The 144,179-nt window shown below is 41.9% G+C and overlaps 3 long non-coding RNA genes across 4 annotated transcripts in view; 2 read left to right on the top strand and 1 right to left on the bottom strand.

Moving 5' to 3' along the window:
• The window catches only part of LOC143438180 (uncharacterized), a 26,078-nt gene extending 19,476 nt beyond the window's left edge, over nt 1-6,602 (top strand). For both annotated transcript variants that reach the window (XR_013107180.1, XR_013107181.1), the window contains exon 4: nt 6,203-6,602. This is a non-coding gene — a long non-coding RNA (uncharacterized LOC143438180). The remainder of the gene's footprint in view (nt 1-6,202) is intronic.
• Nucleotides 6,603-63,919: 57,317 nt separating this feature from the next.
• On the bottom strand, nt 63,920-143,316 carry LOC143438179 (uncharacterized). Its single transcript, XR_013107179.1, has 3 exons — nt 143,208-143,316; nt 66,363-66,493; nt 63,920-64,989 (listed from the first exon to the last, which is right to left on the bottom strand). It is a non-coding gene; the product is annotated as an uncharacterized LOC143438179 (long non-coding RNA).
• On the top strand, nt 122,762-125,022 carry LOC143437495 (uncharacterized). The gene is made up of 3 exons (XR_013106939.1): nt 122,762-122,825; nt 122,998-123,098; nt 124,911-125,022. It is a non-coding gene; the product is annotated as an uncharacterized LOC143437495 (long non-coding RNA).
• Nucleotides 143,317-144,179: the final 863 nt, after the last annotated feature.

Raw genomic sequence — 144,179 nt, 5'->3', positions numbered from 1 at the left:
TTTCCAGAACACTAATCAGTCAGGCAGAACTCGGACATTCTTAATCACATAGCTTACTCTCTGGGTGTGTGTGTGCGTGCCTGTGAGTGTGTGTGCCTGTGTGTGTGTCTGTGAGTGTGTGTGTATGTGCCTCTGTGTGTGTGTGTGTGTGTGGGTGAGAGAGAGAGAGAGAGAGAGAGAGAGAGAGAGAGAGAGAGAGAGAGAGGCATGAAGGGAGGAGTGGAGGAATGAAGGGAGGGAGGAAGGGAGGGAGGGAGAGGGAGAAAATTTCCTTTCTTGGTGACTAGAAAGCATCAGTATGGATTAGATAACAGTTACAAGAAGTCTTCATTAAATTGTTAAGAGAACGAACATGTTTTATATTAAAATAAATGACTATATCTTATTAAGAGGAACACCATCTAGATAATATATAAATTTTTATTCTGTGCTCTGGGGAAGGAAAAGGCAGAGCAAACAACACTGACAATTAGCTAAATAAAAAACGTGACATTAAATTCTTAACCGTAAGCAAGCCAGGCATCATGAGTCTGATCCTTTGGCATTAACAATATTTACCAAAATCGTCACTGACTGGGATTTGTGTAGTTTACCTTTTAAGGCAACTTAGAGCATCTTGTTTTGTAAGCAGAAGCGTTCTTGTAACTGACAGCTACCAGAGCATCTAGAGAAATGGGCAGAGAGCGCGGAACTGAGGCCAAGGGCAAGCAAAATGCATGTTCTATATACACAAAATTTGGAAACGTCTGAAACCTTTAGATACATTTAGGAAGCCTGTTACAGGTGTGATGGGAACAGTTACTAATGACTCTTTGCTGGATCACAAAGACAGTTGGAGAATCTTTGGCGAAGATCCCCAGGACAGGAAGCAGCAGGAAGAGTCAGCCAGCTGTGGCTCCACATCTGTGCTTCCCACCATTTTGACTCCTCTATCCTGTACTGGTCTGAAAGCTCCTGGAACTCCCCAGAGACTGCCTGTGGCCTTGGTCTTCAAAAGGACCACACTCTGCATGCCAGATGGAAGACTTTTCCTGGCAGAATACTGAAGAAGACTCAGATGTCAGAATTCTCTGGAAAGAACCCAACCGATGGTCAAAAAAGCCACTTAAGGGTGTTATTACATTGTACCCTCAGCAGGGCGATTGTTTTCAAGAATGGGGCAGTTCTTGAAAATGTGGACAGACAGCAGAAGTGGTTCTTTCCTGTAAACTCTTTCCTAAACATCTTTGCTGGGTAGGCAGAGAAGTGGTTGTTTGAAGCTGAGTTGCCCGTGATCGTATAGACACGTCTACAGGTTGGTAGTTTGAGTCTTATTTATTAAGAAATTCATATGCCAGATATTAGCTCGCAAGCCAAATATCCTGCAGGATGGACTAGCATCTCATTTGCACGTGCAGGATGCCGGATTCATTTGGCTGTGTTCCGTTCTATTTAGTCTGATGAGGTGAAAAGAATGTCGTCGGGGAGTTGTACAATTATTCAACCACATGTCCATATTCTGGCTAATTAAGGAGAAAACTGATTCACAATACCACCACATCTGCATTGGCAGGCAAACCTTCTCGAGTACAGATTAGGAATCTAATCTTCTAAGCCTTGTGTAGGCTCTTAACTATCTTCCATTTACTGACATTGAGACTCAGGCTAGAGTCTCAAGGAAATGGAATGTAGAACTGTATTTTGTTTAATTATTCCAAAGCCCTTTGTCTCTTACTTGTAAGGTGCAATATGGGGAAGGCTTCTGGATCATGCCTAAGAGCTTTTATGGCCATGCCCAGATCCACCGGAACAAAGACACATTTGTTGAGTTCTAGATGCAAGCGCTGGCCTAGTTTTGCAGAGGTAAACCACAAGTGTTTGCCCTTGAGCCTGGAGAAGATTCGTTTGAAAAATCGCTTTGCCAATCAGACAAGCTACTACTGAATACTACAAAGCACCACTCACTCTGTGCTTTAAAACAAACTTACAATAAGAGATGCATACGTCTGGGACAGGGACGGAGCTTAAGGAATGTATCCTCAGGAAGCAGGGCTGTTTGTAAGGGCCAGGTAAGATGATTCTCCCTGAAGAAGAAGAAAGAGATTCTTGGCATTTCTAAAAAAGGCAGCAAGGGTGATTATGAAGGCAGTGGCCAGATAATAGAATCTGTAGACAATTTCTTTCTACCTGTTGGTTCTTGGGCAACTCAATAAGGCACCCAATCGCCAGTTGCTCTCACCAAGTGGGAAGGAATGTCTGCCTGCTTTGAAGGCTGTAAAGAAACTCTACTGAGATTAGGGTTTTGAGAATGCCCCTTACCAACTAAAATTCTACATCGCTGAGCTGAGAATGCTAACCAAATAACAATATAAGAGGTCATCACAGTTACACCATCAACTTTCAATAAATACTTACTCTGTGCCAGACACTAAGGGAGGCTTAGTATGAATGTATTCACTGTGTGCCATAGCGTTATTAACTTCGTTTTACAAAACAGGATATTATGCAACTTGGGTTGACTATCCTGACCCAGGTCTACCTGACATCGCTCTGGGCTTCCCTGTCACAACCATGGGGAAAGATAACAATTCACCCAAGGGTGAATTCTGTGTGGTGAGACAGTAGGATCAGGAAGTTAAGGCCAACCTGAGGCACATAGTAAGAACTTATTTCAAGAAAACACACACACACACACACACACACACACACACACACACACTCGTGAAATAGGCTGTTAGTTTAGTACAATCTGAAAGTTTTAGTTACATACCAAATAAGTAATAAAGATTTTTAAGGCAATTCAAATCCAGTTTGGATGAACACACTCATTTATAACACTAATGATTGATTTCATAATACCATAAAGTACCTAATATCTAATTTTCACAATGGAAATAAAATGGAAAAATAGATGAGATGCCACATGGGAGAAAGGCAGGGAGCAAGCCAGGGCACCCCCACTGTGCATCGCGGTATTTGGTTCAGTTTAGAAAAGATTTGGCAAAGGAAGTGACAGGCTCCTCCCTCGATTCTACCACAGCACTAAACCAGCCCCAAGCTATTCTTAAAACATGTGAGGGTTTTTGTTTTTTGTTTTTTTTAAAACAGGAAATCCCATTTCTACTGCTTGAAGCCTCTCCCATCACATGTGCTTTCTGGGCTGTGGAGTTGCATTGAGCCCAGGGAAATGTCCTGAAAACCATTTTTTTTCTATAACCAAGAAAGATTGCTTATGGCATATGTAGGAATACAGAAATTACCCTGGGGTGAACTGTTACCATTTGCCGGTAAAATACTGAAGCTCTGACCTAAGGGAATCACATTCCTTCTAACCATGGAGTCAAACAACCCAGGACTGATGATACTTGAAAAAATATTCCTTAAACAAATCAGCATACAATAATCAACATAGGATTTACTTTTGATTGCATATTATACACAATCTAGACATTTTATAAAATACACAGGAGGATTGTGAGTGGGCATATGTAGATACCACATGTATTATTTAAGGGATTTTGACTTCTGTAGACTTGAGTATCTGTGGGAGCCTGGGGACCAGTTCTCTGTGGATATTGGTGGACAACTATGACTTCTTTAAGCCTACACCACTTACTCTGAGGTAAAGGAAGGATTTTGGTAACAACTGGCCGTCTCCCATAGGTTTGGCTGGTAAGCCAGGCTTTCTTTAAGGCTTCTTCCAAAGATGCTCCCTTCACCTTCTGGCCTCCCTGCAGCAGACTGGCTCCCTCAGCCTCCCTGACTAGCTTCCAGCTGTAGTTTCTGCTCCTTGGAAACACAACAGAAAAGGAGGAGGTGCCTTTCCTGTCACAACATTCTGTCCCACCTTAAGTATGAAACTAAGTTAGTGTTGAGGCTCTACAACTTAAAGACTAATAATTATGATAATAATAACAACTTCTGTTCTAGAAGTTGTTGGAACAAACAAAAGGACATCTGCTGCCACCTTGTTGGTGAAGAAGTTACCTGGTAGTTGGGTCATTGGTACCTGCATTGCAATCATTGTAAATAATTAGACCCAAATTATCAAATAGTGGTTTTAGACATTCCTAAGGGAAACAGCGCTGGACAGAGTGGGGTGGGAAGAGGAAATAGGGGGGTGGGCCCTGAAGTTGCTACAGTTTTCCATCAAGGAGAGGCATATGGAAGGGCAGTTCCTGCTGAGGCATACATCACACTGAACTGAGAAGATACAGATGACAACTCAGGAGGCAGAAATGACCACATCTGTATGGAACAGAAAGTCAGAAGCTACAGAGCTATGTAGACAGAAGGCTTCCGAGGTCTGCTTATGGTCTCCATGTGTCTGCTACTGAGGATGGGCAGCCAGAGACAGAAACTCCATGACACCAGGCAAGGGCAACTAGAGTGGTAAATACTGAGTGATGTTTCCCAATGCTCTTTTGCATTCCCACGTGGTTTTAAAGCATATGTTGACTACATTGGCCACTAGGCTGGTTCCCCAACTCCCCCTGATCCCCGCCAAAGATGTTTGTAACAAGCAGTGTTGAGAGTTAAGAGCCCATCTCTCAACCAGAAGCAAAGGGCAGGCAAACTTACTGCCCATTATAAAACTTTAGGTTCCCTAAATGGAGGTTCTCCTTGGACCACATGAGCAGGCCTTGGCCACATATACTAAAGTTCAGGAAAGAATGCCAGATGGATGCTCAGCTGCCTTGCTATTGCCACATGAATGAAGTCCATTATCTGTGGCCTAGAGAGTATGAGTTTTTTTTATCTGCATCCTTAATGCCGAAGCAAGCTGGTTGGTTAACTTGCAAGAGGGTTATGATTTCAGACCCCCCCAGATTTCCACAGTGTACCACGACTATCAGATGCTGACAGGGATGTAACTTTCTGAGAAATAAAAGATGAGGGAATCAAGGTCAAATGTGGGGTTTGAGATGTGTCCTTAGCAATTGTTTGGGGTGTCACAACAACATACATATATGCCATAAGTAGCTCACATGCTGTAGAAAAATTGCTACCAGTCTGGAGGCTGGGATGGTGGGTGGAGTGCCTGGTAAGAGCCTGCTACCACAGAGACTGCCTTCCTATTTCTCAAACTTCCTACTGCTCCCTCATGTTGTGATGTCCCCTCAGCCATAAAACTATTTCATTGCTACTTCATAACTATATATTTTTACTGTTATGAATAATAAATATCTGATATTCAGGATATCTGATGTGACCCCTGTGAAAGGGGTCATTTGCAATTTCATCAGATTGCACGGAAGTCAATGGTGCTTTCTCAACATGTTCTTTTCTTCTGTCACTAAGGTTCAGATTCATATCATGATGATATGGTTCCTATAATCTTCTCAATTCCTTATCATTTCCCCCCAGTAAACCCTTGCAAGGTTGAGCTTGTCCTGGTTTCAAATTATCAGAAGTCTTGAATGTTTGAAAGCCATAAACACCCACTGACGGCTCTGGTGTGCTGTTTTTCTAATTCAATTTCATCATGTGGGCATGAGGCCTATTGTTCCAATACAGCAGAATATTTTTTTAAATCTCATTCCACCATCTTTTATGTCCATTATTTTCCCATCTTTGTAACATATAAAATGTGATATATAGTTATCATACATTATCGTCAAGTTGAGGACAACAATATTAAAACTGCTGGATGGAGCAAGAGGTCAAAGTGCTAAGTGAAATAATTGAGTCTCAGAAAGACAAGTACCGCACGACATCACTTACATGTCATCTAGATTTTATAGTTGAGCTCATAGAAACTGAGAAAAGAGTGGTGGCTACTATCGTCCATGTGAAGGAATGGAAGGAAGCATGGGAGGTGCCTGCTAGACAAGCAATAGAGCTTCTGGTGTTCCACAGATGATGACGATGTGAGAAAGAACTCAGGCATGAGTTCATCAGAAAGAGACTGTCATCCCTTAAGGTGTCAGACAGCTGTGTTTACCCGGATCTGAACATTCCATGTTACCTACATATCCTACCATAATGTTGTATGGTGCTCTCATAAATATGCAACAAATGTACAAAAATTAAAAATGAACAAAGTATTAAACTGTAGGCTCAAAACAGCAGGTGATGCACTCAAGAAATGATAGGTCAGTACAAAAGCCAGAAGGGACAGAAATATGTTTTTGTACTTTGAATACATGTGAAAGTGTGCTAGTATTTCTATGGGAGAGATGATGGATAGCATCCTCATATTCCAGCGGTATGTCTTCCACAGGTGGAGACGGAATGTACCTGGGATCACCATCACTATGACAGCCATGATGCCAGGAAGAGAAAGAAAAGAATATTTGAAGGGAGTGACCTTTTAACGCTGGTTTTGGAAACCAGCCGTGTAGCCTTTTCCTTCTGGATAAAATTAGGCTGGCGATCACAGTGTAAGAGTTCAACCTTTGGAACAGCAAGAACTCCCCAGTGCGGATAATAGGTTAAAAAGAAAATGTAGGCAGCAAAGGAGAGCACAAACTGCTCTTGCAGAGGACCTGGGTTACCAGGAGCCATGAAGGAAAGCTCACAACCGCCTGTAACTCCAGATCCTGATGCTACATATCTGGGCTCTATGGGTACCTGCATCCCCTTAGACATATACATATAGTTACAATAAATCCCAAGGGATTTAAAATAAAAATGTAGTCAGATTTTTCTAAATAAGGATCTGGTAGTGTGTGTGTGTGCGTGCGTGCGTGCGTGCGTGTGTGTGTGTGTGTGTGTGTGTGTGTGTGTGTGTGTGTGGATGTGTAGATTTCAGAATGATTGTTTGGAAATTATGATGTTTCAAACCGAATCATTTTTTAGGATAATTCTGGCAGAAACCAGGGGCCAAGGGAATGCCTGGAAAGTAAGAATTGTGGATATGGTGCTGAAAACTTTCAGATCATGGATGTGCTTGCTAATATTAAAAATACTTTCAACACAATATACTTCATCTTTGATTAACTTGTAGATGCCATGACACTTTTTCTGAATAAGATGGTAATAAGCTAGAAATAAATATTTTATGCTGCATCTTGTCACTAATAGCAAGAACACAGACATGAATTCCAGAATGTGTCCCAGTATGGCATTATCACACAGCGCCATTGTTCTGTAAGGAGCCAAAGGTTACACTTACGTCAGTAACATACAGTCTGTTGAGTACCAAACCATAGAAGCCACACTATTGTTTTTCATTTTACATCTTTATAAAACTAAGACTCAAAATTGCTTTTTTTTTTAAATGTAGTTTCTTTCTCTAAGTGCTATTAGTAGGACTGACCAGTCCAGGTTCCCCTCAAGTCCTCTCAAGGCATGGTCAACCTCCATCTTTAATAGTGTAATAACTGGTGCAAACACGGCTCAGCTATTCACAGAAGAGGCTGCTGAAATAGAGGTAAGGATACAAGCTCGTCACAGATACTGGAGAAGGCGTCTCATCTTTGCGCTTCCCAGGATACAGATGAAGAAAGTGGGGAACCACAGAGCATGCTAGTAGCAGATTCAAAGAAGGGGAAAAACAGGACAAACAAATGTCAACAAGGCATCAGAAAAAGAAAGGATGGTAGCAGGATGTTTGTTTACTGGTGTAAATCTTTCCCCAGGCATAAATTCCTTTAAAGTCTTTTTCTCTGAAAACAAGAGATCAAAAAGGACATTCTCCAACAAACAGGAATGATCAAAGTAGAGGTCTCCTTTGCTACTTAAGGGGGCAGAGGGAGGGACAGCACAATGTTTTGGAGCAGGAGTGTGTTTAGAATGCATGGGTGGTGGCTTGGAATCAGCAGTGTTCCAGAGAGAGAATCTCAAATATGCCTCTTAACCTGCAGACGTGACTAAGAATAAGTCACAGTAGCTGAGGGCTGTGACAAGAAGCTGTCACCAGGTTGTTTTCAAACGAGTTTGAAAACTTCCTCCAGGAAGTGCTGACAACAGTCTCCCAAGCAGACCCCTGTACACAATCTTTAAGAATGAGTACCTTTATGAGTCCCTGGGGTGAGAGGAGAGGCGCTGCTTTGGGTGAGTTATGCTGTTTATTTCCTTTTGTGATCCTTGTGGTGACCCACCTGTACAGGGAAGAGACATGTGGGCTGCCATGAGGAGGATGGGATTGTGAGAGTTTGCTGGAGTAAGTTCTGCTTGCTTCCCACTCCCCTCTCTGCTACCTGATTCCAATGTGTATGCATAACACACACAGAGACAGACAGACAGACAGACAGACAGACAGACAGACAGACACACACACACACACACACACACACACACACACACAACCTGCCTGGAATAGCCACACTGAGACAGACAGACAGACAGACAGACAGACAGACACACACACACACACACACACACACAACCTGCCTGGAATAGCCACACTGAGACAGACAGACAGACAGACAGACACACACACACACACACACACACACACACACACACACACAGTTGACCCGCCTGGATGAGCCAAAGAACTTTCATTGTATGAACACTGCACAGAATATTGGAGGAGTCTAAGGCCATAGATCAGGGTGTCAAGATCTCTGCTCTAAAAATCACAGGGTCTGTGCTGTCTCTAGAAAAATAGTAGATACTTCTGCTTCTTATGTCATCATAAGTGTGGTTTCTCCATTACTCAAATATTCCAATCACAAACGTGATATGGAACAGATCAGAACAAGCTTGTTTTTCTCTTCAAATCTTGCATTGTCTGGGACTCGGAAAACATTAATATTGATATCAGATGCTGAGTGCTGCCATACAAGAAACTACTCATGTCAGACTCACAGGGTTTATGGGGGCTGCATGCATCCCACCAGCACACAGGAAAGCTGCTGAAGTTTCCAGGTAAACAGTATGAAGACCACGAAGCTAGTGAGAAAAATCCTAATAATTCTGTGAGCCTTAGGAGTGAGAACCCAAAGCTAGCAAGCGAAAATCCCATATTTCTAACTGTTTCCATGTTGTTCTGCTGTCTGTTGGCAGTTTCAAAATACTGCCTAAGGCCCACAGTCTTCTATTCTGTGGTTTACATATCTATTTAAACGTGTGTGTGTGTGTGTGTGTGTGTGTGTGTGTGTGTGTGTACATATTACAAGTGCAGGTGACTTCAGAGGGCAGAAGCATCTCCAAGATTCCCCTGGAGCTAGAGTTACAGGCAGTTGTGAGTCACCTGATGTGGGTGTTGGGAATTGAACTTAGGTCCTCTGTAAGAGCAGCACACACGCTGCCTTGTTGATCTCTCTCTCCAGTCCAACCTAGAACAATGTTCTACTGGAAAAAAAAAAAAAAAAAAACCATTGTTCTAGATTCAAAACTTATTTTCCTAATTAAGAGGCACAAATATTTCCTTTTCTTTTTTTTTTTTTCAGAAAGAATTTTCAAAGCATAGTGCAGTAGTACTTTCTTTCAAGCTCTGTTCAAATGTTTTCTTAGTGAGGAGGCCTTCTCTGGCCTCCCCCAGGCCCTCAGCCATAATTTCTCTCTCTCCCTTATGCTTAGTACCTTCATGACAGCTGTGCCATGGCTAATCCTGATTGTCTATATGACGCACTGAGGACAAGGGAACCTCAACTGAAGAACTGCCTTCATCAGTGTGTCCTGTGATCATGTCTGTGGGGAATCTTACTTTCTGCCTTTTAACTTCTTCTTGATTATTTGTAAGTTTTACATCATGCGTTCTTCTCCCCAACCCCTCGTATTGTCCCTTCACCCTTGCAAGTTCCGCCCCACCCACCCACTCAACCACAAAGAACCACACAGAAAGAATCAGAAGAAAACATCTCATCATGGAAGTTGGAGTGTGTCAGTGTGCCTCACAGAATACCCTTCTGTATGCACATCTTCACTTGCAAATGTTCATGCTAATGAGTCTAGTTCAAGGACCAGCTTCTGTGAAACCATCAATACTGGATCCTCACCAGGACTCCCCAAGGTTATCCTGTTGTTGCTCTGTGTCATGAAGATCCTGCAGCTTTGGAACAGCAGGACTGGTCCTTTCATGTTCTCCAACATTTCACAGATGATGTAGATTTGGGGGTGGGTCAACTCAATGGCCTGGGTCTGGGTCTGGGTCTGGGTGGTAGCTGAGCTGGTCAGCCTGCCAGCTCTCTCGCATCCAAACCACCAGGGCGAGCTCTGTGGAGCATTTTCTTAATTGCTTGTTGATATAGGAGGACCCAGTCCACCATGGGTACCATCCTTAGGCAAGTAGGCCTGAACTGCATAAGAAAGGTAGCCGAGCTTGCTAAGGGGAACAGGACAGGAAGCAGCATTTTTCTCCTGTTCCTATCTCTGCTCCTGCCTCAGGTCCTGTCTGACTGCTAAGTGATGGGTTGTGCCCTGGGAAGTATAAATCAAATAAAATTTTCCTTCTTGACACTGCTTTTGATCGTGGTGTTCATCATAGTAACAGAGAGCAAACCCAGGACGTGCCATCACCTTAACTCAGAAATTACTTTAATTTGTCTCTTTTCCCCAGGCTAGAGAGTAGGCTTTATGAAATGTCAACTTTTACTTACCATAATATTCCCACTACCCAGGACAAGGCATGAGACTAGACATTTTCAGTGGACAGGAAACTGAGAAAATTCAGAACATTGAGCTTCTCACTCAGGTCATCATGGCGTGTTTGGCCCTAGAGTCTGTTCTTGGAATACACCTTGAGTGACTGCATAGACGACCTTTACGAGGCACATGAGAGGGGCTAGCTCGGCTCCTTTCTGACATGCTTCCTGTAACCTTCTTGTAATGAGACAATCACTTGTCTTCAGTGGAGTTACAAATAGCTTCCCAAGTGAGGAAGCTATGCTTCATCTCATCATGTTACACAAACACCCCCAGCTTTCCCCAGCATGAGCATGGATAGTTCAATTCCCCCTGCCTTACTGAACATTGATTTCCCTCTCTTTCCAGCACTGATCTCCTGCATGGCCAGCTTTGAGTCTTGGAATCCTCTGAAGTGACACACCTGGGTAGTTCCCTTGCTTCCTTCCTCCCTTCCTCCCTCCTTCCCTCCCTCCCTCCCTCCCTCCCTCCCTCCCTCCCTCCCTCCCTTCCTTTGCTTTCTTTCTTCTTGTTGTTTTGTTTTTCAAGACAGGGTTTCTCTGTGTAGCCCTGGCTGTCCTGGAACTCAGAGATCCACCTGCCTCTGCCTCCTGAGTGCTGGGATTAAAGGCGTGTACCACCACTGTGCAGCTACGGTTTCTTAATAAGTTTTCTTAATAACATTTCTTGTGAACCACACCTCCCCAGTCCCAGCTACTCTGCTAACTTTTACCGCTAATGGTGGTTTCTCAGAAGACGTTCTTTAACGTGTTGATTCTACAATTTATGTCTGTGGCTTCGTCTATTTCACAGCGGCATCTCTGACTTGAACTATTCAGATTCTTCAAACTACCACAAAATAGCAAGAGTCTTGCTTTAAATTTTATTGGAAATAGCTTATCTAAACAGACATTTAAAATGTTAATTAAATTTAGAAAATTCTTGAGCAGACCAAGAGCTGGGAGATAGCATTGTTCTGCAGAAGAAAGGCATGGATATTGCAGAGAGTAAGCAGCGGCTTTTGCTACCCTGGGTGTTAGAACTTTCTCCATTTTCTTTCTTAGTCAAACAAAAAAACCACAGAAAATATTCTCCTGCATTTTTGATAGAAATGGGCTTTGGAACAATGCGGTCTCGTTTCATTGTTTCCGCTCATCAGTTGGAATAGTTTCAGGTTATAATTTTAGAGGATTGTGTTTAATGTTGACTTTATAAATACCTCCAAATAATAGTTTTTTTAAAAATACTGTAAAATATATACATTTAAACTGGCTGTGGGTTTGTAAGCTAAACATCCCCAATCTCCTTCAAATGCACTATGAAAACTATGAGGGACAATCTTTAATCAGATTGATTTTGAAGTACTTTTAATCATGCAGTCTACAGATTACACTAGAATTTACCCCAAAGTATTATCCTAGCCTGTAGCATTTCCCTGGCTATCTCTGTTCTTAAGGGTGCTACAGTAATGGTAAAGGAACAGGATATTTATCAGAAAAATTGGAATATAATAGTATTTTGCCGTGAGCTGTGGTTTTCATTCAGATTAAATTTCCCATTTATTGAATGCCTGCTTTTATTTTGTTTTGTTTTGTTTTGCTTTGCATTGGGGGTCTCTGTAGACTGCTTAGAGCTCTTACAAGTCTGAGCCAAGACCATTGTCACTAATTCAGTGTCACAGAGGGAGTTTGGAAGAAAGGGGGGATGGCAACTTTCCAGACAGAGAGCACACAACACAGTGCGCACACCGTGTGAGATTGAAAACGGGAATTCAGCTTACAGGGCAGGAGGGCATGTGAGGAGAATGATGCTGTTTTAACCGGGTAATCAGTCTTTTCAAGAAGGGAAACTGGGTCTTAAAAATGTATGTTTTCTACTTAGTGCATTAGGTTTCATTTTGACATGATCACACTTGCATGGTCACCCACCCCCAATTCCTATCTCTTCTCTCCTTCTCCCATTTGTGACCTTCTCTCCTTCCGGTGTGGATTTGCCACGTCCTAGCTACACAACTCCTGGCACAGGCTCAAAGGGTTTTAAGGATGCATACATTATTCACAGCAGCCAAGATAGGAGTCACTGAGATGCCCATCAGCAGACGAACTGAGAAATCCCCCAACAAAATTTTCTTCAACTAAGAAGAATAGATTTTTGTTTTCAGAGAAATGAATGAATCTGAAGATCATCACTAAGGGAAATGGGACAAGCTCAGAAAAACAAGTGTTACACATTTCTCTCAAATGAAGAACATAAAAGACACACACACACATACACACACACACACACACACACACACACACACACACACACACACACACGGAAGCTATGAGGGCCCAGGGAGAAAGAGGTCTAAAGGAATTGAAGCAAGAAAAGGTAATGAGAGAAAAGAAAGAATTATTTCATATCTTCTAATGAGTAGGGTCGTCTTAAGTATATCTGTGACATGAATGCAATTATCAGCTTCATGGGTAGACAGGGGAATGGTGGGGTGGGTATTTTCTGACTGAGAACGATATGGCTTGCTCCCCACGGTTGTGAGATGACTCTCAAGGGTGAATTATAAGCCCACCCAGAACCTGCTGATTTGAGATGTGGTTATTAACTGATGTGCTGATTTTCGTGTGACTTCTAGACCTAACATTAGACACCAGGAGAGTGTCAACACCATCAAAAACCTTAAACAAAGAAAAAAAGTGGAGTTGTCAATGTGAAGTGTGTCTTGGTTAATAACAAACAAACAAATAACAAACAGATACCACACAGTAGACCCTTCTCATCTGAGATCTTGTCTTCAGTTTTAACCATCCACAGTCAACTGTAGATACTAATAGTAAAATTCTAATAGCAATACAAATATTTGCCGGAGGTCCTTTGTAAGAGAAGCCATAGTCACTTAACTTTTATTACGCTGTTATTATAATTGCCATATTCTATGGCTTGTAAGTTTTCTAAATCTCTGTACTTAATTTATTGTCAAGTTTTTGTTTTGTTTTGTTTTGTTTTGTTTTGTTTTGTTTTTCGAGACAGGGTTTCTCTGTGTAGCCCTGGCTGTCCTGGAACTCACTCTGTAGACCAGGCTGGCCTCAAACTCAGAAATCCACCTGCCTCTGCCTCCCAAGTGCTGGGATTAAAGGCGTGCGCCACCACCGCCTGGCTGTTGTCAAGGTTTGTTGAAGTATGTGTCTATGGGGAGAAAACATGGTTTAGTGCATCTCAGTGTTGTCTGTTGTCTCAGGCACCTACAAATAGTCTTGGAAGCTGTGCTGGGTGGATGGGAGGGGGTGTTGATAGATATGAACTTATTGCTGATTGGCACACCAAAGTAGGCAGCAAGCAGCTGAAGGCGCACAAAGAAGATGGGAATGGATGTGAGAAGTCACGAATGGCTGAGGAGCCATCCGCTCTCTGTCAGCGGTTCCCACTGGACATCCTCCTGAGTGAGCACATATGGGGGAAACAGGGATGGCTCTCACTGTGAGGATTAGTATCTGCTAGAACTTGTGGCCAGAGACTGCCCTGACTGGAAACCTCGGTCCTGCACAGTGAACCGCTGTGCGTTCTCTGTGATCTTCAAATTCCCTGCTTTGTAGGTTGACATTTGAGCTCTCCAGCACTGGATTCTAATTCCACTCTGCGTACATGGTCTTAATACAATTTTCAGCAGTGGCGCTATCCTCTAGATTTCAGGAAGATTGTGAAAAGTCTTGTCACTTTGTCCAGTGAAGTTCCCTCACTCAAGATCACATCACTTCTGTACTGGACGTTGGTTTAGCATTCTCTTGGTAATTTCTCTTTTCTTTATCATGTTTAAATATCCATATTTTTGTTACACTATTTTAAAATTAACTGTTAGATATAATAATTTATGTTTAAACCATTTATTGATATTTGGCTTATCTGGGTGGTCCTTGACTGTTCCCATTGATCAATTATCCAATTGTTCTCTACATTATTATAGCAGACTTTCCTTTTCCACCCCAGCTTCAATTTTTTGTTGTCTGTGGAAGAAAATGATCTCTGGTGTCTTTAAATATTTGGTAATGCAGGAGATTAACTATCACAGAGCCTGAAACCCTGATTCATCGGCAGGAGGAGAAATATTCTACTTTCTCACCTTACCAACCCTTGTGCCATTAGAATCCACTCATTCTCATTTCCGTCCTTTTCACAGAACACGCCTTATACGTTTACTTCTTCTGAATGCAAACTAGTCATTCTATGCACCAGATCACTTCATTATATCTAAGGTGGAGACACTAGGCATTAAATACATGCTCATTTAATCATAAACACTTCTGTTTCGTTTCACTTATTACATTAGAGGTGTTCTATTGTGGTGCGTCTTCACCAACTGTAAACTAATTCCGAAAGTCAGTGAATATGTTCTCTTATTATGCAGATCATTGTAACAGTGGTATATTTCACTTATTACATTAGAGGCGCTCTATTGTGGTGTGTCTTCACCAACTGTAAACTAATTTCAAGAGTCGGTGAATATGCTCTCTTATTATGCAGCTTGCTGTGGGCAGTGTTATATGAAGGACTCACAGCACCTCTGTCATGGTAATGAAACATTTTCACATTTTATATCTGAGGACGAAAAATGGAATTTATCCAAATTACGCATAGAGAATGAACTAGACGTCTTCCCATTACTTTTTAAATTGGTGATGAATTTATTCACCCTTAAAATGCTTTACCATGCATGATTTCATGCTCAGTCAATAAAAGTGGTACAGGAGACAGTGTTACGAAGTCTTTATGTATCCGCACTGCTGATAATAGTGTAAGTGATAGCTCCATGTACCAACCCAGGGTAGGCATCGTCTTAGCATTTTCTATTTGTCACTTCATTTAACCATATAATAAATATGCCAAGTAGGGCCGTTGTTACTCAGCATTCACAACAAGGAACGAGGGAGAAACAGATCAGCGCCTTGACACAAGACTTGACCGAGACTCTAATGTAAGACCCCATCTCTACTGCCTGTGTGCTCTCCCTCTGAAAAGCACATTGGGGGTGGGGGTTAGTTTTATATTAGCAAATGTAAAGTAGAAAGATAACATTTTGGATTATGGAGGAAGACTGCCAGTAAATCCTGATGTCTGCCAATGGAAAGATGGGTCATAAAGATGTAGTCCAATTGGGTATTACTCAACTATAAAGAATAAGGAAATCTCAGGTAGATGGATGGAGCTGGAGATTATTATCTGAGAGGGGTCACTCAGTCCCAGAAAGACAAACACTGAACACTGCATGTTCTCCCCCAGACCTGAATCCTGAACCCTAGCTCAGTTCCTTTTGTTCTGTGTGTTTAACTTGGAGCACATGTGAAGTGAACAGATAGAGATGGGACATTTTGTGGAGAGGGTTATTAAAGGGATGGGGGGTGAGGGAACTAGGGGCCAGAGGAAGTGTCCACAAAATGAAGAGTGTATTTTAAAGAAGAAACAAAGGAAACCCATGATCAGGAACTCTTGAGGACCCACCTCTAGTGGAGGCACAATTGGCAGTGGATGGTTGTGGCAGGAAGGAGAGTAATTGTGTGGGGGTATGGAATGCTTACTTCCCAGTGGAAGGCTTTGAATCATATCATGTACCTACAGGTAGCACCTGTACCTGTACTCAGTACTCAGGTACCGATTGTACTCAGGTACCGATTGTACTCAGTAGGGTGTGTGTGAGTGTATGTATGTATTATATATATATATATATATATATATATATATATATATATATATACACACATATATGTGGGGATTTGAGAGGGGGAAGTGGTCAGATGATGTAACAAGACACACTGTAGAAATGCATGGAAATTTTCAAGTGATAGATGGAGTATCACTAATAATAAATGCTTTAAGGAAGTCTGTAAGGTATACAAATATTTTAAATCAAAGGATGGAGAGAAAAACCCTATACACCCACATTCCTGACATGCGAGTTTGCTAGCCATGTCATGATGCTATTTCAGAGTCCCACCAAGCAGTAGCGTCGCTGGTGGAAAGGGGAGCATCTGAAAGGTGGCTGGACCGCAAGTGTAAACATACTCCCATATTTTAAAAATACTTGGCATGAAGAGAAGACTGAGAAACAGCAGATATTTTCATTTTGATTACGTAATATGAGGATATCTGATGTATCTGGCTAAAAATAAAATGTAATTTTATTTTTATTGAAATTAGTAGGCATCAGGTTTCGTAGGCCAGTTAGCAAATGTGTGAAAGCTGGTAGCCCACTGAAATCTACTAACCTTAGTTTTTGTAACATCGGGATAACAGTTGTAGCTCATATCACGGGCTTGTTATAAATATTAAGTGGATAACTTATAGCCATTCATAAAAAATGAATGAAGGGCCAGCAAGGTGTTTCGGCAGGCATAGGCGCTGGCCTGCTTGCCATTGTGACTAAGGTTGAGCTCTGAAACTCATATAAAAGAGGAAGGAGACAAACAACGCCACAAGGTTGACCTGTGACCTCTACATATGTGTCACGACCCACATGCCCCCCAACATCATGCACACACAGTAATAACAATAATAAGCTTATTTTAAAAGTGTATCAGGGGTCAAATTTTGTGGCTGGCACCAGTGACCTAAAGAACTGAAGCATTAGTATTTGTTCTGGGGGAGCTCTTATCAATGACAGGATGTTACAGGGCTGATGAGAGAGACCACTACAGAACTGGCAGAGGGACAGGCCTCTTGTCTGGCTACTGAATCCCTAGGAGTGTGCTAGCTGGCTCAGGGGATACCTTGTTTATCTTCAGATCTTTGAAGGATAACAGGGCAGCATGTGCCCAGAGAGCAATGAAGGAATAAGGTCCTGACTGATGCATGTGAAGAGAGCCAGCTTTGTTTTAGAATTCAGAAAGACATTGACGAAAGATACAAATTAGTATAACTCAATTTAGTCACATTCAGTGATTCATTTCTGAAAAAAAAAAATGTGTGGGGAAATTTTCCCTCCCCTCCTCTTCCCTTCCCTTTACTTCCCTTCAGTCTCCTCCCCTCCCTTCTTCTATTCCTTCCTTCCCCTCCCCTTCTTTTTCCCTCCCATCTTATTTCCCCTTCTCTCCTCTCCCCTCCCTTCTTCTTCTCTTTCTTCTCTTCCTTCCCCTTCCTTCCCCTCCCCTTCCCTTGACTTCTTTTCTATTTCTTCCTTTCCTTTCCCCCTCCTTCCCTTCCCCCCTTCTCTTTTCTTCCCCTCCCCTTCCTTCTCCTTCTCTTCCTTCTCTCCTCCCCTCTTCTCCCTTCCCTTCTCTCCCCTCTCTTTCCTTCCTTACACCCACTTCCCTTCCCACTTTCTCTTCTTTTCACAGGCTTAGCTTCTAAAACGATCCACATTTTCAGCAAGCTGATTGCAAAGCCACCTAGGGAAGGCAGAACTTCACAAAACGGACTGAGCCTAGAAAAAAGACCATGCTCGTCGCTAAAGATCAGTGCGTATCCATACTGTTTCCTATAGAAAACCTGCTGTCAACATGATGGGTGATGGCTGTGAGGCTACATACTCATGTAAAAAGCACAGTGACAATTGTGATGTATAAACAGCAACTTCAGGCTGTATGTTTGAGTGCAATATAACAATCTCAACAGCCAATTTATCGCTGCTTTTTGACTTTTATTTTCCCTAATACAGAGATTTCATTTGAAGACCAACAATACAAGTATTGGCTCATTTCTAGTCTAGTTATAAACTGTTAAAATGCTACAGAACCTAAGAATGAAATGCCTTGTCATGAATATTGTTTATAACTTGATAAATAAATATACCAGGATAAAAGTGGATCAGAGTGTTGGTATAGAAAATTGTTATTTTTCTTCTTCTGACTGCAAAACAGACAAGGAGTCCAGAAAGATCTTTCTCTGCTAAAGTCTGCACATTGCAGTAGGCAGCTCTGGGCAACAGAACACACGGATGCTCTGGTTTTTCATTGAAGGAATTACTGATTGTCTAAAGAATCTTTTAACGAAATAGTATTGTTTTTTTTATTGCCAACAAAAGCCCTTCCAGACACAGTGATTGCTTTTCGCTTTCCTGCTGTCTGGTTATCATGGCGGCCTTTCAAGTTCTTCTGCTTTCTGGCCAACTGGCCTCCACTCTCAGAACAGCATTGGGGAGAGAAATCAGGTACGGTTATCTGCTCCCAGTTTACTCTGCTGGAGTGGCCTTCTGAGACACTGGATTAAGTTCAGATCTCTTCTCCCGAGTCAGTTTAGTGTCCAGAATACACATGTGTATATGCATGTGCACATGTGTATTTGCTGTGTTCATATGGAGGCCAGAGGTTGACAGCAGGTATTTTCCTCAGTCATTTTCCACTTTATGTCTTTGAGAGAGGTGTCCTTTTATTTTTTTCAATTAAATTGTAGTGTTTTCACAATTTTATATGTGTATATAATGCATTCTGGTTACTCTGCCCTCCACCCTGTCTTGTCTCCCTCTTCCTATGATGATCAATTCCCTCACCCCAGCTGTCCCTTTCCCAGATTCATGACTTTTTGGTTTGGTTTTATGACCCACTTGGCTTAACAAGGGTCATCTGTGTGACTATTGGTTTCAAACTGTCCCCTTGGTCCTAGTGTGGTCACTAGTAGGTCAACTGAAGGCAAGAACCCCTCCGTTTGCTGAATCTATTAGTAGACAATATTTGACAGCCTGGAGTGGAGTCTTCTGCACCACAGTTTCACGCCTGGCTGTTGGTAGGACCTCTCCTGTGCCCACTGCTGTGGCCCACAGCTGTTGAGAGCTCTTGACTGCAATGGCCTGTTATTCTGCACCCAGAAGACTGCATTTTGTATACCTTCTCCATATCCTCCAACTCTTACGTTCTAACTGCCCCCCCCTTTTGCAGTTCCATGAGCCTAGGGAGTGTTGGTGTAAATATCAAGTTCAGGGAGGAGTACTCAACCATTAGTATGCTTGGCCTACCTTGTTTTCTGAGGCAGGGCCTCTCATTGGACCTGGAGCTCACTAAGGTCACTGGAGTGGCTGGCCAGCAAGTCCCCAGGAGCCTCCAGTCTTCGTCTCCCAGGCTCTGGGGTTATAACTGTGCCGTGGGGCCTGGATTTTTTTCCGTGGTGTTGGGGATTTAAGCACTTTGACAGTGAGCCATCTCCCCAGCCCCAGAACGTATTCCTTTATCAACAGCTGCTATTTAAAGGGGACACGTAAGTAAGAGCTCATTAGCCATCCTCATGGCAATGTGGTGCGATTAACGTTAAGAATCCTGCCTCTGCTCTTAGCTCCCATTCCAAAGAGCAGCAGAAATACAGGAGAAAGCATGTGTGCCCTTAATCCCTCTGTGTATCAGCTTTCTCTAATCTCTTTCTTCATTGACTATGAGCCTCTTAAGGGAAGACACTGTTCATCTTCGGTTTATATTATTCAACTGTATTATTTCAGCATTGGCTTCGTGCATTTATGAATACAGATGGCACTGTTGAACATACTTCGAGTTCCCCCACCCCAAAATTGTATCAATATGAAAAAAAAATCAGCAATTGTTTCTTTGGAGACCCCACTGTGTAGCAGCTGTCTGCTGGGCTTAAGGGATAAAACAGCAAACCTTCTAAAGCAAAGGGAGAAAGAGAGAAGGGAGAGATTTAAAAAAAAAAAAAAGCATTTTAAAACCTGTAACGTCTGAGCTCCATGAGAAGGAGGAGGCTATTCTATGTTGAGTAAAGTATACTCTGCTGTACTTGCAGACAGGAGCCTAGTCCAGCTGTCATCAGAGAGGCTTTACCCAGCAACTGATGGGAACAGGTGCAGAGACCCACAGCCAAGCATCAGGCAGAGCTTGGGGAATTCTGCAGAAGACGGGGAGGAAGGATTGTAGGAGCCAGAGGGGTCAAGGACACTACAAGAAAACGTACAGAATTCACTAACCTGGGTCTATAGGTGCCCAGAGAGATTGAAACCTCCAACCAGGGAGCCTGCGGGTGACTGACGTAGGCCCTCTATACATGTGTTACAGTTGTGTAACTTGGTCTTCATGTGTGCCTCCTAAAAGTGGGAGCAGGGGCTGTCTCTGCCTCTGTTATCTGCCTTTGGGACCTTTTCCTTCTCTGGGATGCCTCATCTAGCCTCCATAAGAGAAGATGTGCCTAGTCTTACTGCAACTTGATATGCCAGGGCTGGTTGATATCCATGGAAGGTCTCCCCTTTCTGAAATGAAATGGAGGAGTGGATGGTGGGGGAGGGGAAGAAGGGGAAAGACTGAGAGGAGGGAGGCAGAGACTTCAGCGGGGATGTAACATAAGAAAATAAGTTAATTAGTTAAAAAAAAAAAAGGCCCACTGTGAAGCAGAGGGAACAGCTAAGCGAAAGTCACTTGAGATCCTGAGGTACAGTATACATTTTGTCAGCACCTCCTTTCTGTGTGAAACCAACATAACAAAGTAGGGGTTAACAGTTATCACAACAACACAAGGACTAGAGGGAGACAAGGTGAACTGATCCAGTGTTGGAGAGACGGGGTGCATCCCTATTTCATCCCATGGTCACCCACTTTCTACCAGCAATCCCAACGCTCACGGTGTGCTAAAATTATAGCGACTTAACCAGATTCTCTTTGAATAGCATTTCAGACAATAACAATAGAATAAACAAAAACCAGTCCATTACAGCCTTACCTTCTCTTTCTTTGCTTTGGCTGTCAGAGAGTACCTGTAAAAGAAAATTGCAACTCTTTTAATGTCTCAAAATTGTGCAGATTTATAAAATGAAAACTCAAATTTCAAACAAACAACAAACAAAAAAATATCAGGTCGCAAAATAAGAATCAAGTGTCCTCCTGAAAGAAGACTAAAAAGTCGACTGGAGCATTCTCCTTAAAATATTCTAGAGCCCACATATCTCAGCATTATGAAGGTAATTAAAAAACTCATTCACCGGGGGATGTATTTAGTTTATTTTTCTACAACTTGAGTAAGGATTTGCATAATTCTGTTTGCCCCTTTAGTGATTGGAAAGAAAATTGAATTCTAGTTCTCTTTGCTACTGCATTGCCCTGTGGTACCAGAAACCTGTCAGCGCTAAATCCAGTCGCAGCCTAAGCTCTGCATCACTCTCTGGTAATGCACAAGAACCAGTGCACACCCTCCCCTGCGCCCCCCCCTCCCCCCCCCGTACAGCGCTCCCCTCCTAACATAATCTAATCATGGCGCTTCTTTGTCCCTACTCAGTCCCTTTTGTGTCTTCTACCTTTCTGACTGTTCCTTGTTACTTTCTTGATGAGTTCCTCTCTCTTGTGTCCTTTAACGGCGTTAATTTCATTTACTTTAATTTTAAAAAATCGTATCTTTTATTGTATGCCTCTACCCCTCCCCCACATGTGCATCTCTGTTCCCTATGCATGCAGTACCCACAGAGGCCAGAAGAGGGCATCAGATCCTGAGACCTGGAGTTGCAGGCAGTTGTGAGCCACCACGTGGGTGCTGGAAATTGGCCCCAGATTCTCTGCGAGAACACTTAACACTTAGAGCTCTTGATCTCTGAGCCATCAATCCAGCCTCAGTTTCATTTTACTTCACGAAGCCTTTTAACATTCCATCTCTGGGCTCCCTCAACTGTGTCTTGAGGTGGCGTGCTAAAGAGTACATTATGTTAATGATGATAATAATATGTTTGATACAAAATGGAGAATCTATTCAGATTGCTTAATTTCTAAACAAATCAGTGCAATCTAGTTGAAAAAAATTGCCTGGAAAATCATAATATCTGGCAAATGTGTGGTTAAGTATAATTTTGCCTTAAACATTGACTATTTCTTTTGAAGGTACAGAGACTCTGGCTGGGCATGATGACCCAGACCTGTAATTGGACACTCTGGAGGTGGAGGCAGAAAAATCTTGGGTTCGAGAACAGCCTGAACCACATTGTGAATTCCTACAGGATGAGTTATATGACAATTTAAAAAAATGTAGAAAGAAAAGAAATAAGGGATGAGGGATGGCACGTGGGTTATAAACCGCACAAACATATTTATCTATAAACATATACATAGTACGTGTAAAGAACCATGATGAGAAACACACAACTTAAAACAGTCAAAAGCAGTATTCCTAAAACAACCTGAGAAAGCATCACTTCAGGAAAGTGGGAATTTCTGGTTTCTTTGGAGACTCAGTTGTGTCACGTGATGTTTTTCTAGAAGCTGTCTTGTGAGAGGATGTTTTGCTGGAGCAGATGCTTGAGAGGGCACCTGATATTTGGAAAGAGTAAAAATGGAACTCCATATACAGTGAGGGGTTGCTCTTGCATTGCTACGCCTTACAATGCTTGCTGGTCTTTGCTAGCTGTGCAATGCTTCGCTGGTCTTCACTCATCTTTGCTTGTCTTGACTTCACAAGCTCTCCAGAAACATGCCAAAGAACCTCTCATGGTATTCCCGTTGATTCCTGCAGCTTCTGGTGACACATGTCAATTTGGTGGAGCCTTGCAGTTTCTGCTGAATCCAGCTGCTGCTACTGTTTTGTGTTTGGTGTTTGCTATTAGACTGGACTGCTGATATCCTGACAATGGAGATTGCAATTGCCCCCAAAGAACTACTTCCAAACATGTCCATTAGTTCCTTGTCCTATCAACCACCTTTCTCCCCTCCCCACCTCTGTTAGGTGAGCTAGAAGGAAGGTTGAAGTGTTCAAGAACACTAAACAAGGTAGGTTTAGAAAAATCTAAGCCTACACTAAGGTTTAAATATGTGGGAGGCATTTAAAACTATGGTAACTGGTGCAATAACTTCTGAAGATTGTTATAAGAAGATGAATTCCTAATATAAAAAAGATGGTAGTGAGAATAAATGTTCTGTATGCTAATTCTAAAGCAATCATATATGTGGTGCCCAACATGGACTTCTGCTGTGACTGAGTAGCCTCTGGGCTAAGCATCTTGGGAATTCAGCTGCAAAAGGATTATTTCAAATGTTCTGGTTGACTGTTTAGACCCTCTCATGGAGGGTTAGAGAGGGGAGGGTCATAAGACCCTCACCAGAGCAGCCAGCATCCCTACCTTTGGTTGCATACAACTCTGTCTCAATTGCACATCACCTAGGGGAGGGACCAGAGCCTGATGCTGGGGAAGACTAGGGGAAGAGGCTCCATTTATGAGGCTATGAGGAAGCCTTCATCTCTTCTGGGTAAAAGCTTTCCAGGGGCAGCCTGCTGTTGGGGAGATAGCCACTCCCCTGTAGGCAACTCCTAAGCTCTGTAAGGAAGCCCAGCAAACTCACTGGTTCTCCCCAAGCATACTTTGGCTCAATCGTGCCTCGGTTTGTTGCTGGGACCTTAGGAAGAGGAGTAAACATTGCTTATGTCTCCTCCCAGGAAGAAATTTTAGCAATGACTTCTTTATGAGTGTATCGGCATATTTATACCACGATGTTTATTTAAGAGTCCTAGATTTCAGGGATTTGAAGGAGGTGTTGCAGAGTAAAAGAAAGTCCAAAGTGTTGACGGCAGCAGAGCAACGTGAGTGTAGGTAACATTGTGACATCCTTGGGAATCTACTTTAAATGAGTAAGATGGTGAATTTCATGACAAAAAAAACAAAACAAACAAAACAAAACAAAACAAAACAAAACACCTTACTGAAAATGTGCAATCCGTAGCCACCTTTGCTACTGAATCCTATTTCAGACTCCTCTACCTAGAAACCCAGTCACAGACTAGAAACTTCTTAGAACCAGAGAAATCATCTGTGAATATTATAGTCTAAACGTGCTTAGGCACATCCAAGAAAGGTACTGCTCATCTTACGGGGGATACTTAGTCATATACATCTGATTACCAGGAGATTGTAATAAGTTCTAGGAACCTTAATGAAGGTACCTCTTGGATCAGAGTGTGTGATGATGCCAGACATTTGCTGGGGCCACTAGAGTAAGATTACCTGTCTCCAGACCACCAATGGGTTACTTTTTTGGGGTATCTAAATCAATAAACATCTGAGTGATTACTCAGCATATAGAAATATACATCATGCCTGGCCCAGTCTTTCTGTTGCATAGGTGTGTGGGAGTATACACCTGTTCAAAGAGAGATTTATGAAACCTAGAATTTCTGGACCATCCTCATGGGACATTTGTAAGTAACTGTTAGAATCACCTCATGTATAACATATAAGGTCACAAAATGGTGACAGTTGATTTGCTTCTTCCTAAAGATCCCCATAGTATGGACTACTCTGGAGTGGCCTCGTCTCCTGCTTGACTAGTACTGAGTTCTGTGACGGAATGGTAAGAGCCACTTGCTTCGTTTGCTGGAATCCTCCTAAAGGTGTTTCATTTCATAATATCTAAAGCCACAGTGATTCTAAACCCATGTTCATACACAACTAAAATACAAAAACAATTTAAGTGTTTGCTTTGTGCCGGGACTGAACTTAAAAGGCAATTGTTCTTAGGGTTAGATTTATCCTGATGTGGAACTAGAGAGATGGCCCAGTGATTAAGAGCACTTGCTGCTCTTGTAGAGGACCTGGGTTCAGTTGCCAGTACCCACATGTCAGCTCACAACCATCTGTAACTCCAGTTTCAGAGAGGTCTGATGTCCTCTTCTGGTCTCCCTAGGCACTGGATATATAGACTACACAGACATACATGCAGGCAAAATATTCATACATATAAGTAAGTAATTATTAAAAAGTCTAAACTAAAACATAGATAGATAGATAGATAGATAAATATACAGAGAGAGAGAGAGAGAGAGAGAGAAGTTCTGTATTGCAAGAAAAACTAACTAAGATAAATTGTTATTGAGAGACTCTGACCCTCAGGGCTTGTCACGCTCAACCAAGTCAATAAATAAATTAACTACTATAGGACTGGTCAAACTCAAAAGCGGCATCAACACCTGCTGCTCATGAGACACAAAGGACCCATTTGTCCCTAATGTCCTCATATAAACCTCTAAAGCCAGAAGCACAGATAAAATCCCAGTGTAAACAAGATGTTGGGCAAGCGCAGGAGCCACTCCAGTATTTGCGCTCCCAGACCCCACCTGCCCGCTCAGACTCAATGGGTTGCATTCAGCAGTGACTGATTTAAATATTGCGGAACATCTTGATGGTAACCAGTAGAAAAGGCTGATCACACATTACCACCTCAAAACTCATTTCCTTTGGCAAATACAAGATACTAAGAATTACACATCGACTTTGGCCCAAGTAAGTTAAGTCTGACTGACTTTGTCGTGGGTGAATTATATTTCAAAAATATTTTCTAAAAGGGTTTGCACAAATCATACACGGTGAGGAAGAAAGCACTAAAAACCATAATTACACTATTGTTTTAAGAAGCGGTGGTTTTAAAAGTCTCAACCAGAATACAGTTGATGGAGTAAATTTTTTTATTTCTAGTACTTCTTGTTAGGCATCTAAATTTTTATTATTGCCCTTAAATTAGAATTCACAATACTTTAAGCACAGCCCCGTGGGAAGGCAGTGTCTACAATGAAGCCAGGCTCTCCCAACAGGAGTTCAGAGAAGGCTGGAGAAATGTTTAGCTGGTAACAGAGAAGAGGTGGGGTATATGACAGATTTTCTCCAATAGCCGTGCTACAAAAGCAAAGACTAGGAATTCTACAAAAGGGTGGAAAAATATAGTGTGCACTTCAGATCTACTCTTTATCTATTTTCCTGATTTCATATATATCTGACATGTGTAATGCTTATTTTTGTTGCTATAAAACATCTCAATAAATGTTAGATGTAAAGTTATATAAAAATCTACTTTTGTGGACATGAATATTTTCATTTCTACCCCACGATGTATAAGTATGTTTCTAAATATACATTTTTGGTACATATATACTAGTGTTCAAATATTTAAAACACTGTAGTAATACATAACTTCAGACGTGTAATCTAATGCAAAAAAAAAAAAAAAGAAGTCGTCTTTAGTATGTCAGTGAGTCTAGCAATGGTGTTATTTAATATTCCTGACATCTGGTGTTAATAAAAAGGATTTCACATTTTACAGTTAATATTTAAGAAAAAACAAAAAACACACACACAAAAAAAAACCCTATGACTCTAGGTATACTGCTGTTCATCCCAAGCCACAGATGGTGTAGGCCATATTTGGAAGGTTTCCTTTTTTTCTTGGTTGGTTTACACAAAGAAACGAGTTGCTTTGTGCCTATGTTCTATATAGGATTCAGGCCAACTCCCAGGAATGAATAAACAAAGAAAGAAACATTAAATAGCAACACAGTTCCTTAATGACAAAAGTGATCACAGTGTTTTCCTGGATGGAGTTTAGGGAATACAGTTCGTTCTAAAACCGTGATCCTCGGAATTCTGCATCTGGGTAAACACTTGACGTGAGTCTTCCGGGGCGCGGAACCTCACCGGGCCCCAGGAATGTCCGTCTTGTGCGCAACTGTATTGTTGCTAGGCAGATGTGAGCCAGTCCTCTTCCAAGGCAGGACTGACAGCTGGCAGCTTGAGAGTGTTGCTGAAGCCGCCATGAGCCCAGGGCCTGCGGGCGCCCTTCTAGTCTTTCCAGGCCTTTCCAACCAGGAGCTGAGGGTTTGTTTGTTCGTTCGTTCGTTTGTTTGTTTGTTTGTTTGTTTGTTTTTTGCCTCCCGCGCTTCTATTTGCTCAGAGTCCTTATCTCCCTCCCTTTGCTTCCTGTGTTGACACTCTTCCATACACCATGTTACATCAGTTGTTCCCCGAGTCTCATTTACGCCAACCTACAGTACCTCTGCATTCTTCTGGAAAATGTATATATTTGGAACACCAATATAAATGCAATTATCTATTCATTTATTCTTTCAGTAGATTTTGCTAGGCCATTTGAGAAACAATGGCCAGGTGTGCAAGAGCATTCGGCAAGTGTTAGCGACAGGAGGTAGCACACTATGAGACTACCGGCGAGGCAGCCGTGATCTTTACGTGTAAAGCAGAGATGTAAATTAACACAAATGTCAAACACTGACCTCTTTATTTAGCTTAGAATTCTTTGCAGATGGCAGAAAACTGTTGTGCTGAAGGCCGGGATGAGGAAAGGCTGGGCCGAGGAGTGCACACACGTGGTTTCCCTACCTATGCTTCTGTAGTGCTTGACTGTATTATTTCATGCTTACAAAGGGCTTTAAACACTTTCCCCCAGCAAATGTGACCGCTGGGAATACTGACTTGTCTATCTTGTCCTTAGGCTATTAACAAATAAGCAGAGCACCCATGACCCCCAATCTGAAATTCTACAAGATCTGAAAACAGCTGGAGAGATGGCTCACTGGTTAAGACTACTGGCTGTCTTTTGAAGAGGACCTGGGTTCGATTCCCAGCACCCACAAGCTGGCCCACAACTGCCTCTAATGCCAGTTCCAAGGTACCCAACGCCCTCTTCTGGCCTCCACGAGTAAGTATTTCATACGGATGCGCAGGCAAATACACATAAAAAGGGTGACGTTTAGAAAGCATCTATTGTTTGTAGACTGAACTCTTGAAGGAGAGAGGGGTGACTGTATGAGGGAGCCCAGTCACAGGGAAGAGTTCGCAAACACACATAGCAGAAGGTGAGGTAACTCGGTCTCTTACTTAACGTCAGCCATGACCCTGAACTGTGCTGCGTGAACGCAGAAAACACAAAGCAGCTTCCTACTTACTCGGAAGCAGTTTGCTACTTTGGACCAGAGATATAAGAACTTAATTTGAAAGAAACTTGTTTTGAGCCCAGAGATAGTGGAAGATATAGAAAGAAAAAATCTTTACTACCCATATGGCACACGGACTACAACACACGGAACCCAATGACAGTGGGAGAGCTCACACAAAAACAAGATGCAGAGGCTACCCGGTCTGTGAGGCAGGAGTTGCGGGTGGGGAAGATGTGGGCAGGGCCGAGTACCATGTTATGTACACAGAAGGAAAGCAAGGTGAGGAAAAGAGGGAGATGAGGGATGATCAGGTCTTAAGACAATGACTTGTGATTCCCTGGGCATTTGCTATGACACATGGTCCTCTGGATTGAGGATTTTAACCCAGCTTGTCAGTCAAATCTTACAAATGGCCTAATTATGCAATGTTTGAGCTAATTTAAAATGGTTTTTTACATTTTTCCAATAAGTTTTAAAAAAACAAAATAAAATGAAAACTATTATGTGACTGAAGAAAAGCAGATAACATCTAATTTCTTTTTTAAAAAAATTATTATATTTTTATTTAGTGTGTGTTTTAAAAACATTATATTACTTTTTGTAGTGTGTGTATGCATTTCTCTGGGTGTTTATGTTCATTTTGTAGTGTGTGTGTGTGTGTGTGTGTGTGTATTTACATCACGACAAACATGTGGAAGTGAGGAGACATTTTGTGTAAGTTGGTTCTTTCCTTCAGCCTTATGGGTCCTGAGGGTCAAACTCAGGTCATCAGGCTTTGGGCCAACAACCTGTCAGTTTCAGTACCATGAAGCGTTTATTAGAATACAGTCGAGATTAGTCATTTACAGTTTGTTGGTGGTTCCTGTGGTACAGCAGATCTCCTACACTTGTCACAACAAAATCACAGACTAAAGTGGCTTAGACTGATGTGTTTATAAAAAGATGAAGAGATGAGCGATATGTTCTATGGGGGTGTGGCGAGGTATGGGGGAAGGGGATGACTCAGCGGGCCCATGCTGAGGCACCCTTACCCCTGAGGGACCAGCCCACAGGACAGTATAGTATAGAACAGAGTCCATTCAGGGCATGAGGAGGGGAGTTAAGAGGGTAGTAGAGGGGAAGAGAGAGAGAGAGGGAGAGAGAGAGAGAGAGAGAGAGAGAGAGAGAGAGAGAGAGAGAGAGGCTTACATGGAGAGAGGGGGAAGGGAATGGGGAAGGGGCGAGGGGACAGAGGGGGAGCAAGAAGGCAATAGAACAGGAGATCAAAAGAGAGAGGAGGAGCAAGCAGCCCCTTTTATAGTGGGCTAGGCCTACCTGGCTGTTGCCAGGTAACTGTGGGGAGGAGCATACCTGGCTGTTGCCAGGTAACTATGGGGGTGGAGCTTAGATAGAATGCTAACATAGACAACAGCCATTTACGTGCTGGGTTTTCCTAAAATGCACTATATGACCTTAATAGCAAGTGAGTTGTTTAAGAAGAAAAGGTCAGAGAGTGAATCTAATACCCTAAGAACAATCCAGAATAAAGCACAAAGAGAAAAGAGCTGAGTATAAAGTCCAAGCGGCCTATATGTGCAATTGAAGTCTCCAAAAGAATGAAGAAAAGAAAACAGTAAAACAAACAAACAAACAAACAAAAAAACAACAAAAATACCTTGAAGAAATAATTACCATTTTTTTTAATTAGTGAAAATTCTGAGGCACTAAACAAGGATCTCAGACAGATCTAAACACAACGCGGCTGATGGGACTCTGATGTGTACACTAAGGAAAATACTGGAAACCAGTTGTAAAAGGATGAGGGCAGCCACTGCATCCAAGGGAACAAGGATAAAATTAAAGTAACCAAATGCTCTCCAAGCCTTGGGAGAACCAAGGGGAACTAGAGCCAAGGTGACTCTGTGGTAAAGTCCATGGAGATCCGGCACAGCCTTCTATCTTCATACCCATAAAGCCCCTAGTTTTCCATTTCAGTCTTCCTATGTGTTACCTTCGAGACCTGCTTTATTTTTTCTGTCACCATCTCTGGCTTGCGTTATCGTGGTTCTCCAAATCTTATTTTTTCTATTTTTGTATCCCTACTACACTTTATTCAGGACCAATCCTCAGAAGCATGCACATCGGATAATATTGGGCTTTCCTCCGAGCCCGTCTCTAATGGGTTCTTACTGCCTTTAGGATGGCTATAGGACCTAGCGTCTCCAATTAAACTCCACACTGTTTTTCTCTGCAGTCACTCCCCTGCATATCCACAGTCTACCTGAAGAGCTGGCACACGCCACGCTATGGAATGGTCCCGGTTGGAAAAGGCAAAATAGCTACTGAGAACTGTGTGATCGTGAATTGTATTTCCATAAACAAATAGCATCTCATGGCATGGCCAGGCACTGTGGCCTGTTGTAATCAGATTAGCATCCGCTGTCAGGGAAACGGATTTGACACTAAGCAAAGGAGAATAAAACCTAACTGTAAAACACCCCCATGCTCCTAGCCAGACCAGTACTTTCCGATCAGACACGCATCTTCAGAGCAGCACAGAGAACATACATGTGCTCACTCTTTAATTATATTTTATTTTCTCACTCAGTTGTAATAAATTTGCATATGAACATTATATAAAAAGTCTAAAGTCTGAGAAACAAATGTATACATTGTTTCAAGGCAGATACCATGACATGAGTATAAAGTAGCCCAGGCCAGAGATGATTTTTTTTTTTTTTTGACTTCAAAGTCTTTTAAAACCTGAAACCCAAATTTAAGACATGCAGAAGAAAAACATAATTCTTTTGTAATCTTTCCCCAAAGATAAACTAGTGTGTTTTGGGTAGTGGATTCTTTGATGCTGTAAAATGGCATGCACTAAAATATGAAGATTTGCTTCTGGGAGCCTGTTATTCAGTAGAGAACTGGACAGAGCTGGGTGGGGGCAATTTCAAGGTAGGAGTCACTAAGCACAATGAAAGAACTCTTCCCCTAGAAAATGGATGTGGATCTGAGCTTAACAATGGATGCCTTTGGCTTGCATATTTAAGCTAAGACGGTAACAGCAATAGGGACCAACAGTTGGAAGTTGGCGAGCCACGCACGTGAGAGAACCTACCATCCTGGTCCCTAGATCTGTGGGTTCTGCATCCAGCAAGCCAGCCAATCACAGACGGAAGACACTATTTAAAATTGAGTCTGTGCCTAGTTCCTAAGCAATACAATATGACAACTGTTTATAGTATACTAGATATTGTAAGTGGTGTCGAGGTGATTTAAAGTATATGGGGGGACATGAATAGGTTCTAAGCAAATACTGCAGCAATGTATAGAAGGCACTTGACTATCTTTATGTGGGGCAAGAGAACTGTGCCAACAGACAAAAAAGCTGGTAAGGTTGAGCCAGCCTAAAACCCCAGGAAATCTCAGAATTGAGAATGATAAGCTTGATGCTAGCTCCCTGCCAAACTACCTGATCGGGAACACATAACCATTAATACCCCAGTGAGAGGACCAATGAGCTTCCCTTCCTGGGCATTTCTTCCTGCAAAAGGTATTTAGTCCCTGGTTCACCCTCAATAAAATGTATGCATTTATATCTGCCATCAAATAAATCAATCTGGACAAGCAAGGATCATTTCCTTCACAAAGAAACACTGCAGGGGCTGGGGGAGGCCTTTGTCATAAAGAGCCATGTCTAGATCTCCCGGAGAAGGCATTCTGTCTTCCAGCCACTCAGTAGTCTAGGCTGTCCACCCCTGTCAGGGGCTCAGCCATCACCTTTCTGCCTGGTGTGTAGGGGAAGCCCAGATTTTCAGATCATTCTTAACTCCCCATGGTGCCCCAGTGGCATCTGGGTACACAGGAGACTGAGAACCAGGCATCTGTCCCAGACCTCGATGTTTCTCATCTGGGGAACCATAATAGGGCTGAAACCTCTATTATGGACCATGTTCTGCCTCCCCTGAGTTGCTTACCAGTGTCGCTCGGGCACCCTAGTGGCAAGGCAGACACATGGCTGGACATCTTCAGAGATGGGTATCTAAAAACGTCTTGGAAAGAATTCCTCACAGATACTCAGAGATAACCGTACTTTAATCATCACAACAGTTCCAAGACACAGATGTCATTAGCAATCCCACTTCTTAGGTGACATACACAGTTGACATTCTGAGATGGAGACAATGGCAAAGAGAACATGAGGGGTGTGTATTTAATAATAGGATAGCTGTTCATAGCAGTTCTGGGAGGCAGACAAGCATCTGTTCTTATCCTGTGTTATTTAAGAGGAAATTAAGAGATTGGACTCGAGATTGCTCGAATCCAGGCAATGGCTTAGGGACCGCCACTGGATATCCGTATGTCAGAGTTAATAACACCTTGAATTGCTGTTTGAGGGGACAATCTGTGAGATATTCATAGCCCATACCTTTGGGGATTCTGATTACTCACCACACTTTTATTAGCTAAACAGAGCTGGTGGCAACTATGTCAGAAATCAGGAAAGTTAAAATTGTCACATCTCCTTTTTGGCAATTAATTGTGTTCAGGGATAAACCATTCACGCCATAAGGACGAGTCCCCAGGGTTTCACAACTTCACTTTGAATCCCAGATTTCCAGTTGCTGGAAAGCTGATGTTCTCTCAGGTTTCCAATTCTACATTCTAAGTCAGAATCAATCTCTCTCTCTCTCTCTCTCTCTCTCTCTCTCTCTCTCTCTCTCTCTCTCTCTCTCTTCCCCCCCTAACCCCTTTTGTTACCTGGCTGGCTTAGTCTCTCCCTCATGCACCAGATAATGAGTCCTCATTAGAGAAATCCGTATCTCCCTCCACAAGAACTCTTGATTTTAAATGTTTTATCTTTAGTGTTTATCTCTTACTGGAATCCTCATCTACTCAATCTATTGACATTTAATAGCCACTGCTGTGGTTGGGTTGTGCTTCTCCATAGTCCCAGGTTAACCCTTCTGCCCTTTACAATGGGGGATGATGAAGGGATCAGGCCCTCATCAGGTACTGATAATGTGTCCTTGAGAAATAAGTTTTTATTCACTAATAATTACCCGATTTCTGCCATTCTGTATAGCATCACAAAACACACCTCTTCTGGCCTCTTTGTGTGACTACTTTTTACCAGGGGAAGGAGAACAGAGATGATAACATTGTTACCAGGACCCGGCTGTTCTTCCTGCACTGGACAAGACATTGCAGGAACCTACACAGGGGCAAGGTATTCACAAGAAAAGAACTCGAGTCCCTGAATATTACAGAACAGGAAGCTACCAAGAACACAAGCCTCACAGAGTTGCGGTTGGACATTATTTATTTGGAGAATGTGTGTCTCATCACAGGCTTAGCCCACCAGGCACTGCACTAGGTATCCTCTGTGGACTACGGTACTTACTCTCTCTATTAAAGATGATGTTACTACTATTTGGAACCTACAGAAACCGAAACTAGGGCTTATCTAGGCTAAGAAACTCACATGGTGTCACAGTCACATTCCAGAGCCAGTGCGCAACCCATGATTTGATGTTTTGCGCAACCTCTGTTTTGATGCCCAGGTTTTACCTCATGTTATCCGACCTCTCCCACTTACAACTGGTCAGCTCAGGTGACTTTGAAGAGTAAAGCTCTGATGCTATCGTTCCCCAGTCTTTGGAAAATTTTGAGTGATGTTTTCGAGACTTTTGGCGCACTGAGTATCTGAAAGTTGAATTTATGTGGAATCTCTCTTGCTCTGAGGATTGGGAGAAAGAATGATAAAATGACAATAGCTGGCGCTTCATTCAGTGGATAGTTAAGGGGTAGTGCTTACTATCCATTCACCCAGATATTAGCTATGAGCCATGAGATGGAGACAGCGGTTAAGAGAGAACATTGGGTGGGGGTGGGGAGGGTGTATTTAATAATAGGATAGCTGTTCACAGCAGTTCTGTGAGGCAGACAAGCGTCTGTTCTTATCCTGTGTTATTTAAGAGGAAATTAAGAGATTGGTCTTAAGATTGTTCACATCCAGGCAATAGCTTAGGGACCGCCACTGTATCTCTGACACTGCAGAGTGTCTGGTGGGGGTGAGGAGGGTGGGGATGAGGAGGATGGGGATGAGGAGGGTGGGGATGAGGAGGGAAGATGCTTGTGAGGAACTTGCTTTACTGTGTAGAAGTCGCTGCCGGGAAGATCATAAAATACAGATAAGATGTCCAGCCAAGAGTTCGAAACTCCTCACCCTGTGACCACAGGGTGGAGAAGATCTGCTTGAGGGGAAGTGTAAAGATCTTTGTGTGTGATGCCCAATCAGAACCGGCCAGCCAGAGAACGGAACCCTATGCACACAGGCACCACTGCAGTGCCTCATTCATATCGGCTCATTCTTAGCTGTGAGTCAATGGACATAAACTCAAAATGCATTTTTTATTTTCTAGATTCACAATGCAAGCTTTATTTTCCCCTTTGGAAAGGAATGAATAATGTTCCCTTGGAGGCTGTTTTCAAACTAAAATATAAAGCACGCTGGCCATGCTTCAGAGGCAATTGATTACCCGGCTATGTTCACAATTCACTTGCATTATCTCCCCTGCTTATTATTACTATTTTTGGCTCCTTGGGGATGGGGAGGGTCACATGACCAACTGATTTTTATGCCTGTCACAATGCAGGCAAATACATTTTCATTTTTTTTTAATAGCATAACAAAATGACCTTCCTGAGAAATGCTCATCGATCCCATTGAAATGGATACAAATCTTTGTGGCATTACAAGGCCAAATTACAGTACGGGCTCCTCCAAACCAAATATACTGTGTTTCTGGTAGCTGGAACAGGAAACATAAAGGCAACACCCTTTTATTCTTAATGCTGTACATAAAGCCAACCAACCATGGGTAGATACCATAAGGATTTACACAGTGTATGGATTTATGTCTAAAATAAAAAACTGGCAAGTGAAACTGTATAACATACTCACCTTGTGTTTAATCAAATTACAATCAGATGGTGCTTTTATTTTCTATGTGTGATCTCTGTTATGCCAACCAATTCACTGTTCCTATTGCCAGTGCTTACACTTGGGCTGTCCTGGCGTATTTCTCAGTCATTAGCATAGCTGTGGAACTCGAAGAAATTCAGTAAGTAGTGGTTGGACAACTGGATGAGTGAATAAGTCTTGTGAATGTTTTCCCTTCCAATGAACTCTCACAGTGCAGCTAGGGTGGCACTGTCTGAAGATGACACACTATTACAGGTAAATCCCCAGTGCACTTTCACATCCTTGGACTTCTCCCTCCAGTAAATGGCTCCTGTTTCTTTCTCTTGACCCACCTTGGTCACTCTTCCACACAAATGACACTCGACCCATCTTCATAGGGCGTTATCTTCTAAAGACTTCACCATTATCAGTTGGGTACCTTGTTTCCTCTTTCCAGAATATCCTTCACTATCTTGCCTTTCTTTCTTACTGATACTGTACAGTATCGTTCCCTAATTTAAATTTCTTATTTTTACTTGTGTGTGCACGTGCACGTGCATATGGGTATGGGAACCATGGAGCCAGAAGAGGGCTTCAGATTTACCTAGAGCTGGAATTAGAAGCAGTTGTGAGCCACCCGATGAAGGAGCTGGGAACTGAACTCTAGTCCTTTGAGCGAGCAGAGTGTTCTTGAGCCCTGAGCTACATATCTCTCCAGCCTCTGTGTCTTATTTGAGAAGCTTTCTTTGACTATTCCAGGTAAGGAGTTCTTCTACTCCATCTCAAAGCTTCATCTGCTTTGCATACTTTCATATAAACTCAGCGTGCCCACAGATCAGCACGGAGGTAAATAGAACACTAACCTCCCACCCCAGCAAGTCCCCAGCACATTTCCTCGCATCCTCAAACACTCCCTGAAGGAGAAGGGACTCGTTGGAGAAATGGGCACTTTCAGGTATGGACAGACAATGTCTCAAAAGTCTGATCGGAACTGAGAGCTAGAAAGAAGGTATCAGCAAATACTGGTTTCTCATCAGAAGAACTGGGAGCCAACTTCTAGAGGCTTCCACCAACCAAAGGGGAGAAAGTTTAAAGGAAACAATGTAATTAGATGCATGGGGTCCTAGTAACACTAAAATGTGTCACATTTAAGTCACCAGAGCACACTGGTGACAATGACAAAAGTCATTATTCTAACAAGCTGTGAAGAAATAAGGGTTAATCTTGCTCCTTCTAAATGAATTGTACCAAAACAATTCTAAACGCAAAGCAGAAGCTGCTATTTACTATTCCTTTATGGCAACAAAATACCTGTCAGGAAAATGTAGGGAGAGAAAAATCTACAAAGGGAGTCACATGACCAATTCTAATGGTTGGGATTTATTGGGATTCTGTTTTAAACAAGCAAAATATATGACTTGGATATAAGATCATTACTTGATACTAAAGATTATTGATGACCTTGGTATGGTTACTTATATAAACCTGCCCTGGCCTTTAGAGGTGGGTACTGAGGTAGGACACAGCATTGGATGAAGGCCAACGACTGGCGATTTCTGACCTTGTAACACTCTCTTACTATTCTGGAGCCAGAAACTGCTGGCTTCTGGATTTAACTCTCTCTTTAATTCTTTGTTATTTTATGGCCCAAAGCCACAGGCTTCTGGTGGTTAGCTCCTGCTGTTAACAGCAGAGAACTGAAAGAAAGAAAGAAAGAAAGAAAGAAAGAAAGAAAGAAAGAAGAAAGAAAGAAGAAAGAAAGAAAGAAGAAAGAAAGAAAGAAAGAAAGAAGAAAGAAAGAAAGAAAGAAAGAAAGAAAGAAAGGAAGGAAGGAAGAAAGGAAGGAAGAAAGGAAGGAAGGAAGAAAGAAGCTTAGGTTCTTTTCTCTCGGCTCAAGGGCCCCTCGAAGGCCAGGCAAGAGGCTCAGAGTTCTTTAATTCTTTATGAGGAGGGAGAGAAAGGGATGGGGAAGAGAGAGAGGGAGAAAAAAGAGAGAGGGAGAAGGAGAAAGAGAGAGGGAGAGAGAGAGAAAGAGAGAGAAAGGAAAAGAAGAATAATCATACAAACAGAAAAATACATACTCTGGATGAAGCAGAGAAAGAAAAGCTCCAAAAACTTTACATACATACATACACACATACACACATACACACATACACACATACACACAGACACACATACACACATACACACATACACACAGACACACAGACACACATACACACAGACACACATACACACAGACACACAGACACACAGACACACAGACACACATACACACAGACACACAGACACACAGACACACATACACACATACACACATACACACATACACACAGACACACATACACACATACACAGACACACATTAGTGGATGGAGCAAACGCTCCAATGAGCTCCTTTCTCAAGATTTATACTATTATAAAAAAATTACTTCATACACTAACAGGTAGAACCATTACAGCAGGATAATTGATTACATGATTTTCTAAATACTTTTACATTCCAATAAATTCATAATAAGTTGAAGGCAATAATTCATGTCATAAATCGATAAGAGTTAAGGAATAACAACAGAAGTGATTACGTGTCTTTCCATTAAGACTAGTATCTGACTAAACATTCATTACCTATTACTATCCCCATAAATTCATTATAAGTCCAAAACAATGATTTTTATGTCACAAGTCAGCATGGTTTTGTCAAGAGACAAATCATCTGCCTTGTGTCTTATTGTTTTGAAGTTTGGTATAAATAAGCTCGTCAATATTTTATTTTCTGTTCTTGCACCTACAATAAATTGTTCACTCTCAGTTTATAACCTTTTGTTACCAGATAACAGACTCACACCTAGCGTAGAAGGAATATTTTCCTTGATTGTAAATTTGTTCCAAGCCTGCTTCTTTTTCTAGTGCAATTAGCCAGTGACACATGGAGGTTTACAAAACTCTATTTGCAGCTTTTATACCATAGAGGGCTTGAAATTACTTGTATACACTTAGGAATTCTATAGAATCATTATTAGGGATTATGACATCATCAGCTTGTCTATACATCATTGCTATATGAGAATACATCTTCATGTAGATCTGCAGAAAACCTGACCAATAGGGTGGGCTAATGTCCAGGAATTGTTAGGCTATGTAATCGTGACAGGAAAGGCCTATCAGCAGCAAGAAGCAATCCTGGGATGAAGTCTCTAAGGACCCTGCATGTCAGAGCTCACCCACTGAAGGCCATGCAAAATGGTGGGCCATCTCCAGAAAACTCACTTGCAGGTTATTATGATTTGGCTTTTAAACGCCTTGTCCTTTAAAAAGAAATGAAAGCATTGTGTTGACTGGAGCTTGTTTCACGAGATATGAGGGGGGGAGATGTGGGTGCCAGTATGACATGAGATTGGCATGTGTCAGTCACAGCAGAAGCAAGGGAATAAGAGGATGAAGGTTCACTGTTACCCCTCTTCCTCAGTTTGAAGACATTTCCGAATTTCAACCATGAGAATATCAAAGGCAACTATTTACAAGTTTTCTTTTCGTAGCTGGAAGCAATGTCTATAGTAGTTCTCTCTCATTGGTGCTTTCAAGTTCTGTAAATCTGACCAAGTCTGAAACTATTAAATAGAAAAACTCCAGAAAGAAATAGTCTGAAGTTTCAAATTGTGTCCATTGTGTGTAGCAGCCTAATGGGCTCCCATGAGTCCCTGCCTGTCCTGCCCACTGTCATTCACCTTTCTGTTTGTCCTGCCCAGGCCACAGTCACTTAGGAGCCATCTTGGCTATCAACTCTGCTGTTTTGGTATAGCGGTGCTTATATTCAAATCACCCCTAATTTACTTACAAATAGCCCTACAGTGCCAGACCAATAATGCTGGCAACATTTTTACATTATGGTGTTATAACTCTACTACTTTATTATTATTTGTTTCTCTTGATCTCACATTTTTTGGCTCATTCATAAATTAACTTCCTCATAGGTACAGGTGTATAGGAAAGCCAAGGTGTATATAAAGTTGGATACTAGTTGTTACTTTTGCCTGCCCCTACTGGAAGGTCTGGGAACTTACTCCAGTAGACGAGGTATACAGAAGTTTTTCTTTGCCCTCCTTGAAATCAGTTCACACTTGTCCATAAGAATTAGACTTTGGGCTTGAGAAATGGCCAGCTTCGGCTCCCAGCACCCACTTGAAGGGTCACAATTGTCTATAACTCTAGTTCTAGAAGATCTGATGCCCCCTTTTGGCTTCTGCAGGCTCTGCACCCATAGTGCACATATAGTCAAGCAGGTTCACACACACACACACACACACACACACACACACACACACACACACACACACGTAAATAAATAAATCTTAGAAAAAGAAAGAATTCCAACTGAATGCACGGCAAATTATTTTACTTACTATTCTGTCATATTTCTGTAAAGAGATCTACAAAATAATAAACTTTTGAAAAGCATGGTGGTAGACCAGAATTTATGCACACAGGAGGCAACATTCATGGCCGGCCTTCCAGTGTTACCTAGAGAGTTTAAGGTCAATATGAACTACATAATTAAACTTCATGTCACAAAACCAGGGGCCGAGAGTGTAGATCAATCGTACAAAGCAAAAAAGAAAGGCTCTGAGCTCCTTCCCAGCACTGCTTGAGAAGCAGGAAGTTTTGCTTTTTCTGAATTTTCTATCATTGACATAACTCTGAATGCTACAAATGACTGATAGTTACAAAATCGATGAGAAACCGAACAGGAATATTGCAAGTATTGATAAACAGTTATAAACGATGAAAGTAAAATTTAACACATTTAATATATTGAGTAAGATAAGTCTCTGCAGACTTGCCTGGGGAAGCTTGGCAATTCTAACTGTCCCTTTGTTCAGTAACCCAGACAATACTAAATGGAAGCAAGACCCAATTTGAATTTCCAACTTTAAAGGGTAAGAAAAAAAAAAGAAATGAAAAAGTTGGACATAAAAATTTCTGAGTGTTTTGTATTTAAAGAACATTGTTTTTCTCTTCTTGTTTTGATTAAGCAGATGAGGGAGAAACAGCAAATCAAATTTGAGGGAAAGAACTACCGCCACAAGCCGACATAGTAACTATGAGCCTTGTATAGACTGGGCGGCACCCCAGTCTCCAGCCTGCTTAGATCTAGATTTGACCTAGGTAACTATCAGGACATGTTTCCTTGCGGAGCCCCCTACCCCACCCCTGTGAGTCATAGGATTGTGAAGTGAGTCAGGTGACGGCCATGTTTGTGGGATTCCCCAAGGCTTACGTCCAAGTAAGAGTCACCAGGAAGTTGCAGTCAACATTTAGATCACCAATACTTGGAAAGAATTTTAGCTAGGCATGAGAATCCAAAAGTGCTGTTGATTGCTGAAGACCCGTGGTCTAACTATTGTGCAGGTAGACTTGGAAGTTAATTAAGATGAGAACACCATAGATAGCTTCAGTGCTGGGGCAATCTGAAAGATAGGCAAGTAGAGGAGAAAGAAAGTAGGGCCTGAAGATAATTGACTCTTGAATTGCATATGGTGGCACATGCCTTTAATCCCAGCACTCAGGAGGCAGAGGCACGTGGATCTCTGGGAATTTGAGGCCAGCCTGGTCTACATAGTGAGTTCCAGAACAGCCTGGACTACATAGAGAGACCCAGTCTGAAAAACAAAATAACAATTGATACTCAATATTTTCCATGTGTCAGATATTAAAAAGTTGCCAGAACATTTGACTATGGAAAATACATGTGTTTCCTTGGGAAGAGGAAATTAAATGAGGCTTTTACGTAGTGTTTACTTTGTAAAACATAAAATATTGTTAAAGTTTCAGTATTGCAGGATCAGTATTCAGTCTATTCTTAAGTATAGAGTCAAGAGAAAAAAAAACAAGAAATAAGGATTATATGACAGATAATACTTCAAGATGTAATTTATTGTTCATCATTAAAGTTTGTATATTATATAAACATCAAAAAAGTCACCTCGATAAACACTTACTGTCCAACCCTAGGACTCTCCCTCTTCATCAGCTGTAACTGTCAATGCTACAAGCAGACTTGTAAAATCCTTGACTAAGATGCACTGCAGTGGAGGAAGTAGAAAGTTGCAGATTCCCATAAAAAGAGCCTGTCTCTGTTATTGAAAATCAATCACCAGGAGAGATTTGTACAATAAAGCAGAGACTATTTCCCTCTAAATTCCACTTGGTAAGCTGCAAATGAATTAGTGGAAGCACAGGCAGATAGATTGGACGACTGTCAAGAAAAGCAGGGGCTAATAATGCTTTATGTTCAGTTCTGAAAAATCAAGCTTTGTTAATTACCAAAGTGAAACGGTCCATGACGCCGCAAAAAAATGCTTTCAAGTGAGGCCGGTTCAGAGCACAGCATAAGAGCCTTGGAAGATGTCCGACTTTCAAAATGCTCACAGAAATGACAAAATAATGTCAGAATATATAACACGTCACCAATATTTAGTTCCTGCAGTTTAAAGCAATGCTTTGTTGGCATTTTTTTTCACTAGAAAGAAAGAATTGTTAAGGGAGAGTAAAATAGTTAATAACAGAATTTCCACCCATGAAGGATTTCTTGTAATGTGACACAATTGTAGAAATGGTTTGGTCTCAATAATATCCTGAAAAACAGCCTGGAAATTGCTCCCCCAAGGGCAAAAAAAAAAATCCCTCTTATTCACTTTGTAAAGATCAAACAAGCTAAATGTATATGCAATTATTGAGTTGTATTCATGTCTATAAAAATATAAGATAAGATCACAGTTACTATTAAAAGTTGAATTTTTCTGAAACTTGCCAGTTTCATATTACTGGAAGGGCAAAGAAGGACAGAGGCCAAAGTGAAGCCAAGGTGGAGAGGGCTCCAAGAGAGCAAATCAATTCTCAGGTGTGCTTTTGTGAAGTGTGTGTGTGTGTGTGTGTGTGTGTATGTGTGTGTGTGTGTATGTGTGTGTTAGTCTGTATCTGTATGTGTGTGTCTGTCTGTCTGTTCATCTGTATCTATATGTATGTGTGTGTGTGTTAGTCTGTATCTGTATGTGTGTGTCTGTCTGTCTGTTCATCTGTATCTATATGTGTGTGTGTGTGTGTTGGTCTGTATCTGTATATGTGTGTGTGTGTGTTATGTAATTCAAAGTGTTGAAGATTAAGATGATTTACTGTGGATTCTTAACTGTGCTGTTTATACATCAGGAGCCTGTGCTCCTAAGCAGTTCCACCTATGGCTTGAAGTAAGCCCCATCCTGTGGATAGAAAAATCTAGAATGACCTTAAAACTCATCCATAGGCTGTGCATGGACTTCCCAGTGTAAACAAGGCTGTCAGCCACGTACATCAAGGGACAGCAAGGCAGGACCCAGAAAGCTGCCAGCCTCTTGACTAATCTTTGTATTAGTTCCCTGCATCTTATTCCCATCTTTCCAAATAGAATTCATCTTCAGGTATGTGGTCTGCATGATATGTGACCTGCATGATTGTGTCTTCCATAAGGCTGTTTATCAACAGACTTCGTCACCTCATCATGGCTCGGCCCTTCTCCCAAGCACCGCCCTTACTTCATCCCTGCTGGAAGAACATTAGGACCTCTGAACAGCCCTCACCGTGACCTTGTATGCTCTGAGCTTTGAAATGTTCCTTCCATGACAATCTGTTCAGACTGTTCTATGGCATCATTGAACACACGGGGCTTTCTGCTGGGGAGCCAGTTACTAAAGCAAAACCGTTTTATTTTTGTACTTGCTTTAATATAACCATTTATTATTTTTTAAATGACCTTTTAGGAAATAAAGCACTTATCTCCTCATATTGTTTAACTATGTGACTTTTCGAAAGCTATCTTCCCTAATCCTTGGTGCTTCCACTCAGAAAGTGTAGATACTGATAGTTTGTATGTCCCAGAGGTAGGAGAGATCAAAGAGCCAATCCACAAGGCTCTCTTAATCCTCTCCAGGCACAATGTCGGGGATTTTTGCAGCTTCTCTTCATAATAGACATCATAGAGTGTCAACAACCCTGGGCTAAGATCAGCCTGACATGGGCAGCTATCATTCCATGGATTTATGTGAAAGATCATATGAAGGTTAAAGGTATTTCCAGTTATGTTTTCTACATGCTTGATAACTGGAGGGAGATATTAACATACTTTTAAATAATCCATAAGGATGAAAGAAAGAAAGAAAATTTGGGAATGTTGATAGAAGGTACAGGCTGGAGAAAAAAAGAGCAAGAAGAATTCACAAGACCCTGGTCAGGGAATGTGAGCATCATCTGTGAGGGCCCATGGATGCAGAATCCAAAGTATTCCTCACTAAAACTTTAGGTGTTTAACTATAAGTCCCTTTCTCCCACAGCTGTAGGACTTTCTGCCAGCTCAAGCTGACAACGAAGATTAGTCATTGCAATTCCGCCATCTGTCAACGTGACCTACAAACACCTCCTTTAAACTTTACATCTCACCCTTAGGTCCTATAGTCTTGTGATCCTATCACGGTACAAATGCATCTAGTCCATCTCTAAGGCTACTCAAAATCTTACCTGCTCTGACTGTTCAACAGGCCAAAGCTACTTCAGAGACTCACAGCCATATTTATCTGGGGAGCCCCTATAAGAGAAAAGCTTAGACTACATAATTCCATCATACAAGAGTCAACATTTTCATCCGAAAATGAGGGAAGGAGATCCAGTGAAGGCTAGATCATAAGTTAGCCATACTCCCGTAAGTAACCCCTTGACCATGCTCCTGTAACTGCCTGCCTGTGTCCCTGTAAGTAAGCTCAGGCATCTCACTGACTCACCAGTCTCAGGAGAATCATTTCTTTAGTTTGCCTTTGGTGTCCTCTCTGGGCTGATTTGATGTTTGTCTCCATAGGAAACGATTACGCAATAGGGAAAGCCCAGACACAGTTCCCCCAGACTCAAGTACATCTGTGTATGCATGATGCAGTATTCACAAGAAACCACTATTGCATTGCAAGCCCTTTCAGTGCCAACCACTGACTCTGCCTTCATTCCTTCCACCACCCTGTGCATTTGCTGTTCACCACTGTGTATATTTTGCTTAGTTTATTTACAGTTCTCTCCCTCATCTAGTCTAAATTTCGGGAGAGCAGAAATTCTGTTCCTAGTGCCGTATCCTTGGTAACCCCACCCATGTTTAGTAAGCCTCTGATGGACACAGAGAATGTGTAAAGCAGTGCTAAGAGGGCAGGCTGTGTGAATGTGACTCATGGCATACCAGAGTTTAAGGACTCCCCAGCTTTCTGCATTGGACTGTACACCTTACTTGTGACACACAGCCTTGGGTCACTAACTGTGACCAGTGGGGAAATCCCTACAGGGATTGGCTGCTAAGACTATAATCACATGGCAACTGGCTAGAGGAGACTAAGCAAAAATCCCCTTTGGTTGAAGGTGGAAGTTAATGCTTCTCCATCACAAACACTTAGCAAAATAAGAGTGACCAACTGGCCACTGAGGGCAGTTGTCAAATAGAGAGCCCTTGGTGTATTGTTCTCTAGCTGTCACCATTCATATTGCCACACCAATAAATATTACCAAACCATGTACACACAGCAGGAAATGTCGACGCTAACATTCCCACAAATGACTCAACTTTAAATTGCCACAACAGAATCTTCCAGGGTCAACAGTGCTATGTAACTGAGCATCGTCAAGCCTTGAAGCACAGATTCTCAGGACATGACTAAATGACTCTCCGTTTCCTGGCTTCCTTTGGCTTGGGGCCTCCCTGTGAACCTCCCTTTCATGTGTAGCCATGTCAGATATTATAAGCACAGCCCTGCATGGATTACGCAAAATGTCCAAAGAGTAATGAAAAGATAAAAACACAATAGAAATCTAATTATTCTCACATTTTAAAGACCTTATAATTGCATATGCTAATTTAGAAATACATTGTATATTTTTTGTCATAACCCCAACATTTGGATATTTAGAAGAAATACTTCTCTTGGGCATTGTATGTGCTAATATGAGATTCTCTGTGTGAGGAAACCCTCATTCCAGGGCCAGAATGACCTAAGGCTATGAATATTGCCTGGTAGAAACTTCCCCATAGTCTCATTCCCAGTATACACATATATATCCCTAACTCGTTAGCCCATCAATTATGTAATTTCTTTTTTGTTTTTTTGGTTTTTTTTTTTTGTTTTGTTTTGTTTTTTGTTTTTTTGTTTTTCGAGACAGGGTTTCTCTGTGTAGCCCTGGCTGTCCTGGAACTCACTCTGTAGACCAGGCTGGCCTCAAACTCAGAAATCTGCCTGCCTCTGCTTCCCAAGTGCTGGGATTAAAGGCGTGCGCCACCACCGCCCGGCATGTAATTTCTTTAATACATTATACAATTACTGAATTATTGTTTCATGTGTGACTTGTTTCACAGGCATGTTTCTGAATCACCTGCATGGATAGGCACATGTAGTGTGGCTCTGAGTGCTGGCCACTCACAGGCCTCCATGTTCGCAGCTCTCTCTGCTCGTAATTAGGGTAGTGACATACAGGCTCCAGGACTCTCCTATTTCATCACGATGACAATGCTGATGACGTAGTTCTTATATATGTCTGTTCTTGATTTTAAACAAACAAACAAAGAACAAGAGCCATTTCACCCAGTATAAAATAATCTCTAACCCTTTTAAATCTTTGATTTGTGTGTGTGTGTGTACATATGTGCATGTTCATGTGTGTGTGTGTGCATAAGAGCATGCCAAACCAGAGGATTTCAGCTGTCATTCTTTGGGTGTTTTATGTTGAGTTAGGCTCATTCCCTGGCCTGGAACTCACTGGTTTAAATACATTCTGCTGCCCAGGGATGCCAGGGCTCTGCCTTTCTATAATCGCATACAATCCCAATAAATATCACTTTTCTCAACTGAGCTATAGATCTGGAAAAGACAGATGTTTTATAAGGGAAATCTGCCTTGGCTCAGTGTTCACATTCTTTACGGCAGGAAGAATAAACCTTGGCTAAGCTGACAGATTCTGAGATGTGGGTAAAAACCACTGTCATGGAAGGGCTGACATCATGTCCTCCATACTTACTCATGGGTCACTTAGGTCATGTGCCAGTCATTAAAGTGTAACAAGAAACACACAGTCTGCTGCCCTCCTGAGAAGACCAAATGTGCTGAGTGTTCTCTGACTAGCATCAGTCATCTGAATGCTTGCCTGCTAGACTATTCTCAGAGAACAGAACTGAGGTTATATCATCATCATCATCATCGTTGTCATCATCATCATCATCATCATAATATCAGACTTGGCCAGTGTCTCTCTTAGTAGAGAAATGAAAAAGGTTCTCCAAGATCATAAAATCAGTCAGCCAATAGGTGGTAAACTAGTCTCAGTTCCTAACCACAGCTCAGTCACTAAGCTCTGTCTGTCTTCACAGTGATGTGTTTATTTATCTTTCCTTTATCATACAAACATATTCTTGGCTCATTTCGTTGGCAAATTGGCCTATTTATTTTATCTTCCATCTGTTTTAGATCACTATCGGTCTTTTTTCTTCTGTCCAGACCTAATTACCATAGTTTGAACATCCACTGAGGTTACATATAAATACTGCCATGTCTTCTCTCACAGGTCTTGTGGCTCTATGCACTATGGAGAGGATCAAGCCTGTGAGGACAGAGTTAAGTGGGTGAGGGTATCCTGCTGTATGTAAGCCTCGAATTCGAAAATGATGGATGATGTACGTGATGTGTGGTTAGTTTTGTGGTTCTAGCGTCAGCTCGGTGCCATGAAAATTGATAAATGACAACAGGGAAGCCTCTGTGTTGTGAAATGATGGATTCTATTACTGTGTACACCAATAAGAAGGTTGATATTGGTAGATGTTAAAAAATTTAAATAAACACTAGTCAGCCAACATAACACACACACACGTATACACACCAACAACATCAACAATAACCCTACCACATATTAGAGTTTTGGCAGCAGGTATTTATTTCTCTTGTTTCTGGAAGTTACAAGTCCAAGATGAAGGTGCCAGGAGATGGGGGAGGGGGTCCTGCTGCCTGTTTGAGCTCATTTACTTACCTTCATGTGGTCTCACACAGCAGAGAGAGAATGGGTGTCTCTCATTTTCTATCTGTGCTAAGTCCACCGTGAGACTTTGCCCCATAGCAACCACAGGGTACGGCATTAAAGTTAACTGTCTCCCACAGGCCCAAGTTTCACCACTTTGAGGGCCATGTCTTAGACACATGAGGTTTAGAGACATGCAACATCCATAATAACGACCTCATAGATTCTTGGTTTGTGTATAAATAAGGACCAAAGACCTCCAGAAACCCCAGGGAGTCACCTTTTTAGACCAAAAGAGTCATTCTAGTTTATATCACTTATCTTTAAAGATTGGTCATGTGTTTTTTACAAAACAAATTGAAATAAAGATAAGGATGATAAATCCAGCAGAGTACAGGAAACAAGGTTGACCCTTTCCCAGTGTTCTGGATAGTTACATGTATACGAGTTTCCCTGTGGCATCTGGTGTCTATCTCATAGCATTTTGCTTTGTGCATTTGAAATTACTTCTCTTAACAGTACCAAAACAGGCCATGTTAGAGATGGTCCACAGAATACATATTCTTGTTTCTAAATAAATCTATCGTGGGTGCTGTTTAGCCTATATTATTACGTCAGGCACAATCAATAGAGTGTTTGCTGAAGTCCGGCCTCTGTGATGACTCCTAACATTTATTTTTTAAACCGAACACCCAAGGCACTTCATGTTCCAGGCATTCTGGATAAGGAATAATCATTTGGCTTTCTCTGTGAGCCTCTCTGGGTTACCTGAACATTTTCTAGGGGAACTGAAGCAACAGTGAGCTTGCAATACATGTTTACCCCTTCTGGAATGAGGATGAAAAGCAGCCACTTAGAGGGAGAGTGTTCTAAAGAGATGCTAAATCTAAGGGCTGTAAAATACCCATTCTGTCTGGTGTGTGTGTGTGTGTGTGTGTGTGTGTGTGTGTGTGTTTTAAATCCTGTATGGTTTCATCTAAAAGTTAATACCATTTATCTTTAAAAAGCAAGCATTCTACATTTATGACATCCATGGTTGTTCAGCCCCAAGCAGTTGTGTTGGCCTTGTCATCTACCTTTAGAACACACTCAGACTTGCCATTCCATAAAGAAGAGGAGACGAGAATGATGGTTAGTGTCTTCTCCCATGCCCCTTACACTGCCTAGTGATGCTGGCCTTGGGACCGAGGAGTACAGAAGGCTAGAGTCTTTTCTTCTTCACAATACACGAGAAACCTCTATTCCCTTCACTGCTAAGCATATAAATAAATGGATTGGGGTTAGGGAGAGATGGAGAGATGGCTCAGCGGTTAGAGCACTGACTGCTCTTCTAGAGGTCCCAACTTCATGAAATTCACAAATTCATGTGGTTCACAACCATCTGAAATGACACCTCTTCTAGTGTGTCTGAAGACAGCTACAGTGTACTCATATACACAGAATAAATAAATCTTAAAACAACAACAACAAAGAAATAATTGGCAGAAATTGCGGTAGCCTGAAATAGCATTTAAACATGGCAAAAGTTGCAAAGACTTGAATTAGGAAGTAATCTGCTTGGATCAAATGATGGGGGATCATCATTTATTATTTGTATTTATATCCAGTTTATGCTCAAAGAGTTCTACATTTCTTAGAAGTACCATGTGATAAAACTTTAAAGAAGTTAAAAGAGAGAGAGAGAGAGAGAGAGAGAGAGAGAGAGAGAGAGAGAGAGAGAGATTTCTTTACAGTAATGATAAAGTAACGAGAGCAGAAGTTGAATTCAAGTCTTAGGTTGGGTTTAGAGAATTTTTCTTCATCTGCTGAAATAAAAACCCCAAATGGATATTAAAGAGTTCTGTAGTGTGTTTATATTAAAAGAAAGACTTCATGAGGTCACCCTGCTCCTGATGATAAAGTCCATTTAGCTCCCCATCCAGTATAATCAAGATTTCTCAACAGAAGCTTCACAAAGATGCACAAAGGCTCTTTTTTTATGACAGAAAAAGTTGACCCTTCACAAAGCTTGTATCAAGGCAATTTGGAAGAAGACTTTGATGTAGTGTAGAATATACAGGCCTTTTTTTTTTTTTTACTCTTTTTCAGTTATGAAGCTTGATATTTGAGCATGTTTTGGACATTATAATCCATAGCAGTGGTTTTCAACCTTTGTGTCACGGCCTCTTTGGGGTCACATATCAGATATCCTGCATGCCAGATACTGACATTATGACTCACAACACTAACAAGATTACAAATAAGTTTGTATTTGGGGGTCACCACAACACGTGGAACTATATTAGAAGGTTATAGTATTAGGAAGGTTGAGACCACTGGTTTAGAGGGAGGGTCTTATGTCTCTTGAGATTCATCCATCAGTAACAGTGAGGTGGTTTATAATGGGTTACAGTTAAAATTGCACAGCGGGTTGGAATAGTGGCACAGAGCTAGAATTCTAGCATTTTGGAGGTGAGGGTTGATGGTGACTACAAATTTGAGTTCAAGAGCGTATGTGAGTGTGTGTGTGTGTGTGTGTGTGTGTGTGTGTGTGGTGTGTTACCTGAAGAATGAGATGTACCATATAAACCTACAAACAATAACATCTAGGAATAAGAGACCCTTAAACAAAAGTTAGAGCTCTTAAAAAAAAAAAAAAAAACAAAACCACACAAGATTTTTGCTGTTGTTTTTAAAATGTTCTTTTCCTCCTTTACCTTCCACTGCAGCCCAGATGTTCCCAGCTGCCTGGACTTCTGCATTGCCCTCTGGTTATGATGCCTACAAAGGAATTTATTTCCATGCTTAATCTTTGATCCTGTTAATTTTTCCAGGGTGGCCTGAGGCTTTTAATTAATCTTAAATAAATCCCATGTGTTGTACTTTCTCCTCCATTCGTAAGTTTCTTTATTTACCTCTATAATTTTTTTTTCTTACCCCACTCACATCTGTCACTCGGCCACTTCATACACAATGGAAAGTCCTGGCCAATGCCTCCCACCGAGAATATGGCCTCCCAGCTGGCCAGGGTCTTCTCAACTCCATGACAGTCAGGACATATTTAGTATTCTAGTCTAAACATCCCCACTGGTATTTGTCTCCCCAGAGGTAAGAAAGGAAAGGATGAACATTTTCAGCTTCATCTCAAAATTTGTGCATTAAAGTCCTAAGCACAAGCACATCAAAATGTGACCTTAACTTTCAAATGAACCATTGTGACCTAATTAATATTAGTCATACTAAAGTAGGCTCCTGATCCAATATGACTAGTGCTCACAGCAAGAGAATTCTAAAGAGAACACTAGACACAGGAAGAATGGCAAAAGGTTAAGTAAAGGCAGAATTTTGCAGGATGACCCCACAAGCCAGGGAGTGAAGGAGATCGTCCAGGAGCTACAGAAGGTAGGAGAGGAGTTCAGGGAGGAGTCTGTCTTACTTCGCAGAAGGAACCAATCCACTTATACCTTGCTCTCAGACTTGAGACTACAGAAGTATGGATCCATCAGTTTCTGCTGTTGAAGCCAGCCAGGCTCCAGAGTTTTTAGTGTAGTCAGTTCCAGCAGAACAATGCAATATCCACCTCTGCTCTCCATGCAGCCACTGTGGAACTAAGACTAGGAACAAAGAACATAGTCTAAAATATTCAGTATTTGGCCCTTTACAAAGAGTTGGCTGGTTTGCAGCTTATCTGATGGGTGGGGTGGGGAATAGGCACGAATGTCATTCTTTCCTTTTCTTCTTTGGAAACTGCTTGCTGGTCAGTTCTAGGTTCCCCCTTCTTCCACAGAGACCTGAGTTTGTCCTGCTGATTTGTCCAGGACCAGAAAGTTCTATTAAAAATGAAAGTTATAGCGAAAATAAGAAGGCAGTTTGGGATCCAGGACAGGATCTTCAATTTAATATGTTTTGCGATCCATGGAGTGTTTACTGTGATCTCTTTCCTGTACTCGTATGTATTTCTCAGTTGGTCTCGAATCCGGAAGAGGGAACCGTGTCACTCATCGCCCTCCACAAACCTCAGCTTCTTCCTCTTCGTAGCAAAAAGAGTATTGGGAACACAGTTTCCTTCTTGGAGTCTCTCCAGAAAGGAAGTGAGTGCTCATCTCTTTTTCCACTTGGTCATATCCTCTCTAAAGATGCAATTCTCACGACTCATTCTTAAAAATCCCACATGACCACATAAAGCTACCTGGACTAATGCTCAGAGTTCAAATTCTTTTTCCAGGCATCTCTGTGTGTCTATGAGTATCTATATTTCCTTTTATGGACTAAATTTAAGTTACCATAGTGCTCTGCCGATGATGAGCTTCCAGCATGCAGTTTTGTCTGAGGTCTGATTAGTCAAACACTAACGCTATGCTATTGTAGACAGCTTCAATAATAATGAGCAATCTCTCAATCCACTGTCAGAGATGTTACTCGTGTTGAGAAGGAAAGAAATCTTAAAGATGAAAATGACCAAGATAACAAGTAGCAGCTTTGGAGCTTAGAAAAAAAATATTTTATTTAGCAATAGAAATATCTAGAAAGATACCTAAGGAAAGAAAACCTTTTCCCCTTAGTTTGTCACTCTCTCAAATAACTCAGTGATATTTGTAGGGAATACCCATAGCATCCAGCTTTCTCTGGTGTCCAAAGTGGGAGACATGAGACAGAAAGATCGAGTCAACAGTTAGGAAAGAACTTTGACATTGAGACAGACAGTCTGACATCTGACATTCAGTCTGGTTTTGACTCAGTAGATATTCACAGAAGGTAATTGAGGAAAAAATGGGTGGGTGGCAACTTTGGAATTCTTGACTTGATCATCTAAAACTCTAAACTGAAGTTGTGTCTAGCTATGGAAGGTGGGCCCATCGGAGTCTGTGGCTGGGCATAGTTAAAGATATTCAGAAAAAGAGCTCATTCTAAAGGTCACCTGTGTTTGAACTCTGGGTCATTGGGAAGACCTGGGTTTTCTGGCTTGATGTCTGCTGGAAGACAAGGCCACAAGAGAAAGCAATGAGACAAGAGCAGTTTCCTAATGAGGACACAGTTGAATAGCACATGGGACAAGGAAGCTGGGCCTTGAGTGTGGGGTAGGGCAGAGGGCACTTTCCCTTCTTGGGGCTTTCTGGGTAGATTCTGAGATGAGTGTTGGAACAGCCTGGAGCTAGGTTAGACAAAGGGATGTGTATAACACTCAGTCTGCCTCAGTGTGTTTGGAGTATTTTTGTGCATCATGATGGGGGACAGTGATAGACAACCCCATAGAGTCCCACCTGGACCATTAAAAACAAGACAGAAAGAAACACCAGTGCCTACCACCACAAACCCAACAAATCCAAGGTTTCTATGACCTACCTCTACCAAGATTCCTAGGACATAAAGTCCTTGAGACGTACTATGGTTGGAAATTCTAGGGGTCGCACTTTCTAGAGATGGGAGCACAGCCATAAAGAGAGGATGTAGTTAAAGTTATTGCTTCCACTTGTGAAGATGTCACAGAGGCATAAGCACTGGGGGATGGTCATGTTAGGTATCAGCTGTGTGGCCTTGCACAAGTTACTCAAGTGTTCTGGCTTTGGTTTTTGTATTAGAAGAATATGATCTTTCCAATGGCCTGGCAAGGTCACCATGGAGTTGATAGAGAATCATTATGTGGGAAAACTTCTTTAATAAAGTCTTCTATTTACATGGAATATTGAGGAGTCTGGCATCCACAAAAGGTTTTGGGCACACTGATATTTATAGGCTGTATCATCAAATAACTTTTTATTTTAGTGTAAAAATGCTTTTGGATTTTCCTATACTACTCCCAAGTAATAATTTTCCCATGTATGCAATAGTCATAGAAAAACCCAGAGCTGCTTGAAACAGTTGCTTTGAAGGGCACACATGAGTGCCTTGTAAAATGAAGCAATAGCTCACACACACACACACACACACACACACACACACACACACACACACACACACACACACACACACACACACACGAAGAGTAGAAAAGCCTTTGGGTACAGTGGAAAGTGGGGACATAAAAACACTGGTCTAAAATTAACATGTTTTAACAGACTATGGGACAGTCAGTGTCCAATCTTCCTGGTGGCGATGGTACTATTGGAGAAACTTAATTTTAAATTGTCCTCCAATCTCTGGCTTGTATGTCCAAGAAGAGCCATTTTCACACCTATGAAGCCACTGGAAGCCCATACTTGTGGTAAAATAAAAACCAAAAACCTAATTATGGAACATAACATGTGCTCATGCTAAATATATAACCAATGAGACAGCTTTAAAAATGGGTAATAAATATTTTGATAAAAGAATCTGATTGTCCCCAAGCCCGAAGACAGACATCCCTGGTTTGCACTAAGTCCCCTTCAGTCACTGAGGGGCAAGTTTTCCACCTTAATTATGCTCTGAGATAAGGGATTTCCTCCCACAGCTCATCTTCGCAGAACTTTCTTCAACCAATAGCCCATGGTTGTTCATGACAGTGAACAGAGCACTTTACAAATTCAAATGTCTTTGTTTGCAGAACAGTGGCTGGGAGCTAGGTTAAACCCTGGAAGTTATATGCATATTGACTTCAGAATCTGCCTTTCCCTTTAGGGCTACCCACTCGTGGGGGTTAGAGTCACCTTGGCTTTCACCTTTACTCTTATCCTGTTCCAGGTTGGAGCTGGTTTTCTTACTTGAGAAAACCAAGACTAGTCTTTTAGTTAACTGCACATTTGTTTTTTAATACGACTTGACTAGCTAATGTCTACCCGAGTCCTCCTCAGTAAATTCTGCCCTATGCATGGACATCATCTTTATCTGATCTACTCTTTGGAAATCACCCCAAAGTTAGACAAGTCTCTTCATCTCTATTATTTCCTTTAGTCTTTTAAATTACACTGATTAATTTGTGTATGCACAAGTGTAGGTGAAAAGTGGAGGTTAAAGAACTACTTTGGGGAATCATTTGTCTCCTTTCCCCATGGGGGACCCGGAGATTGCATTCAGGTCCTAAGGCTTTGAGGTGAGCACCTTTACAGGCTGAGCCTTCTTGCAAACCTTCTCTAGTACTTTTAAAATGTCCTCCCTGGTCCTCTGGAAGAACCGACGTCTTGGATCCCTGTGAAACCCTCCTTCCCGGGTTATCGCAGAGAGCTTCTCCACGCATTAGCTCTAGGTGGCTGTGGAACCCTTGGGATATGCTGAACACACATTGAACTGTGACGCCTTGGAATTAGGAAAAGAAAGCATCTTACTAATGATTTTGTGTGGTTATTTGGTGAAATTATAACTTTTGTTTCACCTGTTGTTTTTCCTTTTTAATTTTATTTTTGAGACAAGATGTTCACTTTGTAGCATAAGCTGGCCTTGAACTCATACTTCTTGAACGTCATCTTGAATCATAGAGGTGTGCCACCCTAAAAACTAGCCTTTTAAGAAAACATGTGTGTACTAGAAATTTTTCAAAAACATGAGTAGTTCTACTTACACTCCCATGGGTAGTGCTGATGTAGTGCCCTAAACTCTGAATCCCTGGTCTTCATCAGAGACTCCATCCCACTCCTAAATGAATTCTACATCTCCTGGCTTATATTATTTTTCACAGTGGGAATTAGCACTACCTATGAACTAGTTAAAACCCTTTGAAAATTTCTATCTGAAAAACAATTTTTCTGTTCACAGAGTGCTTGATACCACTCATGGGAAGCATGCTGGTCCCAAAATTATTCTATTAGGAATAAACAGAATGTTTTTCTTATTCTCTGAGGGTTTAAAACAGGCAGAGTAGGGGTGGGGTATTCACAAAAGTTCTTGCTTGCCTTGGAGGGTGCAGTTGGCTTCCTGGATAATTACACCCAGTAAGACAGTTCTACATGAAGTGGAATGGAATTCAAGGGAGTATGGAAAGGCTCCTCTGAGAATGCAGAGTTAATGAAAATGGATGGTAGGCGGGATGCCTTTTTTCTGGAGGGAGTTCACAAGCAATATCAATTTAGCGCAAGGGAGCAGTGGGATTGGATACCACTCAAGTGCTTAGATCAATGGCTCAGTGGCTTGACTTATCTCTCAAATGTTATTCTTATACTACAAATGTTTTAGTAGAAAAATGAGGGCAAACACAATCAACCTCCGTCTGTCTGTCTGTCTGTCTGTCTGTCTGTCTGTCTTTTCTGTCTGTCTGTCTGCCTGCCTGCCTTGTCTGTCTGTCTGTCTGTCTGTCTTTTCTGTCTGTCTGTCTGCCTGCCTGCCTGCCTGCCTGCCTGCCTGTCTTGTCTGTCTGTCTGTCTGTCTGCCTGCCTGCCTGCCTGCCTGCCTGCCTGCCTCTTACCCCTCTCCTCCATCCTCAAGTTGTAGTTCTGGGATTCATTATGTAAAGAAAATACATTGAGTTTAAAAAGACTGGGATGGGGACTGGAAATAGAAGCACTGGAGCCTGAAAAGAATTAGGGCCACTTAGCAAGGCCCAAACTCCAGCTGGGGCGGATCAGCCTTTATTTTGCTTGCTGTGCCTGGAACACTTTTGGGGTGGGGGTGGTGGGGGGGGAAATGTTTGATTTGTTTTATTTTGCCCTGTAGGTGTTATAGCATCTCCAGGATAGCCCTCCCTATGGTCTTTTCAAAATGCAGATGTTTCGGAGTGTTAAAGAGCTTTCGGTAATTTACACATTAGTGTTAATTTATTCTAGAGAATTGCCTTTCTGCCTCAAACTTACTGCTTTGGCAATCTCCTTTCAAAACAAAGGCTTGGAAGGCTGCCTAGATGCCCCTGCTCCCTTCATCCACCAAGCTAACATTTTAAGGACCAAACCAATCTGTGTCAACTCCATGAAGGCATTTTATTTGAGAGATGAAAAGTTCAGAGTTTGCTTTACCCAGAGGCACCTCTCAGATTTCCCCCAGTAGTAAAAACGATGTTTATGACTAAACCTCTATGCTGTGGCTCTTGTGGCCCTCCTCTGGGGAATCTGTGGTCACTTAGCAGTGTCTGTGGGAGAGAGCTATGTTTCTTCAGTGGTATGGCCACCCCGCTAACTTGCTCATGAGGAAAAAAACAAAACAAAACAAAAACAAAAACAAAAAAAAGCCTCTGATCCTGTAAACAGCCCTAAATAAATTCATGGAGTTATCCCTCTCCCAATACACACACACACAAACAAACCACACACACAAGAATTAACAACTATTTGGAGGAGCAGGGGTGAAGGGGGACGATGAAGAGTAATGGGGGTAAATATGAAAATATCACAGTGACAGCGATTTGTCTTAGTTAGGGTTACCATTGCTGTGATGAATGCCGCCACCAAAGGAAACTTGGGAAGGAGAGGATTTGTTTTGCTTACTTATCCTGAATCACAATTCACTGAAGGAAGCCAAGGCAGGCACTAATACTATGGAGAAAGCTGAGGACAGGAGCTATCACAGAGGCCATGGCAGAGTGTGGCTTACTGCTCAGTAAACCTGCTCAGCCTGCTTTCTGATAGAACCCAGGATAACCAGGCCATGGATGGCCCCACCCACAGTGGGCTGGCCCCTCCGCCACAGCCACTAATATCAAAACGCCCTACAGGCTTGCTTACAGCCCCATCTTATGAAAGCATTCTTTTTCAATTGAGTTTCCCTCCTCTTAGGTGATTTTAGATTGTGTCAAGCCAACATAAAACTAGCCAGAAAACCATTATGATATGTGATAATTATGTATGCTACTAGAAAGGGGTCCTTTTCAATGTGAAAACTAGAAAGATTGCTCTTGAGAGTTGGAAGAGAGGGTGGAATACCAATCATGGTCTTCTAGTCTGGATTCTGAGGAAGGAAATGTCCCCATTGCCTCAGGCTATTTGGGCAAGGTGAGAAATGATTCATTTATTATCAATTCTGCCCACTCTGTGTGAACAACTGTGCCGTTACTGAGCAACCTGAATAGCAGGACCGTTGTGATGAGAAACTCTCCAGTTACCTCCGTATTCCTCTCACCCTGCCAGAAGCTTTCCTGGCTGTGTAAGTCTATGTTCTCAACGGAGCCACTGAGGTCCTTGGAGTAACCCACTTCTGCCACTTCATCAGATCTCATCCATGAGTTGGGTCATCCAAGTGGGGTCATCCCCTAGGTCACTTGAGGTCATGGAACATGATGATAAAGACATTTTGATGGACTAGGTTAGTTGGGCTTCTGAAATTTCCCCTAAACCCATATGACTGAGCAATTCCTTGTAAAATCCAGTTTTAGAAAGAACCTTGCCTTCTATCCTCTTTATCCAAAGCCCTTCCCGACCCTGCAAAGACTCTGATTTGTGTCTCTTCTGTCGGCCTCCACCAAAGATGTCACACCAACCTGGCCTGGTTTCAGCAAGAATCCCATCACATTGTTTTGTACCTTTGATGTTTCTTCTTCTTGATAATCTTTTAATCCACAGACTTTGTACATCTCTGTAGCCAAGGTCTCTTTTGCCCAGAGCTGAACTGGGTCTCTCTTCTGCTAAAAAAAACTCTAGTTGCTATAGTCCTAACATAAGCCTTCTTGAAGTGTTCTATTAAAATCTTTTCCCTGTGTGTATATGTGTTTGACATATGTATGTGAGGGCATCCATGAGCCAGAGACGCCAGAGAGGTCGACCCTGTTATTGGTCAGAGCATTTACCTTGTTTAAGATGGTCTCTGTCTCTCTGTCTTTATCTCTGTCTCTGTCTCAAGAGTGACTCATGCTCCTCCTCCCGTCTCATACGAGACATGCTCAGATATAGATGCACACTATTTCCCAGCTTTACTTGAGTTCGGGCAATTCAAACTCAAGTTATTTTACTTGCATGGCAAATGTTTTACCCACTAATCAACATCTCTAGCCTTCTCTGGGAATGTTTTAAGAAATGTCCTGATGAAGTGGACTGACAGCTCAGTGGTCAAGAGTGCTTGTGCTCTTCGAGAAGATTTTAAGTTTGGTTCTTAGCACCTGTGCCTAACCTGCTATAACTTGAGAGAGACACACTGTTATGGCCTCAACATACACACACACACACACACACACACACACCACACACACACACACAGAGAGAGAGAGAGAGAGAGAGAGAGAGAGAGAGAGAACACTAGAGAACTGATTTTTATGTAATAAAATCATTGAAATTTGAATTTTCTGATATATTATGTTTGGGATTCTTTTTAATAATTCAGAGGCAAAGTATGTTTGGCAGCTGGGCTGATTTCCAGGGAAAATATACCTAGTACAGAGTATATGTACAGAGGCCCTATGAGGCTTGTGACTACATATCTTTGATCACACCCTACAAGTGGGCTGTGTTCTTGAAACAGATGTTATGTTGTCTCACACAGCTGTGGCTCCATGCATATTAGCTACGGCAATAGTCTCAAAATCTGCAGGCATCTAGCAGAGGAATCTCAATGTTCTAGAACAGCTAATCATGATTTGATCATAGAGAACAATATCAAGCATGACGTTTTGTCCTTGAAGATGGTTACCTTTTAGAGAAACAGAGTTAGTTGATCCCTGTCTAAGATTCCTGGGCCATTCTGTAGGCACAGAAACATTCCTTGAGAACCTCTGCTTTACCTGGTGGCCAAAGCAACCTTGCTTCCCTTGCGGAGGAGCTGAGGAGATATGTTCCACTGTTCCTCAATTATTTGTCCATTTGACCACACACAAACCATCTGAACTCCATGACTATAGAGCCCAGGCAGGGACTAATGTGCTTAAACTACAGGAAAGAAGAAAGACTTAACAAGAGGCAGGAGATCCTCACAGGGCAACAAAACCCAAGGCTTCTCCCTGCCTCTCCCTGCCCACTTATGGATCTGCCTGTCTTGTAGTTAAGACACAGGGTCCTTTGCCAACTCTCTAGCTCCTGTTTCATTACAACGTCAAACAGGAAGATAAGCCTGAATGCTTCCTTGCCATCTCTGATTGGATCCCGGGAAATTCCCTAAACAGAGGAGGCCTCCAGAGTACAAGAAAAAAATCATTGCTCAAGACCTGTACCTCTCTGTCCAAGCTTCCTCCAACAGTATTGGAGGGAAAATGAGAAGTCCTAATGGAAGAGCAGTTTGTGAGGTTTTCCCCTTCATCTTCTGCTTCTTACAATCTCTAATGAAATCCCTTAGACATTCTGTGGAAGGAGGAATTTTTTTTTTCTTACTTCAGAGAAGCCAAAGAATGCAAAGCTGTCAGGAGAGTCAGGGTAGCTTGTTGCCCAAGCCTTGGGCCCTCTGAGAATAAGTCAAACATCCAGAAGTCTGAGCAAGATGTACAAATTCTTGTAGACATTTAAGCCGAGCCTTGCCAATGAAGTACAGTGAGCCAGAGAGAAGCTGGGAAATGTCAGGTCAGAGGTGCAAAACTGATGTAAAGAGGGGGAGATTATTAAGTAGTGTTGTGGTCCAAAGATGTCCCACAAACCACACAAACAATGATGTCAGTCAGACAGAGATGGTTTATTGAATACACACCCTAAGTCTGATCGATCAGGGCTGCAGATCAGAACTTGGGGGCTCAGCTAGGACCTGAACATTTCTCAGGGCTGTCTTATAAAGGCTAAAACAGCAAAAACCACAATGAGTTCATACGCAGGTGCAGGAAGTACAGCCCAGTGGTTAGCTCTGACTCGAGCCATTTTAGACATAACAATTCGTATTAACCTTTAATCTTATGGGTCCTTTGTAAGGTTTGTGGAACCCCATACCAGGATACGTGATCAGCATGACCTTGCACTGAATCAAGTTATTTTTCTGTGTCAATAACTGGTTGGCATATTACAAGAACAGTATGAAACAGCTGGCAGGCATGGAACAAAATGGCTTCAGCTATCGCAGGTGGGGGGCAGGGGGTAGGCCTCAAAAATACCTAAGGATCCAAACACAGCGTGATGTGGCTGAACCAGTAAGTCAGAGTCAATTTGATTTTCCACCAAAGGCAACACAATGACATGGGGGTGGGGGGTGGGGGATTTTCCCACAGAACAGACAAGGATCAGGTTTAATCTACCTATGTACAACCCAGGCCGGTTTCAAAAATCACTGTGGACTACTCAGGATTCTTCCTCATCTTTCCAAGCACCAGGGTGACATGTGCATGTCAGGCTAGGACCCCCTCCACCCCCCAGCCCCAGTTTGGGCATTGAATGATGAGTTGACTGATGGCAACTTTAGTTGAGTCAGGAGAAGACTCGATGAGCTGAGGTCATCACACCGTGTTCTTAGGGATGCCAGCATAGCCAGACGGAAGCGCAGGGCTCAGGAGCATGGGCGCAGATGGAAGGTTCTAGAAGGCCGTTCACGCTCTACCTGTCTTCTCTGCCCATCACACGGCTGCCCATTTGACCTGGTCCTACGACTCCATCCTCGTGAGTCAGTGAACAGAACATTAATCCAAAGCTACTCATGAGTGACTGTCCAGACTCTCTTCCAAGACTCTCTTGCCAGGGCTGCTCTTCCAAGTCAAGGACGGGGGGGGGGGGGGGGGGCCGCGCTGGGGCCAGGCCAGAGTGGCATTGTCACATTCTCAGCTGGAAACCCCTTGTCTTTGGCTTCTGTGACTCAAAAAATTCACAGGCCAAGGAGGCTAGGGAGATGGCTCAGTAGATAAAGTGCTTGCTGGGCGATCATGAGGACCTGAGTTTGGATCCCCAGGTGTGGTGACGGGTTCCTGTGACCCCAATGCTGGGAGGCCAAAACTGAAAGATCTCTCAGGCTTGCAACTACCAGCCTCACTAAATCAGTGAACTCCAGGCTCACTGAGAGAGATCTGTAACTGCTTCTGGAAATCTGCCCTTCCCTTCCCCCGCTGCTCTTTCCCCCCCCCCCCCCCCCCCCCCCCCCCCCCCGCGCCTGGCGGTGGTGAGCACACCTTTAATCCCAGTACTTGGGAGGCAGAGGCAGGTGGATTTCTGAATTCGAGGACAGCCTGGTCTACAGAGTGAGTTCCAGGACAGTCAGGGCTACACAGAGAAACCCTGTTTCAAAAAACAAAACAAAACAAAAATCTGCCCCCAATTAATTCTTATTGGTAAATAAAGATGCCAGCAGCCAATAGCTGGGGAGAAGAGAAAGGCAGGGTTTTAGGTTTCCCGGGCTTAGGACCTTGAGGAGAAGGAAGGGAGAGAGGCCATGCTGAGGTGTGGACAGGAGAGAGGAGTAGAGGGGCCATGTAAAGGAGCCATGGGGACAAGGCCCAGAGGGCTGCTCAGCTGGGCCAAGAGCAGCCAATATAGAACATAAAAAGTACTCGTAACTCGAGATTACGCAGTGAGAGGTAGACTCCAGCAACATGGAGGCTAGGCAGCTGTCCAGCTACTGTGCTGCTTCAGACATATTAAATATAAAGTGTGTGTCTTTCATCTGCAAACATAAGCCATTGAGACGGGAAACAACCTTGTGCTGGGATTTATTTATAAAAAAAATATTTCAACAGAAATCCATTCAGAAAGATACCCTATATTGATCTGTGGTCTCTATGTATGCATGCACGTGTGCACACACACAAACACATACACAAAGCACAAACCTTGGACTTCCTTTTGTTTCTGTCCCCCCCCCCCCCCCGGTCTAGACTGTCTCTTAGCCATTTTACAGCCTATAATAGCTAGTTCTGATCTACTCTGTATCTCATTTATCCTGGTAACTATTCACCAGCTATCACACTTCAATGACATAACGAGTGTTGAAAACTAGAAGCAGAGATTCTTCACTTTGGATATGTTCTACTGAAAGTATATTGAAGTCTGAATAACAACAGACCTGGGAAACGTGTCCCCCAATGATTCGTATATTTAAGACTTGGCTCCCAGGATGTGGTGCCCTCAAAGTTGCTAAACACTTTTAAATGTAGAGACTCATGGGGGAAACTAATAGTCACTTGGAGGGCACGCCATGGAAGGGAATGTTAGGCCTCCAGGTTCTTCCTTTCCACTTCTCTTCTGTCTATAAGACAGAGATTCATGTACTCCAGTGGACTAACACATCTAAAGTAAACCTTCCTTCTTTTGTAAGTTGATGCTTTTGTAATGGTAACAGAATTCTGACTAATATCAGTGATAAGGACTAAAGACACCTATAATCTCCATCCTCCCCAGTGCTAGCTTCATGGCAGCACTGCCTCGGCCTGTTGGAGGTATTTGGAAGGAACAAGGAGTCCTTTGTTTGGCATCCAAGGCTACGTTCAGAAACAAGCACTTGATCATCAGACATGCCCCACAGGGCAGTGAGTTCTATACAGCAGATAGATTGCTGGTGAAATTTTGCAGGCTAGCTGAGAAAATAAAGAAGATGGCCATTATACACACAAATGAGCTTGCATAAGGCTTGCAATCACCCTGGTAAGAACAAAGATATTCTAAGGACACTTGAATCCCCTCTCTCTGGCTATTAGATTGCTGAAACAATGAACCCCCCAAAATTGGAATTTCCCCCGCTGGTCTTAGTCTTAGGAAAGGAACAGACTGGGACCCCGATGTCAACCAGAGAGTGAGCTTGTCTTCAGAAAGAGACTTCACAGAGTTCTGATGTTGTCAGACCACCTTACAAGAGAGAGGACCTGAGAGGCTGGTGATGGGCAAGAGCACACCTCACTGGAACCTGCAGTTATTCCTACATCCTTCCTTCTATTCAAACACTAGACTCATGTCAAAACCCCAAAGATAGACTTGTGCAGGGGTGGGGGTAGGGGGTGGAATCTCTATGGTCCTTTTCTCATGTATTGCCACATTGAATAAATCTCCCCTTTCTATTTTTCACTATTTTCTGTTTAATTGGCTTGTTGAGGATGGGTAGTCAAGCCTAACTTGTTAGGGCTTCCAGAACCCAGGACCCTAACAACTGTAGGAACAAGCTGATGTAAATCACTGAGGAAAAAAAAATGTTTCCTGTCTTGAAAACATTTTTAGGCAGTAGCAATCTTCTCTCTCAAAAAGGCCTTGAGGCCATGTGGGGTCAGAGCAACCAGAAATCAGCTGCTTCATAAGGAATTATCTTTGAAATAGGAGAAACAGAAAAGGAACCTCTCGGGATCCAAAATTCCAAGATTCACAGGCAGAACCGCACCGAAAGGGTTTATTTGCCAAAAGACTGCCTACCTGCCTGCTGCCTACTTACAGGTGACAGTCTTGGCAAGATGCTCAGGACACATATTGGCAATAAACAGAGAAGAAAAAAATGTTTGCATAAGCCACATAGATTCCCATGTCTATGTATCTGCCTGTCTGTGAATATATTTGAGTATATACACACACACACACATTCACACACACACACTTTCCATTACTTGTGTCAAGAAGAATTGATTGAGAACCTGGGCAAGGCTTTCAATTAATTACAAGCTCACATCAGCAATCCCATACTCCAAAGACTCAGGCAGAAAGCCATTCAGTGGTTCAAAGCAAGAACCCGTCTTATGAAACAAGACTAGCTTTTAGTTGTTTTTCTTAGGAGTCAGGGAATTTTAAACTATTTATTTATTTAATAACCTATAAAGTTACTGTTCCTATCTCAAATTAACTAATCTAAAAATAATTAATTATCTGCATCAAGATAATGAAGAGCTTACTGTAAAAACAAAGAAACATTTTCATTCTTTTTTTCTTTTTAAAGCTATTAGGAGAGCGGCTAAGAGTGGTGCCAAGTGCTTCTTTAATAAATTACATTCCCTTAGGAGACAGTGGGAAGTGGACGCAGCATCACACTAAAGATAATGGCTTTCTCCTTTCTCCCTTTCATTTTGTGTCTAAATAAAAAAGAATGAATGTGCAGTAAACGCTTTCTTTGGGAGCTACGAAAATTCCAAGAAGAAAACTGAACGTGAAAGTTGACATTATGTATCATTCATTCTTACACCCCCCCCCCCAAAAAAATAAAAGAAACAAGGAAGTATAGGGTCTCGGCGAATATATTTAAAATGCACTGTCTTATTTGTTTTTCCTTTTTAATTTAGGAAGCACTTAGAAAAATAAATTATACATTTCAGAACCCTTTTTAGAAGTTCACACCAAACCGAGAGAAAGATACAGTTCTTTCCCATAGGCTCCCAGTGGCGTGCTTCGTCTGTGTTACCATCTCTCTCTTCCAACAAAGTGACACATTTGTTTTGTATGATGAACCTACATTAGCACATCAAGGTCACCGAAGCCCATTGTTCACATCTGGGTCCCTCTGACGATTCTGAGAAATGTGTGACACATTCCACAACTGTACTATCATGCCCCAAAGATCCCCTGTACTCTGCCTACCCGATCTTGTCGTCACATGACTTATTTTTTTCTTAATTATTCTCCCAATTTGGCCAAAATTTTCCTGGCACTGGAATTGCATAGTTGGTTTCTCTTACCATAGCATGCATTATCTTTTTCAAGAGGCATCAGAGAAAATCCCCCACGCCCTTTGAGCTGGTGTGGTGGTGTGGGAAGGATCGCACACCGCAGCCTCTGGGACCCATACCACCCGTCTGCGCAAATTGCTTAGCACAAAACGCTTACTAAGTCTTGATTTCTCATCTGCTAAATGAGGGTCACAGTAGTTCGTTCCTATCCCACGAACTTGATTATGTTGCTGTGAGGATCAGGTTTTCTGAGAAAAGGAAGGAAGTAATCCCTCACAGGGTTGTTGTGGGGATTAAATGTGCAGTAGGTGAGGAGAGCTGAATATCACGCCCAGAACGTCCAGTACCGGGGGCTTACGATACGGTTTTTATTGTAACGCAACACGCGAGCCAAGAGGTTTCCATTTGACTACTCGAAGTCTCCACTCTTATTGTCAACCTTGCTCTAGGCATGATTTCTGCAAAGTGCGTCGGTAGAGTGCTGTTTTCTTCATAAACCAGTCAATGAGAGGTCCCGAGGGATCAGAAGGTGGGACGGTTGGGCTCCTTCTGTTCCTTCTGTGCCCATCTACAGTTTCCTTATTTCCACATTTACCTGTGAAGGCCAAGAAACCTCTTGACAAACTGCTGGACAACTGACAGCTACGGAATGACTGGTTTCCCTTAACTTCACTCTGATCTTTATTTTTACAAGAGATCTCTTAAATTATACCTGAAGGTAATTTTCAGGGTTTCTCTGTCCCCTGTCAGGAGAATGTATAATGTTCGACCCTCACATTAACTCACATTTTTATTTGTATGTAATTCAGCACATCAGGAGTTGAGAATCATAAGCAACCTTATAAAACCTTACAGATTGTTACTTAACAATTTGCCTACGTCCAACACTGCTCAGGACTTACTAAAATCTAACTTCTGGATTTTTTTCAGTGAAAAAAGCTTAATTAGTCAATCTGAAACTTATAACTCTGATTAAAATATGACAACTATGAGAAAGGCTGACCATAGGGCTGTGGAGATGGCTCAGGAACCAAACTCAGATCCTTGTCATGTAAACAAGAAGTTCTGCCAGTATGTACTAGCAATACCAGTACTGGGGGCGGGGGGGGGGGGTGGTGGTCAGAGACAAGGGAGGATGCTCAGGGCTTTTCTTAGCCCATTAGTCTAGCTCAATAGGTGAGTTCCAAGTTAGTAGAGAAACCTTGACTAGAGGAAGACACCTCCAACCTCTGACCTCCACACATATGAACACATACACAAGAAAGGATGGTCAATATTTCCTCATGTCTTATAATAACAAAAATGCAGCAGCAACAGTATCTGTAGGCGTTGTTTATTTATTGTGGGAGGCCACAGGCAATACTTAGCTTCTCATGTGTGAATTACACAACCTACCTATCACATTAGGCTAACTCTTTTAGCAAAATTCACATTTAAAGTTTTATGAACAATCAACAATAACATGTGTTTTGTTAAAAAAAAATTGCACTATACTTTATAAGAATGGGCCACCTCAATGTTTAATCTAAAAACCACGAAATAGAAGAAGGAAGAGGAGGAGAGAAAGAGGAAGAGAGAGAGAGGAAGAAAAAGAGGAGGATGGAGAGAAAGATAAAGGAGGATAAAAAGGAGAAAGAGGAGGAAGAGGAGGAAGAGGAGGATCAGGAGGAGGAAGAGGAGGAGGAAGAGTAAGAGGATGATGAAGAAGAGGATGAAGAGGAGGATGATGAAGAGGAGGAGGAAGAGGGGGATGAAGAGGATGATGATGAAGAGGAGGAAGAGGAGGAGCAGGAGGAGGAAAAGGAGGAATAAGAGTAAGAGGATGATGAAGAAGAGGAGGAAGAGGGGGATGAAGAGGAGAGGATGAAGAAGGGTAACAGAAAGATGAATACGGAGCTTACTTTAGTGATGCAGTGAGGCTATAAGGAGCGCGATCTCTGCAGAATATTCTGCAATAAAGTTACCTACCTTAGGCTTCAGTCGAACTCTAGCTGACATTTGGTTTGGTGCACCATGAAGATTCTAGATGTTTCCAGAGCTGTTTCTACAAACTCCTTTGATTTTTTTTTTAAAGTAATACTCTCCACATTTATAGTATTCTGTAAAAAAATAATTTAAAAAGTTTCAAGTGTAACTAAGCATCCCTACATAGTAAGTTAAGTAAGTAAAGTACTGTATGTCAACAAAAAATATATTTCAAAACTAGAATGGTTTTGAAAATTAACATAAAATGGGAAAATAAGGGCTAGAGAGGCGGCTTTAATGGTTAAGACTGCTCAGTGCTCGTTATAGGGAACCTGGGTTCCGTTCCCAGCACCCATGTGGCAGCAATCAACCATCTATAACTCCAAGTCCAGGGGACCCAGCATCCTCCTTTGGCCTCCATAAATGCTACAGGAACATGGTTCCCAGATATACACACAAGCAAACACTCATATGTGTAGAATTAAAAACAAACAAACAAGTCTTTAAAATGTGAGAAAAGCCTTAAATACTAAGAATGTCTTTATACACTGATGTTTAATGAGATTGGCACTAGCAAAGCTGGAAGATTTGCTTAATGGAAACTGATGGTACCGTATCAAGGTAAAGCATAGCACTATACTGCATTGGTAGATTTTACAAACCTGTTAAAGCAAAACAGAGCCAGACCTGGCATAGGGCTACATCACCAGTTGGGTATGATGCTGAGGCAGGTGGAGAATGAGTTTCAGGCCTACCTGAGATCACAAAACCTGGGACACTGAGTGAAAGAACCCCTATCTCAAAATAAAATATTCAAAAAGAGATAAGAGAGTTCAGTGATAGAGGGCTCACTGAGCATGCCCAGGCCCTGAGCTGCAGAAAAAGAAAAGAGGAAAACTTAAAGTGAGTTTATAAATTTAAAAGGCTAGTTTAATATTTAGTTGAGAGACACAAATATATACCGATGATATGGAGTCAGTTTATGTATTACCTGACATGCTAAAATATATTCTCAAAGCAATTTTCTTTGTTTAAAATATGTATTTATTAGCTCTGAGAATTACATGCATTTATTTTGATCATATTCATCCTCCTCCCTCATCTCCTCCCAGATTGACCTGCCCATTCCGTACCCACACAATGTTCTGTTCTCATTTAACCAAACAGAACGTGGAGTCCTATTAGTGCGCGACCATCCTGGGGTGTGCCCTCTGAGCAGTTTCCCGTTGTCTAAGTATTTGCTATGACCACTGAGTTACACAATACACCGTTTTCTTGAACGTATTCCTTCTGATGAACTGACATCTTTGCTATCTCTTGACCAATTACAACTGAAGTAACACAATGTGGCTCCTTCACCTCTACACTGTTCTCTTAAGCTTAGGATCTGTGATTTCAGACCATGTGTTGTACTAGTGGGGAATAAATGATAAATTGTATTTATGAAGGCTAGCTATCCAAGCAAAATGATTCAAAATAAATTTGCATACTTAAATGGGAATCCTAAATTTGCCAAATCCAAGAAAAGTCTTTTCAGCAATCTTCAGTATGTTCTCACCAAAGTATAGTAACTGCTTCTATAAGGATCCCCACCACTTGGAAGCTGTACTGCACCCCCTATTCCACTGGAAATAACCTCGAATTTTTAAAATTTTATGTATTTTTTCTGGGTCTTTATCTGTTCCTTGCTTTTTGTAGTGCAAATATTATATAAGTGATATTTCTTCACCTGTGATGCTTTTAACCGAAGCACCAGCATCAGAAAAGGTTATTAAAAGTTCTCCTTCAGCTATTCTCCAAGGTTATCCTAACAAGAGCCCAAGGTCTACAACTTAGCCACACCAGGAAATCAGTTAATGAAGTACAAGAAACCAACAATGCAATTTTCTTACTAAGCCATAAAAAGAGATTGGAATTTTCATAAAAAAGAGATTGGAATTTTTTCTAAGATCTTTAAACTTATAAAAAAATGTACCAAAAATTAGGTGGTGCATTCCTGAGTGCACAACTCTACTGGAAATGCAAACATAGATAATCATTTTATTGTGAAATATTCTGGGGCATTTAAAACATGTATATTTTAATATACAATTGACAATTATATGATGCCTCTGTATTTTTTAGCACCCTTGCTTCAGTGAAAATATAAGCCACATTTTCCACTGCCTGTAATGAAGACTCTGACCCCTGAGCATGTGGTTTCTAATCCACACACCTTCTGCCCATGTACATCTTTGCAGCCATTATTCCCAGGCACCATCAGGGGGTCAAATGAAAATCCTTACTATACTTTGACTATCTGTCTTCTTCTTTTGTGCCTTCATATCTTCCCCTGGAATATGCCTGTCCTTCCTTCATAACTGCCATAAGACCCATCCTCTCTGAACTCTTGCTTTTCCTAGGAACATATTTCTTTGCTCTTTTATTCTGCATCCCCATAACTAATCTTGCAAATTCTTTTGTTTTAAAACCTTGTGCTAGTATCTACCTAACCCTTTCTTCCTAGATAAATTTAAAAAAAAAAAGAGTGATATATTTGTTTTCTACCTTCTTGGCCAATGCTTGGCAGATGAATAGATGGATGGATGGATAGATGGATGGATACATGGATGGAAGAATTAAGCATGTAAAATAGGCACCAACATTCAAACAGTTCTTAATTTGTTCTTAACTCCATTCCTTTGTAAACCCTTTGGCCAAACATTATTTTTTGTAACAATAAGATATAGTAAAACACCCAAGTGTTGTTTTTCCACTGACAGGCTTAGTGAGGACAACAGAGATGAGTGTGTGAACACCAGACACACACCACACCTTTACAAACACTGGCTACCAAGCTCTAAGTCACATGAGGCTACTGCACACTTTTTATCAATTATCTTATGAGCAGTTTTTCCCCCTTCAGTTGTGCTTAAAGACCCTACAAAGAAAGGTCATGTCTTAGATTTCTTTAATCAATACTCTGCTAAAGCATTTTTCAGTTGTTGATTAATTAAGAAGCTGTACATGGAATAATGATATTACTATAGGAATGTGGAGGCAAGAAAGCCCTCTGGAGTCATCTGTAGCTAAACTGACTGTGATGGTTTGTATATGCTTGGCCCAGGGAGTGGCACTGTGAGAGGCCATGGAAGACGTTGGTGAAGCCTCAGTCGTAGCTGACGTCCCAGGACTGAAGGGGTCATGCAAAGGGGTCATGAGGCTTGGCATCATGAAGAGAGCTCATGAGAGGCTATTGGTGAAGCCTCATTGCAGTGGAAGAGCCCATTGTAATGGAGATGGCAGTACCATGGGATTATCACTAAGAACAGCCCAGGCAGTGAAGTGGATCAATCTGAGCTTAGGGTGCTACAGAGGGCAGAGCTGGAGAAGTGACACTAGTCCTTTGAAGGAGCCCAGAAGATCATGTGTGGATCCCAGACAGTGAAGTTGCCTTGGAGACGCTATGGTTTTCGAGATGTCAGCGCCATAGGATATCTGCTGTGGAAAGCTGCTAACAGGCAATGGAACCAGCCCAGGTAAAAGAAGTTTGTTCCAGTCAACAAAGATGAAAAAAGGAGTTGGAGATCCAAAGACCACTTTGACATCAGCCATGGAGTTACAGATTTTGGAGTATGTCCAGCTAGTTTCCTGTCTTGCTTTGGGAATTACAGTATGCCCCTCCCCACCCCCCACAGACTCATGTTTCAACAAGTCTATGAGGGGCCAGGGAGTAGACTGTGATGGTTTGTATGTGCTCAGCCCAGGGAGTAGCACTATTAGAAGGTGTGGCCCTGTTGGAGTAGGTGTGTCACTGTGGGTGTGGGCTTTAAGACTCTCATCCTAGCTGCCTGGAAGTGAGTATTCTGCTAGCAGCCTTCAGATGAAAATGTAGAACTCTCAGCTCCTCCTGCACCTCTGACCCTGTAAGGCAGCCCTAATTAAATGCTGTCCTTACAAGAGTTGCCTTGGTCTTGGTATCTGTTCACAGCAGTAAAACCCTAACTAAGACATTGACTTCACTATCACTATCAGGTTTCTCTTAGTGAACAGAACACTTCACAAATTTAGGTCCCACCTTGACTACTTACCATAAAACTAAAGGCTTTAAAAGTATCAGACTTTGGAATGCCTTCTTTTAGCCCAGTGTAATGAGAGCCACATGACTTCAGGGGTGGGGTGTGTGTGTGTGTGTGTGTGTGTGTGTGTGTGTGTGTGTGTGTGTGTGTGTGTGTGTATGTAGGTACCTGATGCTATAGAGGCACTGGTTCCCAGTGGAGCTGGGGTTAGGGCAGCAGTGAGTGGTCCTCTGTGAGAGCAGCAGCTGAGTCCTCTCTGAAGCTCCTGATCTGCTTTTCAATGAAGCTCAACAGGCTGACTTTGAAATTCAACATTTGAAAAGAATCTCTTGTCATGAATCCTTGTTTTAAGGATACTTGAAACAACATGTTTTATGTTGTTATGGCATTTTTTCCACGCCTGCCATTGAGACCACATACAGTGCTATCTAACAAGAAAAACCATTTCATTTTTCATTATAGTTCTTCTACGCATATGTTAAAAGGTGGCTATTTAACAATAGCAACTAAAGAAAAGGAGAGCATGGTTTTGAGAGGGTTACTTAAGAGGAAGGGGACATTATATCATTTTTTAACTTTTACAAAAGATAATAAAGCCCAAATGGTCTCTGGACACATTCACCTTCTTAATCTAGTCACTCAATGTATCCGAGCCAGGACAATAGGAAGGACTGTGTACTTTCATACTGACACAGAACTTACTGTTCTTTGATTATTTTACAAGTTAGAGCCTTCCACCTTTCAAACTATCTACCATAAGCAAATTATTAAACCAATATACAAATCAGAGAAAATTTAAATGTATCGCTCTTGATACAAAGACTCCTTTTCCTAAATTCCCAAGTGTGAAAAAAAACTAGGAAAAGCCAAATGAGTATGTTACATAACCTAGGATATGCATAATAAAAAGTAAAAAGAAACATTATTCGGAAACTTCAGTCCATCTTCATTTGAATTTAATGCTGATTGAAAAAAAAAAAAAACTCTTGGAAGAGATTATTTTTTAATAATTCAGTATTAGTACACTTAAGCAAATGCATGCTTCTTCCAGAAAATCAAAACAAAACTTCCAGGGGAGAGACAATTCAGAGAAAAATTTTTATTCTTTCTAAAGTAGCTCAACTGTAACTTTCACATAACTTAGAGATAGATGCCTCCTCATAGGCTCTAGAGAGGGAAGAGTCCCCTAAATGTACCAAGACCAGTTTTTACTTTGAGCATAAGAAATCATAGTCTTTCTGTTATCAGAAGAGCTGGCACTTGTATGTCCAGCCCTCAATATGGCTGTTTGTGCTTTGGGGACAAAGGGGTCTTTGCAGTCTTATTTATGGCTTCTTCGTATTTCTCTACAATGGCCCCATTCAGAGAAATAAAGGCATATTTGTTTTTGTCCTTCCATGTAAGCACACTATGAAAGGCAAGATAACTGCCAGAAAAATCTACACAAACTATTGGAATGCAGGGCTGAGCAATTCTTAAGGATTATGCTGAGGTAGACCCAGTGCCGGCCTCATGGAAATTCACATTAAGGTCAACTGGTGACTCTACAGACATTAACACAGTGGGAAATGGCTCCAGAGTTGACAATTCCTCCTTAAGGTGCATATGCTAACAGATTTGATATGATGACTAAACACAGTGTCATACAGAGCTGGTAACTCGAAGGTGGAATATATCTGCTGCAGAGGGGTACGGCACATAGAATGATTGACTGGTGCCATTATTTTTACACATGTGTTGTGTGTTCCCTGAGCAAGGATCAGAATGTCAATGGGACAATGCCATTTGAACCACTTCTGGTCAGTAAGTGTGAAAAACTATCCTTTTTAATAAAAGCTGTATTTATTTAATTCTACTAATTATGAAAATTAAAGACAAACTACCAAGTAAGGAATTTGGGTTTTGGTTCTGAAACACGCCTCCTTATCGGGTGTGTCCTGTGGATCTGAGAATGGTGTCCATTACTCAGGCCACATTTATTACATAATTAACACGTCTCCTTGGTGAGGGAGGAATGAAGTGGGCACTAGGGTTGGGATGGCCAGAGCTGACACCAAGTTACTGGTATTTAAGGAGCTTTAACTTTTTTAATTTGGGCTAGGGCAATTCTAGATGTTCAAAATGAAAATTCAGCAGTTCTCTCAGTGAACTCACAACTGAAATATAGCCTGTTTTCCCTCTTTAAAGAAGGCACTGAGCTATGGCTCTGTCATTAAGAGCACTGGCTGTTCTTCCAGATCACCCAGGTTCAATTCCCAGCAGCTTTAAGGCAGTTCACAGGCATCTGTAACACCACGTCCAGGGATCTGCTATCCTCTTCCAGCCTCCAAGGGCACTGGGCACACATGTGGTAAACATGCATATGTAATGCAGGCAAAACATCTGCACACATACAATAAAAATTAAAAACAAAATTTTCTCCTAATATTTAATGGCTGTCAATCCATCAGTACCTGTAATTAGTCACTAACACCACAGACTTCCAGTCTCTTTTGCTACTTTTTATTTTATGTGGAATGACACACTACACAGCTCTGGTTTGTCAATAATGTAACTGCCCACGAAGATGCTGTCTTGGAGCTTCTTCCTATTAACGTTTGCTCTGGGTTAAACAACCAAATTTCATTTTGTTCTACAATAGCAAATTTTTATTTTAGGTTTCAAAAAACTATTTCCGCATGAAATAAATATTATCAAGAGGACAAACACCACCATATCGCATACACGAATAATCCGGATGACAAAGTTGTTGCAGATATGCTTGGAATAGTTCTTGATAAAATGGACAAGTTAATTTGAGGCAAGTCACTTCCCCACTGCTTTCCATTCTAGCATTTTAGGGCCACGCTTAGCATTTAACAGAGGCATGGTCAAGGTTTACTGAATTAAATTGAGAAGCGCAGAAAGCTGGAAATCGTATGGGTTCTAGACCATTGACCCGAGGTCAAGTCAATCTCTCTTCAGATCTATCACAAGTTTAGCTCAGCCTCTACCTCATGAAGACTTTGAAAATCTAGTATAGCTTCCCTTCCCCACCCCCTCAGGCATACTGTCTCAACCTTTTCCTATTTCTGACCTCTTCTGAGTGACCTACAATGCTGCCCATTATTTTCTACTTGGCTTTTACATAAACGTAACATGGCACTGTTCAAATGGCAATAGTGAGACAGGCTAAGCAGGTCCTCCTTGGGTGCCAGAGAAGCATGTCTTTATAAAGTTAAGCAGCAGTCTGACTCATAGGAAACAAAGAGCAGGAGGGTGAGAACAAGGGTAATGATGTGATGAGGAGGAGGAGGAGGAAGAGGAGGAAGAAGAGGAGAAAGGAAGACAAGGGCATACAAAAGGAAGGCAGAGTTACCAGGCTCTTACTTGCCTACAGTGGGTCCCCCAGTTTTCTCCATTCCTGACTCCACACCGTGTGTTTCCTGCCTTAAAGCTTCTACCCCATTAGCTCAGCCTTAAAGAGCATTAAAAAAAAAATAGCATCATGCAGACACACCAGGGCCGATACATGTATAAACTCAGAGCCTGTGACAACACACACATTACCTACACAATCAATGCAGAAAACGGGATGTGTCTTAAAGGGAATAAGAGGTAGTTTATTTTGGAGCCATTTTTAGTGACCATGGCCCAGGAACACAGATCTGGGTCATCTCAAATGCCAATGTTCCTACATGGAAGCAGTTGTAGTTTTACAGAGCAAAGAAAATCACGAATCAAGGCATTTAAACTACATCGGTGGGAATTATCATAAAGGCAACTACAGCAAGATGGGGCAGGCTTTCCCACAGGTCTCATCTGAGGGCTTTCTTAGCTTTTAGGTTGGTAGAAGATAGTATCTGAAAACAGATTTCATTTTTTTTTTTTTAAATCTCTCATGGGATTTTTAGTTCTGACACAAAGGTGAGTAAGGAATGGTAGTTGGGGTATGTAGGGGACTAAATCTAGCCTAAGATAGGTAATTAAACTCTGGACCTGCAACATTCCAATTTTGCCACAGTACTAAAATCTAGAATCAGTCTCTGCCACGCCGCTTCCCCCACCCCAGGGGTTTTCATTTACAACAGATTCAAGCAGAAAAAAAAAAAAAACAAAAAAAAAACAAACAAACAAAACAAAAAAAAAAAAACTACCACAAACTAGAGGTTAGAAAATACAAAGTTCCATTCCTAACAAAGAGGTATGTGCAACTGATAATACTGGGAAAATCAAATTTCCCCAATGGAGTATCAACCACACTTCAGGGAAGGCCCCATGCCCAGAAGTAATTGGCCAACACAAAATGGTGTGTTTTGTTACTTTTTAATGTTTGACTTTATTTAAATCTTTGACAGCAAGAACCTCTGAAAGCCCTAAAAGCATTTACCAAAAGCCGAAGACATTTCTGGGAAACTTGAGAGCTTTGGGAAACTGTCATTTAGCCTAAAGGGTATGTATATATAAAGGTGGACACTAGTATTGTTTATACTTTCTGCAAGTTCATAGTCCTCATAATACATCTAAAACCAAACAAAGACCATTTACGCAAAAATGGGTTTTGATCAGATACTGCCAACGTGGGAAAGGGGCGGGGTTTTCCTCTGGCAGCTTTCGCCTCAACAAACTGTTTGATGCAAAGCCACACCACAGAATGCAGAATGCCAATATCCTGACAAAAATAAAGGGAAAAACTCAAATTAAGCACTTTAAAAGCCCGTAATATATGCTCTCCAAGTCCGTAGATGTCATGAGCGGTCACGAAGTAAAAAGAGTGACAAGGAAGCTCAGGCCCAGGGCTGACACGACCTCCGAGGGATTAACGGCGAGAGAGCAGCTCGAGACTACCTTGTGCATCGCTAACGTTCCAGAGATTTCCAGAAACGTAATTTGCAGCCAGAAATCAACCCCTGCGGGTGGGAAGCAAACAAAACAGACAAAAACCTGCTAACACATCACTTTCATTTTCGCCTGGCGAGGCCTGCGAACGATCAAAGAGGGAGAAAGAAGCACAGGGCTCCAGCAACAACGCCCTCCTAGTGCGCAAGCGCGCCCGAGGCCCCGCCCCTCGCGCTCACGCCAAGACCTGGCGCGCGCAGCGGAAGTCAGAACCTCCAAGGCACCTCCTTGCTCTTCCGCCACGAGGTCCCGCGTTCACAGTCCGGTTCCGGTTGTAGCTCCGCCCTGGCGCGGGAACACGCCAGAAGGCTGGATATCCGGGACCGGAGGCTAGCTGAGCGCGCACTTCCGGTGGCATCTCGTCCCATCTCCCTTGAGGCGCAGGCTCTGGCTCTCGGTGCGGTAGCGCCATCTGGCGCCGAGTGTTCCTCAGTCCGCGGAGGGGCGCGCTTCCTCCCTTCAGAACATTCCAGAGACACCGCGGCCGGGGTTGGCTTTATGCACTCCGCCAGAAGGGCGGGACCCAAGACTCCTCCTCTGCCGAGTTCCCGCGCGGGAAGGGTTTTACGGTTACTCTGAGCGGAAACGGTTGGAGTCCGGACCTCAAGAGGGAGGAAGCCGGCTTTTTTTCCGTCTTTTCAAGCCCCAGTAACACAGTTCCTGCCCCCTGTCGTTCTGCTTTTTGTTTTCTCATTTCTGGGCGGCTTTCGCTTGTACTTTGTGCTTTGGTTCTTCACTCGGAGTGGGCCGAGGTCCTCCATTTCTCGCTTTGCAGAGAGAAGGCTTTACTTTGTAGCCTTTCGTTAGCCTGTGTTGGAAAAAGCTTTTGCTCCATTACTTCTGTTAAGCGGGTGTTGCAAAAACGAACAGTATATTAGGGACTGAATGTTAGAAAAATTTAAAATTTTAAAACAAGACAGTCTCACCAGGTTTATCCAAGAACTATAAAATATTCGCTATGATTGTGTGCCATATTTCCTTTAGATAAGGGAAAAAGGGTTTCCGCCAAAGCTAGAAAGTGAACATAACTTTTCTCCTAAAGGATTCATGTTTGAAAGTCCGGATATAATACACTTGGAGCACTGTTGTTTCAGTTATTGTATATCAAGATGCCAGTGCAGAGAGAGGTGATATGGAAGGAGAGCTAGGTGATTAAGGCCAACAGTTTAGCGTTCAAGATTGCTTTGTTGAGAGCGCTCTTTGCTGGTATTGCTGTATTGACACATTAACCCCAGATTAATAGCCTTTCTAGCAGGTGCCATGGGAGTAAACTAAACGCTAAAACCATAAAGTTTGTACAGTCACACATTAGGAAAACAAGTTCATAAAAATATACTTTGGTGTAGAGGGTGCTGTAACACCAGGTATTCTAAATTTCTCAATTATGATGTCACTTCTGTTCTTCCAAGTTTCGTGAAAATCAGTAACTTAAAAAAGGACAAAATCACTTCAACAGACATTTAAATTTTTACCCCCTGGAAGGTAATATTTTAAAAATCCCTTTCCTTTTGTAACTTCCTTGTAGTTCCTTCTTTTCACTGAGCCGTTGCCCCTCACCCCTACAATGTAATTTTAAATGTACAAAGTGCTTTTGTTTTTTTAGTGCACGCTTTACTGAAGTCTTTGTATTCTGAGTTTGACAATGGCACTTTTCCCTTGGTCCCCAGTAGAAATACAGATATTCATAGATGGGCTTGTCGTGTTCATAGCTAATGTTATTCCTAAAAGTGGTTTTTTTAATACTAAAAAGTTAAATTGTTTACTGAAGTGTGAGTGACTACTATAATGATTGTATTGCCTTTAGTTACAAGTTAGTGTATCTAACTGTGAAGGTAAGTGAAACAGTATTTTTGTAATGACTCAGTAAGACTTCCATTACAAGGCACTAGAGAGATAGCTCACTGGTTCAGTATGGTCTCCAATGGCTCCAGGTATGCCCATGGTATACAGACATACATGCAGGCAAAAAAGGCATACACACAAAATAATAATTAAATAAAATTGGCTATTCTAACTACATTGTTTTTACTGACTAAACATGAGAAAATTTGGAGTTTAGAGCTCCCTCCCCACCCTCCTCTTTCTCCCTCCTTTCTGCCTTCTCTCCCTCCTTTCCTCACTAACATGAATGAGTCTCCATTTAAAGGGACAGAGGGAGAGCACAGGTCTTACCCTGTCTTCAAATGACTGTTTACAAGTATTTATATTAATGAAACAAAAGCACACATCTTCCCCTTCAGTATCATTTCATATAATGCCTACTGACAAAATTACTCTGAATAAATGGCAATGTTAATAGCCATAGTAAATAAATATTAACCAACAACTATAATAAAGCTCTCAAAATACAGCAAGCAATATTAATGAACATGTATGTGCTCCTTTTTCACTACAAGGCTGGTTTAAAATGGACTTTACTTTCAATATTGTTTGGTGGTATTTAACACAAACATAAGACTTCTTCATCAGGCTTTTTTTAAACTGAAATTTCTAGATTAGGTGTGGTGGAGCACACCTGCAGTCTAAGCACTCCGGAGACTGGCAGCGGGATCATTCTTCCAAAAGCATTTTTTAAAAGTAATTTCTATTATTAATTTCTTTGTGGTTCCATTTTTCTTCACTTCATGTTTCTTAAATTTTCTGATATATAAATGAATGTGCAATAAATATCTGTAAAAGAAAGCATTTTTAAGGAAAAAAATAAAAAGCTTTTTTTTTCTTAAAAAAGGAAAAAATAAAAAGCTTTTTTTTCCTTAAGAAAGGAAAAAAAATAAAAAAACATTTTTCACAAATGTTTTAATAATTCCTTTCTATGGTCTGTGCAGCTGTTTAGATTTTCATTTTAGGTGGCAGTGCCTGTATTTATGTGTGACTCACAGTATGGACCAGCTTTTTTTTTTCTCCTGAAATTTTCATCATTTTTCTGGTTCCTTCCAGTGGACTCTGTAGAGTTCACACTGTCTAATAATGTGTTTAGTGGTTCTCAGACTCTCTAGTCTTTTGTCTTGGTCCATTTTAAAATCTCATTGAAGTTGTCATTTCAAGCTGTTTTTTGGAAATAAATTAGAATTAATACTGCTGAGTTCATATTAATGGCTCATGTTCCCTTGTGGTGAATTAAATTTACTACTGTTTTCAGAATGATTTTTCTAACTCATGGTCAGTAGGAGGCTATATGCTGTGTTAGCTGATCTAATTGGATATATGAGTAAATTACAGCTTTTTTTTTGGGGGGTGGGGGGGAAGGTGTAGAGGCCAGCTTTGAACTTGTGATTCTGCTGTTTCAGCCTTCTGAATGCTGAGATTCCAGGCCTGTGCCCCTAAATGAGAACACTGAAGCAGATGGTACATTTTTCTGTTTGGTGATTATCACATTTTAAGATTTCCAAACTTTATATGGGTAAAATTATCCCATGCATTTAATAAAATATTAAAATGTATCCAACTTAAGGAAGGCTTTCTTGTCAGAATGACCTAAGACAAGCTCAGTCTGGTTTATGCAATAAAAAGGGGGAGATGTGGGGAGCTTTGGGGGCTACCTAGCAGGAATCTGTCACTGGCCAAGGACAAGGAAATGGACTGCAGGCAGGAATCTGACATTAGGCTGGAATAAAGAAGTAATTTTAGGCAGAAATCTAAATCCTAGGCTAAAACAAAGAAGAAATTTCAGGCAGGAATCTAAATCTTAGGCTAGAACAAAGAAGTAGGCTTCAGGCATGAAAATGACTTTGGGCTAGGACAGGGAAGTAGGCCCAGATATTTTGGTCATCCTGATAAGCCCTTAGAAATAGTGATCACAAGGGTGATCATGGGACTCTGTTTATTGTAGTGCATGTTCTTTGATTATCTGGGTTGGTTGTCTTCCTTGTTCCTGGACTATTTACATCTATTGTATAGCTAGTCCCTCAACCTAGAACTGACCTTAATACTTGCATGTAATTTAAACAGTATAAAGGCAAAAAAGGAGGAGGAGGGATGGGATAGGTGATTAACAGGTGAGGGGAATGGCATCTGAAATATAAATAAATAAAATATCAAAATTTTAAAAAAATGTATCCATCTGCCAGATTCAGCAACAGCACATACAAAGGCTGCTGTAGTCTGATTTCCATTGCTGTGATGAACATTACAACAAAAGCAGCTTGGGAAGGAAAGGGTTTATTTCATCTTATACTTCTCAGCTATTTGTTGAACCATCATTACTTAGACCCATGTGTAGGTAACAGTTTACTATACCAAACACCATAGGGGTTCTGGAGATAACTCAGGTTAAATCATGAGGACTGGAACTTGGATCCTCAGGACCCAGGTAAAGGCTAGGTGGGTGCATGGTGACCCATCTGCAATTCTAGCCTGGGAAGGTGGAGAAAGGAATCTCAAAACAAGCTGGTCTAGAGAGTCCAGCTAGTCAGTGAACTCTGACTTTGACTGCGAGATCCTGCCTTACTGAGCAAGGTAGAAGATGGCTTATAACAAGGTAGAGTTTCAGATGAAGAATACAGCCACATACACACGCACACAGGTGCTTACACACAGATAGAGGTGTGTATGCACACTTGCACAGTACACATAATAAAAATGGGGAAAAATACCCAGTTCATCTTTTACAGATGGGCAATCAGAATAGAATGAAAAATCACCTATCTCAGAGGCTCACTGGATAGATGACTACAGACATAAACTTAATGGAGACCCTAAAAGAAGAGAGAAAAAAAGTAGAATTTGAAGAGATGATGGTCCTTAAAACTGCTGAGGCATATACTTTAAGTCTATTGCTACATCATATGCCTTAATGAAACAGCTAAAAACCAGTGAGAAGAGAATTATATTCATTATAGCAACAGAAGTGTAAGCTTTAAGAAAACCTTTACAATATCTGATTCACATTATAATATTAAAGCTAGAAATAAGCCACCAGCTTGCTTCTATCAACAGCAATGCTTACAAGATATATGACCTTCAGATTCCTTCATAGAGTTAGTAAAATTTTGTGGGAAATCATGAGAAATTGTTTTAAATCGGCAAAAAACATTGCAAATTCAGCAGTACTTTAAATATCCAAAACATCAATGTTTTGAGGAGAAAAGGAATTAATTCTCTATAAGTTGTATTAGACATTGAACCATATAATACTTTGCTTTGTTTCCTTTGAGAAAGGATCTCACTGTTGTAGCTCAGGCTAGCCCCAGCTCCAGAGTATTCTGCCCCTGCCTACATGTGCCCTTCCCCCAGCCTGCTAGCCTGCCAACCTGAGCAGGCCAGAGAGTTGTTTACCACAATAGACCAAACAACAGTAGGACCTGGGAGGCATTACATTGCCTGGCCTTGGCCCCTGCAGTCTGTTACAGGAGCTAAGAAGAATGGACCACCTGCTAAGCTTGCCTTGACACCTTTGGGCTACTATCTCCTTACCCAGCCCCTAGGCTGAACCAAGAAGAGACTCTGGAGGGAGGGGGCACTTCCCCTTTATATGTGAAAGCAAAATATTAAACTTTGGGCCTTGATCAGAATACATTGTCTTGGCCCCATGCTCTCTTGCCCTCCATTCCCTTTTTGAAAGAGAATTTTGAAATAGGCCCTGTTGCAGTAAATCTCTTGCCCATAGGGAGTTCAGTAAAGAAAAGACACAAGTCAATAAATATCAAATGAATGCTGCATGCCTAGATTGGGCAGATTTACCATTAAACTACACTATTCCCCGGCTATGAGAGCTCTTAACAACTTGCGGTTTCCTAGGTCAAGGTCTTCTTCATCTTCTCTCCTTCCACCAACTGCCCACTCCTCCAATGGCTCTTCTCCTCTTCTCTTCTTTTCCTGCCTCTGGCTCCTCCCACTCCTCTTCCACTGCCCAGTCACTGGCTGTAGCCTTTATTTAACAAATTTGATTGGACAGAAGGTTTACAAGATTCACTCCTCCTTCGCAGCCCCTCCCAGGAGTGGAATTACCATGACAACAAGAGGCTAGGGCTATCCACCACAAGGCCCAAACTAATAAAAATAACAGGGCCCTGTGATTCCTTTCCTTTTCCCTAACCTAAATAGTTAAAAGTGCCTGCCAGCAGGTTTGGGCCCAGTTAATTAGATACAGAGGAGGTGGAGTTACAAGACAAAGGCCTGTTAAAACATCCCAGAAACTGACTGGCCAAGAGAAGAACTACACCCTGCCCCATGGACCTATAGCCTGCTGATGTTCAAAAAGTAAAACAACCAATTGTGTGCACCCGTGTGAAAGTTCCCCCTTTTCCCCACCCCACCCATATATAAACCCTAGACCCCTGAGCTGAGGGGTCAGTCCCTCTGTCCCCTATGTGAGATATGGAGATATGGACTGGCCCAGAGCTCTGATTAAACCGCCTCATGTACTTGCATCAAGTTGGTCTCTTGTGTGTTTTGGGTGCGTGCTGTCCTGAGACTCGAGTGGGGTCCCCTTCTGGGGAGTCTTAGACCTTTCACTTTCATTCCCAGCCGGTTACCTGTAGCTGCTGGTGGCTACAGAATGCTGAGATGGTAGATATACATTATCTTCTGGCTCAGAACCTTATTCTTCTAAAACTTTTAAATTGGCCATTAAATACATGTTGTTTTATGTGGCACAGTATGGCTGTTTTTGTTTGACTGATTTTTTTTGAGACAAATTTCTTTCTGTAGCCTTGGCTGTCCTAGAACTCATTATGTAGACTGGGCTAGCCTTAAACTCACAGAGTCCTGGGATTAAAGGCATGCATTACCACTGCCTGGCTTTGGCATTGTATTTTAAAACTACAAAAGCTAAAATAATTCAGAGACAGGAATAAAACAATTTAAAAATATATAACATTTTGTATTTTTATAAAAATTAGCATTACAAAATACTTTGACAACTCAGTAATAATTAATCAATTCTGTTATTTTCAGGCTCCAGTAGCCCCACGAGCAAATGTTACTGAGTTTGTCACAAATGTCCTAAGGACAGTCTGTGTCCCTGTTCTTCACATAACTATATATACTGCTGAATTATACCCACAAGCAAGACTTCATGTCTAAGGCAACATTAGTTATTAACTTTAAATGTTTTCCCTCTAATGCAACCTCAACTAATATAAATTCTTGAGTCTTGGCTTTTTAGTCAAATAGTCATTAATGTAGAGTGCTGAAAGGCAAGATATTTTGTAAAACACTAAAGGGAAAGGATTTTATAGACAAGAGGCAATGTCTAAGAAAAGGTGGCCTGGAAGTAGTTTCTTTTTGAAATTTTCTGCAGAACCCAGGGTAGCAAACACATGGCCAGCACTGTGTAGAAGGAAGGGGAAGGATAATCAGTCTTGCAAATCATGGGTCACTGTAGAGTAGTGGTTCTTCTGTGTGTCCTAGGATTGCTGCAAATGAATCTGAGTAGGTGGTGATTAAGATAGCCCAGGGAAAACCCACCTCTTTTGAACCCACATAAACAGCTCCTGTTAAGCACACATGCTTCCTGCTGTTTAAAATTTCTTGGGCTGGAGAGGTTGCTCAGTGGTTAAGAGCACTGAGACTGTATTTGCAGGGGACCCTGGTTTAGTTTCCAGCAGCCACATGGTGGCTCACAACCATCTGTAACTCCAGTGCCAGGGGATCTGATGCCCTCTTCTAGTCCAGCTTCTTGCTGCTCTGCCTTTGCTAAATTGGGTAGCTTGGTGCACCCACTACCACCACCACCACCATCACCACCACCACCACCACCACCACTACCACCACCACCAACAATAACAAGAGATACACAGCCCCACATAATGAAATATAATCTTATGTTTGGTTATTCTTTCCATCTTTTTTCTGCAATCTGCCAACAGTATCTAAGTAGCTTTATAACTTTTTCACTAGTAGCCTATTTTTCACAGGTACTAATAAACTTTTCACAGCGTTGTTTCTCTCAGAGGCTGGTCTCAATATTAGAACATATACAAATATGTTTTCACTTTCCATGTTGTCTTTCAAACCTTTTCTAGTTTGAGTTTCTAAAAGCATGTAAGCTCATAAAGTTGATGATCCAAGTAACTAGGGAGGATCTCTTGTAAACTCCAGCAGATAGAAGTTGGCTGTGTGTGAAGAGGAAGGCCCAGCAGGAGCTAGCAATTCAGTGTAAGCTTGTGGCTTAGCACCAGACAGCCTGGCTGTGGTCCCCAGCACCCACTAAGAGAAGGGAAAAACAAACAAGCAAGCAAACAAAGAAGCAAACCTGAATACAAGTTTTTAGCATTATTCCAGAGTTTGACACCTTTGCAAATAACATGAGCACTGAAGTGGGAATTGGATCTGACAGACGTGTGAATGTCTTGAATTTCTTACTACTTACTGTTTTCTTGTGCAAGTGTTTCCAAATAGAATTGTCTCTCCTGTGTTCAATGGTACATTAACCCTGTGCTTACTGTAGAAATGCTTCATTTCCTAGTTACCTTACTTTGGTATGTTTCTTTTTATCTCATTACATTTCTTGTCTTCTAAAAATGTTTTTTTGAGTGACTTTAGATGTATATTACAAATCAGATTTTACAGATCAATGCTAAGTTACCTTCCTGAAATTTCTTATTGCCCTCTGTCAGTGCAAATAGTTTAATACCACAAAAAGCCATGAATAATTTCAGACCATTCTTCATTTTAAGTCCTCCTAAATTAGTGTTTTTTTTTTTCTAAAGAGCTTCTTGTTAATCCCTAGCAATCCAAGGTGTATAAAAATTATTACACTGTAGTGCTTTTGGTGCAACACAGATGGTTTTATAGTATTAGTCAGACAACTCCAAAAGGTATCACCACTTAGCAATAACTCTCCCCTAGGGCTGTTATTGTACCACATACTGTGACTAATTATACTGTCATTTCTGTCTGCTTAAACCACAGCCACATTAGAAAACTAACATAAATTCTCTCTCAGTTTTCTCAGCCAGCCTCACAGAAGTATTTTCTTTTCAATAGTTTATTATACCACTTAAAGTTCTTCAAACTGTACATATCCAAAGATATGATAACATTCCCATTGCTACCAGAGGCTAATAGATTTAATGTTGTTTAATTTTGGACCTTGATGTGTTTATAAAAAATAAAGAGAATGTGTTCTATGGGTTTGTGGTGAGGTGTGGGGGAAGGGGATGTCTCAGCCAGCCCTGAGGCATCCCTTCCTCCCCCCCCCCCCCAAGAGAGCAGCCACAAGATAGTAAAGAATAGAATAGAGTTTATTCAGGGCATGGGGAGGGGAGTTAAGAGGGTAGTAGAAGCAGAGAAAGGCAGACAGAGGGAGAGAGAAGAGAAGTAGAGGCCGGCCATGACCACATGAAGAGCCCATGGAGGGGTGAGGGGCAAGGGGACAGAGGGAGCAAGAGTGCAAGAGAGCAAGTGAGAGAGAGAGAGAGGAGGGGGCAAGCAGCCCCTTTTATAGGGGGCTAGGCCTACCTGGCTGTTGCCAGGTAACTGTGGGGAGGAGCATACCTGACTGTTGCCAGGTAACTGTGGGGGTGGAGTTTAGACAGAATGGTAACAGAGCTTATATAAGTCTCCCTCCTTTTTTCACAGATCCTGAAGGCATGTTTGCTTTTATATTAAAGAAAGATAAATTTTAACATTTAATGATAGTCAATCAGAAGAAATCATCTGCCAGCCGCCTTCTGGTGTATCCCAGTTCTCTGATGCCTGAAGCCATGTCTGGAATGTAAGGGGACACCTCATGGACTGAATAGACTTGTATCAGAGTTGTAACCCATGTAGGAAGATGGCTGTGTCTATCTCTTTGGACCTTCTAGAATATTTTCTGAAATATTTTCCCCATATATCTTCCTGCCAGCTATCTCCAAATGTGGAACAGCTGCCACATTCCCCTGAAGAATGACCTGTGTGACAATAAGCCCGTGGGTCGCAGTCATGGCACAAGTCTTACTTGTGCCAAGCAGTGACTTTCAAGTCTTTCCTTTTCTAGAGGACTGAGCTGCAGTGTAAATGTACATGGCTAGGATTTTATTCACACACTTGGGATAGAATTTAGAGCCTCACATATGCTCGACAAGCATTTGCTACTGACATATTTCCCCAGCTTCTTTGTACTTAATAGTTCTATGTCGACAGAAGCTAAAGTCGTCTGAGAGGGGGGAACCTCAATTAAGAAAATGCCTCCATAAGAATGGAGCTGTAGGTAAGCCTGTAGGGCATTTTCTTAATTAATGGTTGATAGGAGGTGGCCCAGCCCATTGTAGGCAGTGTCATCCCTGGGCTGGTGGTCCTGGGTTCTATGAGAAAGCAGGCTGAGCAAGCCATGAGGAGCAAGCCAGTAAGCAGCACCCCTCCATGGCCTCTGCATCAGCTCCTGCTTTCAGGTTCCTACCTTACTTGAGTTCCCATCCTGACTTCCTTTGATGATGAACTGTGATGTGGAAGCATAAGTTGAATAAAGCCTTTTGTCCCCAAGTTGCTTTGGCCATGGAGTCTCATCACAGCAGAAACTCCTTAACACTCCTTTTATTTTTGCTTTGAAATTTTAAGACAGGTGGGCTGTTGACCTAGAAGTACCAAATGACTTTTCGCATGTTTTTCTCTTTGTCTCCAATAATCTTTCTCCATTTCCATGTGTCTACCGGGGACAGTTTTCCTCAGTAAAATGACTCTTTTTTTATGAAGGCTTGAATTACCCAGAAATGGTCTGTTTCTTCTGAATTATTTAGTGCTTTCAATACTTTCAATATTCCATGCTTATTAATTACATCCATTTCAGCACACACACCATTAAATTCTGCCAGCTTAGGAATCCTGACCCATTGAGTTAGAAGAATCTTTAGTTAATTTTATGGGTGTAAGCATTAAATAAATTCATGTACTCAAAAGGGTGTTATGCAAATATTTTTATAATATAATGATGTTACCAATTATAAGTAAAATATATAATATGGGGCGGGGGTGCTAGCTACTAAGTTTGGAGTTGAGAGGAAAGAGAAAATAACCAGGAAAAACAAAGGTAAAATTAGTTTCAGCAGTTGCTGCTGGAGGAGATAGGAAAGATACTAATAAGAATGTTTTTCATTGTAGCCTGTGTTTTTATTACTTTGTTGCCTTTGGTGTTCCCTTTTTAAGTTGTAGTACCATAAACCATGTAATGTATTTGGTGGTGAAAAGACTACACTGGTAAAACTGGAACATAAGTTTACCATGGGCCTTTTGACCTTTGAGCTAAATGGAGCTGGGTTAACTCATGGCTGTGAGTCACCCTGTGGGGGTGGGAATTGTACCTGGATTCCATGGAAGAGCAGCCAGTGCTGTCCCTCTGAGTCATGGCTCCAGCTCCACACTACAGACCTACTCTTACGTATGTCAGCTGTCCCCTTCTGTCTACTCTGTATGATAAACAATTTATTTCTAGTCATCCTGGAAGTTCCCAATCAACGCCATCTTCTTTGGAAAGCCTTCCCAGACCCAAGTCATCATTTTCTCCTTTGTGCTGTTAAAACACTCATATCTGTTAAAAAAAAAAAAAAAAAAAAAAAAAAAAAAAAAAAAACAATGTATCACAGCCTTTGTACTAACTCACCATCTCCAAATGCCAGAGTCTCGGAGATGGCACTGTTTTTGGTATAAGTCCATTTCCGGTACTCATGAAGACCCCTTTTATCCACCACACTTGACCTTATGGAAAGCACCACGTCCTAGCGGTTGCTAAGGTTGGCCTCGTGTGTATATCTGTGGAACCTGCAGAGTCACATCATGCCTCAGGGCCTGGTGAGTAGAACCATCTCATCCTCATCATGTCCCCAGACTGCCAGTAGGACACCTTTCATACAGTTGAGAGTAATATAGACTAGATGAAACCAATGCAGCATGAAAGACTCAACTTACATATAATTATTACATATAATTATGTATCTTGGCTTATGGTAAAAATCCTTAATGCAATCAGATGGAATTTTGTGAGGTCGGCTCTTCTGGAAGGCATTTGCAAAAGCACTCAGTGATTTTTAATATCGTAGTGCTTTAATAGTTGGCTTAAAGACCCTAAGCATCTGATGGCAGCTAGATGAACTGATGCTTAAAATGTTCCCTACGTTTTACTGGTCAAAATAAACACAGCATCCAACATTTCCTTTAGGATTTCCCACGTCCAAAAAGGCCCTCCGAAGCTTCATTTTACTGTTTAAACTTTACCACAGTCCTGATTGGTGTGCTGCAGTCATCATTTCTATATCTTTGCCGTGGAAAGGGCTTATTGATTAAATAATTTGCATAAGATATTAAAATGTCCCCAGCACAGTCCTTGGGTACAGAGTAAACCGAGCCAAAGCCAGCTCCCTTATAGTTTGTCACAGTAGTAGTCACCACAAAGGTGGCGGCAGCTTCTGCCCTAAAAAAGAAAACTGGCCGTCAAACCAGATCCGGTTTTAAAGGTTTTTTTTCTCTTAGTTATACATTTTGCGGTATAAAATACCAATGGGTTTCTGGCACACTTTTAAAAACTTGAGACTTGAGAACTGTTTAACACTTCTGGGGATTTTTATCTGAATAAAAAGAATAAGGGAATTTACTGTGTCACATAGTTCTACTAAATAACAAGAATTATTGCTACTAAATGAACTCTGGCATGGAGAGCCCAGAATGGGTGTGTACTTAAACAGCCAACTGAGCTCTGGTGAAAGAATGAAGGGAATTGAATGGAAGAGGAAAGCCTTCGTAACAGACATCAAATTCACAGGAGTGATGGTTGCCAGGGGCGCAGACTACAAACAGTGACGTAGTTTCAGTTTGGGAACATGAAAGTTTCTGGAGATGACGGTGGCGATGGAGCTGCAACACTGAGTGTGCTCACTGCTGCTGAATTGTTCATTTATAAATGGATAAACAGAATAGTTTACATTTTAGTCCGATAATAATAAAATAAAATTATAAAAATACAGCTGGAAAGGCCCTGGCAGATTTACATGTTGAAATAAAACTCCGTGTTTTGTGGATGCAGAAGCACACAGCATAAGGCCTTAATAAGTCTCTGTGCTAAGAAAGGAACTACTGCATAAGACAGAGCAATCCAAACCCCGGGTTTTCTATTATTGCAGAAGCACTTCTCTTGAGCTACTCTGATGCATGCTTTTCTTTAAAAGCCCCAGAATGCCCCTGGGCCCCATGCATCTGTACAGCCATATAGCCCTTTTCTGGAGGTACTTGACATTCTTGCTAAAAAGACCTTAGAAAATGTGGGAATGGTGAATCTTCCAACAAAAACATTAATGTGTTTGTAGTTCTCAGCCCCGAGTTATGTGCAGCTGATGGATATTCCTAGAAATGCTGACATAGTTTGACAGCTGGAATAAGGTGTCTTGATCCAACATGCCAGCTCAGTGAAAAGACCAGATGTTATATCACACGGTCAAGGGACCATTAGTTTCATCTTCTCTACCGTTGTTAATTCCTAACCAAGCCAGGTGTTCAAAACTATGAAGTTGTTTTGATGTGGGGAGCCATAGTTGGCTTAAGATCATGATATGTGACTCCTAGCACCTGCACTAACCCCACAGGTCTTCCCCCACATACCAGTCCCCATTCTTCCTTAAATAAAATCTTTCTGATATCAGTTCTCACTAATGACAAATGATGTGCGTGTTCTGCAAGGCCCTTGGCTTGGCCGTTTTTTCTCAGAGCTTCATTTGTGTTCCTTATAATTAAAATCTCGAAGCCTAAAGGCTTTATGTAATTATTACCACATCTATTCTGTGAAACCTACATCTTAGAGGTCAGGCACCATGTATTTCTTTTCTACTGCCTACAGACCTAACATCATCCAGAAAGATGGAAAAAGATTAGCTTCATTTTGAAGACTAAGAAACAAATACTCAAACTGGCAACAGTGTTTAATCAAGTTACTTCTTTTTGTCCTTAGGTTGTGATTGTTCACAGAATCCTGATCATAGTTGGTTCTTAAATGTCCATGGAGGATTTCTGCCTTCAGATTCCCCCTGTCTCCACGGATACTCTTCAGACTTTGACATGTACAGGATACAGCTGAGAATCTTAAAATGCAGGTTGTCATTTGCTATGCTTAAAATGGAGCCCGAGGTTCTGCATTTATAAGTCTCCCAGATGCTGCCAAGCAGCAGATCCTCAGACAACCCTGTAGGAAGCAAGGTTCTAACGCTGTGCTTCTCATAAGGTATCCTCAAGCAACGCAGGCATGTGAAGCACTTGAAATGAACTCCCCTCAATTGCTCCAAGCAATTGGACACCAGATTTTGAAGTCTTAGCCTGAAGTAAAAGACTATAAAATATAATTTTTATATTGATTGCATGCTGAAATAATAGTTTGAATGTATGGGCTTGAAAAATCATACTGTTCGGGCGGTGGTGGCGCACACCTTTAATCCCAGCACTTGGGAGGCAGAGGCAGGCAGATTTCTGAGTTCGAGGCCAGCCTGGTCTACAGAGTGAGTTCCAGGACAGCCAGGTCTACACAGAGAAACCCTGTCTCAAAAAAAACAAAAAAACAACAACAAAAAAAATTCTTTTTGATTTCATTATCCGGTCTGCAAATAAAAAGATTTTAAAAAAAAGAAAAAAGAAAAAGAAAAATCATACTGTTAGAAGTTGTTTTACATTACCCATACGAGGCTCAGTCTCCCATTCTCTCCATCCTGTTTGGTGGATCAGATGTGAACTCTCATCAACTGCTCCAGTGCCATACCTGCCTGCCTGCCACCATGTTCCCTGCCGTGATGACCATGGAGCCACCCTCTGAAACTGTAAGCAAGTCTTCAGTTAATTGCTTTCTTTTATAAGTTGCCTTGGTCATGGTATCTTGTCCTAGCAATAGAAAAGTAACTAAGACAAAAATGTTCAATAATTATATAAGTTGGTCTTTAAAGAATATACTTTGAAAAATAAACTTTGGAGAGTCTGCAACTCCTTTTTAGTTTGCTTTTCTGTTGTTATGATAAGTACCAAAACCAAAAGCAACTTCTGAGGAAAATGTCCATTTGACTTATACTTCCACATCACAATCCATTACTGAGAAAAGTAAGTAAAGGCAGGAACTCAAGGGAGGAACCTAGAGGCAGAAACCATTGAAGAATGAATGATGCTTTCTGCCTGTTCACTGTGGCTTGCTCAGCTGTCTTACACAGTGCAGGACCACATGTCCAGGGAATGGTGCCATCAGTCAACAAGACATGACCACAGACCGGACTGATCTGGGCAATCCCTCAATTGAGACTACCTCTTTTCAGGTGACTCTTGGCTGTGTCAAGATGAAAATAAAAACTAATCAGACTCAGGAGGAAGAAGAGGAGAAGGAGAGAAGGAGGAGGAGAAGAAGGAGGAGGAGGAAGAAGGAGAGGAAAGAGGGGAGAGGAGGGAAGTATTTTTATGTATTTATATTCCCCTTGTCAAAAGACCGCAGAAAATTTAAGTCAGCATGGGTAGTTCATGTTGTATTTTGCTTGGGCCTGGCTTTTCTAACAGATCTTCCTGAGTTATCTACCTGTTTATCATTCAAGATGCATCGCCTGCATTGCTAAATATCTCAGATTGACAACTTGTCTGAGTAGGGAGCACCTTAAAAACCCCAATTTTCCCATTCCTAGTTGTGGTTTTCTTCTTGTAGGTGAGTCCTTAGAAGAGTGTCTCTCACCTAACTGATCCTGAGTGATGATCATCATATGATTTGTGAGCCCCAAACATGTGCTCTGGTCTCACATACCTCAAAGTTCTTAGCACAATGCATTTGAAACACCATGCCCTGGATTAAGGTCTAGGTCAAGTCCTATCAACCTCGGTGCATCCATCACTCAGGATGGGTCTTGAGTGTCCGAACCACTGTCCTCTCTGCTAAAGGATTTCCCAGTAACTAATATAAACCCAATAAAAGCAATTAGGAAGTCAAACCACTGTAAACAAGCCATCAGCCAACACATTCTCAAAGAGATTTGGGGATTATCCGCAGTGCTTTCCTCTGTTAAGGTCATTAAAGGTTGATTGAAAGAGAATTGCTAATAAATAAAGGTGACTGCCTCTCTTTCAGTCCCTCTGTGGGGACTGACTTGAGGTGCTTAAGGAGGTCCTTGGCAGTAAGGATCCATCAGACACTGTTTTGTCCTGCAGGGTTTTATTCATTTTCGATCTGAATTCAGGGACCACTGCCTCCACTTCCGGAACATCTTCCCTCACTCATTTTTTTCACTCAGTCATTGTCTCATTTCTTCTCTGTCCTCTTCCGTGCCTCATAGGCTCAAGCTCTCAATAAGTAAATTTTCTGGGTACCTTTATTAGTCATGTGCCAGTAACCCTGGGATTCATAGCAAAGCCCAACTTCAAGGGACGGTGCGCTACCACTCTTTAAATAAACAGCACATTTCAGGTCATTCCCTTTCCACTCTGGTGGTTTGCTTTACTTCTTGGACCAATCATCATGTGCTGGTATCATCTACAGAGAATTTCAGAGGGGATTTAGCACACCCAGTCTTAAAGTTTTGAGGACTTAAATTGCTTGTAACCTGAAGTTGAAAAATAGCTCCTGGTGGGTTGGAGAGCTGGCTCAGCATTTAAGAGCACTGGTAGCTCTTGCAGAGGATCTGAATTCAGTTCCCAGCACCCACAAGGTAGCTCAAAACCATATCTAACTCCAGTTCCAGGTGATCTGATGCCCTTTTCTGGCCTCTACAGCCACTGCATGTACACAGTACATACACAAATACAAAAACAAACAAACAAATAAATAAATAAATAAAGTAAAGCAGTATATTACTACATTAACAATATCAGCAAGTGTGGGTCATAAAACCATGCCAGGAAGTTTGGTAAGGTAGAGCATGTCGAGACCTAGAGACACAGTGGGCACCCACCTAAGGCTTAGGTGACTCCCAGCTCCCTGCCAGACTCCTGACTTAGAACATGTGCCATGCTTCTCACATAAAAGAAACACGTCCTAGGTCACGTAGGCCCAAAACAGAGTTCTCCATGCCAATGAGGTACCTAGAGGTCTAGAGGGCTTAGCCAATAAGCTTCCCTTCCCAGACATTCCTCCCTGCAAAAGGTATTTATTCTCAGACTCACCCTGAGAAGTAGAGTATGATTTTATGCATTCAATTTCTTCCATGACAGTATCTTTTCGCCAAGATCTGCTGTGAGGAGCCATGAGGAAGGCCTTTGCTTACAGAGTCGTAGATTAATCTCCCGTAGAAGGTCCCTCTGAGCTCCTAGTCACAACCACCACCAAGCCTGCATCCGCCAAGCTAAGGACAGTCTTGCCAGAGCTCCCCTCACGCTGCTCCCAGCCCATGTTCTCTGCTCTTCTGAGACTCCCAGCAGCGCCTGAATGTCCAAGCGTCTGAGAATTCCATGGCCTCAGCCTCTTACAGGCCTATCTCCTACCCCCAGAGCCCCAAACAACTCCAGCTTTCCCACATCTCAGACAGCACTTTCCCACCCCTGGAGTGGTCAAACTCCCAGCGGGCTGCCTCCCCAAGCACCGTGCCCAGTGGTGGAGCCGGCCAACAACCCACAAGCAAGCATTCACATTTGCCTAGTGTCTCTGAAACACCGAGTTCAGTGTTCAGTACTGTACAAAACATGATTAACATACACAGTTGCCATTTTTACATTCTGATAAAGTTTGGGATTTTGTGTTTAGTTTGTTCTGAGGACATGACTGGTTCCTATGGGTTGTGTTTTCCCTGCTGCCTGTGGCTTTCTGTTGTGTCTGGGTTGCAGTGTTTCAGCCTGTAGCAAGGGCAGGTAAGTCATCCGCCCTCTGTGCCCTGAGGCTCAGGCTTGCCATTGTCATGCACCTGCCCACCTTATCATGCAGACAAGAAGATCTACTGAATGAAGATTAGCTGAAGTCATATTTCATAATTTTTATTAAATAAAAAAACTTTCTCCATTGGAATGTCACCTTGCATATGAAGTAAAAGTGAAATGCTAATTTGGAAACTATTTACAATTCAAAATGTGCTTATTTGCATATGCTGCATGCAAATATCTCTGGGTTTAAGTGGGGCTCATTTATCCCCAACTATAATTAAAGTTCCTTTGTTACCCACAGGCTGTTCAATAAAGTTTCCTACATTAAAATGGCACCCCTATCTGGATAAGCTATGACAGGAAAGAGGGCATTTTTGTTTCTAATTCTCATTTCATGGCTGTCATCCCAACACAGTATATTCCGAGAAAGTAATCTCTCTGCTATCCCAGTGTAATCATATATCTTCAGAGAAAAATGATTCTGTTCATTTTTCTAGACCATACACGACGGTGCGTTTTGGAACATCATGTAGCCAGGCTCCACACATGACAATCATTAATCTAGTAATGACATTGGAACAAAACAAAATTAATTTCTTGTACTGAGATATATGGAGATTATTAAAGAAGCATAAAAATCTACTATTTGGACAGCTTCAGGCTCTACTGACCATGGAGACTAATGCTTCTGTGATGTTCATTCATTCATTAAAGTTTTTTTAGTGTGCATCTTATATTAATTGTGTATTTTATATTCATGTTGTGTTGTGCATATTATAGACTGGCTGTATTCAGGACTGTCTGGGGCAATTACAGATCTGTGCACAGCCTGCTTTCTCATCCACAACGACATGGGTTTGAGTCAGAGCAGAAACAAAGCACTTAATTTGTCATTTATGTTTGAGGCTTTATCAAATATTTAAGGGGATTGGCAGATTTGGGCTAAGCAAGAAACCCACCCACATAGGGCATGGTGGTGCAGACCTGCAGTTCCAGCACTCGGGGGGGGGGGCGCGGGGGGCAGCAAGAGGAAGCTGTCAAGTTCAAGACTGCCTGGGCTAACAACGATAACAAAAAAAACCCACAAAAAAAAAAAAAAAAAAAAAAAAAAAGCAAATGGCTTGATACTTTCATCAGCTGTGACATTAGTTGATATAGTTTTGCTTTAAAAGCTACATTTTAGTTATTTATACAGTTGCTTGAAGCATTTCTTATAGAAAGGGGGGCTCATTAGACTCAAGAGCTGAGGAGACTTAAGCAAGGCTCAAGCAGCCCAGGTAGGAGTCTGTGCAGGAGTCACACTGTGGTAAACAGTTCATGGGAAAGCAGAGCAGCCTGTAGCTTGCACAAGAAGCTCCAGCTCCGGGGAAGTAGTCATCACCCACATGGGTAGACTTTTTAGTGATGCAACAAGGAGTTTTTTGAGTTGGGCATGTTCCTGGAAGTGACCCCAGTCAAGCTTCAGGAAGTGACCACAGTAGGGCACTGGTTCTCTAAGCTAGATTTGAGTGGAATCCTATTTTTGGTACGTTATCAGTGTGGTGTCTAGAATGAATAGACATGTATTTATCTTTCTCTAGGAAGAGTCCTGCAATACCTGCACTACCACTCTAGTAGTCAAGTAATAAAAAAAAAAATTGTTCTGGGGCTGCAAAGATGGCTCAGTGGCTAAGAGCACTGGCTGTTGTTCCAGAGGACCTGGGTTCGGTTGGCAGCACCCATATAGCAGCTTACAACTGCCTGTAATTCAGTTCTAGGGAATCTGATGCCCTCTTCTGACCTCTGAGGACCCTGTATGCACATGGTTTACTTTCATACCTGTAGGCAAAACACTCATACACAAAAATATAAATAAGAATAAATATTAAAAAAGAGGTTTTGGGAGCTAGAGAGATGGATCAGTGGTCATAAGTGGACCCAGATTTGATTCACAGCAACCAATAGTAGCTCACACCTATCTGTAACTCCAGTTACAGAGGATCTGATGCTGTCTTCTGGCCTCTGTGGGCACTGCACACACATGCTACACACAATACAGCACTGCCTTATGCACTGACACTCTGCTTTCTATGTCTGGGACTGTCACCTCTAGGTACCTCATTTAGAGTAGAATCTTAGTTTGTCTGTTGAAACTGGCTTGTCTTATTTAATGTCTTCAGCCATTATTCATATTAATCATTTGTCAGAGAAGCTATAATATCTTGTTGTATAGATATACTACTTAGATATACTACTCTGTCTACTCCTCTGTCAACAGACACTTGAGTTGCTTCTGTCTTTATTGTAACTAATGCTTCTGTGAACACTGGTATATTAGTTACTTTTCTATTGCTATGATAAAACACCATGGTCGAGGCGACTTACAAAAGAATGATTGATGTGGACATATGATTCCAAAAGGTTAGAGCCCATGATGGAAGAATACAGGCATGACTGCTGGAGCAGGAAGGACAAGATGCACATCTTAAACCTCCAGCATCAACAGAGAGCAAGCCGGGAATGACCTGAGTCTTTGAAACCTCAAAGACTGCCTCAGTGACATACTTTCTCCAGCAAGGCCTCCTAAACCCAACCAAACAGCCACTAAGTGGGGACCAAGTATTAAATGCGAGCTAATGGGGGGCATTCTCTATCACATCACTACAATGAGTATATTGACGCATCTCCACGTTCATGTCTTCAGAGAAGTAGAGGGCTTGCTGGGTCACACAGTTGATGTTATCTTTAGCTCCTGAGGGTCCCTCCATGACCTTCCCAGGATTCCCTTTTAAACCTGACATTTAACAATAGCACTTTGTCATTCCTGATTCCTGTGTCTGTTCTTCCTAGTAGCTATGAAATAAATTTTAATGTCAACATATATGGGGGTTGTAGATACTTTATGATTTGTAAAAGAGAAAAATATGTTGGCATTTGGGTAGAGAAAAGTCCATTAAAACCGGTTAAGAAGTTGGGAGGCACCCCAACAACCTTACCCCCTAAGACTCAGATATGCAGCTCATCTAGAGAATACATCAACTGATTCAACCCACGGAATGACTTCAGTAGCAATAAAGCATTTTTAGATAAGGCTATTATGACTTGAAAGCAAAACGGATCACTAGACTTAAACTGTTGCTTGAACGAGACAATTTAAATAATGAGAGCAGAGTTAAAATCCCAGCAGTTATACAGGAAAATGTTGATACACAAAAGGTCACCCTTGGGGCTGGAGAGATGGCTCAGTAGTAAGAAGCACTGGCTGCTCTTCCTGAGAAGCCAGGTTCAATTCCCAGCACCTATATGGAAGTTCACTACTGTCTGCTACTCTAGTCCCAGGGAATCTGACACCCTCTCATGGACATGAATGCAGGGAAAAATACCAGTGCACATTAAATTAAAAACAAGATCAGGTCAACCACATGAAAAATCCTTTTAAAAGCATAGTAAAAATCTACTTAAGGTAGACTGCATGTATATAAATGGATAGAGTCTACTTAAATGATGACATATTGTGCACCCACAAGAATACACTGCTGGAAAGCCCCACACCCAAAAGGACAGATAACTGGGGAGTGATAAGCCTGGACCAGTGAGGTTTTGGCTATTACGAACACTTGTGTTATCACCTCCAGCTTTTACATGGATTCTGGGGATTAAACTCAAGTCATCAGTGTTGTACAACAGGTGCTTTACCCACCAAGCCATCTCTCCAGCCCCAAATTATATTTCTATTTATTAAAAAGTAACTTACTCTACCAGATCCCATTGTGTCATGGAGCAGGTTATACATGATGTGCCTAGCTGGGCTGTAATTCTGCATCACATGTGTTATTGTTATTCACCAACATTCTAATATACTTCTGCACTGTTGGTTAAGAAAGGCATCAAGACTCTTTCCATTCGGTCAAAAAACTTTTATGTCATAACTGGTGGGTATATAAATCAGCATTTGTTTATCAATATAGGTAAAATTCCATCTCTACCCTTTATATGCTGAAAATCCAGTCTATGGTCAATGAATGCCCATGGCTATCCTTTGATGAACTTGGCATCTCTTACTGACAGAAAACTAAATGAGTTGATGAAATTTATTCTACACATTTTCTTGAATAGCTTGACCAACTTGCACACTGTCACTGACTTCTGCCTCACAGGCATCCCAACGTGGTCACCGACAGACTGGTGCTATTTCTACCTGGATGGGCGTTAACATCTTTTGTGACAACCAGGTAGTGTCCAGCTTCCTTGGAAGTTGTCTCACCTATTCAAAACATGCCCGTGCTGCTTTCATCTCAGCCCCCTTCGAGTGATGGTGCTATAAGAAAAGAACGTGGCTTGATGGTGGCGAATGTGTCCTGGGACAGAGACTGAGATCAAATTCTAAGTCCAGTTTGTTTTTAAACATCTGAAGAAAGATCATACAGCTTTGCTCTTAAACCCTCCCTCAAATGAATGCTCTGAGCCCGTGTGGAAGTCTTCACCTTTCTCCTGTATTATCCCCTTACACTTTCTTTTTGTAGTAAGTTTCTGCATGTGCATCCGTCAGTCCTATGTGGACGGACCAAGGTCGTCACGTGAAGAAGCTGTGGTGGTGGATGACATGCCAAGTTTTGCCTCCAGCATAATCCTATTAGTAACTCCCTTTTGAAAATATAAAAACAAGCAGTACAATCACAGTCTTATGGAAAAATACGGGGGAAGACATTGCTGTAGAAGGAAGGCATCACTGAGTTTTAAGATTGATTTGTAACGCATGAACAAAGTTTAAAAGATTTTATTTTAAAGATTTTTTTTTTTTACCTGAAATGCAGACAGCTTCATTATACATACCTTCAGACCTAGATTATCATTCTTGAGCACAAGGCAAAAATTCTGGCTGCATGGTAGTGGATGGGAGGTTTTTTTTTTTTTTTTTTTTTTTTAATTCTTGGGTCACTAATTTCTAAATCTTTGTTAAGTAGGGTTTAGGCTTGGACTAAATGCTTCATGTTCTTTAAACAAAAAATCTTAATTTTTACCCTTGAACCACCTAGGGGAGTATTCCTGGTGTGCCACCATTCAAGTAACTTTCTACAAATGATATTTACAGAGAAGGATTTCAGTGGTGGGGATGTCAATAAAAACACCTTCAAACAGCACCTCTTCAAACATTCCTTAGAGATCATTTCATCCTTATTCTGTATTTTTAGGACTAGTTTTCAGGCATTGTGACCCAAGTGAAGGCTGTGTCTTCCCTCCTTAGTGGCTTTGGAAATCAGTAATGGCGGCAATGTTGCATCCCACCATTAAGGTCCTTTCCTTACTCTATGAGTTCCCTCTACTCACCTGGAAGCCAGGTCCTAAGAGACTTCCAAAGACTCAAGCAAGTAATTCCAGGATGCCAGCATCACTCAAACCAAACCAAACCAAACCACCACCATCACCAAAACTACTCCTTTTTGCTTCTTTTATTGACATGTCTCTAATTTTTAATTCTACTTAGTAAGACTACTCATCAATTTTCTTATTAATAATGAAAAACTTAATTTCCTGGAGATTAGCTGAGGAGAATTGAGTCTTCCCTCCTTATGAGACTTTCAGTAAGCATCATGGGTAGATAAACAACGGTGCCCTGCCAACCACACATGCTTTTTACTAGCAGGCCATTTACAGGATGAGTTTAGGTCAAAGGGTGTAGGAAGCCGGGGTCAGTGGTTCCATTGCAAGACGGCGCTGGCCTCGTGTCTTCCCACTGGTAAACAATTAACTGCGCAGCTGCAAGGCAGAAAACCCGCCAAAGTCACTGCCAATTCCGAGGCGTAATATTGGGTGGTGAGCGAACAGCCAATCAGAAGTGAATACGTCACTCAAGGGTGTATTTAAGCAAGCCCCTTCCTGTTTTCAGCCCTTCCGCTCCCTTCCGTCCCCTGCCGCTCACTTCCGTGTCCTTCCGCGTTTTCCGCGTTTTCCACGTTTGCTGATTCAGAGTAAAGCCTCGTTTTGCAGTAACTACCCGAATTGCGTCTCTTGTGTTTCTCTCCCACGGGTGAGGGGGGACACGACACGGGAGGTGTGCGGAACAAAAGGGTAAGGAGTCTAAAGAGTCAGTGCACAGAGATGGAGAAGCAGCTCAGTGCAAATCACTTGTCTCTAGCTTGTTGGAGGGCTAGGCTGGAGTTGGTCTGGCAAATCCACAAGAAGTAAAAACGATGGCAATAACTGATTAACAAACGGTTTTGTGTCATTCAGTGCTTTACCAAAAGGCACGGGTCTTTTCAAAGTCTGATACAGGGTCAGCGGACATGTTCAGACTAAAGTGTACAAAGTACGAGACTTGAGTTCAAATTCCTAGAAACCATGTAAAGCTGGAGAGCGTAGCATGAGAGTGTGTGATCTCAGCACTCTCATGACTCCATGGCAAGTTGAGAGGGGTCCTCACAAGGATGTTGGTGCTAGCCTGGCAAACACAGAAGAAAACAGAAGTCCCTGTGTCAGACATGGTGGAAGCTACACATGACATAGCAATGTTTGTGCCTACATTCACACACACACACACACACACACACACACACACACACACACACAGAATAAATTAACAACAACAACAAAAAAAAACGAAAGGTCTGATTCTCCCTCCTCTCCACCCCCCCGCCATTTAATAGTATTTGACTTTAAAAAGGTCACTTAATTCTAATCTACAAGTGGGTAATGTTCATTAAAAATGGATATGGGAAACTATGCTATTCTAAGCGCCAATCTGAACATGTCCTGTGCCCTGTGGGATGAAAGGGGAGAGTGCCCACATGACCACCATTGTCCTTTCCTATACCTTTGCTGTCTCAAGTAAGATTTTTCAGCAAATTTTGAACTCACTGCTCTTGCTTTTGGGTGAATGATCACCTGTGTGATTCAAATGGCAGGGAGGCTGAGGTGGAGAGATGTGAAAGTTATCTTCCCATGTACGGTCATTTCTTTTGTTCCGTCAGATTGGAAGATGGCTATTAAATTCAATTAGCCACTTTTTTTTTCCTTTGTGTTCCAAAGATTTATTTCCTGCTGTGCTAGGAGACCTTGATTGCTGTTGCTAGGAAACCTGGAAGGTGCTTTTGCTTCTCATGGAAACGGTGTTTAATACAATCATTTTGACTGATAGTTTATTGGCTCTTTGGCTTTGTGCCAACTCAAGAGCAGCTCACTTCAAGCCCATGCAGGGTAAATCTAGAAGTGGGGAAGGTACAGGCCCCTCAGGCACCCTGTGGAAGTGTCTTCTGCATTTCATGGGGGTGGGAGAAGGGAAAAGTGGAGGATAAGAACCTCCCTCAAGCCTGGAGAGCTTTGATCTGCTTCAGTGTTGGTCTCCCTTTGGAGAAAATGTTCCATGAATGCAGGAGGCAGCTGATGGGTTGAAAAAATGTTTAAAAAGCCCTGACCCTAACCTAGCACGAAACAAAGTCAGGTCTCTGAGAAATCACTTGCCAAGAAATAGACAGCTCTTAAATCCCCAGCCTGGAGATTCAACAGGATCTTTTGACTAGACATCTCTTTGCACCATCTAAAGTGCACACAGTACATGGTCTTTCCTCTGAGTGTGTTCTGGGATGCCACAGTCCGACAATCTCCAAGCCTCTTGAAGTTCAGCAGCCCTGGACAGGAAAAGTCATGGTTGGTTGCACCAATGGACTTCTCCAAAAAGATACTGAGGTTTTGTTTTTTTGTTTTTGTTTTTGTTTTTGTTTTTGTTTTTGTTTTTGTTTTTTACTTAACACTTGCCTGTCATTTTCCCAAATTCTGTTTAAAGAGTGTGGATTTCTTGAGGGGTGTGGAAGAATGTTTTGTTTCCTCTTGTAGCTATGATTTAGGAAGGACTTTTGCTGAGCGGGAGAGGATTTGTCTTAGCAATACTATGGCCAGCTGAGCTGAGCATTCTCCTGCAACAAACACCTAGAAGAATTAAAGATTTAAAAAGAAAGCTTGCAGGAAAGGAAAACCAAAGTCTTTAGATAAGATTTGATGCCGTCGATACTTTGGGCTGATGGGTACCAGGTCACTAACCAGCAGTTTGGAGTCAGTGTCAATGCAAGAAGTTGAGACCTGGATTGGTTCAAGATGGAGAGGTGCAACCAAAGTAGCTCTTAAGCCCAGGGGCCCATAAATGTAGGACTTTTAAGGGTCTGTACACATGTGTAACAGGCAAATCAGGAACAACTACAGCAGAGGGTGGCGACAGGGAGATTTCTCTCTTTGTGTTGAGTGCCCAAGTAGAGGCATACGATTTCACTTTTGAACATTTCTATGTGGGCTTCATGGGTTGAGGCTGTAGATGCCCCCTCAATATCAAGAGCCCATTGAGATAACGTATTAATTTAATACCACTGATTCCAGTCTGATGACTAATCTAAAAGAGTGCCTTGTAAAGGCACAACTCTACTTCTTAAATTTCAAAAAATGTACTGGGTTCTCACAAGCAACTCACCAAAGTTCTTTTCTTTTGAGCTCAGGCCTGTGTGTTCTGAGGGATTTCACAATCCAAGATTAAAACGTTGGGAAGAAATTCACCAGTAGAAAGAGTCAGCATACAAAGCAATGGTACATCTGGAGTGTGTGGACTTTTAAAAGGACTAAAGATGTAAGACAATCTTAAAATTAAATAGATTAAAATAGGTCAATTAAAAATGTCAAGTATAATTTTGAGAAGTAAATAAAATTGAATTAAAAATTAAATTGGGAGCAAGGGAGACACCTTGGCAGGTGAAGTACTTGACACACAAGAATGAGGACCAGAATTCAGGATACTAGAAACAATGCAAATGTTGGGAGAGTATAGTGGCCTGCCTGTAATCTCTGTGCTTGGTTGGCAGAGACAGGGAACCCAGGTTATCAAGGTTATCAGGATCAGTTTTGAGTTTAAGCAAGAGAACCTTCCTCGACATACAATGTGAAGAGTGATGGAGGAAGGCATCAGGTATTCATCTCTGGCCTCTACGTGCACAGACACACACATGCACATGAACCTGTGAACACATGCCCATATATACACTCCACACACATACATCATATACATCCATGCAAGCAACAAAAAGATAAAAATAAATTGGCAGAATAACCAACTCAGAGATGAAAAGAGAATTCATGAATGGAAGAGTGCCACTATGCCTGGCTTTTTATGTGAACTCTGAGGATCAAATTCAGATCCTCCCATTGGAACAGCAAACACGTTATCCACAAAGATAACTAACTCTCTAGGCTTATAAATTCTCAAATTTACATATATATATGCATACATATACATATGCATACATAATACAGTTCATGCCAACTATGAGGAAAAGATGCATAGATGTGTGATGATGAAATAAAAGAACATCAAAGTCAAGAACTTTTATGCAAACCCAGAAAAAAGTCAATTGTAAACATTCAACAACAGAACTTGTCCAAGCTATAGCAGAGGCCAGGAAAGAACATAACAACTCAGGGAGGCTGAAAATTACCTCTGCAAAAACCTGAGATTCTACTATGAACTAAAGAGTAACATACAAATAAAGGCAAAACATAGATGCATTCAGACAGAAATAGTGAGTTTAACTTATAAGCCTCTTGCTCAAATAAATACCGATCCAGCAATTTACAGAGAACAACAAAACTGAATCCAGACTATAGAAGATTCAAGAAAATAGCAAGAAAAAAAGTTGATAATCAAAATGTTAGGGAAAACCTTGGGTGAATTGATTTGAAGACCAGCAAAAGCAGATGGCACCGTTAATAATGACTGTCCTCTGGGTGACATAGAACTAAAGAGGTGCATGTGAAAGATCTTACTGCAGTAAAACAGCAAACTAAGGATAAAACATCCGAGGTGCTGGTAGATGCATATAAAAAGCCCAGTTCTGGGAAGGCATAAACAGGATGATTGGAAGTTGAGGGTCAGCCTAGACTATATCATGAGACTCTTCTTCAAAACAAACAACAAAACCAAGTGACATAAAAATTCTGTCAGCCATAAGTTATTTTAAGTGAAAAAGATGTTTTTGAGTTAATGAGATAATTCAGTAGAAGTAAAGAATAATTTAAAAATTTTAAGTTAAGTTCCTATATAAATCCTAATATAGAGAACAGAAGCTGACAGATGGAGCAATTGAAGGAGCACAATCATAATGAAATGTGCATAATTCATACAGATCAAGAAGACAGAAAGATTCATAAATGTGCATTCAGGTGATGACAAGGGGGGTCCATAAAGTAGTATGTTGAACTCAACACTTAGAGGGTATATGCTATGTTCAAATACAAATAGTTGACTGCTAAAAATAGTCCACACAACTGAGCCATAAGCATTTCAGTACAAACAAAAGTGACAATATATTTTGACCTAGGTTATAAAATTGAAACCAAAATTTATCCCAGATTTCACAAATACTTGGAAATTTAAAAAGTTCATGAGACTGCTGCTCTTTCAGAGAGCCTGAATTCAATTCCCAGCACCCACACCATGGCTCACAACCATCTCTAACTCCAATTCCAGGGATCCATCGCCCTCTAGAGGCCTCCTTGAGCATTGTGCAGACAGTGCACATACACACATTTAGGCAAAACATCCATGCACATAAAATAAAAATAAATGGATCTCCAAAACTAAAGGATAAGTGATCCAATCACACACAGTTGTTCTGTACTGCACTTTATAATTTCTCTGACCTGTTTGCCAACCCTGGGCCTGTGCTGACTGTGCCTGCCAGGGCAGTCAGCCATACTTAAAAGTGAATATTGCTAGGACCTATGGCCTCAGGGTGAGTACCAAGAGCCTATGGGGTAGTTACCTGATAACTGGATCTTACCAGCTGTTATTTTTTGTCTGTTTACTTTTTATTCTGATTTTGCTTCTCCCCCCCCCACCCCCCTGCGGATCAAGACACAAGCAAGGTCAAAAGCAGTCAATTTGTCTATCCTGGGCTGTTTCATAAGAGCTCCAGCCAGAGGGACCCTTTGTTGGCTAACCAACCACGGAGGGGTGTCATTCAGGCTAATGTCATTGAAAGGACATCGTGGTATCTAACTAAGACTTGTAGTTCTGGAGACAAGCAGGAAACTCTAAGAAAAGGCATGCTTGTTTCCCCTCCACCCACTGCCCTTTTGTGGGTGAGTTCTGGGTGAATCCCCAGAGCTCTAGCAGGAGGGATGGCATTGTGAAGAGGGAGAGCCACTGGTTGCCAGTGTAATTGATGTGGGTTTCCTGCTGCTGCGTTCGTTCAGGGTATCCACTTTCCTTCACATAATCTTCCATTGTTCTCACGGGTTCCTGTTTGATTTGGCAGGGCTGGCTGCTGGCTGGGCACTCCGGGCTCTTCATTTCACTGTGCTAGACCCAGCTGAAATCCTTGCCTCCCCTCAAAGGAGCCAAACACAGCATGAACAGTGACATTTCTGCTCACCAGGAAAACATAAGAAATCCCAATGAAGCAAGAAGGTAGACAAAATTCTTTCCAGCACTTGAACAAAAAGGTTTTTTTTTTGTTTTGTTTTTGTTTTTGTTTTTTTTTTTTTTTTTGCATCTAAGTTTTATGGAAGTCGATTCTCCAACTCTCTGCTGGACTTTCGAACCTCCTTCTCTTTGTTTTAGATAATTTAAACACACTATAAACACCCCTAGCTACTCCGAGGGTGGGTCCATATTTGCAAGGCAACCACGGTTTGAGAATATTGTTGAATTTGAAAGGCAGCACTTCCTTGTCCGGTACATAAACTCCAATGACGGTTATGGTGATCGTGCCAGTGGGGGCCACGTTTGACAGCCAGACAAGCAGTTCATTTATTCCAAAAGACTTTGAATTCATGCCCAGAGTCAAGTGTAGTCTTTTATAAAACTCAGGAGGCCTGAAATAAAAAGTTAACTGACTCACAGTGCCCTGCTTGTTAGGGAGTAGGTTGAAAATATCTCTTTATGAAAATATCCAGTCCTGGGAAGAAACTATAAAAAGAAAAAAATAAAATGGGATATAGGAAGCCTGTGAGATAGGACTTAAAAAACCCTGTGCATCACTGAATCAATAAATGAACTAACAAGTTGAGTTTTGTTGCCAGCAAGAGCCCCCTCCATGGTTTCTACTCCAGGTTCCTGCTTCCCTTGATGACAGATTATATAACCTGTAAGTTGAAGCAAAATCTCTCTTCCCAAGTTGCTTTTGGTCGTGGTGTGTATCACAAGAATAGAAAGCAAATTGTAAAAAGGTGTTTAAGCCTAGTCAAAAGCTGGTGACTGGGGAGATGACAGACCTGAGGAGCCACTCACTGTTATTGCTTTGCTAAGTAGACACTTGGTCCCATTGCCTCCTTATATGCATAGATGAGTGATGCTTTCACCCTGCTTCAGGGTGGCTTATGGCAATAGGAGGTAGTTAATGCTGAGACTCACACAGTGTCCAGCTTGAGGAATGGTGATGTTCCTGGCTTTAATTGGATCATCTATTTTGCTCATCTCTCAAGGTTCCAGGGAGCATTATAGAAGAACAGGTTAGGAAGAACCTAGGAGCCAGAGGCTAGGGATGTCTGCATTTAAAAAGATGTCATCAGGACAAGACCTGGCTGCTATAGTCATGAACTCCTTTGGAAGATGGAGGAGTGCTCCCGAGAGAAGACTGAGAGCGATCCCTCCCTAAGGGGCTACTGAAAGTTAACGGTTGTTGTGAGTAATGATGTTTCTGTGCTTCAGTGGTGTAGCCACCAATGCATTGCCCTTGTTCCATAAATACCCTGCCAGCCATGCTCATGTAAATTCAATGGCCCACACTCAAAAAGAAGACATGGAATTGGAGGGTACTTGTTGAAGAGATCAAGCCCAAAGAGCTGTGAGGATAGCAGGGAGTGAAAGGGTTAAAGTTTGTTATATATGTATATGAGTGTCAAAGAATAAAAGAATCAGTTTTTAAAAACTTCAACAGCAATCCCTTTGAGTGTTTTCTATTGCTCAGCACTAAAGGTAGAAACAGATTTTGTTATCAGAAAAAAAAAATGTCTCTATACTGAATACTGATTCCCAGAATAGTGTAGAACAAGGTTGAAGCCAGGCTGTGCCTCCAGGCTGGATAGTGAGAGGAACACCCACATATTTCCCAGAAGAGCCTTACTGTGCATTCTCTAAGGAAGAGAAACCTTTTACATAAATATGCCTTTAAGACAACGACACATTTGAGCTTCACTGAGGCAGGGCACTGTAAACTCAGTGTCAGAGATGTCATCCTGACATCTATGTGTCACCCTGCACTTACAAAGAAAGGACTTTCCGTGTGGTCTGTATTTAACCTCATCTGCAAATAGCTCTGTGGGGAAATGAATTACTTTTAAGTTGTTAAGTACTATTCAGACCGACTAATACTTTATGTATATCTATGTCATCCTCCAGTCTTTGATTTCACACAAGCAACTTTTGATGCTATCAGTTGTTAAGTGAATGAGCTTAATATTGGTAACACAGTGCCATCAGTGATAGTAATTCAGTGTCATCATTATTTGTATTATTTATGATGTGTTATATCATTGGCTAACTCTGTAGAGGAAGCCACACCAAGCATATTAAAAACATTTCTTGCCAGGATTAGATTTGATTTTAAAAGGTAGTAGAAGGGAAGAAGGAAGAAAGAGAGGGAAGGAAGGAAGGATGATGGAGGGAGGGGAGTAAGCAGAGAGGGAAGGAAGGAGACCTTCCTATCCTCAGGAAGAGGGGAAGACTGGTGTGTACAACTGCCTCCCAAACTCATGGTAGGATGCCACCCACATTTAGAGCCGGTCTTCCCACCTCAAGTAATCCAGTCTAGAAACTCTCTCACAGACATGCCCAGAGGCTTAACATCTATGTGATTTTAAAGTCAGTCATGTTGACATTCATCTTCATCATTAACTATTGAACCACCCCTGTGGTGGATAGCCCTAGCCTCTTGTTGTCATGGTAATTCCACTCCTGGGAGGGGCTGCGAAGGAGGAGTGAATCTTGTAAACCTTCTGTCCAATCAAATTTGTTAAATAAAGGTTACAGCCAATGATTGGGCAGTGGAAGAGGAGTGGGAGGAGCCAGAGGCAGGGAAAGGAGATAAGAGGAGGAGTTGGCAATTGAAGGAGTTGGCAGTTGGTGGAAGCAGAGGGAAGTTGGTGGAGAGAGAGAAGACGAAGAAGACCTTGACCTAGGAAACCGCAAGTTGTTAAGAGCTCTTTTAGCCAGGGAATAGTGTAGTTTAATGGTAAATCTGCCCAATCTAGGCATGCAGCATTCATTTGATATTTATTGACTTGTGTCTTTATTCTATGGACTCCCTATGGGCAGGAGATTTACCGCAACACACCCCCATTCAAACGTTAATGAATACTTTAACTCAAAGAATAAGAAAGGGTAAAAAACATACAAACAAAACCAAAACCATATCCAATGACCAGAACCCAAGAAGCCATGAACAGGGATGATGCTAAAGAGTGACTATTGATGTCCACACCTACAGTAGCAGCAGCAGCAGCAGCAGCAGCAGCAGCAGCAGCAGCAGCAGCAGCAGCAGCAGCAGCAGCAGCAGCAGCAGCAGCAGCGACAACCCCCGGTTGACGTCAGCACAAGGATTACCAGCGCTCTTTTGAACTGCACGTTGTTCACATGACTAGATGTAAGCACAGAGGTGTATCCCATACAGTCCACTGTATGGCACATCTTCTGACTTTATCACACTCTTACGAAAGCTATAGAAAAATCAAGCCTCTCATGTTCTGACACAGCACACAAGGCCTCCAAATAACAGATCATCAGCAAAGAGCAATGGAAGGTATAGTACAAAACTCAGTTCGGAGTATTGCTGAGACCTCACAGCAATCTGGTGTTCCAGGCCATAGCATCAAGAAAAGGCTGTAGTCTACAATGACTCTTACATGTATGTGGAAGAGAGATCCATCCTGACATGTGTGTACATCTCAACATGAAAGTACAAGAGAGGTGAAGGAGCAAGATGATGCAGCTTCTCTCAGTGTTCATAATTTCCTTGCAATGGACTGCAGATACTGGAGTGGATAAAATGCCAGCAAGTGAAGTTAAGTGGGTGAATTTAGAAAGAGCAATGCATTCTAAGAGACCAGCGGGAATGACTAATCAAATCAAGTTCAAGAATATAAGATATGGCTGAGAACTTTGATTGATTTTGAAAAAGAAGCCACAAGTCTTGGAATTTTAGTTACAAGGAGACTTTGTTCATCTAAGGGAACAGAGAGGATTCTTAAATGTATATCCTTTTGTTCGGATTTGGCCTTTACACTGTGATTCTTACAGAATGCGCACATGGCATTCTCTGTGTCGCTTATGGCATCATTTTGCAGAGTACTTGCAGTTATCTCAGAAAGATCGGTAATAGCTGCAGAGGTGGAGAGGAAGGAGGAAAGAACTTAGGGAGGGGAGGCTAACCCGAAGCTACACAGATCACACCTATCTTCCCAGCATCACGCCTTACCCAGGTCTTCCAATCAAGCACTCTATTCACTGTAACCCGACCTTCAGCCACACAAGGAGTCGATTGTAGCAGAGATAATGAGCGCGGATGATCGATGAATCTAGTCAACCTCCTGTAGTTGAGCCAATTTAAACTTATCTGGGTCTAGCTTACAAATGAATGAGACTCAGACTATGACTCGGACTAATTTGGCTTTGACAATTACTGGGGGGCAATCCCTAAGCTACTTTTGTAACTGCTGGACTGGCTACTTCCCCAAAGGTGTACTTCAAACTCTTGCTTTTTCTCCTGGCCCTGTGCTCAGGGTCTTATCTCCTCTCATGGGGGCTTCTCCAGTCTCCTACCTGCGACCCCTAACCAGGTAAGTGAAACCCAGCCCACCTGTATTAATCTGCTGTAGCCATTTTATTCAGCCAGTAGTTTTAAATTAAGAAGCAAGGTTTGCACAACGAAAGCTGTCAACCTTGAGAATTCAGTCCTCTGAAGGCAACTAGGCTGTGGGATACAGAATTTAGCATCACAATACACAGCAACAGACTAAACCCCCACTACCCCCAGTACTTGAGAACACACCTGGAAAACCTGTGTGTGTGTGATGGGGATGGGGGGGGGGGGGAATTGAGCTACTGGAATGTTTCTAGTGCCATAAGGAAGCGCTGTAAGCAAAAGTCTGTGCTTCCCGTTGAAAGCAGGGAATATTCTCTCAGCTCACACCTTCTGCTGACTCTAGGCAGCCAACCCAAGAAACAGCTCCCTTCCTCGTCTTCACAAGCACTGCTAAATGTCACTAGATTGTCAACACTACTCAAGGAAGACTGTAGATTAGCCCCCCTGCGCCCCCCCACACACCTTTTCTGCTCTTTATTCTAGAAATTGAACCAGGGATGCAGCTTCTGTTCTTTTGTAGAGGTAGGCCGGTTTCCTCCAATCTTCTTCCTCAACCAAATACCAACCATTCCCTGTCTCACTCCTGCACTGAAACTTTAGAGGAACTATTACCTCATCCTTCACACACACACACACACAGGAAGGCACATTGCCTCAGGCCATCTATACTTGGTATACAGATGGCAGTTCCTTTCTACATGAAGGGGCCAGAAGAGCTGACTACGCCATAGTGTCAGACACAGAGGTGGTGGAGGCACAGGCCCTTCCTGCTCACATCACAAGTCAACAGGCTGAACTAATAGCTTTTACCCGTGCCTTCCAGCTGGCACAGGGACAATTCCTCAATATATACAGAGACTCCAAATATGCTTTCCATATCCTCCTGTCCCACACTGCATTCTGGAAGAATCTCAGGTTACTTACAACAAAAGGAGGTCAGTAACTAATGCAAACTGAATTATGGCCATGCTAAAGGCCTCCCATCTCCCCACAGCTATTGGGATTGTCCACTGCAGATCCCACAGACAGATGACTCTATTGTCTCCAGGGGAAACAACCGAGCTGATGAGGCAGCTAGAGCTGCGGCCCTTAGGGGTCTAGACTCATCTCACCCTCCCCAGGACATTCTTACACTGCAACCCACATCCCCACCTACACCCCCTGATACTCATCAAACTGTCTTCTCTTCTACCAACTCTTTCATCCTAACAGCCAAGCATTGTCTTATTTTGTTAAGACCCACCTACAGCCTACTCCTGAGGACTTAAGTTTCTTAAAAATCTATCACTGCCTCTTGCAAAATCTGTCAGATGTCAGACTCTAATTTGAGGTATCATAGCATCCCTTTTCCTACCCATCAGGCTAGATGTTCCCTTCCTGGAACTGCCTGGCAACTAAACTTTACCCTCATGCCCACTGTCAAACGTGCCAAGTACCTCCTGGTCTTGGTGGATGCCTTCTCTGGGTGGGTAGAGGCATTCCCCATTACCAACAGAAGGACTGGACAATTTCTGATCTCCTCCTCTGAGAGATCATTCCCTGATTTTGTGTCCCAGTCTCCCTCCAGTCAGACAATGGTCCTGAATTCACCTCCCAAATTTCTCAAACTCTATCTAAAGCCCTAGACAGCCCCTAACATTTTCATATTCCCTACCACCCCCAGTCTTCAGGAAAAATAGAAGGAACTAACTGCTCCCTAAAAACCTCAAAATGACTTTTCTTCCTACACATTGACCCCAAAAGGACCCTGTTCTCTTAAGCTCCAGAAGCCATCGAGACCACCCACTTTGTCCCCAATCCCAGAACAATAAGACTGTACTCCAGCGGTAGTGTTCAGGCCACTGGATGAGACATGGGCTTCTCATCCTACCCCGGCTGGTCATTCATTTCCATCCAGGGCAGCCCTTACATCTGGAGAGTTGAGGTTCAAGAGACCCCCACTGATAACAAACAGTCTTTCCAAATAGGGTCAGGAAACTGCTCCATAGCCGGATGCTGGGAGCTGATCCAAAGTCCTGTCATTCCTATAGTCACCATTTCATCTAAATACTATAACCCTTTGTTTGCTTCCTCTTTGATTAGACAAAAGATGAGTGTAAGAAATGGCCAGATGAGTATGGGGGCTGCTCATATTGGTCTTCCCAGATACATGTTAGGATCACAGACCAATCACTTCTTCTATCAATGACACGAGTCCCTTTTCTATACACAGGACCCATGGAATCCCAGGTGGGGAATAGATGTTGGAAAACTCTACCATAAAAACCAAGCTGGGTCCCCAGTGAGTATTATTCAGGTCCAGAGAAAATATGTCTTAATTGCCCAACTTGTAGATATCGGCGGAAAAATAGAAGCAATCAAACATTCCTCCAAGGTCCTTACTTCCTTGACATCCCCCCTCCTAAATGGCACTAACTTGTCATTTTGTCCTCTGCTTCAGACTCCTGACCAACTCCTTAATGTCACCTGACCTGGTCGATTTAAAGACCGCTGGCTATGTGTACCTGAAAATAACTCATAATTGCTACTTACAGCCTCTCCAGGGATCCTGCCAAGTAATCTCATCTCACTGTTTATCGGCTGCCTCAACTCCAATGTTGCCATGACCTTTTCTCTCTCTTTTTGGTATGGCAGATTGCTTTAAGACATCCGGGACATGTTCTGCAGGAACACTAAGCTCCCCAGACTGCAACTGAACCACAACCCTGGATACTTCATCTCTGCTACAATGCTCTGCAGTCCAAAACACATCAATTCTTTGTGGCACTGAGGTGTATCATCGCTTACCTGCCAGATGGTCAGGAGTTTGCATGTTGGTGTTCCTTTCCCCTGAACTAGGAGTAATCCACAGAAAAAAACCTCTACCAATCCCAGGTGTAGACACGATACCTGCTCAACATAATGAGAGGGCAGTTCAGGTTGTGCCATTCATGGTCGCTGAGGGAATAGCTATAGGTGCTGGTTCTGGAATGGCAGGGCTGACTACTTGCCTCACCCTATACAAGAAGTTCTCTTCTCAGCTTAACAATGGCTTCCAAGAAATAACCCAAACCATGCTCACCATCCAAAGACAGATTGTGCTGGAGACTAGCGGAAACCTTCCCACAGACGTTTGCTTGAGGAAGTGCAGCCTCCGACAGTTTAGGAAGTGCAGTTTGCCCCCTGCTCCTGATATCAGAACAGCAGAGTACCAGAACCACAGGACGCCCCTCCAGGTGGCTAACCTCAATAGGAGAAAGACCACAGGATGTCCCCCCAGATGGCTGACTTCTATATGCTCCTTTTTCCTCGTATTGTACTCCCTCCCCACTTCCTTGTTAGAACTGTATAAGTTGAGAGTTGCTTTCACATTAAATCAGACCTTGACAAGTCTCCATTCTCTTGGTCTCTCTCCTTTCTCTTGCCCATGTTTCTTTCAGGTGAGATCCCCCTCGACCTCCACGAATAACTAAGACCCGCGGGTCGGGTTAAGATCCAGTCTTCGGCAGCTGTGGTGCTTCAGAACTGACAGGGACTAGATGTCCTGACAGCTAAAGAAGGTGGTCTTTGCCTGTTTCTCCAAGAAGAGTGCTGCTTCTACGTCAGTGAATCTGGGACACTAAGAAATGAACCCCAGCAGTTACAATCAGACATCCAGAATCACAGGGGACAATGTGAGGCCTCTAATTCATGAGCTTTCAATAACCCTATATGGAAATGGACGCTGCCCTTCATAACACCTCTCATTTTCCCTGCGTTACTATTTGCTCCCTGCCTCCTGGCCTCCACATTCCTTCAGCAACAAATTTAAAAATTTTCTAACCAAACAATTAATCAGTTCCTTTTACAAGATTACCTGCTGCTGTCCACAGAGGATCCTGATGCCAACAATCAGCAAGTGGGCCCTGATGGTGAAAGTCAGCTACACCCCAAAATTGATGATGCCCTTAGACAACAGGAAGCAATTAAAGAGATCTGACGCCCCGATTTCCCTTTCACCATCCGCTTCTCCCCAGCCCCCTCTTTCCTCTCTTTATGATAAGAAAAAGGGATGTATGTTAGCATCAGAACCGGCCGTGGACAGCCAGAAGTTGTTTACAGCCAGCTTCTGAACCCATCGACAATGTCATCTCTAGGTGACAACAACCCTCCTGCGTCTGTTGCCATGGCACCTGTTGCACACCCCCTGTGCACCCTTTACCTGTGTTACCTGGGTCACCTGTGTGTCACCTGTGTTAGTTACCTGCATCAGTTACGTGCCTCAATTACCTGCATCACCTTCGTTACCTGCGTCATGGCCTGCATAAAAGACACGGACCCTGACCCATAGCCCTCTCTTCCTCGATTCTTCCCCTTCCACCTCCTTTCAGAGGCGCTTCTGTCAATAAAGGCCTCACGAGCATGAGACCTGTGTTGGCTTGGTGTGATCTGTCCAGGAACGCGCTGTCTCATCTAACAGTAGGAGAGGTGAGGAATTAATATATTCACGGTAATTGATCTATTCATAACCAGTCAAGTCACTTTCCTCTTAAGTCATTTTCCTTTCCAGCTCAGAGCAAGCCCTTCTGAGCGATTTCAGACTTGACGATGAGTCTGACGCATGAGCGAGTCCCTCCTCTTCCTCTCGGGTTTATGTTGCGCTGAACCTGTTCTAATCAGAATTAGAGTGTGGCCCACGTGACTTCATCCAGAACATTGTTTCATGAATCTCAGAATCATATCTGATTTCGACAAACACAATACAGTCTACAAAGAAGTGGCATGCTAGAGAAACCAAGCATTTTTGAGGAACTGAAACTGGGAAGACAAAAAGATGCATCTAGTTAACCCTTACTGCCCCACCACCTATATCTCCACAGCTTGACTCCGGGCCAAAACCCCAACCTCCACTCACGAGCATCTCCTATAGGCCGTGCTGTCTGACCGGGATCACAGATCCCCACAGTCTATCTAGACTCCACCTCAGTCTCCTTGCTTCTGATGCTGTTAAAAGCCTGTGTAGCTCCTCATCTGATTCCCACCCCACTCCCATTCTCTGAGGACAGGGTAGGACATCGGCAATGGTCTTAAGGATGGCATGAAATACTTGCCAACAGTTAACTGCACTACGCCTGTTTTATGGTAGAACTTATTTTAGTGGAAATTACCAGCAACTATTCTTTCAAATGTTCTGGAAGACAGGGTAGGTATCCATTGACTCTAAAAGCAAGAGTGCCGCGCTGCACAGTATCTCGTTTAGAAAGAACAGCAGCAGAGTCAAACGGAATTTTGAAAGATAGCCCAGTTTTGTCTGTTAGAGACGACATCAATCTGTTGGTTGGTTATAAACATATTTGCATTTTAATAATGGCTTATAGGCCTGGTGATATGGCTCGGTGGGTAAAATGTTTCCTGTACATGCATGAGAACCTGAGTTTATATCCCCAGCATCCACACAACAAGCCTGGCAAGGTGGCACAGACCTTTTATCCAGCACTGGGAAAACAGACGTGGGAAGAGCCTGGGGGCTTGCTGACCAGGGAGGTTCAGTTGTTTTCTTTGGCCTCTGCATGCATGCACATGGGCACAAATGAATACAACACAAACACAGCACATGTGCATACATATCACACACATATATCATATGCACATACACCACACACACACCACACACATATACCGCATATACACATACCACACACTAACCCCCAGATGCATGTTACACACGCATATCACACACATATAACACACACACCACACATGCGCATATATACTACATACACTACAGATACAAACATACCACACACAAAGTACAGAAACACACACACTTACACATACCATACACATGTCACATACCACAGATACCACACATCCATGCCACATACACAACCACAATATTACATACACACATAACAGACACACATGTACACAAACACACATACCACACACACACCACAGACACATATGTACACAAACATACTACACATACAGCACAGAAATACACCACGCACATATACTACCCAGGCACATACTTCACACATACATATTACAGACCGTATACATACCACACTTATCACACATACCACACATACCACATAAGCCACACACAATACCACATACATACGCCACACATACTACCCACATATACTACAGGTACACATGTACACAGACATAACATATATACACACATAGCACAGACACACATACACACAAATATACCACACACACAGCATGCAAACATACCATACCACATATATATACTATACATACCACAGATACACATATGCACAAACACAGCACACACAGCACACAAACAGACCATATACACTTATACATTCCACATACACACACACCACCACACCATACCACACACATGCTTACATACATGCACACACACATGCACACACACATATACATCACATACCACACCACATACCACATACCTCCAGTTAGCATATGCACACATACAACAGGTACACGTGTTTACAAACATACCATACATATACACACACCCAGACACATACACACAAAGATAGCACACACAAAGCATACAAACATGCCAATACACTTATACATGCCACATACATACACAACAACATAACGTATCACATACATACCACACACACATGCCTACACACACACACACACACAATAAATAAATAAATTAAATAAATAAATAAATAAATAAAGTGATTAATGTTGTGGATTGGTTCTGATGCTATTTGTGTTAATTCAGCTCCCAAAATCACACAGGAACCCGCATGCATGTCTACACTAAGGGTCCCTGCCCCCAGTTGGCTCTGATTGGGAAATAAAGTTACCAGCAGCCAATGGCTGGTCAGGGAGACAGAGGTGGGACTTTTAGGATTCCCGGCAAGAAACTCAGGAGAGAGGAAAGGGGGCATTTTGCCATGACAAGGGTGTAGGAGATGGACTACACTGGGAAGGTGTAGGAGGAAGAGATGGCTCCAATGTAGGTGCAAAGGGGAAAGCAACCCCGGCAGCAAGGATAAAATATAGATTTAGTAATGTGGCAGAAATTTCCCTGTCCAATCTATTTGCAGTAAAAGTTGACACCTTTAGGTGGGTAAGAATATCAAGCAAAAAAGAAGTAGTGATGAATTTAAATGCTATTTTTTTTAAGATTCTCAAGAGCCAAGGCTTTGCCGGACAAAACATCCGAAACAGTTTTATCGCCTCTTTCCCTGGCTTCGATCTATCAGAAACACTATCGGGAGTTGTAAATCTCAAATTTCCGTCTAACGTGCCAACAACCTCCGAAGGTTTGCGGTATCTTTTAGAGATGTAATTCAAGCTTGCTATTATTAGGTTTATGGGCCTAAAAGAAACAAAATGCATGTCACAGGCAAATGAACACCTGCTGGTGAATCCTATATCGCTTGCACAGGATGTCTAACCGCCCTTGACATATTTATCTCTCATTTATATGATTTCTTGACTATTTTGTATATCTGTATAAGCTTGCTTTCACTTCCTGGCTCTCAAAGCCGCTGTGTAGAGTAAATTTGAGCAGTTTGCTCTAAAGACAAGGTGCCAGAGGGATAGAGAAATGAAATGACTCAGAGCTACCCAGCAAAGCACCCTCCGTCCCAGGCTCATTAGTCACAGAATCCCAGCTCTTCTTCAAGGTTTTGTACCCTCAAACATTCCTGACCCTCTGCTTATTTTAAAAAGTATTCCCCTCCCCCAGACCTTCTTTTGGCTAAATTCTAGTGTGTTTCCTTCCAACGCTCCTGATCTTGTAGCCCCTTCAGAAAGATTTCTTTTAAGGCTTATTAATTTGCTGGTCTTGTTTTGAGCTGGCCTGCTGCTGAGGGGCTCAGGCCGACCCCCTTTCCAGTTGTTGCTGCTGTTGTGTCTCACCCACACAGGTCTGACAGCTACATCCCAAGATGCAGAAGCATCTACCTGTCAGGAGCATTTCAGCCTGACCCTAGAGACCTGCATCTGCTTTGATGTGCATCTATTACAGCTAGATCCAAAGATAAAATACTGGAAAGGTTAAATAAAACAGGAAGGGAAGGACTTGTAAGAACAATGTCTATGGAAATGTTGCTCATCTGCCCTCCTCCTGGGCCACCTGCTGCCGTCAGATTTCTTCCTGTATATTCTGAACCAAGACCCTCTGAATTGTATGTCTTACTCTTCCCCAACATGCCTCATCATGTCACTCTAGACAAATTGATAAACTCTACAATTAGTGAGAGAATGTCCGTTGATGATGATGATGTGTGAAATGATTGAGGAAGAGACTGGTAATCAATCTCTGACCTCTGCATGCATACACACATGTACACACTTGTTCACACACATGCACAAACATGTACACATACATGTGCACACATGTATACACACACAGAGAACAAGACTTCTTAGTCTCACTCTTGGTTAACATCAATGCCTGTCTTTGACTTGCATAAGACTCTTGAAGTGCTTAATACTGCATATGTTTTTGCTTTTATTAAAAAATATATAGTTTTAGGACTCGGTATAGAAGCTCATGCTTTTAATCCTAGCACTTGAGAGCCAGAGGCAGTTGGATCTCTATGAATTTGAGGCCAGCCTGGTGTGAATAGTGAGGTACCTGACAGCCAGGGCTACATAGTGAGACCCTGTCTCTATAAAATAATATTTGATCAACATATATTAACCTTACAATCAATCATGTGCTTCTCTGTGATTTTCCCATGAAGTTCCAATGCACTCGGGTACAGTCGCCTTCCCATCACCCTTTGCCCCACTTCCTTCTGCTGCTGGTCCCCTTCTTTATAAGTATACGTAATGATCTCAAATGCATCACTGTCTCTTTAAGGCAATGCCATCGAAAACCCTGTATCAGGGGCTCAAAACAGTCAGGTGGCGTGCTGAATTCCAGCCATGATGATCTCAAGTGCTCTAAACTATCAAGAAGATCATTTCAAGTGTGATGCCACCTTGCTTCTGTGAAAGCTTCTCTGTATTCTTACCCTGGTGGGTTGTGGGTATCACGTGAGACTCAGTGTCACGCTGCTGATGACTGGAAGCAAAAATGTTTTAGAGCGTAGTGTGGCTCTCCCACCTCATGGAACCAGATGCGTGGATTCAACACCGGCTTTGGGCTAAAAACTGCTGACATGGGGAGCTAAAATTATTTATAATTTATTTAAATTAAATCTCTACTGGGACATGGAGAGTAGCTCAGCGGTTTGGTTCTCAGCACTTATTTTGGGTGGCTTATAACCCCTTTAAGTCCAACTCCAGGGGATCCAGACACCCTATCTGGACAACTCCTCTCCTATATACACACACATACATAGACACATATACATATAACTAAAAATAATAAAAGTAAACCCTTTACATCTATGATAATTTTATGTTACACTTTGATTAAAGTTTAGGTTGTCAAAGTAGGATGAACTGCTGTTTTGGAAATCAGTTTTCTCAGATGTCTGTATAAATATGAATACTTCCTTTATTCAAAAACGGCACAGCGAGAGACCAAGTTAAAATATTCATGTGCTGTCTGGCAGACGCAAACAAATAATTTAGAGTAAAAATTAGAGGTACAATAACACACACACAGAGAGAGAGAGAGAGAGAGAGAGAGAGAGAGAGAGAGAGAGAGAGAGAGAGAGGTTGTCATGGCAACACACTTTCATTTGTTTCACAATCAAAAGATAATCTTCCATCGTAAAAGTTTAACCAGCACTTATTAGGTAATGATTACAATAGACATTTCTGATTATGGTGTTGTGAAGGAAACTGGTTTTGCCATTATAATAGAAATCTGCTTTGAATTCACCAGCCTCATTTAGCAAATACCATACAGTGGTGCAGGTGGGCAGCAGACTGCCAGTTTGTAGCTAATAGATTCTACCAACACACTGCAGGCAAATCGCTTGCAGCCAAAGAATGCTGTGAGCTGGAGAGACTGGGCTCGGACACCAGCTCTTAGTTCTGCAAGATCAGTGCCTGGGTCAGTCTTGCCATTTGCTCTCTCTGGATAATGCCTGTCTTATTGAGCCCACTGATCACTGGTGTTTAGTCCTACTTTGACCAGACATAAGATATAACTTGGTGTGTTAGTTTACAGAATGACATAATCATATTCTGATACACATTACAATGTAACCACAAGTCTTATTCAGAAAACCATTAGTAGGCTCGTATCCACTCCACTGTGCCTATATTTAACATGAATGTCTTTATGTTTGGACCTACGTAAGAAGAAAGTTTGCTCCAAATTAGAAATATTTTATCAAAATGCTGAGAAGGTATTACAACCCAGGAAGGATCAAGGGGTTGTTTTTGTAGGCAAAATATTTTGGCAAGATTACCATCAAGTTTACCATTTCTATTTACCAGTATATATTTAACTTTCTGAATTTCTTAGTCAGAAACACTCTGATAGGGAAAAAAAAATTATTTTAGAGGTAAATCCATCAGCCACCGCTTCTCTACAAGGAACAGGTTTAGCTGTTTTTCTAAGGTTGGATCAATGTGCTGCTAGGTACACTATTTTAATTTTCTTTGATTTTTTTTTTATTAAACAGCAAATGAGAAAGCTGTAATCTCATTCAAACACATATTGACTATTCATTGCACAGTCATTAATGATTGACAAAACCCCAAGCCTGAATAAAACCAGCATTATTTCTGGGAAATGTCAAGTCTGTCACTTCCAAAGGGCAGACGTGCCACCACACCAAACTGTGATTTCTCCCCTCGTGCAGTGGACTTGCCCGAGAGTCCATAGCAATTCATCTTATGTCTGTAGGAGGTATGCATGCATGGTAAATAATATCAGTGATAAACGGTGTTGGATAATGTCAGCTGTGTTACTCTACCATGCGATGCACAGCGTCGCGCCATTTTTATGTATTTAGAAAGCCTTTACCTTCCAATTTTCTTTTCCCTCTCAAATACTGCCTAATGGTGTTTACAAAGGCTTCATTTAACTGCATCATATTCTCTAATTTAATGATACTGAAATGGAAGTTTAAAATGTATCCTAAAGGTTATTTACACCAGATTCTTGCAGACAGTATTAGAGATCACCCCCCAGTACCTTGCTTATAAGAAAAACTCCAGGTGCCTAACAAAAAGAAACAATGCCTACTTGCATATGTATATATGCATTTATATATAACTTTCTTCATATATACTACTCAGACATTGTCTGGTTTAGTAAATGTTAAAGTGTGTGGGAGAGAAGAATGAAGAGTCCATTTTATGATGAATGTCCTCCATGGTAAGCGTTTGCAGTCTCTTCATGAATACAGTTGAGTCCACACAAATCATTGGCATAACTTTTAAATTATTACTCATAAGGATAACATATTAAGAGTCTCAAAAGGGTGGGGATTCTTGAATAATTCTTTCTAGACTGGCTCTATGCTTCATTGTTCACTTTATGTGAAAACCAAGTATGGAGTACAGGATTTTTATCTGGGCTTCAAAGAGCACAAAGAGGTAGTTAAATTGAGAAAACCCCCAGCTCCACTCCTTAGCCCCAATGAGCAGGCTTTCCTGCCCCCACCCACTCCTTGGGCTTCCTTTTTGAACTCTGTGCTTAGTATTTTCAGGACTCAGACACGACAAGATTACATCTGTTTGCGTCTTTTGGTTAAACCGACTCTTCAAAAAGTCTAAACAGGACTTTTCTGTCTGTTGGAGGACAAGACTACAATTGATTATCAAATTTTTATTTTAATGAATTGAAAAGAATTTGTGATCACAAAGTAGCCACAGTATAAACACGAACTGTTTGAATAACCTCGTTTCCTTCTTGCCTATATTGGAAAGACTTCAAATATATTTTCTTCATGCTACAGCCTGACTTATACCTCTAAGCTAAGCATTCTAAGAGACATCAACCCAGAGCACCTGAAGTGTTTTGCCAAGGACCTGTCAGAACACCTTGAGAAAACAAACCACCCCATGATTCTCGACTTTCACAACCCTGGTGATCTCACAACTAAACTATGTCCAAACCGTCCAATGGTAGAGGCTACTCAACAAACACACAGACCTGTTTTCATTGATGTCAATAGGTATGCCCCAAATTGCTTGAACTATTTCTAAACCATTGTGTTTTCAGGTAATAGGTATCTTTAAAAGATTCTGTCGATTGGAGAGATGGCTCAGCAATTGCAGAAGACCAATTGCCGGGTTTGATTCCCAGCACTGTATGGTGGCCCACAACCATCTGTAACTCTGGTTTCAGGAGGACTTGGTGTTTTCTTCTGGCCTCTGTGGGCACTGAATACAGGTGGTGCATATACATACATGCAAGTCACAATCCCAGACTCCTAAAAATAAATCTTCAAATAAAATAAAGACTCCTGCACTCTTTATCCCCAAAACAATGATATGGAGGTGCTCTTTTCCCTTTTTGCATACAATAAAGTACCTGAGAGCCTTGTCTCGGGAGAGTGAGGGCCAAGGAATGGTGGTGTACCGTGCTGCTGCTTTTCTTATTGTATAATCTATCATGCTACTATTTTCAGTGATGAAGAAAGAAACGCCCTGTCACGTGCTTATGCCTAGCTTTCTCCTGACTGGCCCATGAGGGTCAGTGGTTTTCTGAGTCTCGAATCATTTTTCATCCTGATGTCTAAACTCTGGGTCCCTCCAGTGCCCAGAGCTCCTGAATAGCCAGCACAGTTCTATTTCCTTCAACTGCAATCTACCCCTTAGAAATAAATGAGCTTTCCTTAAGCCCTGTAATTAGAATCCAAATGTAATATTCAAATAGCCTATACTTAGAATAGAAATAGCCTCTAAGTAGCCCATGCAAATGAAGGCATTAATGAATTAGGAATCACTAAAGGAAATAACGAGGGTGGCTCTATCCGTCCCCATGCTGGTCCCCTCCAGCCATGCAGTTATATTCAACAGCTTGCTAGAAGTCAAGTGTTTCACTCTCTAACCCCAGACACCCTTCTCTGCCATTCAGTGATGGATTCGGCAGATGGTTTTATTACTTTTCAAATGCCCTCATCCTGTCCATGGCCATTACTGGCCATACTCTTCAGAGCAGAGAGCTCCCTGATGATCCGAAGGAGAAGTGAATGGATACTTCAGGGTCTTTTGGTTGAGACAGACCTCAGGCTTGCTTTGATAAGGATAAACAAAAACCCCAAACACTTTTTATTATAGTTCACAAAAACCCCAAACATTTTTTATATCATTCACAAGTAACCACCCTCCCCTCACATACATACTATAAAATTCCTTTGTTCATTTTGTTTGTGGTAGGTAGGGAAACACTCCCCTCTGAGACACACACATACACACACACACACACACACACACACACACACACGTACGCACAGGTGTGCGCACACACTCCTTCCACGTTGCTGCTTATTAAGTAAAACAGTTCTTCTATGGCATGCCTACTGTGGGTTTTTTTTTCTTGTTTTTCGAGACGGGGGTTTCTCTGTGTAGCCCTGGCTGTCCTGGAACTCACTCTGTAGACCAGGCTGGCCTTGAACTCAGAAATCCGCCTGCCTCTGCTTCCCAAGTGCTGGGATTAAAGGCGTGCGCCTCCACTGCCTGGCTGCCTACTGTGTTTTTAGAACTATTTTGGATACATGTTTTCTTTCATTGAATTTTCCAGAAGCAGACATGAAAGACCATTATCAGTCTCACTTGTAGACAGAAGAAAACAGAACTCTGGAAAACCAAGTTGCTCAATCTTGTAATTTTGGTAGTAAAACATTACTACATCCCAGACAGCTCACTGGAACAGAAATAGACTGGTAATGTTTTTGGTTGTGTCAATATAAAAGAGGAAAAGATATATTGACTCTAAGAATTAATTTCAATGTTCAACAGTTGCAAAATCAGGGTAGATTTGGCTCTCACCTGTCAGTTGTAGCGCCCATCCTGACCCCTCCCCCAGGCCCTTTGAAAATAATACTTTATCTATTACCACTTGTTGCCTTTCTTCTCTCCTTTTTAAAATTTCCATTAAATTTCAAATTAGCACAGAGTATGCATGAGAGGGTAGCCAGAAGGATGATCATGTTAATGAATTGGTAAGAGTTGTTGAGGCAGTCTTTGTGGGTAGGGTATACATATTTATGTGAGTGTGCCTGTATGTGCAGGTTTGCATGACATGCGTGTGTGTGTGTGTGTGTGTGTGTGTGTGTGTGTGTGTGTGTGTGTGAAGGCCCAAGGTCCATGCCTTTCTTAATGGCTTCCCCCTAGGTCGCCCACTGAAGCCAGAGCCCATGGATTCAGCTAGACCAGCTGACCAGTGGGAACTTCTTACTCGAACCTCCTTGGTACCTGGATTATGGGCTCATCTGGTAATGATTAGTTTCCTTTCCTTGGCTGTGATGAAAACACTTTAAGAACAAAAAACCAGCTTAGAGGAGGAAAGAGTTTATTTGGCTTAAGTAGAAAACATGAAGGAATGTAATTTGCTGGCTCCTTGTCTCTGTCCCTCTCTCTTTCTCTTTATCTCTCTCTGTCTCTCTATCTCTCTGTGTGTGTCTCTCTGTGTCTCTGTCTCTGTCTCTCTCTCTCTCTCTTTCTCTGTCTCTTTCTCTCTCTCTCTGGCTCTCTCTGGCTCATTAGTCATTAGCTTTCTTAGATAGTATAAGATGCGCTGACCAGGGCATGGTGCTGCTCAGCGCCTGTGTCCTTCTACGTAAGACAATCAAGACCAATCTCTTTACTGCTTTATTGACTTGCCCACAGCCCAGCTTGTTAGAGACAATTCTTTAACTGAAACTCTTTTTCAGGTGATTCTAGGCAGTATCAAGTTTGCAGTTAGTGCTGAGATGCCGAGCTAAAGCTATCTTTTTTTGATGGTTATACCAGGAGAGATGGCTAGCAGTCTATAGGGTGGAAACTAAGGACTGTGAATAAAGTAAGAGCTTAGAAAGAAAATCTGAATTTAACATCTATGAGTGGAGGGCAGAGTTGAGGGGAGAAGGAAGAGGAGAGAGAAGAAATCTTGAGGAAAGAATTCAATATCTGCGGCACAAGAAGAGACCACTAGGAGATAGTGTGCTAATCAGGTAGACAGATGCTGAGAAGGTGACTACAAAAAAACTGTGAGCTTCCTGTGCTCCAAGCACCGTGAGGGAACTTCTCAACAACCCTGCAGAGTACCGAATCAATACTAGGAGCACTATTCATACTCCAAAGATTAGAGACCCTACCTAACCTACCCCAGGACACAGCCAGTTAGCACCATTGATGGGTAGGAATAACATCTGGTCGAGCCTGGTATCCCAAAGGACTGATGGGGGAGTTGGGGTGCCAGGATACTACAAGAGAATTCTGGGAATAAGCAAACACAGGTCGCAGGTCGATACTTGCTTCTGAACAAATAAGGCCTAGATCAAGGAAGGCTGATTTTGACTGAGGCAAAAGGTCAGCTTGAATTCATTACAAGAACAAAGTTGTGGCAGAGAATGAATGTTCAGTTCTAACCAGCTGCCCCGTAGTGCATGCTGGGAGGAGATGCAGCACAGCTTTTTTGCTGGTAGAGGATAAAGAGACCTGAAACTCTCATACACGTGTGTGTGTGTGTGCAAACAGCAGATATTGCTGTACTGCGAGAGACTTCTGAATGCCAATAACAAGTTGGCATTTTGAGTAGCTCACACAGACAACACACATACACTCAGATAGCACACACACAGCACACAGACATATACATATTCAACACATATACACATAGCACTCAGATCAACACATATAGAAATACAAAGATGACACACAGAGAGACAGCATATGCAGAGAGCACATGCAGACATATATACACATGGCACACACACATATACATGCAGAGACAGCACACACATTACACATACATAAGATATGCAGAGACAGCATAGACACAGTAACAGACACATGACACATGCACAAATATACCCAGCACACATACACACAAAGATAGCACGCAAAAGAGATAGAACATAAACACATATACATGGCACACACACAGCAAACACAGAGACACAGCACACACAAGATATATATATGGCACATACAGAATATGTATATGGCAATACCCAGACACACAGAGACAGCAAACAGGCATACATACAGTGTGCATATGAAAACATTGATTTTTTTTTTTTTTTTTTTGCTTATTTTAACTACAGATCTCTGAAAGAGAAATTTCCTGGCATAAGGACCACCTCAGTCTTGTTCCTGGCTCCACTTGTCTGTCCTGAATATTGCAGGTTGGGTTGTGGATAGATGTCTGGCCTCAGTAGCCAATCCTGGACAGCCTAGACATTCACAATGCGGCCCAGGCCCAGAATAAAGCCTGGATCAGTGGTCAGACCTCCTCTCTTGGGTATGTGAATGGAGAGATAGAGACTTCACTTGGTCATTTCTCTGTGGAGAGATAGACACTTCACTTGGTCATTTCTCTGTGGAGAGATAAACACTTCACTTGGTCATTTCTCTGTGTGAGATGATGGCCTCACTGTAATCCAGGCTGTCTTGGTCTCATAGTCATCTTGAATGTATCTCCGGAGTGCTGAGATATATGAATGTGTGCTTCATTCACAGGAGAAATGTACTTTGAAATATCACTCAGTGCAAGAAGGCATCACATAGCTTGCACTCTTTAGCAAGCTAGTCAGTAGTGGAATTGGGGAAGCTGCAGTGTCAGGGAGTTACATTGTTATAGATGTGTTATCTGGGGAAACAGATATTGTTTGGAAACAGTGAATAACCATTTGTTTTAATTCTAGAAACAAGTGGCATTTCAGTGGGTGGCAGTCCTTGCTCTCCGGACTGGGTTTGATACCTGCAAAAGTTCTCTCACAGGAATGCGCGTGGGAGTTTTATTTCAGTTTCCCACAGGGTGGATCCTATTTGCATGCAGTGGCAGTGGCAGTGGCAGCGGTAGCATGGAGGGGTTTCCCCCTTTCCCCTTTGCCAACTACTGCAACTAATTGAGAATTCTGTGACTTTTCCAGCTGGTGGATATTACACAGAGTACGTGTTTGAGTGATAAAAGACACCAGCTGTGGTCAGAGAGATGCTAATGCCTTTTCAAATGGACAGAACACTTACAAAAGGAAATGTAAAACTGGTCAATGCAACCAAGTCCAAATAAAAGAATACAGCCTTCTGAGACCACGCTGTACACACAAAGAGAGAATGCTGTGTGCACGCTCTTGATTAACAGCTCAGAGCTACATTTTTGTTGCTGTTGAACAATTAGAACTGAATGTAGCTAGATCTCCCCATCTTTCTTTTCCTTTGTTAAGGAAGTATTTTCATCTTGGTCATGGAAAATAAAATCTAAAAACACAACTTGTGTGTGTGTGCATGGTGTGTGTGTGTGTGTGTGTGTGTTTTCTTCCATCTCTCTTTCCTGGATCTCTCTGTAAGAAAAGCATTTCGTGCCAGGGAGAAGTGGTTATGTGAAGGAAGGCATACTAAGTACTTATGAATTAAGTAGAGAAGAAACCAAGGATTCTGGGAAATTTGATAAACTCCCTCACATCTTGACTGTGGGCTGCTCAGCCAGTCTTGGTACCAGAAGATGTCAGCAATGGAAAAAGTCAGGAAAATTATCTCAGGGGCAAAACTAACTGACATGGGGTAATCTTTGTTGTCACACTAAGGATCTTTGGCTTTACTACAGGAGTGAGGTACAGCATCATGGCCATCATTATCTAGCTTTGGAATCACTCGTGAGTTCAGGGTTTTGTTGTTGTTGTTTGTTTTAACTACCTCTTGATTAATTGCGACTATCCTAGGGTTCTGATCAAAAAGGAAGGGTTCCGTGTCATTGCCTTGAAGAATTCAAAACAATAAAATATTACGTGTGAGTGCTTCTAAAATTAAAATGTGTCATAGAGTGAGCTTCATTCTATTTGTTGATTTTCAAATGACACTTTGAACGAATAATATTTCATGGCAAGTGAAATGTTGCATGGTAAGAAACTTAATTATAAGAAAAATATTCATACAAGAAGATTGTCATTTTGCACTTAACAATTATCTTTATTTATAATTTTTATTTTTTATTAAAAATAGATTCTTTGCACTTAATAATTATACGGAGAAGTATGGGGCTTAACAAGAACAACAAAACCAGTAAAATCTTCAGTTTATCATAACAGTGGAAACTTACTAACATATTCTCTCTTCTCCAATGATCCCACCAAACACTTTAAAATACAGATGTGTTTGTCAGAGTTAAGCTTTACAGTAATTTTTTAAAAACTGAGTTTGGTAATGAGAGTAAAGAGAGAACAAAGAAATCTATATCCTGTACAAATGTAAAGTGAGCCCAGGACATCCAACTGCCACAGTGGCTTAGAGTTTAAAACAGTTAATTGTAAGAAAAGTGAAAGTGAATTTTCCTAATTGAGAAATAAGCAATATTAATCATCATGACGTAGATGTTTTGGAGGACAATAATTATCATTAGCTTATTACACTGATCTGGAGAATTTTATGTCTCCTCCTGCCTCCAGTTCATGACCAATTGAGTACTTGATACAGAGAGATTCATATGGAACCATTTGCATTGTGGTCCACTTAGTGAGTTCCAGGCCAGGCAGTGAGGCCATGTCTCAGAACTAAAACTAAAACAATACTAAACAAAAAGCCTCAGAGGATCATCGTCACAGGCAGCGTGAATCTATCCCATCTCCTCGTGTAGGATAACTTTCACCCTGTTTTCTTGAGAGAATCTGGTTTGAAAACTACATTATTTTGCCTGATCAATCAACTGCAGACTATAATACTTTGACTTTTTGGGTAAAGGAAAATCTCTTCAATTTGCTAGTCCAAACCTTAGCATCATTTCCGACATGAAATATCTGGGTCAGGTTAGACACAGATGAAAGCTCCCTTCTCCATTCTCATCCTAGGGAGATCTCCAACTGCCCTTTCCTGAATCCTGGCCACCCCGTGATTACCATGGCTTAGGTGAACATGTCAGATGTGCTGCCCTGACGCCTGTTTCAAGCCCCACTTTGGCCCATTAAATGATAGACGTGAGAGACTAGAATCTCTTTCTACCATTTTACTTAATACCAGGTTCAGACGTTGGTAAAAAGTAATTTAACATACAGTGCAAAACTTCCATCCATGTATGATAAAAATCACATTTAAATATGAGCTGGGATAAACTCCACTCTCTGTATTTCTATACAATAATCAAAACTGTAGGCTATATACTCAAGGCTTATTGTGTGTTTTGTTTGTAATTGACTTGGTTTTGTATATACTGAGACCCCTATGAGTTTCATGGTTTTACAGGATGTGAAAACATGAATTTACAAGTTTTTTCTTATTTTCAAAGCTGATATACCAGACCATAAAATATTTATACTAATAATGTACATTTTGAAGTCATGTCTGGTAATTATAATTCCAATAAGCCACTAATCAAAGCAGATCTTGGGCATGATCCTTGACTATAGTATCTTCCTATTAGGGAACAAAGTAACAACTTTCAAGAGATACAGAATGGATTCCATGGTACAATATAGTGTACAGGTATCTGGTGTCTTGGAATTCCAAGGGTATTTATTTACTTTTAGCTATTTTAGTTAATTTTATTTTGTGTGTATGAATGTTTATGTTTATATATCACATGTGTGCACTACTCATGGAGTTCAGAAGGTGCCAGATCATCCCCTGGGACTGGAGTTACAGATGTTTATAAGTTTGGTTGCTAAGAAGGAGCCCAAGTCCTCTGGAAGAGCAGTCCATGCTCTTAAGCACTGAGATATCTCCCCAGGCTCAGTATCTATTTTGTGACGATAATATTGATTGCAACTTTAGCTTTTGATACCTTAAAGGGCAATAGTATATAATACAATAGACCTAGTCAACATTAAAAGAATAAAATGTTTATGAATTAAATTAACAAATGTGACATAAAACATGTCAGGTAGAGCTGGGCATGGTGGCACATGCTTTTAATCCCAGTGCTCAAGGGCAGAGGCAGGTAGGTCTGAGTTTAAGGCCAGAACTGTACATAGTGGATTCCAGGCCAGCCAGGGCTATGTAGAAAGACCCTGACTAAAACCAAAAACAAACAACAACAAAACATGTCAGGTGACAGCTATAAATGTCACCAAAGGAAATTAAATAAGTCACTGGAAAGATTTTACATGTTCCTGGACTAGAGGCTTATCATGGCTAAGATACATTATTCAAATTGATATGCAAATTTGTTGCAATCCCTATCAAGATCTGGGCTATTAATTCTGCAGAAATTTAGAGACACGTCCAAGAATTCAGAGAGAAATGAAAGCGAGTCAGAGTCAAAGTAATCTCGAGAAGGACAACATTAAAGCGTGTGGGCTTCCCGACTTCAAAGCTTGTTATAGACCCACCAGCCACCGCGGGGGAACTTGTGTAAGGAAGGGCACAGAAACTAATGGAATATAACTGACACTCCAGAAACAAACCTACTCAGCAGCCTTATCTGTGATCAGTTTATTTTGAGGAGGGTTGCAAGTCCATTTGATGGAGAATTACATTTTCAATAAAGGCACTGTGGGTCACATGCAAAATAAAGTTATGAAAAGAGAACAAATACAGACATGTAGACGCTAATATACTAACACTCTCTGTGAGATCAGAAGAGCAAATCCTTGAAGGTTTACATGGGGCAGGATTTCTTAGATATGATATGAAAGCACATGTTGAAAACAAAATATAGGTACGTTGGATTTTACCATTTAAAAGAATCCTGTGCTACAGACAGTATTATCAAAGCAGTACAAAGGACCATGCCTGTGCTTTGATGGAGGGCACTGTCAAACAGAGCAGAGCACATCAAAGAGTCCTTTGTAGTTAACAGAGTGACAAGATAAACTGTGACACTGGGAAAATATTTGCAAGTCACATATTTGATAAAGGGCTAGCCTTTGAAATATACAGAGATGCTTCCTCAATAAATAGGCAAATAATCTACTTTAAAAACAGGCAACAGATTTGTAAAGCATTTTTTTCCCCTGTTGACTAATGGCCTGATACCGATGAAAAAAATGTCCAACAGCTTTATTCAGCAGAGAGAGGCACATCAAAACCACACTCACACACCTCAGCCACTAGAACCTGCTTCATCAGAGTGACTGCGAAGTGTTGATGAGGGTCTGGAGAAACTGGAGTCTTTACGTATTGCCCGTGGAATAGATAGGAGGGACAGCTATGTTGAGAGAAGATATCAGCTCTCTTAGAAAGTTAGGCATGAGGTTATCACATGACTCAGCAATTCTGTTTCTAAATTACATTCAAAAGGCATGATTTTCCAAAAACAAATGTGATGGCTAAGCTTGGTTGTCAACATGGCATATTTGGGAGGAGGGGAACTTCAAACAAGGAATTGTGTCCATCAGATTAGCTTGTGGGCACATCTGTGGGAGCATTTGCTTCATTATTAATTGTAGAAAGGCCCAGCCGGGCGGTGGTGGTGCACGCCTTTAATCCCAGCACTTGGGAGGCAGAGGCAGGTGGATTTCTGAGTTCGAGGCCAGCCTGGTCTACAGAGTGAGTTCCAGGACAGCCAGGGCTACACAGAGAAACCCTGTCTCGAAAAACCAAAAAAAAAAAAAATTGTAGAAAGGCCCAGCCCACTGTGGGTGGTGCCGTCCCTGTGGGTGGTGCCGTTCCCTAGGCAGGTATAAGACAGGTGGGTGAGTAAGCAAGAGGGAGTGAGGCAGTAAGCAGCATCCCTCTGTGGTCTCTGTTTCAAGCTCCTGCCTTGAGTTCTTGCTTTGGCTTTCTTCGAAAGGGCTGTAACCTGTAAGCCAAACTAAACCCTTTCCTCCTCAAGTTATTCTTGATCATGGTGCATTTTGCAGCAATCGAAAAATATTAATACAATAAGTGGTATGTATGTGTGTTCACACATTTTTTTTGTGTGTATATGTGTAAGTTTTAGAAAACAATTGTTATCCAAGGAATGAAGTAGTGGATTGCATGCTACACAATGAAACCTAAATACAATTATGCATTATGAAAGCAGCCAGGCACAAAGGCTGCCTGTTGTGGCATTTGGTTCATTTGAACACACCCACAGAGACAGTAGCTAAGTTAGCTGTTTCCAGGAGCAAGAGAATTAGGACAATGGGGAATAACTGCAAACGGCTGTCGCATTTCTTTTTTATTTAAAATTTTAATGTTTTGAGGATTTCATACATGAATATTGTATTTGCATCATTTCCACCCCTCCTTCTCCCTGTCCCCTTCCTCCCATATCCTGACCTCGTCCGCAACATTCGCTGCCGTATATACATCCTGCGAATCCAACTCAGTGCGGCTCATATGTGCACGTGATAGGCCTGACGATTTAGGATCAAATACTTATTGAGAGGTTTGACCCTGTACAAACTAATTCTCTCAACAGCCACTGATTGCCTTTAATTCTCTACCTAAGGGAAGGGCCTTGTGGAATTTCCCCTATGTGCACTGGCATGACCAGTAATGTCATTATGCAGGTCTTGTTTAGGCAGCCATGAGGCTTGGGCACGAGTTGTATCTAGAAGACAGTATCTAGCAGCAAGTCCACTCCTCTGCCTTGCACCCAGAGCCTTAGGCGTAGGGCTACATTGCAGTTGTACCAGTTGGGGCTGAGCCCTCCATGGTCACCTGTCGTCTGCATTTTGGCTCCATAGCAGCTTTTCTCTGCTGCAAAAGGAAACATCATTGATGAGGGGTGCCAGCTACATTTATCTGTAGACATATGGATGAGTATTTTGAAGTTATGCTGGCATTTCTTTTTAAGACAGGGTAAAGGATACCAGCAATGACTTCCTACTGGGGATTGAACTTAGCCGGGCACTAAGTTATACACGTCAAAAAGTTGAATTTTATACAAACGTGATTCAAGTCTCAAAAAATCCAATATAGCAAGGTCTTTAAAGATCAAGATTAATTTATTGAAAAATCACAACAGGTGAATTTCTTGTGAGTAATTCAGGCAAGGTTTCAATGCTCTGAGGTATTTTGTGGGTTTTTTTCCCTTGGTGAATGAGAAGTAGGACAGTTAAAAAATACGGTTGGCCTAGTTTTTGCCTTCGGGTGTTTAGTAGCTGACTAAAGGGACAGAGGCTATGAGATAAAGAGCAATACTTAGCCCCACATTTTGCTGCTTTGTCTGGCCTTCCCAGCACTTGTCCTGGAGTCCTTGAGAAGCCATACCCTCTCCTGACTCTGTTTTGCCTCATTCCCCACCCTAGAGCATTGCTGGGAACCAGGTACATCCATGATGGTGTGACACTTTTACCATTCTGAATACTTTAGAAATTCAACATAATCAAAGGATCCTTTTTTTTCTTTTAATTGGCTTTAATGAGGTGAATCAATCTAATCCTTAAAGTCTCTCTAAATTCATAAGGTAATTATTAGTGAGAGGTTAGCACAGATTGAATGCCAGTCTCTAGTAGATGGGTATAAACAAGAACAATTAGTTTAAAAGGTAAATTTAAAAAAAAAAATCACATTAGCCAAAACTCTAAATATCATGCAGCTGAAATCCAAGTTGAAAGAATGGATAATTTTGTTTTGGTGAGATGGCTCAGCAGGTAAAGGCACCCGCTGCCAAGCCGGGCTGACCAGAATTGGATCCCTAGAACTCTCACGGTGGAAAGAATGAAATGAATCCTTTAGCTGTCCTCTGACACTCACAGGCTTGCTGTGGCGTGAGCTCCCATGCCCTCTGCCCTGCCCCTCCCCACAAATAAATACGTGTATAAATTTTAAAAGAATGAATAATACTTATTGGTAAGAATTACTAGTATTACTCTGGGGTGGGGGGCAAGTTCTACTACACCATCTAACAGGCCAGTGTATAGCAGTCAGATTTTAATGATTTTGAATGATGCATAAACCCGTAGTAAATTATGACTTTACAGGTAACTTTCAGATGCTCAAATTAAGACATTCTTAGTCTCTTCCCTGGGGGGCCATTCTGGCCCTGGCCTTTGGAGAGATGAGTGATCACTTCCTTTTCTGACTCCTCTTATATGTTGGCTTCATTTCCTAATGTCAGATAGATGCTCTTTCATTGGATGTATGCATCCGCAAATCTACAGCCTTCCAAACAGTATCTTGGACGTCTAATAAATCAATACATGAATGAGTCCACAAGGGAAAATTAAGCCGGGCATCATACTTAGATATTTAGTAACATTCAATGTGGTCGGAGTTGCTGAGCAAATCAACAATGTGGGCTCTGCGGGCTCTGCATGGAAAGTAATTTGCATTTGAGGCTACCTCTGAAAAAAACACGGAACTCTCTGCGGATTCAGTGAATTCATGGATTGTAGAACATGGTAAACTTAGCAGTGTTCTTCATTGCCCTGAAGTCCTCTCACTGGGTTTCAGACTTGGCTCAACTCATGTCCTAGCCTCAGCTGGGGTCAGTGGTCCACTTTGAACATCAGTTACTGTGATGGCTAATGTTGGTGGTCAACTTGACACGTCTAGAAGGAGGGAATCTCGGTTGAACCTGTATCAGATTAGCTGGTGCAATGTCTGTGGATGCATTTTCTTGATTTCTAATTGATGAGGAGGGCCCTGCTCACAGTAGCATCATTCTCTAGGCAGGTGGAGCTGCCCAAGGAAGCAGGCCAGTAAGTAGCAGTCCTCCATGGTTTCTGCTTCCAGTTCCTGCCTTGAATTCACACCTTGGCTTACCTCAACGATGGACTAGTTGTAACACAGAATAAGTTATTTTTGATCAGTGTTGTAGGACAGAAACAGAGATGCAAACTAGGACAGTCACCACATTTTAAAATAAGTTATTTGCTCTTTCTCATCCAACTCGTCCTAACACAAAAGATATAGTGAAGCAGAGTATAACAAACCTTTTATAAACTATGTGGTCAGTGTCACAATGGGGAGGATAAAAGCAGGTGCTGGCTATTGGGCCAACATTGCAAGGTCAGGAACCTATCCAGGAAGTATCCAACAATAAAACTCAGATTACTCAAAGGTAACTCCTATTTCTCATGTTAGGTAGGTTCTTGATCATGTTGTAGCGGGTCCTGCCTTATTGGGTGGAACTGGATACATCCCAATACCCTTGTCATTTTGTGCAACTCATTAAAAATTAAGAAAATATGTTCTTTTATTATTTTAAATTATGCATATTGTGTTTATGTATAGATATGTGTATGTGAGTGGAGGAGCCTGCAGAGATCAGAGGAACTGGATCCACTCAAGAGGGATTTATTGGCAGATGTGAGCTGCCAGATGTGAATGCTGGAATTCGAACTTGGCTCCTCTGGAAGGACACTGCATGCTCTTAACCACTGAACTCTTGCTCCAGATCCTAATTTATATAAATCTGTAGGGAACAGTTCTGTGACAGTCTTCATATGCTGAAGGAGTATATTACCAAAACATGGGAAGGAGTATTGATTGGCTTAAGGCTAGGGAGACACCTTGGTTGGTAAAGTGCTTGCTGTGCAGTCATGAAGAACTGAGTTTAAGCCGTAGAATCCACGTGCAAGGCCAGGGGTGACTGCATGTGTGTGAAAGCCCAGTCCTGGGGAGGCAGAGGCAGGCTGGCCCCCGAGACTCATTACCAAAAGACCAAGCTAAGTGGAAATCCTGAGATCAGAAAAAGTGGAAGTCTCTCCCAAAGAATGGCATGTGAGATTGACCTCTGACCTCCACTTGTGCAATTACACCTGAACTTCTGAACTTCTCACTTCTCTCTCTCTCTCTCTCTCTCTCTCTCTCTCTCTCTCTCTAATACACATACTCTTTGAGTTAATGCTACAAAATATGCAGGAAGCAATCAAATTGAGGGAAAAACGAATAATCTTGTACTAATACTGATAATCTTGCCACTGTTGAGAGGGAACATTAATTCTGCACTTCCTTGGCACAGAATTTTTGTCTGGCCTCTTAAGTTATCCCTTTTAGCCAGCAGATAAGCGAATGTGATATTTTCTCCCACCAGCCCCTTCTGCTGCCAGTCCCTTTGGTGAACTACAATGGAAAGGCAATTCCTGAGATAAGAGGAGTATTTCAGACAGTGGAGCAGTTACTACTTGGGACACATTTTGTCTTGCAGGATGAAATGCTTCTTTGTTTGGGCTTTCCTGTCTTTCTTTCCATAAGGAGGCTCACTCTGTTGTTTAAGCAGCTAAAAGCTCCATGGTTGTCAAGAGGCCTTCATTGAGAAAGGGGTTCCCATTGAGATGGGAGGAAAGGGAACCGTCACACCAAAAGGAAAAGGAATCTCAAGTTCCAACTCTCTTTAGGGCCCTCCTGGGTGTCATAATTTTGCTCAAATTCCCAAGAGGGAAGGTCATACATCATGCCATTTGTCGGGTGAAGCCCAAGCTACTGGGTTAAAGTATCTCTGTGTGATTGAGCACAGGAACCTTCAACCAACCAAGGCAGAACATGACCTGCCTCTGAAGGAAGAGAGGCTGCAGCTTAAATGGCTACATGGCAAGATGGGAGCACTCATGACCTAGGACTAAAGGTAAGATTCCTGGGGACTGCATTTCTTGGCTTCTTTACCTCTGAATGGAGGAGGGAGATTTCCAGGTTGCTTCCACGGATCACAGTAGAGTGGCAAATGGGTCGTTTTGAACTCCTATCTTAATATTAGTAATAAATTGGGCAGAATGCACCATACAGACAGACTCACAGTGTTTAGAGGTGGGAAGTGACCCCAGGCATATAGTTAGCTTAGGCATCACTACTCTGAGGTAGAGAGGAGACCCTGGCTACACAGCTTGGTGGTTCAGAGCTGTCTATTGCTAGACAGCTACTACTTGGGTGTGAATAGTGTCATCCCTGCATCTTCCTTTACCTGATTCTACATATTCATAAAATAAAACATCTATATGTTAAAGATGTTAAAGCATCCATAGCCTATATATTTGCAAAGATTAAATCACTCAATTATTCAAGAGTCTTGGCCCAAAGAATTGTACAGTGTTTGTTCTTATTGCCATGGAACTTCCCAAGATGCTACATGGTTTTCATTTTCCTTTTTTCTTTTTTTCCTTTTGTTTTTTGTTTTTGTTTTTTTTTTTTTTTTGAGACAGGGTTTCTCTGTGTAGCCCTGGCTATCCTGGAACTCACTCTGTAGACCAGGCTGTCCTCGAACTCAGAAATCCTCCTGCCTCTGCCTCCCAAGTGCTGGGATTAAAGGCGTGCGCCACCACTGCCCGATGCCACACAGTTTTCAAATGTGATGCTAACCACAGTAAAACCAGAGCCTATTTGACAAGTGTTCCACATGTGGAAAACATCTGCTCCATATACATAGTGTTTAGTGAACGTTCTTAGGTCATTTGTTCTTAGTGGGAGGAAATGACCCCCCTCTGTGTATTAGTCTCTGGTGAGAGCTAGAACTCATCCATGTATTCAGAGTCTTCAGAGCACTGACCAAGGTCAGAGGAGCAGAAAAATCCCTGCTCTGTCCCAAATACATCCAGCAAGCTCATTGGCTAGTTCTCTTTAAATCTCAGGACGATGGGGCTTGGGGAACTATCAGCTGATTGTTCATAAACCACAAGCTAGTCGCCAGTCCCCTATCACACCAGACTTTAAAATTTCCTCTTTACCATGCAGTTCTAAAAACACCCACAGCTGTATTTGCCTGCCAAGTTATCTAACACAGAAGCAGCGTGGTCACAGAAAGTCTCCAGCTGTTTGCGTGTCACTAAATCATGTGTGTTTCAGAGCTCTGAGGCCACTTCAGCTCCTCTGTTCCTTCTCTGGTTACACTCACTAAGCCTTGGCATCTCTGCTATCTATGTCCACTTTGCAAGATATGGAGATACATGAGGACATTGGTGGGAGTGGGGTGAGGGAGAGAGAGAGAGAGACAGAGACAGAGAGACAGAGAGAGGAGGAGAGAGACACAGAAAGAGATAGAGAGAGAGAGAGCTTGATCCTGACAGTTCAGACTTCATACTCCACAATGGACAAGTTCTGTGCCTTCAGGGATAAAATTCTTCTACAGACTTGATCCCTTTGCCAGGGTCCTCAGGTTCTACCAAAGATGCTGAGTAAAATTTTACTTTCTTACGACTTTTACACTGTTTACTTTGAATGTGTTTCTCCTTGTTATTTATGAGAATGTGCACAAGAAAAATGTCCAAAGAAGCATTTAGACGTGTAGTTTTAGAGCTGTATCATCCAACTATTGTTGGATTCCTAAGACACTGTCGTCTGTGAGATGCACTATTGGGCAGAAAAAATACTGTTATCCTTTAAACATCTTGACTTGTTGTAAGGTACCTCTTAATTCCAGATGTGGAAACAAGAAAAGAGTCTGAAAACTAAGTTTATTTAAATCATGTTCTCTTATGATCCAGGACAAAATTATTCTGCTTAACAGATACTAAGTTATTGCTACTCTAAAATACTTCTGACTGAATTGCTTTTACTCTCCAGTGCTAGAACCAAGTCCTGAGGATTTTTATTCAGGACACAAACTGAAGTATTCATAGGTGACAGGAGGCTGGCCTGGACACTTCATAGAAAATCTGGTGGTGGGCGTTGGGGGAGAACATGGGTGGGCTTACTGAGAGTTGGAAATTGTTCAGGCTGCATTGCATTTGGACAAGTGCTTGTTTTGCTACTCTTTTAAAAGCTCAAGGGTGGGAGGATGTCTACTTACTAGTGACAGAGCTTCAGAGGATAAGACTGGGCTCTCATGCAGTAGAAAGTGTCGGCACGCCCGTGGTACAAGGTTCCATAGAGACACTGACAAACATGTCTGCTGAGGCTGTGGGTGAAAGATGCTTCTCAGAAATGGTTCTTATTCTTTCCTCTGAATGCTAGGTGGGTTTTTTGTTGTTTGTTTGTTTGTTTGTTTGTTTTTTGTAATTGTATTTAGTCCTAAAGGTCATGTTCCCTTTCAAATCAATATTCACTCAGTTTAGTGAGCAAAGAGTGTTGGAAGAGAAGATAGTTAAAACCAGTCACACTAGTGACAGACATTTCCACTGGACAGCCCAGGATTTTGCCATGTGGTTTATCACATGCTGTTTAATCCTTATGAAGACCTTGGCATCTCTATTTGTACCCGGGTGGAAACGGCCTGAGAAAAGTTAAAAAGCCAAATGGACAAGTGAGTTCCAGGGCACAGATATCCACATGCTTATAGGTCACAATTATGCACCACCTTTCTCTGGTTACTCCATTTAAGCTACAGAGGAAATCCCACTGGTCCAATAGTCAGCCTAAGACAGCAGCAGATAAAGGTTGGCGAAAGATGCACAGATGAAAGGAGTGAACAAACCCTTGTAGAAACAAACCAAAAAGGAACACAAACACCTCTGCACAGAGAGTCAACAGTGCCAGCAGCAGGGCACGCCATAGAGTGGCCTCCATTCCCTCCAGGGTCTTTAATCCACACCAGATGGGGGCTCACAATTTCTTCAGCTTCTACTGCAGCTTGGCCCAGCTGTTGTGAAGCAGAACATCTCTGGGAGTGTCACCGGGCCTCTGTCATGCCCAGCCTACAGCGTTTACCCATCTGGAGCCTTGTCCATGCTCTTTGACATAGTGTGAAGAATAGTTTTCATATGGTCGTTTCCCTGCATAGTCCTGACTTGCTAACCATTCCTTGTTACAAAATCTAATCGCTGTTCTTTGCATGTGTAGAGATCCAAAGATTATTCCTGCCCTGGCAGGCCAACTCATACTGTGATTGTATTTACCCTCAGACGCCTCAGCCATTCTTAGTCAAAAGAACTTCCGGGCGTGAGACCTCATCTGGGTTGGAAAACATTTAGGTTTCAGTGTTCTGGGGAAACCGAAGCTTGCCATGTGTTCTTTCAAACAATTAAAACAAAACAAAACAAAAAACCCAAAACCCTTGGGTCTGGGGCTATCAATACTCTGTCCCTGTATTTCCGACAATGTCACCAACAATCATGTTGAACTTCATTGAGGCATTCTGTACAGCTGCTTTTCTACTTATGGGCTGCAGTGAACAATCTTTTCCACTGCTACAACTTGTTCAGATAGCCTGTTAAGATCTGCCCTAGATTTTCATCTTGGTCACAAGTGGATGTAGCTTTAAAAATTTTATCTCTGGGTATTTATTAAACATATATATCCAAGGCACTGATAGATTTGCATCTTAAAGAAGAATTCAAATCAGAATTTTCTTACAAGCCACCTCACCTCTCCCAAGTTGCTATCTGCACCCTCTGAATGTACTGAACGGCTCCCCAATAGTCCCGGAATGGAGTTAACGTGTTACTTAAGTTCAAGCAGAGTATGTCTATTGCATTTCTTTACGTTACTGTTTCCCACTAATTTGCCCAGAATTATTTAAATAAATGTAATATGTAGCTAATAATAATAACTACTATTATTTATATTGTAGTAAAATAATCATCATCCCCTAGTTAAAAATGGATGATGCCATTTAGTGTCCTTTAAAGGTTGCCATGTTTTGGTATAATACTAGAGAATGATTAACAATTTGGGACTATTATGCTTGTTTTTCTTTGTATTTAAAAATGTAAAAAAAATTACTTTATTTTATATGCATCAGTGTTTTGCCTGCATGCATGTCTGTATACCATGTACATACCTGCGTGTAGAGGTAAGAAGAGTGGACCGGTAGCCCTGGAACAGGAGTTGTAGACGTTCGTGAGCTACCACGTGGGTGCCCTTAACTACTGAGCCATATCTCCAGCTCCTGCTTTTGTTATCTTTAATTCATTTCTAGCCAGATACTCTTTATGGAGTATTGCTTATAATTCAGGATAATCAAAATCATCTAAATGCTCGTTAACTAATTTAGAAGAATGCAACTATCTAACCACCAAGAGATTATTTGAAAATACATGAGTATTCAAGTGCCAGGAAGTAGGTAAGTGATCGAATGAAGTCCTCAGAGAAGCATCTGGAAAGCCCGATACACACTCATGTGCTTCACTTGGGGGGAACGTGATGTGATTTTTTTCTCATTTCCATTTATAGTTATTATTTCCTCATAATGATTACGAATTGCTTAAGCTGGTTGACATGTAAGTTAACAGAGAGTTGAACCCATGGACTCATTCCCAGTAATTGGTCCCTAAAGAAGTTCTGAAGCCCCTAAACTTTTCACAGCACAGGAAAAGTAACTGCAGATGAATTAAGAGGTGTATACTAGAATAAATGATGAAAAAGTTCTCAGAATTATCAAATTCTGTTTAAAGAGGGTGTTTCACAGCTGGCCCATATTTTATCCCACATACTTTGACCAGGTAGAAGATACTTTTCTCCAGCTAATATTTTATGTTGAGAATTGGCTTTTAGGCTACGTAATGTGTTCTCTATCTCCCAGGCTTATAGCACATTAATGATAAAAACAATCAACCAATCAACCAATCAATCAAACACACCCCTCCCCCACACACACACACACAAACCCAAAACAAAAACAAAAAAAACTAAAAAACAGTGAGTATTGAGGCAACTTCTTTCTTAGTGAATCTATACTAGATTCTAGGGTCCTTCTGGCATCTCCTTCAATAGTCTACAATCCATCCCTTTAATGATCTAGGCACTGCCAATTTGAGGAAATTGAACATGTGCATCCATTCTTTGGAGACTGTCTAAAGATACCAACAGGGAACACTATCCTACTTAAAAACAAAGCCATTTGACTCCAAGCACTTCTCACTGGCTGAATTTCAAGGAAATTGCTCGGTTTCCACAGTGTTTGGCATTCCTACAGACTCAATAATGTTACACAGGTCTGCCATTCTCCCTTCCTACAGATTCCCAATGCTATTCCTTTGCATTGACCCATTTTACTAGTGTCTAGGTCATTGATTGTAATAGTTGATTGCAGGCTAAGTGCTGCTGTTGGCAGTTGGAGGACAGGATGTGCTCAGAAGCTCAGTGCAACCCACCCCTCTTAGTGTGAGCCCTTCTGGATCATGGTGGGAAGTCTCATTCCTTCATAACTTTGTCTCGCATGTATTAAATAGGACAGAACACTTTACCCATTCCCGTCTTGTCTATAAAGGATCCACTTTAAGGTTAGTTCTCTCGTGCCTAGACCATGTTTAAAATAAAGCCAGATTTCTCAGTGTTAGTTCTCAAAGATTCCTATGCCTGTGTCATTTAAGTAAAAACTTATGGAATGGTTGAAGACTACATCAGAAGGGTGTGGCATCATGGTAAAGTCAGCTATCTTTTCAGCCTTTTGTTATGAACATCTAACTAAAAAATAATATGACCGAAAGGCAAACAACTTTAAGAGTGATTCTGGGATGGTTGTGATTTCCTCAGAACAGGGAATCTTGTTTGTTTGTTTTTTGTTTGTTTGTTTGTATTTTATGTATGTTTGTGTTTTGCCTGCCGGTATGTTTGTACACCTGTGGTACCTGGTGCCAAAGAGTCAGAAGAGAACATCAGATCCCCTGAAAGTAGAGCTTAGTGTGGTCGTGTCCTACCACGTGGGTTCTGGAAACTGAACTGGGGTCCTCTGCAAGAGCAGGTGATACTCTTACCACCGAGCCATGTCTCCAGCCCCAGGGAATTCTTGTACCCATTGTTTATCTAGTATCCTGGTCTTGGTCTTGGAGACTGTCTCCCATGCTCTTCCTTGCAGAGAAATCAGCTTCTGGACACAGTCCAGGCACAGGACATGAACAACCTAAGAGCATAAGGCATTCATGCTCTTCCAAAGAGGAGAGGTTGAGAGGCCATTTTTTGAGAAAATAGAGACGTTTTGGCTTTTTTAAAATGTGCTCCTTAATGAGGCAATTTCCTTCCCCGATCTGATGTAGATACATTTTGTCCCCCACTTTTGTTTTATTGTAATATGACAAGACATTACAGACTGTGGCCCTGATTAACGAAGTGAACATGTTTCTTAAATATTTATCCTAACACACGGGCTGTTTAGGTTGCAGATGTGTGGGAACGTTGTCAAGTTAAAAATAACAACGGAATGCTGGGATGCTAAGCCAAACCCACGGCTTGCCCTGATAGTCTCCATCCTGGGTATCTGGCTGCAAAAAGCCAGCAGCTTGCTCCTTAGACACTGTTACAGAAGTGGGTGTTTAGCTAGCAAAAAATCACAGTGAGAAAGAAAGAAAAAGCCCCAGGAGACGGCCTTCTCAACCTCACATCCTGTACTAGGGTGTGGGGTGAAGAGAGTCTTTCTTCCTTGTCTGTGTTAAAAAATACAGTAATAAAGTGCAGGAGACCCCAAGCACACCCTGGATAGGTGAGGCATCTTTACCCTAGACGGGTAAAGCCCGGGGAGAAGAAGATGAGGAACAGGCTAAATCTTCCCTACAATGACACCTTTGGAATTTAGATAGGACAGCTACTGAGGCTTGCTCTTAGCTTGCACGCAGGAGGGAACCCCTGTCATAGAAGTAGGTACTAGGGACTTGTATGTGGATATAAACCACTGGCACAGGGGAGAAAGACATTTGGCAGGACTGTGATTTGTGTGGAGGGAGACAAGGGTACAAATAGGAGGGTGTTGCAGGGGGTGGGGCATTCAGAGTCAGGAATAGAGATCCAAGGGAGAGTTCACTAAGACCACAGTTCATTTCCTCATCTTGTATCTGAAAAGGCCACACAGGACAGAAGGAACTATGTGGACACAAAATTAACACAGTCAGCTTGATTAGAGTCTGTCTTTTAAGACATCTGGAGGAGAGAAAGATGATTCAACATCTAACATACAGAACAATACTTCACAGAGATATATACCCTCTGTAGACGACCTAGTGACAAGCATTGAGTCAGATTAAACATGAACCAAAACATTAAGCGTTCCTGGGACTTCCACCCGAAAGATTGGATTTTGTTAACATTGGGCAAGTGATTACCTTATATACATTTGAGCTTACTCTATGACATTCCATGTTGGCCAAACCCCTGGCCTTTAATCTGCACTCGGATAACTCCCAACTTCCTGATTTAATTTGACTAAATCCCAGGGAACTGGCCTGCAGGAGCCAGCACTCACCCAACAGATTGCCCACACTGTGCAGTGCCCATTGAGGCAGCAGAATCTAACTCCCTTTGCCACATCTAAGCAAACACCAAGGGACTAAAGCAAAGAGACCGGAGTGAGATTTGGTCACAATTCCCCAGGGTTTCTCACCTGTCCTGGACGCAATCTCAAGTGGTAGAGATAATCTGATCCCTTTTAAAGTCAATGGATTGCACTGGCTGAGAGCAGAGAAAAAAGCCTGCACTCTGCCCACCTCCACACATGCCTAAAGTACAACAGCTCTGTGCACCCATTTTGTCCCAGAAAACTTTATTTTGAAAGCAGTGGCTTTAAAAAAAATCCTTCTGTTCTAAATCCGAGCCCTGTGAGCACATTTGGCGAGGAGCTGTTACAGGACAGGAGGCTAAGCAAGCCTGATCAAGTTTCACACGAAGCAAAGCAAAACAAAAAACCTGTGGCTTCACATTGTTTCAGAGTTCAAGAGTTGTGGTGGAGCTCTGCTTACCTTATGGCTTCGGCTCCAGAGAGGTCTCTCAAGAGGAAAAGCAAGATGCCAAGGTGCAGGGTTGATTTTCCTTGCACACAAGTTTTAGCTGTCAAAGCATCCAGTTCCTCGGGAAGAACCAGCCCCCTCTTGCCAAACACCAATGAGGAAGCCACACAGTGCATGTGAGCAGAGGCTTCCCTGGAAGTCAGTCACAGTCTGCACACATTCTCTGGGACAGAGGTGCCAAATGAACTTGGCTCGTGTCACACAAAGCATCCCATTGTGATATCCTGAGCATCTATTGAGGAGGAAAGAGTTCTACAAAACTCTTGCCAATCTGAAATTTTCTTGCTTTTGTTAGCTGTGACTTCCATTCATTGAAAATAAAGAGAAAACATCTGGTAACAGCCTCCCAGGGAACCAGTCATTATGTAGAACCCAGGCATACATTGAGATAATAGGGAAGGCTTACCTTCTGGGATGCACTCACTGCTGGTAGGATGGTTTTAGTTAAAGTCCTGTCTCACCTCACCACTTAGAAGAATAGTCTCCCCAACAGAATATTTTACTGGAAGAAAGTTCATGATTATGCGTGTATAACGATGTTTGCTGAGTGATTTCCACCAGCCCTAAGGGTACAAAGAAAACTGAATGAATTTGTGATATAAGATTAATGGATGGAATTAACACAGTATGTCAAGTTGACTCTTTCCAACAAGGTAGCCAGAAGTCACCGTGAAGCCAGTTAGTGGCTCAGTCTCTGATTGCTCCCAGAAATTCAGGTTAGTTGACTAACCTGGAAGTTCACATCTTCTTGCCTGACAGAGAGATGTGACCAGAAAAACACCTTTAGCTTTCTTCCTGCCTCCCAGGAGGCTGACTCTAACTGGAGACACACAGACCTTACTCCCCACCCTCTCCCTTTCCACCTTCTCCCACCCCCACCCCCATCCCTAACTCACACATAAGGTTCCCAGGGGAAACATTTGC

Source organism: Arvicanthis niloticus, chromosome 24 (genome assembly GCF_011762505.2).
Source record: "Arvicanthis niloticus isolate mArvNil1 chromosome 24, mArvNil1.pat.X, whole genome shotgun sequence".
Lineage (NCBI taxonomy): Eukaryota > Metazoa > Chordata > Mammalia > Rodentia > Muridae > Arvicanthis > Arvicanthis niloticus.
Note: the sequence above shows the minus strand (reverse complement) of the source record. Positions and strands in the feature narration are given on the sequence as shown.